The sequence below is a fragment of the Pleurodeles waltl genome, chromosome 9 (genome assembly GCF_031143425.1).
Source record: "Pleurodeles waltl isolate 20211129_DDA chromosome 9, aPleWal1.hap1.20221129, whole genome shotgun sequence".
In the NCBI taxonomy this organism is placed as follows: Eukaryota; Metazoa; Chordata; class Amphibia; order Caudata; family Salamandridae; genus Pleurodeles; species Pleurodeles waltl.
Window position 1 is genome coordinate 243,566,146 of NC_090448.1, and position 144,179 is coordinate 243,710,324.

A 144,179-nucleotide genomic window follows, 5' to 3' on the forward strand; every position below is an offset into this window, starting at 1 on the left:
TATATCTGTGGTTGTGACGAGTTTGCATATAATAATGAGCCAATGAAGGGAAAGGCACAGCTCTGATTGGCTGCCAACACTTCAAACCAGGAAGTGTTGGCAGCCATCTTTGGACTAGGCTTCAGCCAAGTCCCTAAAAAATTTAAAAAAGAAGACGATGGGCCAGGGTAGAGTCAACCTGACCCCTCAGTTCTGGTGTTGAGGCCCCAGGGGTACCCCATCAGAGCTCAAAAACACTTTAAAAAAAAAAAACTCAAGTGAATTTGCGGCAACAACGCAAGTTTAGGATTTTCTTTTCTTTAAAGAAGTGTGAGTTATAGTTACCTTAGGGCACGAGTTACAGTTACTTGAGATAACTCTAACTATAACTGGTAAATTTCTATGGTTTTGTACCAGTAGCCTTAGTCTTTTTAAGTGACTAATATATATATATATATATATATATATATATATATATATATATATATATATATATATGTCACAACAAACTTCCTACGTTTGATAGGAGCCCCAGTCCCTGCAGGGTGGCTTCAGCACATGGGAATGGAGCATCCTAGTAAATTAAACTTCACAGAAACGCTGACGTACAATTTCAGAAACACCATGCTGTTTAGTCAGCATACACAATTTTAGTCCGTACTTCAATGAGGCATTTCGACTCACATAGCCTTATTCACAATGAGAAGTCTCTCTGATACTGGGTGACCATGTGTTTTTAAAGTCTATTGTGTCGTTTTGTAGCCTAGAGATCATCCATCTTCCAGAGTGCCAAACCAAAGTTTCCTTATGGACTGAAGTATGCCAGCTTCAGTCCTTTGTTTCCAGATACTGCAGTCACCAATTATAATTGCTTTGCCTCCACTGCCCATTGCCCACAATACTGCCCACGTTCATTAATGTCTAATGCGCAGATTTCTAAAATTCACAAGGAGAAAAATACCTCTCTCATGTCCTTTGCTCACCTTAACTTGAGTTGAAGGGTCTGGGGCTCATAGCAAGTGGAGGACGTTTGTGAGGCATAATGTTTGGAAGCATAAACCACACACCTCCAGGAGGAAGTCAAGGATTGATCCAATATAATTTTTAGTTGTTGTCCTTCCATGATAGGCATTAGCATAGTATTTGGTATTTCCAATTCACATTTTGCCTTGCTGTATGTATAGTCCACGTGAGATAACAATTGTTTTACTTTCTGGGAGGTGATGTATGTGGCTCTTTCTGCCATTTTATCTGGAAATGTTAGAGGTATACATTTTATATATATGTGATGCATTTTTTGTTTTGCATACTTACATATTTTCTGTTCTTTTTAGCATGTTTTTCTTCTCCAGGATTTCTGTTTAATTCAGTTGAAATGTGGGCCAAGTTGGGTATCTTTCCCTGTTAAACAGAAAATGTTTGATTACTTTTTTGCTTAACGTATACTCTAGTTTATTTTGGGGAAATATTTTGGATTAATTTTAAGTTGTAAGGACTTGTGTTTGGCGTATGTTTTATTCATTTTACTTAGTCTTAACGTTTGATTGTTGAGGTTCACGGTCATGATGTTGGTGTTGTTGGTCAGCCGATGTTGCTTTTCTTTAACATCTTGTAGTGTAAGGTAAAGTTTGGAGTCATAAATTAAACTATGGGTATTAGTTATGCATTTTAAGTTAAATGGAATCAACTGATTTTGGTATATTGACGTTTGTTAGTTTCTGTTACCCACTAGTAAAGGTTTGTAGTTAGTGTTCTGAAATCTTGTTTCTGGGTTTTTCTTTTGGAAATCTGGTAGAGTATTTTTTTCTTGTAGTTGTAGAACTTTTGCTGTAAAATGTAACTGGTTTTAAAAACCTCAACGTGTTCCTCAGAGTTATGAGGTCCACCAGATAGGTGAGATCACTCTTCCACTCAACTTCATAGAGCCCAGACCAGCAGTCTTGGAGGGTATGGGGCTCCACAGGCTCCATGATCCACATGTTTTGGCCAGGCTGAAACTCCACCAAAATGGCACTCTTTCGTAACTGCAGTTCATGTACTCCTGGCTGGCTCCTAAGTTCTCTTGGGTGAACTTCCCGAAATGTTGCTGGTTGCAGAGTGACAGCATGTAGCTGACCACATCCTAGTGGACCTTCCTGGGAGCTTGATTCCAGCCCTCCTTCAACAGAATGAGGGGCACTCTCACAGAGTGCCAATACAGAAGTTCAAAGGGGTTGTAGCCAACCCCCTTCTTCGGTAACTCCCTGTAGGTGAACAGCAGGCATGGCATGAGGACGTTCCACATATGCCTCATGGGTCCCAGTAGACCCATAATCATGCCTTTTAGGGTTCAGTTGAACCTCTCAACCAACCCATTGGTTAGGGGGTGGTAAGGAGTGGTGAACTTGTAAGTCACCCCACACTCCTTCAACATGGCCTTCAGGCCTTCATGTAATGGGACATGAAACTGGTACCTCTGTCAGATACTACCTCCTTTGGGAAACCCACAGAGGTAAATATCCCCATTAACGCCCTGGCCACCACAGGTGGAGTCACTGTCCTTAGAGAGATAGCCTCAAGGTACCGGGAGGCATGGTCTACCAAGACCAGCACAAATCTGTTGCCTATGTCTTGGGATCCAGAGGCACCCCAATGTCAATGGCAACCAACTCAAAGGGGTGCCAATGACAGGTAGAGATCAGGTAACCCCATCATCTCCATGTGTGACCTGAGTTTCACCTCTTTCCAGATGATGTGCTCCAGATCATTGCCCAGCAGACAATCAACAAGCATGGCCTGACTCACAGCTACCCACAAGGAACCTTAGACCCCCCACACACTCAAAGGGAACCTGAGCCACTCGGTTGTCAGCAGCAACAACTTGGTGGAACGTGTTAGGGACTACCTGCTCTGAGGACACCAGATGACACCGGTGGTCATGCAGAATATTGTGTCTCTCAGAGCCTTCACCCTCTACCCATTGATGGTCACCCACTAATTGTACTTTTTAGTATTGTCAGACATCTGGTTTCTCTGGACCACCACTCCATCACCCAGGAACACTAGGGTTAACTGCACTTCCCCCCCAACAATATCTAGGGACATCTCCTCCCTAAGCGCTACATTAGCCAACCCCAACCACTGCACACTGGTAGGGCGCTTTGCCACCTTGGGACATTTAGCATCTCCTTTGTAGTGCCCTTTCTGATTACATTCAAAGCACTTCATGGATAACATTCAAAGCACTTCACTGGAACCTTCCCTGCAGACCTGTTGTCAGTGAACCACTTTATCTTTTTCTCAGAAGGGGAAGAGGAACCCTGTGCCACAGAACTAGTCTGGGGTCTTTTTGAGAACACCTTATTCTTTTTGTCCCCCCTTCTTCTAGTGAGGACCCTGCCCACCCTTGCTGTGTTCCCCCCAGGTACCTTCCTGGGGACCCAGGTGCTAACCCAGCAGTTCGATTCCATGGCAAACTCTCTGTGGTCAGTGAGCTTGCTGTCAACAAAGTGCTGGTGTAGATCTGCAAAGCAAAGACTGAACAGGTGTGCCTGATACTATTTTACCTCTCTGCCCCTCACCCACCATCCAGTGCCTTGAAAAAAAATCCACACAATCCACTCAGGTCTGATTGGAAAGCTTTAGAATATCCATAAATTTCTGCCTTTATTTTTCTCAGTCAAACAGTGCCTCCTTCATGGAGAGATATCTCATCTTCTCACTCCCTGGCAGGGCCAAGAGAGCATTCCTCCCTTCACTAGGGATATGTTCCCACAAACGAACCCCCCAATCTGCTTCAGGGACCTTGTGCATTTGTTGGGCAATCACATAGGTCTTGAACCATCTCTTTATGTCATCCTTTACCACAAACTCAGACACCAGAATCTTAGGTATGTGGACCTTAGACTACACAGTAGAATTGCTGCCACCATCCTTGCTGAACTCCACCTGTCTGGCTTTAATGTCCAGCAGTTTCAGGCTTAACTCCTGAGACAACATCAACTTTTTATCGTCAATAGTCAATCGCTTTTGGTTCTCCTCTTTCTCTCTGACAAGCCCTTTCTCCTCTAAGGCCTGTTGCCTTTGTTTACCTCCAATTTGAGCATTTCCAACTTGTTGTACCTGGCTTTTTGACAGGGTCATCCCCAAACTTTTTGCCTCCTTCCTCCTATTTTTTCTGACCTGTTGTTTTTGGCTTTTGACCTCTGGGCACTTTACCACTGCTAACCAGTTCAATGTTCAAATGTGTGTTCAGATAAATGTCATGTGTAGTAATAGCCCTCAACCAACAGCCAGTGTAAATTACAGTAGAAGGAGGCATCCTCTGCAGGGGGTCCTAGTACATCAAAGATGTCACAATAGTCAGTTGAATGAGAGACAGTAGTCTAACCACACATCAGAGTAGACAAATCTGAAAAAAGCACAACACAGGGACGCAGCATGGATTGGCAAGGCAACAGGGCACAACTGATTACACTTCTACATCAACAAACACAATGAGTACATGACTAAATAGATGTAGCTGACAGCTGTAATGGCTTCAACTCATCAACTTCAACTGTTAGCAAAGGCAACTTGACATGAATGGCTCAGGCAACTGCTAGGAGAGGAAAGGATACACTGTACACAATCCGTAGCTGGATCCACATCTGGACATGAGATGACAGGACACAGTACACTACAGGACTGTCCTCAGAAGATGTTTACATAACATCCTACATAGGGGACATGTGGCAGAGTTGAGACCAATTACACTGCTCCTGACATACAATCAGTCGTCTATCACCATCCACACTTAGGAATGGGTAAATGATACAGCTGCACTGATGTAAATGGCCAGGAGGGGCATTGTTATTAATCCAAGAGCAAGTATATCACCTGCTATAACACACACAACATACCTGTATATCACTGGAAGTTCTGATTGATCAGCTCCATCCCAGAGTGTACTACACCATCCTCATCTGCCTGCTCATCACTTTCCATGTCACCATAACCACCCACTGGTCCAGCGGCCACTTCCTCATCTGCCAGTAATGGAAAGTGACGTCGTAGGGCCAGACTGTGGAGCATGCAGGAAGCAACTATGATCTGGCACACCTCTTGGGGACTGTAAAGGAGGGCACCTCCAGAGATGTGGAGACACCGTAATTGTGCCTTAAGTAGGACAAAGGTCCTTTCAATCACACGCCTCGTCCTGCCGTGGGCTTCATTGTAATGTGTCTCTCCATCCATTGCAGCGAACCTTACTGGTGTCAGCAGCCGGGACAGGTTAGGATAGCCTTAGTCACCTTTACGAATAAAGGTAGAACATGTTACAAACCAGGGACAGCCACAGAAAAGAAAGTGTTGACGTGTTACAACAGAGACCCACATCCATATTGATACCTACAAATGAGCCAAGCCCTCTATCGCTGTATATGTGCCATCATTTGTGGGACATTGCTGTTCCTCATTATGTAAATGTCATGCGCAGATCCCAGAAACTTGGCAGTCACTTGGTAACTGTACTGGTCCGCCAAACACACCACCTACATGTAAATAGAGTGAAAGTTTTTCCGGTTCCTATATACTTGTTTGTTTACAGTGGGAGGAACCAAAGCAATATGGGTGCCATCAATTGCTCCTATGACATGAGGAATGTGTCCAAGGTCATAGGAGTCTGCCCTTACAGTAGCCAAATCTGCAGTTTGGGGGAACCTGAAGTAGCTGTCCATGTGTTTTAGGAAAGCAGACAGTACATCCTTCAAAACTTAACTGAACATGGGCTGTGATGTCCCTGCAGCCAAGCCCACTGTGACCTAAAGTATCCTGTGGCAAGGAAGTGTAGTACTGTCAAGACCTGTACTCTGTGAGGGATGGCATAGGGATTGTGGATGCCAGGCAGTAGATCTGCCTCCAACTGAGTACAGAGCTCCATGATGGTAACACAATTCAGACGGTAAGGTCTGGATGATGTGTCTTTCATCCAAGGTAGCGAGGTCGAATAGCATATGGTACGCCAGTGCATTTCTCATTATCCTCAATACAAAGTATCTAGGATGGAGAGGAGATAATGTAGAATGTGATCAGCACTCCACACATGTTAGCTGTACAAAATGTTGTGCCACATAACACATGTGTGAATCCCCATTTTGTGTGCACATATGGGTCCTGCATGGGCCATGTATGTAGATGTTACAGTAATCTAGGGTGCAACACAACCTACGAGGCAGCTAGTAGGTGAACATGCAGTTCATGTGACCTCCGTCCCACTTACAGCACTGTGCGTTGAATGTGACATGTTTGTGCTAATGCATGATGGTACAACATGGGCCTGCACAGCATTCTGGACATATAAGTACCATGACCCCTTATTTTTTAACAATAAGCCATTTACGGTCCAAAAAATGGCCAAGCCTGTCCTACAGCACAGGACAGATGGAAGTGATGCAAGTCCACCAGCGTATGCCGTCATAGCGGTAGGCGGTCAAACCACCGTGCAACTTCTCATTGGTTAAAATTGCTGCCTACGGGGAACTGGAGCCAATGATGATCACTGCCAGCAGTGATGGCCATATACACAGTGGCCGTGACTGCCATTTCCTAAGCGTTACTCCTGACAGTCCTGCAAGCAACACCTCCACTACCTCAACTTCTGTGTACTGTCTCTAGGAGCCATCATGCCATGTCCTGCAAGTAATAGGGCCCCGGCCTTCAACCAAGAAGAACGAGAGAAGCTGGTTGATGGGGTCCTACCCCTGTATGGACTGCTGTACGGGGTCCCAGTGGAACAGGTGAGCCCCATGCCATTGTCCTGTGTGGTGGGGTCTGTGTCGTTGTGAATGGTGTAGGCATTCCGGATATGGAGTGCATGCATGCTGGGGGCATGGATATTAGGAGTGTGACCTGTTACGATGGATGTGAATGCCGAGTCTGATGTATCATTGCTGTCTACTTTGTGCCAGTTCTAATCACTTTCTCTTCCTGTCTGTGTCATCCATCCAGGTCAGCGCCCATCAGAAGAAAGGGATTTGGCGTGCCATCACCCAGCAAGTGCAGACCCGCCAGTGGAGCACCCATTGTTGGAAGCGGTGGGAGGACCTGAGACGCTGGGTCTGGAATGCCGTGGAGGACCAGCTGGGGATGTCGGACCCTGGCCCACATTTTGACGGTGGCCCACCCTGAGGTAGATGGGTGCTTGAGGCCAGCACAGCAGCCACAAAGGGGTGAGTACTGACTGTTACTTTGTCCTTGTCAGGCCTTGAGTGGGATTGGGTGGGCAACTACTGGAATACTGTGATTGTGGACTATGGTAGACGCACAACGACAATGGGTATGAGTGACACAGCCAGGGTATATATGATTTATGTGTGACAAGACAATACTTTCACTGGATTAAAATGTCACATTTCCCATGGTTGTGCCAGTTTTGTCAACCTAAGCATTGTGTCTGACCAGCTCCAACCATCAGCATCAGTGTATCAAAGGTGTAAGTGCAATCCCATTTTGTTAGTCTCCTACATGAACTGAGAAAGTCTTTGTATTGTTCAGTTACTGCAATGGACTGATTGTGGGTCTGGCATCACAGTTCCACCACAAGAAGGGCCTCAATGGGACAGGAGTATTGCCCTGATAGGTGACTATGCAAACATATGCCACCTTCAGAGTGCAGGGATGTGCAGGGAAACAACAATGGGATACTGCTAAATGGGATTACAAGAGGGCAGATTGTACAGCAATTGCTGCTATTGTAGATATCATTGTGTGGACTTGACCATACAACTATGGGATGGTACTTGATGTGGTGAGTGCCGTGGGAAGTCTGTGAAGTACCAACATTGTGTATTCATGTCATTTTTTAGATGTCACTGCCAATTCCTCTGCTGCAATGGTGAGTCACTGCCTTCTTCATGTCCATATCTGTACTTGTGAGGACATCTGATGTTAACTGTCCATTACAGCTTTCCACAGGCAATAGGCATTATCAGCCTTGGAGTGCAATTGCAATGGCATGCGCAGCCATGAGATGTTATATGAGTTATGTACATTTTCATTTGTGTATATGGAAGTTAGGTGTTGACCCTTTTCCACCCTATCTTCAATCTCTCCCTCCCTCTCTTTCTCTCACTTTGTGTGCATCAGCATCACCTGGCGAAGGAGAAGGGGCACAGCGGAGTGGGGAAGTGGCATCCCACTGGACACAGGAGGCTGATTCCAGTGAGGCAGAGGGACCCAGTGGGACAGAGGGCAAAGGAGTGCCATGGGGAGACCGGATCGTCTACATCATCCTCGGAATACTCCTCCAGTGGACATTCCCTGGCGGTGGCGGACCCGTCTAGGACCACCCCAGCACCATCATTGTCCGCCACACCCCCTTACTAGCACTGCCCTCCCTCTAGCTCCCCACCCAGTTGCCTGCACGCCTAAATGCCCACACTCACCCACACAACAGACACAAGCATTCCACTCACGTACCTGCACCCATGACACACACAGACAAATCTGACAACCACTCCCACTCCCTCCACTCCAAACACTTTTCCCATGACCGCCCTTGTGTCCCTAAGAAATGTTTCCCTAATGTGTTTACCCACCTCCCTGACCATCTCCCACCCCGTCAGTCCCTGAAGTGCTCTGTGTCCATACCCATGTCCAGCCCTTCAACCTCCACCTCCTCCCATGCCCCCCTTGTATAGGAGGCTGGCCTGGTTTGTAGTGGGTACCAAAGGTACTTACACCTTATACCAGGTCCAGTTATCCCTTATTAGTGAAATGTAGTCAGTGTCTAGAAACCAAGCTGTCTAGGGGTAGCTGTAGCTGAGCAGCCAAGGCTTATCTAGGAGACATGCAAAGCTCTTGCTTGTAGTTACACAAAGCATTCCCTTTATGGTCCCTCCACTAGGTGTTTCCTCAGATTCGGATTGCAAGACTCCAGCAGGAATCTTCTGCATCCTTTACTTCACCTTCTACTGATGAAACTGCATCCAGACCCACCAGGAACTCTACAAACTGCAACAAAGAAGCAAAGATGACTTCTGCAACATTGTATCTTCAGCTCCTGCCAGCAACTGCAACTGCAACTGTGTCCAAGTCGTGCATCCTCTGAGGACAGCCTGTCTTCAGCCTGCACCAGAAGAACGAAAGAATCTCCCTTGAAGTGAAGGAGTACTTTCCCTGCTTCAGCAGGCACCCCTCTGTGGCGACGACCAGTGACGTGGGTCTCCTCTCATGACAAAGTGGAACAAGCAACATGGGTGGTAGACTGAAGTTGTCCCAACGGTCCTAAGGTCCAGCTATCCAACTTTGTAAGAGCTTGCCTCCCCAAGCAAGATAGTACCCCCATGCACCATGTGATTTACAGTTGCCAAGGCTTTTGTGCGACCTTCCATGAAGTTCACAGCTTCCTGAGCCATTCTTCGGCGTCGTGGGATTCCTTTGTGTTGTGCTGCATTGGTATCCATTTGCACCTTCTTTGTCCCCCATGCTGTGGGACTCCTTTGTGTGCTGCCTAGTCTTCTGAGTGCTCTCTGAGCTGCTGAGAACCTCCTCTGTTTCCCCCTTCTGGGTAGAGGCCACCAGGTCCCTCCTGGTCCCGGGCAGCACCATTTTCTGCTAACCGCGAGCTTTGCATGCACCAAGGCTTGTTGGCAGATTCCAGAGATGCAAACCAGACTGCAATCTTCCATTTGGCATGGGACATCATCTGCACCAACAAGGAACCCGCATCCATCTTCTTGGGTGCAGTACTGACTGTTCTTCTTCACCATGGTTCTACTTTTGAACCCTCACTGTTCTGTTGGATAGAGAAATCCGCCATCATCAGGTTCTGTGGCGGTCTTCTCTTGTTTGTAATATGGAGATCTAAACTGCCATGCTGGTGGTGGTAATTTCCGCCGGCGGCGGCATGGCAGTCCAGACCGCCATTTTCATAATGAGGCTCCTAATTTGGTATGGTTTGGGGTTGAGTACTCAAAACCAAAAAGGCCTTTGATGTGGGGGAGACTTCAAAGAAGGCCTTTGAAGATCACAAGGTCCCTGCCCTTTCCTTACCTGGATCTAGACACGCTACGGGGGTTGTGCAGCCCTTTGTGTGGGGAGAGGCACAGCCTTATTATGGAGTAGGTGTCAGCTCCTCCTACCTATCCAGCCCAGGCAGACCCATCAGCCTGGTGTTGAGCCACCAGGATGCAAATGTCATATCCAAGCTACCTTTGTGTGTGACTGTCTAGAGGGAATGCACAAAGCCCAGCTGTCAACATCCCCAGATGTGTTTTCAGAGACAGGCATAGGCTCAGAATAGTTAAAGTAAGAAAATGCCCACTTTCCAAAATAGCATTTTCAGACTTGCAATTTAAGATCTGACTTCATCATATATTGTGATTTTAAATTGTGAGTCCAGGGACATCAAACTCCACATGTCTGTCTTTTCTCGATTGGTAATTACACTTAAAAGATGTTTTAATGTAATCCCAAGCCTATCCTATGGGAGGATAGTTCTTGCAATAGTGGAAAACAAATCTAATAGTTTTTCACTATCTGGACATGTTACACTTAAAAGTACATGTCTAACTTTTTTAATACATTGCACACTGCCCTTGGGGCTGACTACAGCCTCCCTTTGGAATCACATACATGTAATAAAAAGGAGAATTTGGGCTGGCAAGTGGGTACCCTTGCCAGGTTGAAGTGGCAGTTTAAGACTGCACACACAGGTTGTGCATTGGCAGACCTGAGACTTGTTTGAAAGGCTACAGTAGTGGGTGGCACAATCAGTCTTACAGGCCCACTGGTAACATTTAATTTACAGGGCCTGGCACATATAGTGCACTTTACTAGGGACAAACAGGTAAATTAACTATGCCATTGAGGAGAAGCCTATGTTGCCATATTTTAGAGTTCAGAGCACCTGCACTTTAGCACTGGCTAGCAGTGGTAAAGTGCCCAAAATCCTACAAGTCAGCAAAAATTAAGCCAGGGGGCAAACAATTAGGGGAAACCACACCAAGGGTGCCAGGTCTAACAATTTATCTTAGAAATTATAAAAATGAGAAGGTTTTATTCCCATAGACATTATGGTTAGTGATCTAAAATAGCGACAAAGCACTTTTAAATTATTTGCTATCTTTATTGCTATTTTATATCCAGTTGATCACTTGATTACTTGTTACACTTAGGGGAGAGGATATGGCGGTATGGGCAGAGATGCAGGGTTTTTCAACTGGGAACCAGAATTGAGTTTCAGCATCAGATCGACATTCTATGATTCTCGGCAAATCACTTAATATCCCCATGCCTAAAACCAAAATTAATGTGTACTTGTGTAATGTAACTGATGCTCATGTAAACGACTCCAATGACTTTGGATCACGTCTGCGCTATATAAAACTGCATAAAAAAAAAAACTTGAGGGCCTTATTTCGATTTTAGCTTTGTTACCACCAATCCGCTGCAGTGGCAGACCTGAGGAGATCGTCAAGTAGATGGCGTTCCACCAGCCGTATTTAAATATTACAGTCCTGCAGGCGGTGTGCTGGTGGCAGTTCGCTGACAGAGGCAGGTAATCGTGGAACCCAGTACACAGCAGACAAGGCAGTGGCTACAGAATAGAGGTAAGTCACACACCCACACTGTACCTTTACCATATGTGTCCCCCTGCATCACACATGATACCACACACCACATACACCATTATACATGGCCATTCCTCCACAAACCATGTACGTACAGTGAACACACATTGCCATACATTCTTACTACAACATACACACACTAGTGATGCTTCAGCCACACATAACACAACCACAACAACCAACACAACTACACACTCATCTACACAAACACACTCACACATCACACCTACACACATCACAACAACAGTGGCCACACAACAACACTCACTTGTATTTTGCATGCAGCAACACAACACACTACACAACATACACAACAACAGCTGACACAGTGGCACACATGCTGACACAACAACATCACCATCTACACCTCCTTCCATCTCAACCATCCAATCGCATCACACACATACATGCATATACTGACACACACAGCTCAAAGCACAACATGAAAGGAACAGGTCCCCTTGCAATGTGCACACATAGACACAGTTGACAAGTGTATTAGTACCGTCATTGTGGTGCCAGCATTAATCTACCAATGAATACTGATGCCATAATGACAGTTGTGTATGTATGTAATATGTGTTGTTTACCAGTGTGCCTCCAACTGTGTCTGACCCACTCGTTTCCCCAGCATGTGCATGTCAGAGTAATCTTAAAAAATTATTGTGACATGAATATGTCTGCAGTGGTCCTGAGCTCATTTACAAAGACCTCCCAATGCACACAGCCAATGCAGGTTCCCTGTCTTTGTGTCCAGCAACGGGGAGAGTCCTGTTTTCTCAGTAGGCCAGTGGCAGCATCAATGGAGTGTGTTGTCCAGTCATGTCCAAATGGAAACTGAAGTCTAATCAGGGAAAAAAGTGAGTTTTCATCCCTTTCCCCCCCCCAATCCGCCAAGTCAGACTCGGAGGTCGGATTGTTACTTTTTGTTTGGCAGTAAGGCACATCCAAATCTGCACAGCGCTAAGTGTGGCTGGGTTCCAGCCACTCTTTTCTGTGGTGCCCTGACAGTGGATGGGAATCCTAGGCGGAGTTGGCGTGACTCGGGCAGGTTATCATGTATGGGACCACCAAAGTCTAAATCTGGCTGATGGATCCCCAAGGCGGTAATTGGGTTTTCAGTTGAAAAACCAACAGTGGGACAGCTACTGCCAACATCTAAATCAGGCCCTTACTGTAGTGTTTTGCATACTTCTGTCATTGGGCTATACTTTGGATTCATTTGGTGTGGGTGATGTTTGTGCTACATTTGGGGTCTTTTGTCTCCGTGGGCCACCTTGGAAGACTAATTTGTTATGAGGCTCCCTAATTCCCTCATTTACTCTAGTATTCTCAGTAGAAAATGCTTTCAGTTTTCTACTTTGATTCCATCAGAATGGTGTTCAAATGTGCCACACTTTCAGCATAAATTCAGAATTTTAGCACTCTAGTTGCTCATTAGAACACTGTAGTAAAGCTGCTAATCACAAGGGAGTTAACTCGCAGTCTGCTGCAGGTGTTGAAAGTGCATGTTTCATTTGCGTGTCAGAATGTTTTAATGAAATAGAAGACAAAAATATTTGAGAACTCACTTAAAACTTGCCCTAATATTTTTTTCTACAGCACTTACCATACTTTCTGTGACAAAATTAACCCCCTCATTTTTTTCCTTTCTAAATTAAATGTTTTAGGTTTTACCAGTTTGATTCCACCTATATGGCTTGAGATGTGCTATACATTTGTCAGACGTGTGACTGTCAGTGCTCTAGTTGTTCTTTAGAACACTCTGGAAGGCTGCAGTAGAAAACAAGGGAATCAACTGACAGGCTGTTCCCGTTGGGAGTACGTTTTACTGAGAATGTCAGACTTCATTCTCATATGGCTGAGAAAAATAGTGTGAATTTACAGGAAATATGCTCTCATTTTAGCTTCTGGAGCACCTTCTGTTGTATTGTAGTAATAGTTGATTGAAATGTATGGAGTATCTGGAGGTATTCTAGCAACTTAGCAGCGCGCACGTGTTGGGAGGTGAAGTTAGAACTAGAATGTGAAGCTGGGTTAAAGAATGCTCAGGTAGGTGCTGACTGAGATCTGCCAGGCTTGGTCACACATCTGTACTGGTCAATAAACAGGAAGAAATGTACAAATTGGTGCAGTGTTTCTTTTAAAGTGGCAAAGAAGATGGGATGCAGCTGTCCATGGACCAACCCTTATTAATTGCAGATGGGTGGATAACTTAAGGATAGATAATGTCAGCCAGCACTTTGAGAAAGTGTGTATGATAAAGGGTTGACACAGATGTTGTGGGGGACCTGGGCTTACACCTATTGGCAAGCATGGCAAGCGGTGCTATCATAATTATTCCTCTTAAAAGAAGTGTTACGAGATGAGGAGCTGGGGTGTTTGTCAAGCATTTGCAAACAGAAGGACACCGTGAGACTTGAAACCTGTGAAGTTGTAAACAAAGAAGGGAATAAGTCTGCTGAGATCAATGATGGAGCAAGGAGAGTGTGTTATAGGTGTGGTAGGGCCAAACATTTGACGTCATTAGGGAAATGCCCTGCAATGAAGGCCAAGTGTTTCAAATGTAATTGGACTGGGCATTTTTCAAGAGTACATAGTCAAAAGAAACAGACTTACGAGGGTAGCATGAATTTACTGCAAAATAACATTGACGGGGATGGAGAAAATTCATCAGAAGGTGACATCGAAGTGTTATTGTCATGTGACGTAGCAATACAACCACACAATGAGATAGTAGATGTTGAGGGATGTGAGAACAGTGTCAATAAGGTACAGCGTGACCAGTATAAACTCCCTAGATGTGTGTGTCGATCAATGGTATCTTGATACAACTGTGGACGGATTCATGTTTTCCATATACGTTGATTGACCAAGAAATGTGGCGAAGGTAGAAAAGAAGGAATTATCTCAACCAAGGTTTATTTCCTTGTGTATGGTGGTAGTAAATTACCAATTGCTGGGTGTTTCCCGACAACTGTAATTTTCAAACAAAAGGAAATCACATATTTGGTATATGTGGTAGAGAAGAAACTATGTTTATTAGTTTGAAAGGAACAAAGAGCATTGACATGATACGAAATCCAAATTCTGAAGAACAGGTGTTAACTGTGATGCACGAAGACAATGAGAAATGGAAAAATACATTTCCAAAATTATTTTAAAATAAGTTAGGTTGTTTGAAGGAGTTTGTACATACAATTGTATTGAAGGAAGGAGTGATTGCAAAGGCTCATTAAGTGAGAAATGTACCCGTAGTATTGAGGAAAGCATTAAAGACAGAGTTGACAAAACTACAGGAAATGGGTTTGATTGAACATATAGGGCCTCATTACAGGGTCGTGGTAGCAGTCTGACCACCACATTATGACCATGGTGGTTGGGCCACGGTCGGATCGCCAGCACTGCAGGTTTTCCTCCACAGGATGGCCGTTTGATGCTGGCGGTCTTAATCCGACAGGGCAGCGCTGCAAGCAGCACAGCCCTGCGGATTAAGACCCCACTGTGCACCCACTTTTACATGGTGGTAGCACCGCCATGTAAAGGCTGGCAGAGATGAGGGGGGGCCCTGCACTGCCCAGGTACTTGGCAAAGGCAGTGCAGGGTCCCCCATGGCCTGCCCTGTCGCACTGTTAACTGTTTCCTTTACAGATAGTGAACAGCGCAACTGTTGCTGGTGCACCCTATGCCCTGAAGCATTGCCTTCGGCTCAATTATGAGCCGTTGTCAATGTTGTGGGCTGTTTCCCGCTGACCCAGCAGGTGGAAACACTGTTTTTGCCGGCTGACCCAGCAGGAAACTCCTAATGGAGTTCCAGCCTGGAAGGCGGCCGCATTGGTGGCAACCTTACCGTGGGAGTGGCGAACAGCCTTTTCCGCCCGCCAAACTTATAATGACCACAATAGAATCATCGTAATGGTTAAATCCTGTAGTTATGGTCCGCAGCCCTAATGGTAAGATTAGGATATGTATAGATTTAAGAGCTCTTAACAAGATTAAATGAGTGGACATACATCCTATACCTAACTTAAATGAATTGTTGGCAGGTATCAAAGGGGGGAGAGTGTACAGAACACTTAACTTACATCAGATTTTGTTGCACCCTGACTTAAGACATCTAACCTCATTTATAACACCTGAAGGGGCATTTAGGTTTGTATGCATGTCCTTTTATCTCATGTCTGCTTCAGTAGTGTTCTAAAGAGTTATGTAAAATCTGCTTGGAGAGGTGAAGAATGTTTCTTCCAAGATGACATCTTGGTGTGGGTAGAAAACATTGCATTGAATGATGAATTGTTTGAAAGGTGTGTGGAATATTGGAAAAGGAGGGGCTCACTGTTGAAATCAACAAATGTAAATTTGTGCAAAAAGTGTTGTATTTGGGTCACACAATATCAAACGAAGGAATAAAGCCCACAATGAAACTAATGGTTGCCATTGAGAAAGCTCCATGTCCTGTCAATAAGGATCAATTAAGGTATTTTCTAGTACAGGTGGAATATGCAAAACTCTAAAAATAAAGCACAACTTTTATGAGTATTGATGAAGAAGAGGCAAAAATATGAATGGACGAGTAAATGCCAGCAAGCATTTGAAGAGCTTAAGAAAAGTATTATAAATGCTGTGGAATTAACATAGTTTGATATTCATGACTATACCATAGTTTACACAGATGCCACCATGCTTGACCTGGGGGCAGTACTGATGCAAGTGAGTGATGGGAAAGAAAGAGTGGTGGCATCTGCCTAAAAGGACATTAAAAGGAACAGAAATAAGTTATTCTATGGTGGAAAAGGAGGTTCTTGCTGGTGAGTAGTCCAACATTTCAGAAATTACGTGTGAGGGAGGAAGTTTGAATTGCAAACTGATCATGATAGTTGGTTGATGTATTCACAATGAAGGGTGCTGGTCGGGCATCTCTGATAATTGCTGTAGGAAAGTACCATCTTACCTGGCATGTTACCCCCATTTTTACTTGTGTGTCAGTTTGTTGTTGCCTGTGTCACTGGGATCCTGCTAGCCAGGACCCCAGTGCTCATAGTTTGTGGCCTATATGTGTTCCCTGTGTGGTGCCTAACTGTATCACTGAGGCTCTTCTAACCAGAACCTCAGCGTTTATGTTCTCTCTGTTTTTAAAATTGTCACTGCAGGCTAGTGACCATTTTCACCAATTCTGATTGGCACACTGGAACACCCTTATAATTCCCTAGCATATGGTACCTAGGTACCCAGGGTATTGGGGTTCCAGGAGATCCCTATGGGCTGCAGCATTTCTTTTGCCACCCATAGGGAGCTCAGACAATTCTTACATAGGACTGTCACTGCAGCCTGAGTGAAATAACGTCCACGTTATTTCACAGCCATTTTACACTGCACTTAAGCAACGTATAAGTCACCTATATGTCTAATCCTCACCTAGTGAAGGTTAGGTGCAAAGTTACTAAGTGCCAAGGCTGAACTAGGAGACATGCAAAGCTCTTGCAAAACCACTGTAGTCACACAGTACTTACACACACGAAAGACAATACTCAGTGTTAACAAAAATAAAGGTACTTTATTTTAGTGACACAACACCAAAAATATCTTAGAGGCTATACTCCCTTTGGAAGTAAGTATTATAGACAATATATACACTAGTAACCAAAATCAGGTAAGTAAACAGTCATAAAATAGTGCAAACAGTGAAAAACAGAATAGATTGCAATAGGCCTAGGGGCAACATATACCATATACTAAAATAGTGGTATGTGAATGTCGGTTTTCCCCCTACACAAGTGTAGTGTGAGGAGGGGTGCTGGGAGTGTACAAAACCACCAAAGGTAACTAAAATACCCCACCCCAGAGCCCAGGAAAACAGCAGTAAAGTATATCAAGTTTCCTCAGGACACACTAGAAGTTGTGGTAAAGGATTATGCAAAAACCAAGCAAAACTGCAAGATGCCAACAATGGATTCCTGGACCTGAAGATCTGTGGAGATAGGAGACCAAGTCCAGAAGTCGATGAAGAGTCCAGGAAGAACAGGAGCCTCTGCTAACCTGGATGAAGGTGCAAAGGTGGATTCTCCGGTTGGAAGAAAAAGTCAGAAATGCACCAAAGAAGACAGCTGCAGGTTTCTGCTTGGTGCAAAAGGTGTCCCACCTCGAGTCATTGGATGCAGGCTGGTTTTCGTCATTGGATTCGACCAACAAGCCTTGGCTCATGCAAATGTCGCAGTTGGTGGGAAAACGCGCTATCTGGGCCCTGGGGGTCTTAACTCAGACTGAGGAGACAGAGGGGGCTTTCAGCACTTTAGAGAGCCCTCAGAAGACCAGGCAGCATCCGCAGGAGTCCCGGAACATGGGGAGAAAGGAGTTGCAAATGGCGTCATTGAAGCACTACACAAAGGGATCCCATGCCGCTGTAGAACAACTCAGGAAGCTGAGCGTCACAGGATAGAGTGCTGGGGAAGTGGGCTACACTGTGCATGGAGCATTCTTGGAGGAATTGCACAGAAGTTTCAAAAGACACGGTGCACAGGGGTGCTGTCTGGCATGGGGAGGCAATGTCTTACCTCCACCAAATTTGGACAGCTAGACCTTTGAGCAGCCAAGGTCACTTCGGTCCACCACCTCTGTTCCAGGGATCAGGCTCGTCGAGATGAGAGGGGACCCAGAGTGCCGGTTGTTGTTGCAGAAGGGTGCCTGCTGAAGCAGGGAGGTGACTCCGTCACTCCATGGGTGATTCCATTGGTTCTGGAGACAGACAGTCCTCAGAGAGTGCACAACCTGGAAACTGTTGCAATTGCTGGCAGGAGCTGAAGTTACAGAGTTGCAATAGCCTTCTTGGATACTTTGTTGCAGTTACAGTGTTCCTGGAGCAGTCCACGGTTGATCCAACAGTCAGAAGCTGAAGCAAAGGATGCAGAGGAGTCCTGGTGGAGTCTTGCAAACTAAATTTGAGGAAACACCCAGAGGAGAGACCCTAAATAGCCCCAAGAGGGGGATTGGCTTCCTAACCAGGTATGGACCTACCAGGAGGGGTCTCTGATGTCACCTGCTGGCACTGGCCACACGGATGCTCTTAGAGGGAGCCCACACCTTGGAATCTAAGACAGCTAATGCCAGGGACACTCTGGAGGAGCTCTGGGCACCACCCTTGGGGTGGTGATGGACAGGGGAGTGGTCAACCCCTTTTCCTTTGTCCAGTGTCACACCAGAGCAGGGACTGGGGTCTCTGAACCAGTGTAGACTTGTTTATGCCAGGAGGGCCACCGTTTGTGCCCTTCAAAGCATTTCCAGAGGCTCTGGGAGGATACCCCTCCCATGCCACTAACTCCTATTTCCAAAGGGAGACGGTATAACACCCCTCTCCTAAAGGAAATGCATTGTTATGCCTTACTGGGATTGAGCTGCTCAATCCCCAGGAGGGCAGAAACCTATCTGTGAGGTGGCAGCAGCTGGGACTGCAGTGGAAACCTCAGTGATCTGGTTTGGCAGTACTGGGGGTCCATGGTGGAGCTCCCAGGGTGCATGGAATTGGCACCCTAATACCAGAATCGGATTGAGGGTACAATTTCTCAATCTTAGACGCCTCACATGTCCATATTCCGAATTACCATTGTGAAGCTACATATATGTATTGACCTATAAGTAGTGCACACTTATAATGGCGTCCCCATACTCACGAAGTCTGGGAAATTGGTCCTGGACAACATGGGGACACCTCTGCTTGTGCAGGGGTGCCCTCATACACAGGTACTATGCACCTAGCCTTCAGGGTCTGAAGGTTAGATATATAGGTGACATATAAGTGACCTGGTGCAGTGAAAATGGCTGTGAAATAGTGCTTACACTATTTCACTCAGTCTGCAGTGGCAGTCCTGAAGAAGTGTTTGTATGAACTCCTTATGGATGGCAAAAGAAATACTGCAGCCCATAAAGATCTCGTGGAAACCCAATGCCCTGGTTAACTAGGTAACCAGATACTAGGGACGTATAAGGGGGATCCAGTATGCCAATTTGGAGTGGAATACTTGGTTACCAGTATGTAAGTACAAATTTGGAATCAGAGAGAGCATAAGCACTGGAGTCCTGGTTGTAGGACTCCAGTGGCACAGTCAAGCATACTGACAAAACAGTATAACATACAACAACCATGCAAGGGCACACAACACCACCATTACACATCTCTACACAAACAATACACAATTTTGCTACATCCATGCATGTAACAAACACAAACATACACAGTAATGAAGGCGGGACAAATGGCATGACCACACCCACACATGCAACCCAGGAACAACAGATGGCACAAGCACTACTCACACACACATGTCACACACGCACAAACGAAAGCCCACAAACACCAAACTGCCATGTTAAAAGAAAGGCAGGACAAGTATGTCAACATCAAATCCAACAACATGTTGGGCCAGATGTACTAATAAATAAGAACAATAAATAATAATAAACATATATACAAATCAAAGGCCAATGGCAGTCCAAAGTGCCAAAGGCACAAATGGCACCTTAGAGTGCCCCAACTAGACTTCTGACTGCAAATTGACCTCCACATGGTAGGGGCATCAAGGGGGCAGGCAGGGACCTTGGGGATTTGGGAAGTGATGGAGAGGGCATCTGTGCTTGGGTTTGGGAGAGGGGTATTTGGGCTTGGGCTTGGGAGGGGGGTCCTTGGGCTCTGGTTTGGGAGGTGGGTCCTTGGGCCTGGGCTTGAGAGGGGTAGACTTCTTGGCAGGGGGAGGGGCATGGGCACTAGCGGGGGCAGGGAAGAACTTGGAGGTAGAAGGGCTGGACTTTGGGAGGGAGGAAGAATGCTTGGGGGTATCACAGGGTGGGAGAGAAGTAGGGAACAAGTAAAGCTCTGAGAGGAAATACTTCTTAGACACATGTGGGCTGTCATGGCAAAAGGGTTTGGGAGTAGAGGGAGAGGGAGTGGTTGTAAGATGTGTTGGTGTGGATGTTTTGGGTGCAAGTGTGTGCGTGGAATGCTTGTGGGTGCTGGGTGCCTGTTGAGTGGGTGACTGCGAACGTTTAGATGTCTTGGGAGTAGGGGGGGATAAGAGGGGAGGAGGTGCAGGGAGATGCCATGCTGGATGGGTGATTGTCTGGTGGGGTGGTGTCTGCAGGTATCATAGATGTGCTGCATGTGCGGGTGTCAGTGGTTCTGGTGGGTCCAGATGTGGTGACTGGGATGGATATTTGCAGGTCTGATATTGTGGTGACTGTGGGTAAGACTGGGATGGATGTTTGCAGGTCTGATATTGTGGTGAATGATGGTGTGGTGGCTGTAGGTGTGTCAGGTGTAGTGTCTGTGGAGGAGGGGGAGTCTTTATAGGTAGTGGATGTTGGTGTGTCTACAGGTTGGTGTTCTCTGTGTGCATGCCGGTGGTGGGTCTTGTGGTGCTTGTGCTAGTAAGTGGTAACTTTGTCTGGTGACATGGATGCATGCCTGTGTGTATGTGTGCTTTGGTTGGGTTTGGGATTGGGAAGAGGTAGGTGGAGGGGGGCCAGAAGACAAATGGAGACTGTCTGCCGTCAGTGAGAACCCCAGAGCCTGAAAGGATCTCTGGAGTCCCGCAAGGGCACCGTGAATGCCTTCCAGGAATGCATTGCTCTGTTGGACTTGAGCTGCCAGTCAATGGACTAACCCACAGAGATGGACCTCAGGAGGTCAATAGCCTCCTCACCTAGGGCAGGAGGGCTGACTGAGGCAGAGGCAGGGGTGCCTGTGGCGAAGGAGATGCCCACCCTTGTGTGATTGGGCACGGCAACTGGGTAGGGAGCTACAGGGAGGGTGGTGCTAGTAACGGGGGTGGCAGACAAAGATAGTGCTGGGGTGATCCCAGATGTGTCTGCCACTGCCAGGGAGTGTCCACTGAAGGAGGATTCCGATGAGGAGGTGTTCGATTTTGTCTCCCCCGTGGCACTCCTCTCGCCCTCCATCCCACTGGGTCCCTCGCTCTCCTTGGTGCCAGCTTCCTGGGTCCAGTTTGCTGCTGCTTCCCCATTCGTATGTGCCCCTTCTCCTTTACCTGACGATGCTGATGCGCACAAATACAGAGAGAGGGAGAGAGAGAGAGAGAGAGAGAGAGAGAGAAGTAGTGCAAAAATGGGGTAACACATAGCTCTCATACACCCTGGTGAACAAGCACATCTGTGACAATGCTTATCCTGGCTAGGCCTTTGCATTTGCCAATGTACATTACCTACATCATGTCATAACTTTCACTACTACCCACACCTGTATTGCAACCCTCACACCTACATAAATATCTAATTAGGACAGCACAACTGTAGTAATCCACATGGTGACTACCAAACCCATTTCTGCTGGCACTGCATGGCCTGGATGCAGTATCAATCGTATGCCTGAATACACATCTTACCTCTCCATGCCCCTATCACCCATTGGATGTCCAGCTGACTGAACACAACACTTCTGGCCACTACAGTTACAACACATGGTCAGACCATGTCCTCCGTAAAACATCCATTACATTGAAGATAACCCCACTCACAGACCAGACAGCGCCTGCCTGTCACATTGCATTGCCAGACCAAACACTGTGTACAGTGATGCCAATATGGAAATCAACACTGAGTTGGCAATTACAAGTGAGACACCCAAACAGTTGACATCTGATGTGCAAAATAAGAGTCAATGGTATAGCCATTTGAATTGTCTGACCCAATCATAGGGCCAGATCAGCAGACACCAAACACATATATATCACAACTGATCATACTGTCAAGTGTATCTACAAAGGCCCATAGATCACATGTGACACATCCATACTCAATCACTGAGTGAGGTGTCACAACAGATGTACTTCAGGAACACACATATTACATTGTGGTCCATTTACAATGCCACAACACAATCAGTCACACCTGTCAGACTGTGCAACATGACAACTCCACCCTCACACACCATTCCAAAAATGACAATACCTGTCACAGAGGCCAGACAACACACCTCTCAGACGGTAAATGTCATGATGCATTAGGCACACATGGACCAACACCACTGCACGTACACCACTTACACATCCCACCACTAAATGGGCCAGCCAGGGGAGGCTAAATGCAACATTAGATTCACATCTACATGCCATATTACATGCAATAGGCCAACCTCTCCTAATCTACCACTTCAGCTTGGCCAAGGCAACCTGAAAAGTCTCAGACCATCAGATGTACCCTCGACTTACCATTAGGACATGATATAGGCAGTAACTCTGCAACGTAGCATATCAATTGCTAGGCCACTGTCATATATCCCATATCCATACCATGGTGACATATACAAAACCTGTCAAGGCACTTACCACCTCTAGTACCATCCCATTGGTTTAACTGTAACATCCCCACAAGTGTATCACCTAGGACTGCATGATGTCAGCAACCAGACATCATCAATTGTACATGTATCAGTATCCCTGTTTGCCAAACATCACATACCCTACAATCAGCAGATCACCTATATATATGGCAATACAGCTATCAAATCATTAATCCAGTCCCATGAAGGCCATATCTGTTGTGGAACTGTAATGGCAGGCCCACATTCAGTCAATGCCATTACCAGTTCATGATGTAATTAGTCCCTGTGATGAAACTAGAGTCACACAGTAGTATATACAGGTATTCTACACAGATGGGAGTGTACTGACACCTCAGAGCCACAAATGCAGATAGATGGAACTGGCCATACTCAAAGCTTAGGGTGATACCAATACTCACATGCATTGCATAGGCAGGATGGTTTCACACATGTGGCTGTGTTATTTGACCATCTCCACATTCCAGACACGGAGAGGTCTAGAAATGGAAGATGTACATCCACTGACAGTAAAGCAGTAAAGCATGTCAACACATCTACTGTGTATGTAATATGATCCATTTTTTTCCAAGACATCTCTTATATTAGTTGTTTAGTTAGCAAATAAATATCTATTAAGACGCCGTTTTTTGGCATCTTAATGGAAATGGCGCGCTCACACAGTTCAAGTACAAATTTGCGGAGTATGAAGTTACTAGAGATTACCTACATGCTGTTTGAAATATGAATTGGCCACAGCATATACATAAATTTGGAGTTGGAATGATGGTCTTGGATGAATTTTACTGGGGAATTAAAATGTATTCGCTAACTAAACAACTAATATAAGTGATGTCTTGGAAGAAAATGGATCATATTACATGTAAAGAGCCTTGAAATAGTCCTATAACAGGACGAAACACGTGTCGGCTGAATGCTGCCAACTTCAACGATTGGCTGAATCCTGTCAACATCTGTAAGACTGCTTATGGTTGGACCTATTATGAACTGGTTAAAATTTGGCTGAATATTTGAATCCGGCCAATATTTATGAAACTGTCAACAGTTGGACTCTTTTTTGTGTGTTTTAGAATCAGGCCGCCCCCCCACAGAAACACCCACACACCCCCCCTACACGCATGCTCACACCACTCATACACATACACACACACATACACTCACACATACATGCACACATGCACACAGAGATATATGTCACATTTCCCATACACATAATACACCCCCGCATGCATACCCGCACTCACACAACCCCTCTACACACTCACACCCCCATGCACGCACACAACACACAACACCCCCACCCCCCTCCCATAACGGACGATCACCTTACCTGGTCCGGTTATCCTCTGGGAGGGAACGGGATCCATGGAGGCTGCTCCGCCGCCTGCACCCCATCACCAGAACACCTCCACGCCGAATACTAGGATGTAATTCAGTGGGCGGTGTTCTGATGACGTGGCAGTGCAGGTGGAGTAGCCTCCACTTCACCGCCGACGGCCAGTATGGCTGATGGCGGCTCTCCATCCGAAATATGGCGGAGGGCTGCCAGCAGTCATGATACAGTTGGCAGAATACCGCCACCACTGGCGATCTTTGGCCCGGAGTAACCTCGGCAGTCTTGGCAAAAGACCACTGAGGTTGAAATGAGGGCCTATGTCTGTATTGATATACAATTATTATTGAATTTGTTATTTTGGCTTAGTTTAGGAATTTCCATATATGTGTGCTCCGCTAACTGTCTTTTGGTCTATGAGTAACTGGTTTAGATTCACTCTATCCCAGTATACGTACTTTGGCAGCAGGTACGTGTTTAGTGTTTGAGCACAATCTGAACAAACATTGGAATTGATAGGAATGTGCAGCTAAAAAACAGTCATTGCTGCCATAAATTTTAGTCCTTTCAGGATACAGTAGGCTTGACAGCAGGGATTTCACAGCCCATGTTCAGTCTTGTGTTGAAGGATGTACTGTCTGCTTCATTGAAACACCTGGACAGCTGCATCAGGTTCCCCCAATGTGGAGATTTGGCCTATGTGAAAAGAGACGTCTATGATATGCGGCACAACCCTCATGTGATAGGGGCCATAGATAGCAGCCATATAGCCTTGGTCCCTCCAAGTGCCAATGAACAGGTGTATAGAAACAGGAAAAACTACCACTCGATCAATGTTCAGGTAGTGTGTCTGGCAGACCAGTACATCGCACAGGTGTCCAGGATCTGTGCATGACTCCTACATTCTGAGGGACAGCAATGTCCCACACATGATGGCATGACTACACACAAAGAGGGTTAGGCTCATTGATATGTATTCATTTGGATGTGTGTCTCTGTTGTGGCACCTGTCATCGCATTCTTCCCTGTGGCTGTACCTGTATTGTAACAGGTTTTACTTTTATGCACACCGGTGACTCTGGCTATCCTAACTTTCCCTGGCTGTTGACACCAGTGAGGTACCCTGCCACGGAAGGGGAACTCCATTTCAGTGAGGCCCACAGCAGGATGAGGCGTGTAATCGAAAGGACATTTGGGTTTCTGAAAGCCAGGTTCAGGTGCCTGGACGTCTCTGGAGGTGCCCACCTCTACACTACCCAAAAGGAGTGCCAGATCATAGTTGCCTGCGGCATGCTCCACAATCTTGCCCTGAGACATCAGATGCCATTGCTAGCTGATGATGACGAGGCAACTGAACCAGTGGCTGGTGATGCAGACATGGAGAGTGATGAGGAAGTAGATGAGGATGGTGCAGCTGATTCTAGGACTGAGCTCATCAATCAGTACTTCGACTGACATACAGGTATGCTGACTGTGTATTTGCAAGTGATGTGTGTCCGCATTGATTGGTAACAATGGTCCTCCTGATTGGAATCATTAGTGGTGTTGTAATGTGCTTCTTTTCCCATGTGCCTCTGCTGGGGAGGTGAGTGCTTGAATGTAAGGTGCGGAGTTTACATGTATCTTATCTTAAATGTGTACCCACTGCAGGTTGCTAGATTCACATCTCCTATGGACAGACCTGTGTTGAGCTGTGTCCTGCATTCTCATGTTCCCATGTTATTCCACCCACTGACTGTGTTATGTCAATCAATGCCTCTGCTACCTCTGGCTTGAGGCATTCATGCTCATTAGCCTTTGGTAACTGTTTTCCGATTAGAGTTTTGCACATGACAGATGGCAGCTACAGTAAAGTGTCATGTATTTCCTGTGACTAGGGATGTAGAAATGTCATCAGTTTTACCCTGCTTCAGTGGCAATCTACACTGGGCTAGACAACTACGTAGTGCATATGTGCTTTGTTTGGCACCATGCCTTTTAGCCTAATGCAACTGTGTCATGGTCTCTTTTGCAGGTTGGATGAGGGAATTTACTGTGGTGTGTGCCTGGAATAGTGACTATCATACATCTGCCCTGGGACATATCTGATGTACTGTGTCTCCTGCAGAGGATGCCTCCCTCTGCTGTCCATTACACTGCCTGTTGGTTTAGAGGGGCATACCCTCATAACATTTAGCAGAAAAAATATTTGTACATGTTCAAATAAAGACACATATGTTGTGATCAATAGCGTTTAATGGGCATACATGAAAAATATGAACAATCAATCTATGGTGCATACTCTGACAAACAGGTGATGAGTGGGTCATGGTAGCTGTAATCATCAGAGTATGTGGCACAGCTGAAGGTAGCTTCAGTTCAGTGTCCAAGGGCCATGGGAAAATGGAACAGTCAACAGGGTATCTCAGTGGCACACAAGGGAGAGAAATCAGGAGAGTTTTAGTTCCTGGCTGTGGGTTTGGTCTTGGCATCTGCTCCAGCCGGATGTCTGAATGGATGTCCACGTTTGTGGGGGGGTTCATCAGCTACAGAGGGAGGGGAGCCAGAGGCCGGTGGTTCCCCTGGCAGGGCCCCCATTCCACCAGCTGTGGCGGATATGGATGGCTCAGTGGAAGGGGCCTGCTGGTGGGTGGTAGAAGCACAAAGGATGGTGTTGAGGTCCCTGAGCACCCCTGCAATGGAGGCCATGGTGCCATTTTGGGCCTGCCACTGCTGCATGACCTCCTGGTGGTATTCCCCCTGTAACCTTTGGTTTTCTCTCAACATGGTATTGATCTGGTACATCCTGTCCTGGGATTGTTGTTATGCTCCCAGGACTTGGGAGATGGGTTGCTGATAAGTTGACTCCCTTTTGTGGCCCACAGTTTCCCTCCCATGCCCCCATGTTCCTGTACCCCTGACCTGGTGTGCCCAATCCTAGTGACGCCAGGACCTTCATTGTCTTGAGTGTGAGGGATCGACTCAGGTCCCTGTACTGTGGGCCACCTATGATTGAACTGTCTTTGGGACACAGGTTTTGGGATGAAGGGTTGCCTGTGCTGTTGATGCCACAGGGTGGGGGGTGATTTGATGTGGGCAGGGTGAGGCAGATAGTGATGGACTGACCAGGTGTCCCAGATGGGCCAGTTAAGGAGTCAATGTCCAGACATCCAGAGGCGTTGTCCTCACTGGGGCCTTCATCCTGAGGAGAGCTGGCTGTCTTTGGTATCCTCTCAATGGTGGCAGTGGCAGGGTTACCTGAGGATGGAGTGAGAGAGAGTTAAATGCTGGACGTGTGATTGGCTATCTTTTTGTCTGATGCATACAGTGGCTTGACATGATTCCCAGCAATAGCAATGACAGATGCAGCCCTGCACACATTGTTTGTAGATAGTGGATTGTGACGTGTACCATGCTCAATTGAGGATTGGTGTCAATCAGGCTTGGTAACTTTTGGTTGGTTCAGATCCTGTGTGATGGTTCACATGATAGGTGTGCCCTGTTTGCTCGTGGCAAATCTGGCTTGCTCGATGTGAGTGGGGATGGCTGTACGTTGCAGCATGTTGTCTAATTGGGAGGAGGGTGTGTGTGTAAGTATGGTAACTTGTCCTGTCTGTGCGTTTGGTACATGGGGTTTACCTTCTTTCTAGCCCATGCTCAGTCCATTTCAGGATTGTTGATCTGGATAAGTGACCATTAGGTTTGGTGACAATGCTGTGGCTGTGTTTGGCCTTGTTTGGCATAGTGTAGTGCCATTGCATTGCTGTCATTGCCATGTAGAGGTCCTCAGTCAAAGCATTCAGTTGGTGTAGCTAGTGTAATAGTCATACATGCAAGAGATGTGCTGTGAAGTGGATTTTGCAGGTTTGGGTGTAAAAGGTAGGGCATCATGGGAGTCGTAGTGATTGTTATTGCCACTGCTAGCTGTGCACTTGCCAGGGACCGAGTAGTCATTGGGGCTGAGTGGTGGTGTGGTATGCAGGAGAGGGGCTTTAGGTGATTAGGTAAGAGGTTTAGTGGGAGAATGAGTGAATTGGGGAGTGTTTGGGTGGTGTTGAAGCATGCTTGACAGGACAAACGTGTGCTGAGGGAGTGGTAGTTACTTAGCAAAGTCCAGTCCTCCGGGTATTCCAGTCAGGCCCTCCTAATGCAGGATGTCCAAGACCTTTTCCTACCACGATGTGAACTATGGGGGAGGATGTGGGGGCCCACCGTCAGTCTTCTACATGGTAATCAGGTGGCGTGATGTCATGGAACGCACCTTCCCCCACAGGCCTTTCCACCTCTCCCCAATGTCCTCTCTTGAGCGTTGATGGTTGCCTAATGAGTTGACCCTATCGACGATTTTCTGCCATAACTCCATTTTCCTGGCAAGGGAGGTTTGCTGCACCTGTGCTCCAAACAGTTGTGGCTCCATCCTGACAATTTCATTGTCTATGACCTTCAACGCATTGTCTGTGAAAGGTGGCTGCTTTTGTTGGGAGATGATGGTGTTTGTGTTGTGGGTGGGGGTGAGTGGGTGTTGTGTGTGCAAGGGTGCAGTGTAAGGTGTTTGGTGGGGGGGATGTTAAGGTCTATGTGATGGTCTTTTGTGGTATTGTGTGTATTTGTTATGTGTGTATTGTGTTGTTCATGCAGTTGTATTGTAATTATAATTGTAATAGTATTTATATAGCGCTTACTACCCCTGATGAGGCGTCTAAGCACTTTTCGGGGAGTAGCACGCTGCTCCAGAACCAAAAAGGAATTTGTGGTGGATTAGTATAGGGAAATATGAGTGCAGTTTTAGTATTATTATGAGTTAATTTGAGCAGTGGATATGTGAGTTTGTTAGTTTGGTTGACTAGAGTAATGAAGGGATAAAAGAGAGAAGAATCCAGAAGTGTTAATTGGGAGTTTATAGAAATAGGATGAGGCTTGGGATGATTGAAGGAGAGATGGAGGAGGGAAATGTCTGTGGAAAGGGTTAGGGAGATCATAGTAGCAGGAGGGGTTTTGGATAAGTTAAAGGTTCGATAAATGAGGTAGAGTATAGTAGGGTTGTTTGGGAGATAATGGTAGTAAACTAAGGTTTGGGGTGAGCTAGATGTAGAAGAGGAGGGAAGAGCTTAAGTAGGGTTATTTTGGAGATGTAAGTAGTAGAATGGGTTTGGGATGAGTCAGAGTGGGGATGGAAGATAGATTCCTAGAGACATGGCATAGAGTGATGGGTAGACAAGGTAAAGCTTACAAGACAGTAAATGTATATTATTTTTATTTATTTATAATCATATTTATATAATATATATTTATTATATATATTGTATTTATATATATATATATATATATATATATATATATATATATATATATATATATATATATATATATATATATATATATATTTATGTATATTATATAGATATATATATACACACATTGTTTTCATCATTATTTTTGTTGTATGGTGTGTGCTGAGTGAGATGTGTCTTTGTGTTTAAAGTCTAAAGGTGGTGTCTGTCGATTTATGCCTGCTCTCAGTGTATGCAATTGTTGTTTGAGTTGCAAAGGATTGTGGGTGAGTGGGGGTGTTATATAGTGCAGTGTGTAGGTTTGTGTGCTGTGTGTATGTGTGTCAGGTGTGGAGTTTACGAACTGGCCTATGTGGTGTTGTATTCTCTCTGAAGTGAGTTTTTGTGCATGGCGGTTTGCACTACCAATGGTTTCCCCCATGTTAGAACTGCTGTTTGGTGGCCAGGAGTAGATTGCGATGTGGCGAGGTATGTGAAGGGTTGCGTGAGTTGTGCTTGTAGAGATAAAATACATGTTGCAAGAGAAATTCCAGTTGTTCCTGTGCCATTTTCATGTAAAACATGGCAGAAAGTGGCAATAGATTTATGTGAACCTTTTTAATTGGTAAGTAGTGGAAGAAAATATGCCACAGTGATAGCAGATTATTATTCCAAATGGCCCAAGGTCAGTCTGGTGGGTGATGTCAAAACGATTAGGGAGTTTTGTGAACAAGTGTGGAGAAGAGAAGGCTATTGCGAGGAAATGGTGATGGATATTGGTCCTCAGTTTACATTGGATAAGTTTGAGGGCTATTTGATACACTGTGGAGTTAAACATGTGAGAACAGAGGTAGGACATCCTCGTGAAAATTGTTTAGTGGAACAGTTTAATAGGGATCTTACTGAGAATATTCAATTGTCTCTGAAAAATGGATTGGATTGGAGAGAGGAAATAAGAAAGTTATTATGGAGTTATCGTACCACTCCACAATCTACAAATTTAGAAGCACCTTTTCTATTACTAAAATAATGTGTACGAAGGCTGCACCAGGTTGGCTGGGAAAAATGGGGTGGAAGAAAGTAAAGGAGAAAGGTTTTTTGAGTAGGGTACAGACAAAGTAATATGGATATAACGAGGAAGGGGAAAGTGAGACAAGAAGAAGTGAGTACAAGTGCGGGGATTTAAGGTCTGTTTACGAGTGTGACCCCCTTTTGAATACCACAGAGGCGCCAGCTCTGCCAGAATCTTGGATCCTGGTGGCCTGGCAGTGGCGGAGATCCTAATCTGTCAGGATTACCACCTCATTTTCTGTCTGTCTTTTCATGGCAGTAACACTGCCATGAAAAGGCCAGCAGAGAACAGGTGCAGGGCACCCCCTGCCCAACACCATGCTTTGTAGACAGTGAACATTGCAAGGTTGTTGGTGCAACCTGCTGGCTACTCAATTACGAGCTAGAGACAATGCTGTGTCCTGTTTCCTGCTAGGCCAGCGGGCGGAAACTTAGGTTTCTGCCTGCCGACCTAGCGGGAAACCCTTAATACCTCTGGCAGGGAGGTTGCCCGTAGGCGACGGCCACCCTGTCAGGAGTTTGGCAGACAGAGTTTTCCATCCACCAATCTCGAAATGACCCCTCAGTATGGGTCTGGTGTTGGGAGGTACAAGGAAGGGTCTGTCTAAATGGTTGTTACTGAACGGGGGAGGGGTGAAGGTGAATAAATATAGGGGGTTATTCTAACTTTGGAGGAGTGTTAATCCGTCCCAAAAGTGACGGTAAAGTGACGGATATACCACCAGCCGTATTACGAGTTCCATAGGATATAATGGACTCGTAATACGGCTGGTGGTAAATCCGTCACTTTTCCGTCACTTTTGGGACGGATTAACACCTCCTCCAAAGTTAGAATAACCCCCATAGTGTGGAACTGGATGATGGGTAGAGGTGAAACATGAGCAGTGTGGGCAAGTGTAATCAAACAGAGATTTGTAACTGAACAAGAAATGAGGATAAGTGTGAGGAGAGAAAAGCAAAGGAGAGAGAGATGTGACAATAACATGCTGGTAAAAGAGGATGAAAATGCCAAGGTGAGAAGAAGTTGAAGAAAGATTAAACTGCTGGGACATTTGAAGGAATATTAAGGCCCTCATTACAACCCTGGCGGTAAATGCCGCTTACCGCCGTGCTGACGGCCTCGAACATACTGTGTCCGGGTATTATGACCCACACATAGAAATTCGCCACTATACATGCACACACACAAGTCCGCCAGACCAAAGGTCAGTGATAAACTGGCAATAGCAAAACCCACACCGTTACGCCAACAGGAATACGCCCAAAGTATCACGACCCACGAAACAACGCGCACACTTACAAAACTACACCACATTGGACAATTCAAAATACACACACCTGACACATATACACACACCACACCCAATCCAATATAAAAAACACACCCACATTACCCACAACCCTTTATGAGAAAAAAAAGATTGTGAACAGAAAGAGACACAAGCCAGGAGCACCCACTCAATCGTAGCCACAGAACAGCATCACCCATACACCATCCACGCACCTCACGGCACACACCACAACACAGCACCCCACACCTCACCCCACACATCCTCACACATATCACTAACTACACATCCATGGCACCCCAAGGACACCCCAGGTTTTCAGAGGAGGAACTAAAGGTCATGGTGGAGGAAATCATCCGGGTAGAGCCACAGCTGTTCGGATCACAGGTACAGCAAACATCCATTGCAAGGAAGATGGAGCTATGGCGGAGAATCGTGGACAGGTTCAACGCCATGGGACGGCATCCAAGAGCAAGGGATGACATCAGGAAGAGGTGTAACGACCTACGGGGGAGGTGCGTTCTGTAGTTTCAAGACACCAGATTGCTGTACAGAGAACTGGCAGTGGACCCCCACCTCCTGCCCCACGACTAACAACATGGGAGGAGCAAGTCTTGGCGATCATGCATCCTGAGGGCCTCGCAGGAGTAGCAGGAGAACTGGACTCTGGTAAGTCAAAGCTTTACTACTATATCCCCCCCTACCTGCATGCCATCACAAACTCATACCCCCACCTCCATCACTCCATCAACTCACATATACCTCACTAACACAACCCACCCATCCCAATACCAAGCCCTGCATGCACCCCCAATGCATGGACACCCTTCACAGACCGGCATGGGCACCCATCACCCCAGCATGCCCAATAGAGAGACTCACCCAGCCCACAAAATCACCACTCACACAAGGCCAAGCCGACAGGGAAATCACATTCATAGAGGGAAACACAGCCATGCACAAGATGGCACACACAGAAATATTGACAATGCATTTTCCTCCCAACAGGACCGCTACCCAACGTCACCGGAGAGGAGGTGCCAGCCACATCCAGCCCCCCAGAAGAGGCCCACAGTGATGACAGCAGCTCTGCACGCCTGGATCACGATGACCAACCTGGCCCATCAGCGACCTTTGGACAGTCGGTTACCCTGCCACAGTCCCAATCCACCACTGAGCCTCCCACCTCAGGAAACACCAGCACAGCACCCACCCAGCGGGCCCATGCCACCGTACCCAGGACACGTCAATCAGCAGTGTGTCCACCACTACAGGAACCCCAGGCAACCCCACAAACACAGGACGATCATGGACCTGGGGTCAGTGGCAGTGGACACACGGTTCAGGGGACAGAGACACAGGACAACAGGGAAGCTGGGTGGATTGCTGTGCGACAGGGGGAGGATAGGCCCAGGGAACCGACCCTCCATGAGGCACTCTCAAACATCATGAGAGCGTACCACCATTCCCAGGAGACTATGGGCCAGGTACTGGCCAAGTTACAGGAGACCCAGGGGCTGCAGGAGGGACAGTACCTGGGGATCAGCGAGGACCTAACAAAAATCTACACCATCTTGGTCAACTTTGCAGGGGTGCTGGCTGACATGGGCAAGACCATGTGGGAGGCAGAGGCACAACAATGGGCGACTGACACTAGCCAAACCGAGGAACAGCCTTCCACCTCCGCCGGCGCAAGTGGACAGGAGGCCCCGCCACAGGACCAACAGGCCACCAGCACCCCACCCCCTGCAGAAGGAGAACCACCCTACATATGGTCCCTGCGATCCAGGAACAAGACAGAGAACATTGCCAAGACCCCCGCCAGGAAATACGACCCTCCTGATTGTTACCCTTCTGTCCCACAATGTCACCCTGTCCACCTTGAACTGCCATTGCTCTACTTCCTATGTCCCCTTGGACAATGCACCTGTGATACCACTAGACTAGGCTCTAACTGGACATTCCTCCACCATCACCCCAGCCCCTTGCACATACCCCCATACTTATTGGCACAAAAGTAAACACCCTTGAAATAAATACCATACTGGAGTCAGTGTCATGAATCGAAAAATGTATTAGTACAACATTATCAAAACATTGCCAGGATATTTGGCATTCACATGGGAGATGTACTGGTCCGCCAGACACACCATCTGCACATTCATCGAGTGATAGCTTTTCCTATTCCTGTAAACCTGTTCATTTCTCCGGAGGGGGAACAAATGCCACATGTGTACCATCAATGGCACCAATGATGTTGGAGATATGTCCCGGGCATGGAAGGCAGCTTTCACTGTGACCAAATCATCCCCCTGGGGGAACACGATGTAGCTGCGCATGTGTTTCAGCAGCGCAGACAACACTCTGGACAACACGTTGGAGAGCAGTGGCTGAGACATTCCTGATGCCATGGCCACTGTAGTTTGAAAGGAACCACTTGGCAGGAAGAGCAGCACTGATAGAACCTGCACCAGAGGGGGTATTCCTGTGGGCTGGCGGATAGCTGACATCAGTTCTGGCTCCAATTGGGCACATAGTTCTTGAATTGTGGCACGATCAAGTCTGTATGTGATGATAATGTGTCTGTCCTCCATTGTCGCTAGGTCCACCAGGGGACTGTACACCGGAGGATGCTGCCATCTCATCACCTGCCCCAGCTGACGTGCCCTATGGAGGAGCACGGTGAGCAGAGGGTCATACAACACATAGGTTTCACAAGGCTGTTTAGCACTAATGTTAACATTTCTCTATGTGCCTTTGTCTGTCCGTATACATGGCCTATATAGGTGTGACACAGTTATTTGGCCTGCCATGTGGCCCCCAAAATGGCAGCTGCCTGACCTGTAAGGTGGGACAAGGGGAAATGATGTAACTGCGCTGGTGTTGTACACCGTCGCAGTAGGCGGTAGAAGATCGCTGTGTAGCTTCGCATTGGTTATCATTGGGCCCTATGAGTTCCAGGAGCCAATGGCGATGTACACCTGCGGTGACGGTACGCACTGCCACGGATGTCACTGTTATTTTCTAACTATTCACTCACTTGCTACCTGACCGTCAACATGAGAGGACCTACACTGCAAGTGCTGCTGTGACCTGTGTCTGGAAGCAACAATGGCTACAGTGTCTGGGGAAAGGGCCCCTGCCTTCACTGCGGAGAAGTTGGAGAAACTGGTGGATGGGTTCCTCTCCCAGTACATGAAAACTATACGGTCCTCCAAAAAAACAGGTGAGTAAACTGTGTGCATGGTGGATGGCACGTGATTGTATGGAGTATTGTGGATGGAAGAGACGGGGGGACAGGCCAGCATGTGAGGATGTTGTTTGTATGTATGTCTGGGCCAGGATTGGAGGTTTGTGGGCAATGTGTTAGATGAACTGTACGGGAGAATAACATCCATTATAACTTCACTTTTCCTGCAGGTCAGCGCCCACCAGAAGAAGGGTATTTGGCGTGCCATCGCCAAGGAAGTGCGGACCCTGGGGGTCTACCATAGACGGAGCACCCACTGCCGGAAAAGATGGGAGGACCTGCGCCACTGGAGCAAGAAGATGGCGGAGGACCAACTGGGGATGGCCTCCCAACGTGGAAGGGGTGCCCATCGCACCATGTCCCCCCTGATGTACCGGATCCTGGTGGCGGCATATCCGGAGTTGGATGGGCACCTGAGAGCATCACAGCATCCACAAGGGGGTGAGTACACTCTCATTCAGCTGACACATTACGAGGTGTTTGGGTGGGGGAGGTGGGCTGTGAGTTCCCCTAGGCCAGGGCAGACGCACAAGGTAGATCCATTGATTTGCAGCCTCATTCCCTGTCCAACCCCAAAGGTGGGATTTGCCCTCTACACCTAGTCAGGCTCCTATGGCTCCAGCTGTGCATCATATGGGTCTAGACAGTCCCCCATGGGCATGTGCTTTTCCCCTGCCCTGTCAGTGCATGGCTTAGTGCATAGGGCTGCTCCCTGTGTGTTGTGCCTGCCAACGGTAGTGGTATTGCATGCATTGACCATGTGTCTCCTCTGTCTTTCCCCCCTTTTGTTTTGTCACCCTGTCCTTGCGTGCATTAGCATCATCTGGCGGAGGAGCAGTGGCACCGGAACAGGAGGGAGCTGCATCCACATGGCCCTGGAGGGGGTAGTAATGGAGTCAGAAGGCACCAGTGGGACGGAGGGCGAGGGGAGCTCCACGACAGGGATAGGAGCAGACACCAGCGACAGCGACTCCTCCTCTGATGGGCGCTCCGTGCGGTGGCGGGCACCTCTGTGACCACCGCATCAGCAGGTACAGCCGCCACCTCCCCTACCAGCACCGCCGTCCCAGCAGCCCCTCATCAAGTTTCCCATGCCCGCTCACCCAGGAGGGTGGGCATCTCCTTCACCCCATGGAACCTCAGGCCCTTCCCCAGTGAGCCCTGCTGCCCTCAGTGAGGATCCTATTGACCTACTGAGATCCCTCACTGTTGGGCAGTCATCCATTCTGAATGCCATCCAGGGTGTCGAGAGGCATTTGCAACAAACAAATGCATACCTGGAGGGCATTCATTCTGGCGTGGTGGCCCAACAGAGAGCATTTCAGGCTCAGAAACTGCAACAATTGAGAAATGAAAATGTGGCTTTACAACAAGCCTTGGCATCTCAAAGTACAGATGTTCCTACTGTCTCTACTACAACTCCTCGGTTTTCAGGAGACCCACATAAGCTACAAGAATTTCTGGATGCTCTCACCGTCTACTTTGCCTTTAGACTCACACAATTTTCACAAGATAAGACGAAGGAGTGTTATCTCATCAGTGCATTATCAGGCCCTGCTTCCAACGACCCGGTGTTGTCTGATTACTCGGCCTTTGTGAACAGATTCAAACAAACGTTTGAACGCCCAAGATTGGAAGCATCAACCAAAGAAGCACTTTGTGATATTCAACAAGGCACTCAAGATGTTCTCCAATACATCACATGCTTCAGACAATTGGCGGCAGACACAACATGGGTAGAGCGTACTCTGGTAACTCTGTTTCGCAGAGGGTTGCGAGAAGAAATCAAAGATGAATTAGTAAACTCTACCTGAGCAGAAGATCTTCGAGGTCTGGTGGATTTAGCTCTCTCTATAGAATATCGTCTCCAAGAACGTCGTTTAGAGAAACATAAGAATCGAGGACCTTCCCAGCCAAGCACCTCACTTGTTTTTGTACCTCGTTTTGAAGAACCTCAACCTATATCTAGAGAGCCTGAAGGAGAACCTATGCAGGTAGACACTGCTCGTAGTCCACTCTCAACTAGCGAACGTAAAGATAGATGGAGAAGAGGATTGTGCCTTTATTGTGGTGCCACTGGTCATCTGCTTCGTACTTGTCCCAATCGTCCTATAAAGTCTTCGGCTACTTCTCGTCCTCTGTGAGAAGGGAGGGGCCGGGATAATTTGAAATACCTTCCATCAGTTCTTCCAAGGAAAATGCCACTGTTTTATTTATGTTACCTGTTATCCTACAATTACCTTATGGTCGAGAAGAAAGAACCCTGGCATTATTAGATTGTGGAGCTAGTGGCTTTTATATGGATATGACCTGGGCTAAAACACTACAAACTCCAACATTGCCAAAAGAGGTTCTTGAACAAATGCACACTGTAGATGGATCCTTATTATCCTCCGGTCCTGTTTTGACTACCACCTCGAGTTTAGGTCTACAATTTGGGAAACATCAGGAACATGTCTCCTTTAATTTAATTTCCTCCCCCAATCATTCCATAATCTTGGGGATTCCATGGTTCATAAGACACAATCGGTATATTAACTGGGAAACCAGAACCATCTCTTTGTCTTCTCAGTCCTGCCACAATCATTGTTTTGCCTCAGACACCTATTGATCTCCTAAAAAGATAATAACCTCGGAACCAAATGTAGGGCTTTCTATAAACGCAGTCCAGGAGGTACCAAACCACTATTTGGAATTTCAAGATGTTTTTCAAAAACCATCTAAGCCCATATTACCTCCACACTATGATTGTGCCATTCCCCAGGACCCTGGAGCAATTGTTCCTTTTGGGAGAATGTATTCTCTTATTGAATCAGAAAGAAAGATTCTTAAGGATTATCTGCAAGAAAATCTACACAGTGGTCTTATTACACCATCTTCCTCTCCAGCGAGAGCTCCCCTCTTCTTCGTACCAAAAAAGACGAAAGATCTTCGCCCCGTATAGACTTCCATGTATTAAATAAAATCACCATAAAGGATCGTTATCCACTACCCTTAATCAAAGACATCCTGGAGGCGGTTAGAGGGGCACAAAAGTTTACAGGGTTAGATCTTCGCAGAGCATATCATCTCTTACGTATTAAAGAGGGAGATAAGTGGAAGACTGCCTTTCAGACTCCTTTTGGACATTATGAATATAAGGTAATGCCTTTTGGCTTAACAAACGCCCCCTCAGTATTTCAAAGATTTATGGATTCCATATTCTCCGATTTGTTAAACCATACTGTAGTGATCTATTTGAACGATTTCCTCATTTATTCCAGACGCCCTGAACTTCATTCTACACACGTTAAGCAAGTCTTAAATAGACTCAGCCAACATCAACTTTACTGTAAACCGGACAAATGCGAATTTGATAAAACAGAGGTAAAATATTTGGGTTACCATATCAGTCCAATTGGTATCTCTATGGATCCGGAAAAGGTACAAGCCATTCTAGAGTAGCCATCCCCTTCAGCGATCAAGGAAACTCAATGTTTCTTAGGGCTGGCCAACTTCTACTGTCAATTTATCTTGGACTTTGTTAAACAAACCAGTCAAATTACACAAACTCTCAAAAAAGAAAGTCTGCGAAACAGGTTCATCTGGACAGACACGGCTGAGGCGGCTTTTCAAAACCTAAAACTGGCCTTCACCCACGCACCCAAATTGAGACATCCAGACACCAATAAATGATTTATTGTTTTAATAGATGCTTTCCCGAAAGAGCCATTGGGGCAGTATTATTACAACAACAAGATGACAATAGTTTAGAACATCCAATCTTTTACCTATCCCATGTGCTCTCTGATTCCGAACAACATTATTCAGTGCTGGAAAGGGAACTGTTGGCTCTAAAGACTGCCTGCCAAGAGTGGAGACACTTTCTCATGGGTTCTAAGGAGCCTTTTGAAGTAGGACGGATCATCGAAATCTGCAATGCTTGCGCAATTTTCAATGCCGAAACAGTTGTCAGGCTTGTTGGGCCTTTTTCTTTAGTCAGTACGATTTCTATGTTTCCCATATTCCAGGATCTCAAAACACTCTGGCTGATGCCCTATCTCGCCGTTATCCCGATAGTGTTCATACCCATTCTCCATATCTACTTGAACCAGACAAGATCATTGGTGTAGTTCAGTCATTCTTAGATGAAGTACAATCGGAATACTCAACCCTTCCAGAACGAGAATTAAAGGATCTGCGTCCCAAAATACGTGAACATGAAGGATACTACTATCACAAGGACACCTTATTTCTCCCATCGAAGAAATTTCAAGAAAAGGCACTTCAGATGTGTCATGATTCCCCAGTAGCTGGCCATCGAGGTATTAAGGCCACACAGGATTTACTTTTTCGATCCTTCTGGTGGCCTACATTGAAACAAGACACCGAAAGCTACATGAAAGCTTGCCCTATTTGTGCTCAAACAAAGGTACCCCGTACCAGGCCTGCAGGATTACTTCAACAACTACCAGTCCCACCAGCTCCTTGGCACACAATATCAACTGACTTTATGTGTTCATTACCTCCCTCAGCTAGAAACCGGGTTATAATGGTAACAGTAGATTCCTTTACTAAGATGGCTCATTTTACCGCTTTGAAGAAATTACCCACCTCACAAGAATTAAGTCAGATCTTTATCTGAGTAACTGGAGCACTTGTCTTCCTATTGCAGAGTTTTCTTACAATAATATTGTTCATAGTGCCTCCAAGGTCACTCCTTTTTTCTGTTCATATGGATTCCATCCTACTTCTTTTCCTACTACTCCTAAGACTTCCTGTACTCTTGCTGCTATCACCTTTCTTTCCAAATGACTACACAAGATTCAAAGACTGATTCAATCCAAATTATTGGTCACTAAACGATACATGAAAAGACTGGCTGATAAGAAACGCAGTGAGGCTCCAGCGTATCACATCCAGGATAAAGTCTGGCCATCTTCAAAATGTTTGCCTCTACGTCTTTCCCAAAATAAGTTCAAACCTCAGTTCTACGGACCCTTTTGTATTCTACAGAAAATTAATCCTGTCACTTTCCGTCTCCGTTTACCTCGAACTTGGAAAATCCATCCAGTCTTTCATGTCTCTCAGTTGAAACCCTATATACCTGATCTTTTTTCTCAACATTACACTTGTCCTCCCCCTTTGTTGGTGGATGATGAATTTGAATATGAAGCACAGGAAATATGTGATTCTCGTGTCTTCCGAAACCGTCTTCAGTATCTGATTCATTGGAAAGGCTGTCCTCTTGGTGACTGTTCTTGGGAAGATGCTTTTTCTGTTCACGTCCCTCTTCTGATTTGTCAATTTTTCCAGCTGTCTCCGCACTAACCAGGGGCTCCGAGGGGGGACCTACTGTCGCGCAGTGTGCCGCGGCGCCAGGAGAATGTTCGGCTCGGGACGCGGCACGTGGAAGGAAGACACGCCGCACCCCAAGCCTTTCTTATATTTATCGAGGCCCCAAATTGGACATGGGGCCTCATTTTTGTAACTGCGCGGCGCGCACCCGGTAGTTTCCGCATCCCCCACTCACCTTCTCTTTTCTTTTTTCTTCTTTCTGTCATCCTTGCTTTTCTTCTCAACTTATACTTTCCCTTCCTACTCATATTTTCTTTCTCTTCCCAGCATGCCTTCCTTTTTTCCCTGCATGCACTGAGTCCCCATTTACTATGGTGCTTTTCCTATTGCATTCTACAACTTGATCCCAAGTCAATATGGCCACTTTTTACTTCCTGTCGGTCACTTCCTGCTCTTTGGGTATATACGTTTTTTAAATTCCTTTTCTCTTTGCACTGCGACACTTCCCTTTGGGTGGTGATCTTCGCTCCTGTTCTTCTGCGTCAGATATTGAATTTCTGATTTTGTTCCAGCTTTTCCTGGTCACTTAGCCTTTTTGTTCTGATTTTCTTTACTCTTGTTTCTGTTTCAGGAGTTCCTATTTTTTAGTTTTTTTTACCCTTTTGGGGCACAGACTGCCTTTGGCGTTCCCTCCATCAGAAGCACCATGGATACCAGAAAGGGTCGCCCCTATTTGGGCCAAGGCAGAACCTACAAGAACAAGAACCTCACCACACTTCCTGTGGGCCACAGATAACGACTACGAGTAGGTCGTGACACTGTGTCCCCCTCCTCCTCCTCGTCTACCCCCCTCCCGGTATAATCTCCACTCACACCTGCATGCACTACATCCTCATCCTCATCCTCCTACAACCACTCCCAATTCCTCCACTCGCAAACCCTCTCCATCTTCCTGTCCAGGTGAGGGACTGGTGCCCACCATCAATACTGACAGCCCAGCAACCTGTACCCTCATCCCCAGTGGTCAGCCGTCCGAGGCTGCAGGAGGTGTCTCCCTCCACTCCTACCAGCACCTCCACCACGGCCAGCACTGGCAGCATTTCCACCGCAGACACTGCTGCAAGCACCGACACCTGCACCGCCATCTGCACCGCCACATGCCAGTCGATGCCACTACATCTGTCATCAGACGCATCCCCAGTGGGCAGCCTTCCGGGGATGCAGGAGGTGACCCTCCACTTGAAGCACCAGCACCGGCACTACCAGCAGTTTGCAGCCTAAGTCGCAGCAGGATGGAGTCTGGCTCTGCCTCTATGGAGTATCATGCTACCTGTTCCCTGCACATCCCGTGCCTCAGACACCCAGGTGAGGGAATGGGAACTACCACACCCCAGGTGCAGCATCACTGGGCACAAGGTCCCCTCCAGAACCAGTGGAGATATGCATCCACTATCACTTTCCTTGGCAGGATGAAGCAGACTAGGCACAAGGCCCCCTCCAGAACCAGTGGAGATATGCATCCACTATCACTTTCCTTGGCAGGATTTCACAGACTGGGCACAAGGCCCCCTCCAGAACCAGTGGAGATATGCATCCACTATCACTTTCCTTGGCAGGATGAAGCACACTGGGCACAAGGCCCCATCCAGAACCAGTGGAGATATGCATCCACTATCACTTTCCTTGGCAGGATGAAGCACACTGGGCACTAAGCCCCATCCAGAACCAGTGGAACATGTCACCCACTTGAGAGACTGTGGCTTTGCACTCCCCAGGAGCAAGCAGTGGGCAAACCACCCACTTGAGAGACTTGAGAGACTGTGGCTTTGCACTCTCCAGGAGCAAGCAGTGGGCAAACCACCCACTTGAGAGTCTGCGGCTTTGTACTCCCCAGGACCAAGCAGTGGGCAAACCACCCACTTGAGAGACTTGAGAGACTGTGACTTTGCACTCCCCAGGACATCGCTGTGGGCATGTTGTCCCCTCCAGGAGCAGTGGCGTATTACCATCTTTTGGCTGAAGTGCCCCCCCTTCCCCCTGAGGTGCTTGTGTGTTTTCGACCTGATGCCCCTGCAGTGTTCGGAGTCAAGTGTGGGCTTCACCCATGTTTTTTTGCCCACTGGGCCACGGACATTTGCAAAGGACAGTGTACGGCCTTCTGTACACATTGTAAATAAATATCTGTATATACTGTTGTTTACAATCGTTAACTTTATCTGCATATTTCTAAATATCACTATTTGCACTCACTTCATTTTGTCCTTGCGTTCTTCCATGGGGTTACGGGGTGTAAATGTAATGCTGATGCATGTTTTTGTGTGTATGGTGTTGTGGGTGAGGTTGGGGTGTTGTGTGTTGCGTGTGTGTGTCACTCTCTTTTTCCTCCCCCTTCCTCTGTGTGCAAGGTTCAGTACTCACCGTGGTCGTCGCCGCCACCTTCTTTGATATTCCTGGTGTATTAGCAGATACACCAGCATCAGCAATACCTGTAGTTCGGGCTCCATGGCGTCCTGGTTCTTTGTTGAGTGTCAAAAGGTGAGTGGTTCCCCTTCTGTGTACTGTTTCTGTCATGCTTTTGATGGTGTTGGTACTGCCCCGGAAAAGCTGGCGGATTGGTGAGTCGTGATAGGGTGGGCGGTACATTGTCTTCTGCCTGTCTGTTGGCGGTTACCACCGTGGTGTTTGTTGCTACCGCCGTGGCGGTCGGAGTGTTAAAGTGGCTGTCTGTGTTGGCGGTTTCCGTGGTGGTCGTGATCCTATTTTTTTTACCACTGGTCTGTTGGCGGTATTACCGCCACTTTATCACCGACCACCAGGGTTGTAATGAGGGCCTAAATGTTTGTAAGTGGTGTTTAAAAATATTCTTAAAGAAATATGCATGTATGTAGTTACCTATTGGGTATAGTTACTTAGGCCCTCATTACAACCCTGGCGGTAAATCCCACTTTCCGCTGTGCTGAAGACCGCCAACATACCGTTACGGCGGTGGAATTCCGCTGCAGGTATTACGACCCACATCTCGGAATCCACCACAATACAGACACCCACACAAGTCCACCACACCAAAGGTCAGTGATAAACTGGCGATACCAAAACCTACACCGTCACGCCAACAAGAATGTGCCCACACTATCCCACGAATCGTGGCAGTCTCACAACTGCGGTAATCCATTGGCGGTACACACAGCCGCGCATAAAGTACACACACACTTACAAAACACAACTACATTGGACAATTAAAAATACACACACCTGATACACATACACACACCACACCCACAACACTATAAAACACACACCCACATTACCCACAAACCCTTACAACCATTTTTTGGGAAGAAGCAGAGAGAGAGAGATTAGCAAACACAACACCAGCATCCACAGACACACAACACCATCACCCACGCAACATCCACGCACGTCAAACAACACACACCAACACATACCCCCACACATCACAACAGACAGCACCTCACACATCACCCACACCATATCATGGCACCTCAAAGACACCCCAGGTTTTCAGAGAGGAGCTCAGGGTCACCGTGGAGGAAATCATCTGGGTAGAGCCACAGCTTTTCGGATCACAGGCGCAGCACACCTCCATTGCTAGGAAGATGGAGCTATGGCGGAGAATCGTTGACAGGGTCACCGCAGTGGGACAGCATCCAAGAACATGGGATGACATCAGGAAGAGGTGGAACGACCTACAGGGGAAGGTGCGTTCAGTGGTATCCAGGCACGAGATTGCTGTACAGAGGACTGGCGGTGGACCCCCACTTCCTCCCCCACAACTAACAACATGGGAGGAGCAAGTCTTGGCAATACTGCATCCTGAGGGCTTCGCAGGAGTAGCAAGAGGACTGGACTCTGGCAAGTCATATCTTTATTACCATTTCCCCTACACCCCACCTACATGCCATCACATACCCCCCACCCTTACCCTCACTCCCATCACTCCATCATCTCACATATGTCCCACTATGACAACCCATACATCTCAACACCAAGGCCCTGCATGCAACACCTATGCATGGGCCACCGTCACCAAAGCATGTCCAGTACAGATACCCACACAGACCCCAAACCAACTATCACAAAAGGGAAAACACAATTATGCAAACACAGGAGTAGAGAGTACCTCACCCAATGCACAAGATGGCACACACAGATACTAAAACTATGCATTTACACCCAAACAGGACCCATACCCAACGTCACTGGACAGGAGGTGCCAGACATATCCAGTCCCCCCACAGAAGAGGCCCACAGTGATGACAGCAGCTCTGCAAGCCTGGATCAAGATGACCAGCCCGGCCCATCAGGGACCTCTGGACAGTCAGTTCCCCTGCCACTGTCACAAGCCACCACAGACCCTCCCCCCTCAGGAAACACCAGCACAGCACCTACCCAGCGGGCCCATCCCTCTGTCCCCAGGACACGTCAATCAGCAGTGTGTCCACCACTACAGGGAACCCAGGCAAACCCACCAACCCAAGACAATTAGGGACCTGGGGTCAGTGGCAGTGGGCACACGGTTCAGGGGACAGAGGCACAGGATAACAGGGAAGCTGGGAGGACTGTTGTGCGACAGGGGGAGGAAAGGCTAAAGGAACCCACTCTCCACGAGGCACTCTCCAACATCGTGGAGCATACCACCATTCCCAGGAGACCATGGGCACGGTACTGGCCAAGTTTAAGGAGACCCAGCGGCTGCAGGAAGAACACAACCTGGGGATCAGGGAGGACTTGAAGTCCATTAACACCACCCTGGTCACCATTGCATGGGTGCTGGCAGACCTTGTCAACGCCATGAGGGACACAGTGGGACATAAACGTGCCCCTGACACTAGCCTGGATGATGAATAACCCTCCACCTCCGCCGGCGCTAGTGGACAAGAGGCACCACCACAGGACCAACAGGCCACCACCACCCCTCCCCCTGCGGAAGGAGAATCCCCGCAAACGGTCCCTGAGATCCAGTAAAAAGACAGAGAACATTGCCAAGACCCCGCCAGGAAATAAGACCCTCCTGAATGTCACCCTTCTGTTGCACTTTGTCACCCTGTCCACCTTAAACTGCCATTGCTCCCCTTCCTATGCCCCATTGAACAATGCACCTGTGAGACCAAGAGACTGGACTCTGCCATGGATATCCCTCCACCATCACCCCAGCCCATTTCACACCCCCCTCCACTTATTAGCACTGAAATAAACACCCTTGAATCACCAAACAATCTGGAGTCAGTCTGTGCTTTCACAAATGTGTAATTGCAACTTCTCTGAAATATAGTGATGTCAATGTACTTGTTCACATACCAATGTTACACAACTGTAGGCCAGGAGTAAACATAGCAGAGGGGCCCAGATCTGTGAAATGGAAAACCAAAGTGACAAGTCAGGGTCCATACACAGAGTGAAAAAGGCAGACTTATGCTAGGTCCTACAATCGTATGAGATGTGGGATGTAGTGTTCCATCCTCTTACCTGTGTCTCACTGGAAGTATTGCATGATGATGTTGTTTCGGTTGTCTGCATCTTCTTCCTCTGCCTCCTCTTCGTCACTGTCCCCAGGCTCCACAGCTGCCACAAGACCAGCATCAGGCCCATCCTCCTGCAGAAAAGGCACCTGCCGTTGCAAAGCCAGGTTGTGCAACATACAGCAGGCCTCGATGACCTGGCACACCTCCTTCGGTGAGTAGTATAGGGAGACACCTGTGTGATGGAGGCACCCGAATCTGGCCTTGCGGAGGCCAAAGGTGTGCTCTATTATCCTCCTAGTTCTCCCACGTGCCTCATTGTAGTGTTCCTCTGCCCTTGTCCTGGGATTCCTCACTGGGGTCAGTAGCCATGACAGGTTGGGGTAACCAGAATCACCTGCAAATATCGAGGGACAACAGTTAGACATCCTCCAAACATTAGGGAATCTCCCATACCCAGAGAGCAAATGAAACTGTGTGGGGACTTTAGGCTCACCTATTAGCCACACACGGTGCCTCTGGAGTTGCCCCATCACTTAAGGGATGCTGCTATTCCTCAAAATGTAAGCGTCATTCACTGAGCTAGGATACTTGGCATTCACATTGGAGATGTACTGGTCTGCCAAACACACCATCTGTACATTCATAGAATGGTAGCTTTTTGGGTTTCTGTACACCTGTTCATTCCTGCTGGGGGGGGCAAATGCCACATGTGTACCATCAATGGCACCAATGATGTTGGGGATATGTACCAGGGCATAGAATTCACCTTTCACTGTGGGCAAATCCTCCACCTGAGGGAAAACGATGTAGCTGCACATGTGTTTCAGCAGGGGCGATAACACTCCGGACAACACGTAGAGAACATTGGCTGGGACATCCCTGATGCCATGGCTAATGTTGTTTGAAAAGACCCACTGGCCAGGAAATGGAGTACTGACAAGACCTGCACCAGAGGGGGGATTCCCGTGGGATGGTGGATAGCTGACATCAGGTCAGGCTCCAACTGGGCACACAGTTCCTGGATTGTTGCACGATCAAGTCTGTAAGTGATAATTATGTGTCTGTCTTCCATTGTCGACAGGTCCACCAGGGGTCTGTACACCGGAGGATGCTGCCATCTCATCACCTGCCCCAGCGGACGTGCCCTGTGGAGGAGAACGGTGAGCAGAGGGTCATACAACACATAGGTTTCACAAGACTGTTTAGCACTAATGTTAAAATTTCTCTATGTGCCTTTGTCTGTCCATATACATGGCCTAAATAGGTTTGACACAGTTATTTGGCCTGCCATGTGGCCCCCAAAATGGCGGCTGCCTGACCTGTAAGGTGGGACAAGGGGAAATGATGTAACTGCGCTGGCGTTGTACACCGTCGCAGTAGGCAGTAGATGACCGCTGTGTAGCTTCGCATTGGTTATCATTGGGCCCTATGGGTTCCAGGAGCCAATAGCAATGTACACCAGCGGTGACGGTACGCACCGCCGCGGATGTCACTGTTATTTTCTAACTATTCACTCACTTGCTACCTGACCGTCAACATGAGAGGACTTACACTGCAAGTGCTGCTGTGACCTGTGTCTGGAAGCGACAATGGCTACAGTGTCTGGGGAAAGGGCCCCTGCCTTCACTGCGGAGAAGTTGGAGAAACTGATGGATGGGGTCCTCCCCCAGTACACGCAACTATACGGTCATCCAAAAAAACAGGTGAGTAAACTGTGTGCATGGTGGATGGCACATGATTGAGTGGAGTATTGTGGATGGAAGAGACGGGGGGGACAGGCCAGCATGTGAGGATGGTGTTTGTATGTATGTCTGGGCCAGGGTGGGAGGTTTGTGGGCAATGTGTGAGATGAGCTGTACGGGAGAGTAACATCCATTATAACTTCACTTTTCCTGTAGGTGAGCGCCCACCAGATGAAGGGTATTTGGCGTGCCATCGCCAAGGAAGTGCGGACCCTGGGGGTCTTTCCATAGACGGAGCACCCACTGCCGGAAAAGATGGGAGGACCTGCGCCACTGGAGCAAGAAGATGGCAGAGGACCAACTGGGGGTGGCCTGCCAACGTGGAAGGGGTGCCCATCGCACCATGACCCCCCTGATGTACCGGATCCTGGTGGTGGCATATCCGGAGTTGGATGGGCGCTTGAGAGCATCACAGCATCCACAAGGGGGTGAGTGCACTCTCATTCAGCTGACACATTACGAGGTGTTTGGGTGGGGGAGGTGGGCTGTGAGTTCCCCTAGGCCAGGGCAGACGCACAAGGTAGATCCATTGATTTGCAGCCTCATTCCCTGTCCAACCTCAAAGGTGGGATTTGCCCTTTACATCTAGTCAGGCTCCTATGGCTTCCAGCTGTGCATCAAATGGGTCTAGGCAGTCCCCCATGGGCATGTGCTTTTCCCTGTCAGTGCACGGCTTAGTGCATAGGGCTGCTCCCTGTGTGTTGTGTCCGCCAACTGTAGTGGTATTGCATGCATTGACCATGTGTCTCCTCTGTTTCCCCCCCTTTTGTTTTGTCACCCTGTCCTTGCGTGCATTAGCATCATCTGGCGGAGGAGCAGTGGCACCGGAGCAGGAGGGAGCTGCATCCACATGGCCCTGGAGGGGGCAGTAATGGAGTCAGAAGGCACCAGTGGGACGGAGGGCGAGGGGAGCTCCACGATGGGGACAGGAGCAGACACCAGCGACAGCGACTCCTCCTCTGATGGGCCGTCCCTTGCGGTGGCGGGCACCTCTGTGACCACTGCATCAACAGGTACAGCCGCCACCCCACCGACCAGCACCGCCATCCCAGCAGCCCCTCATCAAGTTTACCATGCCCCCTCACCCAGGAGGGTGGGCATCTCCTTCGCCCCAGGCACCTCAGCCCCTGCCCAGTCAGCCCTGCTGCCCTCAGTGAGGAGGCTATTGACTTCCTGAGATCCCTCCCTGTTTGGCAATCTACCATTTTGAATGCCATCCAGGATGTTGAGAGGCATCTGCAGCAAACAAATGCAAACCTGGAGGGCATTCATTCTGGCCAGGCGGCCCAACAGAGAGCATTTCAGACTCTGGCCTCAGCACTGATGGCAGCCATTGTCCCTGTTTCCAGCCTCCCCCCTGCAACTTCCTCCACCCAGACCCAATCCCCTGTACCTCAGCCTATCCCAAGCATACCATTTGACCAGTATGCACACTCATCAACACACAAGAGTGGCCATGGCAAACATAAGCACCACACATCCCACCGGCACTCACACAAGCACCATCCCCATGCAGACACACCAACATCCACTGCCTCCACTGTATCCCCCTCCTCCATGTCCTCCTCCCTCCCTGTCTCATCTCACTTACACCTGCATGCACTACATCTTCCTCCACAACCTCCATCACCAGCACGCCCATCAGCACACACCACTCACGTGCACTCACCACCCCCACTACTATTCACACATCCCCTGTGTCCTCTCCCAGTGTGTCTGTGAGCCCTCCTCCCAAACTACACAAACGCAGGCACACACCCACCCAACATCCATCCACCTCACAACAGCCTCTGGCCCATGCACCTTCACCCAAATTCAGCAAACGTACACCTCTTACAACCACTACCTCTTCCTCCACTCCCAAACCCCCTCCCTCCTCCCGTCTCAGTGTGTCTAAGAAACTTTCCTTGGCTAACATTGACCTCTTCCCTACACCTCGCCCTTCCCCTAGGGACAGGCTGTCCAGGTCCCAGTCCAGAACCTCAGCCACAAAATCCTCCAGCACAGTGGTCTCAGCCAGTCCGGTCACATCGCGGGCACCACCCATCAGGGCTGCCAGGGTGCCACCTAGCGAGGCCATTCTGCCACCTGCCAAGGTGAAGAAGGTGCCCCCATGCCAGATTGAGAAGCCGCACCTACCAGCAAGCAAGGGCTCCTCCAAGCCAAAAGGGGACAGTGGCAAGGCACGGCAGCAACATCAAAGGTGGGGAAGGGACACAAGCTGAAGAGCAGGTCAGGACAGGGCACGGAGGCTCCGGCTGAGGGACCAGAGTCACCCCTTCTGTTAACCAGAACAGCAACCTGTACGGTGGTGGACACCGCCACCTGTACCGCCACCAGCACCGACACCAGCACCACCACCTACATGTCTGCTACCTTACCAACAGTCCCCAGCATCATCCCCAGTGGGCAGCCGTCCGAGGCTGCAGGAGACTTCCTGCTGTAGCCCTTAACAGGTGCAGACACATGCACCACCACCAGCACCTCCGCCACAGACACCGCCGCAACCACCACCACCAGCCCCGCAACGTGCTCAGACAGTGCCACCACCGCTGACATGGCAATCATCCCCAGTGGGCAGCCATCCAAGGCTGCAGGAGATGTCTTTGACCCTGCCCAGCCTACATGAGGCATGACTCCCAGCACTGTTTGTACCAGCAGGTGCCAGGCGAAGTCGCAGCAGGGTGGAGTGTGTCTCTGCTTCCATGGAGTATCATGCTACCTGTTCCCAGGCAATCTCATGGCACATACACCCAGGTGAGGGAATGGGACCTGCCACACTGCATGTGAAGCACTCTGGGCACAAAGACCCCTCCAGAACCAGTGGAGAAAGGCATCCACTACCTCAGTCCTTGGCAGGATGAAGCACTCTGGGCACAAAACCCCCTCCAGAACCAGTGGAGATTCACATCCACTACCCCAGTCCTTGGCAGGAAGAAGCACTCTGGGCACAAAGCCCCCTCCAGAACCAGTGGAGATTCACATCCACTACCTCAGTCCTTGGCAGGATGAAGCACTCTGGGCACAAAGCCCCCTCCAGAACCAGTGGAGAAAGGCATCCACTACCTCAGTCCTTGGCAGGATGAAGCACTCTGGGCACATAGCCCCTTCCAGAACCTGTGGAGAAAGGCATCCACTACCTCAGTCCTTGGCAGGATGAAGCACTTTGGGCACAAAGCCCCCTCCAGAACCAGTGGAGATTCACATCCACTACCTCAGTCCTTGGCAGGATGAAGCACTCTGGGCACCAAGCCCCCTCCAGAACCAGTGGAGAAAGGCATCTACTACCTCAGTCCTTGGCAGGATGAAGCACTCTGGGCACAAAGTCCCCTCTAGAACCAGTGGAGAAAGGCATCCACTACCTCAGTACTTGGCAGGATGAAGCACTCTGGGCACAAAGGTTCACATCCACTACCTCAGTCCTTGGCAGGATGAAGCACTCTGGGTACAAAGCCCCCTCCAGAACCACTGGAGATTCACATCCACTACCCCAGTCCTTTGCAGGATGAAGCACTCTGGGCACAAAGCCCCCCCCAGAACCAGTGGAGATTCACATCCAATATCCCAGTCCTTGGCAGGATGAAGCACTCTGGGCACAAAGCCCCCTCCAGAACCAGTGGATATTCACATCCACTACCTCGGTCCTTGGCAGGATGAAGCACTCTGGGCACAAAGCCCCCTCCAGAACCAGTGGAGAAAGGTATCTACTTGAGAGACTGTGGCTTTGCACTCCCCAGGGTAAAGCAGTGGGCAAACCACCCACTGGAGAGACTTGAGAGACTGTGGCTTTGCACTCCCCAGGATATAGCAGTGGGCAAACCACCCACTTGAGAGACTTGAGAGACTGTGGCTTTGCACTCCCCAGGACCAATCAGTGGGCATGGAGCCCACTTGTGGAGCAGTGGCATTGTCCGTTCATCCGGCTGAGGTGCCCCCCTCCTACTCCCCCTGAGGTGCCTGTGTTTTTTCCATATGATGCCCCTTTAGTTTTCTCTGCCCGCTTCGAGTTCAGGTATCTTGTGTGGGCTTTGCCCATGCATTTTGGGACACTGATCCACGGACAATGATTTCATTAATATCCGGACTTGTGTAGTTGGTGTACATATTTGTATATACTGATTTTTGATTTTGGTCTATCTGATATTTAATTGATTACACTTGTTACAATCATTTCCTTTTGTCCTTGCGTTCTTCCTGCGGGGCGATGGGGTGTATATGTAATGTTGCTGCATGCATTTGTGTGTATGGGGTTGTGGGTGAGGGTGGGTGTGGGGATGTTGCTTGTTGCATGTGTGTCACTCTCTTTTTCCTCCCCCCCTCCCCTGTGTGCTAGGTGCAGTACTCACCGTGGTCGCCGCCGGTGTCTTTGCTGTTCCTGATACAAGAGGAGATAGACCAGCATGGGCAGGACCCGTAGTTCGAGCTCCATGGCGTCCTGGTTGTTCGTAAAGTGTCGAAAGGTGAGTGGTTTCTGTTCCAAGTCCTGTTTCCGCTGTGCTTTTGATGTCGTTGGTACCACCCCGGAAAAGGTGGTGCATAGGCATGTTGTAATACAGTGGGCGGAACCTTGTGTTCAGCCTGTCTGTTGGCGGTTACCACCGCGGTGTTTGTTTCAACCGCCGTGGCGGTCGGAGTGTTAAAGTGGCTGCCTATGTTGGCGGTTTCCGCCATGGTCGTGATTCCATTTTTTTCCGCCGGCCTGTTGGCGGTATTACCGCTGCTTTAACACTGACCGCCAGGGTTGTAATGAGGGCCTTAATGTCTATAGTATATCAGAAAACGTATGTTATAGAAATATATAAATTTGAAAATATTGTAAAGTAAATTTTAAGGAATTAAATTGTACTGTAGTAATAGTTGATTTAAATGTATGTAGAATCTGGAGGTATCCTAGCAACATGCACAGGTTGGGAGGTGAAGGTAGAACTAGAATGTGAAGCTGGGCCAAAGGATACTCTGGCGGTTGCTGGCTGAGATCTGCCAGGGTTGGTTGCACATCTGTATTGGTCAATAAACAAGAAGAAATTGGGGCAGTGTTTCTTTTGGAAAATCGTGGGAAATCAGTTTTCTCTCAAACATGATTTATGAAATCCCAGCAGAAGGCTTTTTCACAGGAAAAATCACCTTAGCACACACCAAAATTCCTAAAATTTGTGTGGTACCATCAACAAATGACTTATATTGTAACCAGAATCTGTTATCACCCTTCATACAGTCATCTTTTTGTGACCCTCAAAACCTGCTGTTCACTACACTGGGGTCCATTTCCCAGAGACCTGTAACAGCTTCCACAGAAACACCCCCGCCATGCAGGTTTTTCATCAAAACTTTTACTGCAAATATTACATTGATATTATAAGTGATGTTATTAAAGATGTCATGAATTCCGTAATTTGTGGAGTAATTAGCACTGCATGGCGATGGCTTCAGTTATAGTTAAATTAGGTCACGAATCATAGTTACTTGAGATAACTCTAACAGGTACATTTCTATGGTTTTGTGCGCTTAAAAAGTGACCCTACTTATAACGCCCCTGTAACCTTTGTTTTTTAAAGTGAATTTACATGTTTTAAAAAAAATTGTATTTCCTAATTATAAGTTCCCTGTATCCTTTTTTATTTTCAGTGAATTTCTATGGTTTTTCTAATGCAAAGTAATTTTCATTACTATATGTTGATCCTACCACCGCCATGCATGGCTGAAGGGTGTGTGCAGTAGCGGTTGGCTGCAGGTGTTAGCTGCAGCCAAACCATGCGGCCAACTCCCTAACCTCCCACCCCCAGGTTGCACACGGCCCTTTGGCCGGGTGCGGCAGGAGTTGGCCGCAGCCTGTCCCTTGTGGGGTGTCAGAATAGGTGTGAGAGGGTGTATCTGGGGGTGACAGTGGCTGTGAGAGCGTTGTCTGGGTGTGAGAGTGGGTGCATCAGTGTACTAGTGAGTGTGTCACTGTCTGTGTGGGTCTGTGAGGTTTTCAGTGGGTCTGCGATTGGGTGTGCACGAGTGTCAGTAGGTCTTTGAGTAGGTGTGTGAGTGTCTGGGTGTGAGAGTGGGTGCATCATTGTTTTAGTGGGTGCATGAGTGTCTGTGTGAGTCTGTGATTGGGTGCATGAGTGTCTGAGTTGGTCTGTGACTGGATGCATAGGGGTTTGATTGGTGTGTGAGTGGGAGAAAGAGATTGAAAAAGAGAAATTTAGCGAGAGAGAGAGAGGGAGTTTTTTAGGCTTTGATGAATTAGATATTTCTGGTAAAGAGTGAGATCATCTTTCAGTGTGAACCTTAAACTTTAAAAGTTTAAAATAGGGAAATCACCACAGACCCAGCTGGTCAAGAACCCTCAACTTTCAGTGTGAGGATCTGTGACCTTAACCATTATGTCATGGGTGACTTTTGTTATCGTCATTGCATGGAAAGAACATTGCAGTAACTCTCTCTTTCATCCCACTGGGATGAAAGAGAGAGAGAGATTGTGACAGGACCATGTGGGGAGCCTCAAGGCCCCCACGGTCCTAGCTGTGGTCCCCATCTCATGTGGGAGCCAGCAATGGCCCCACAAGGAGGGAGCTGCTTTTCATAGCACCTTCCTGCTTGTGGGAGCAATGTTTTCATCTGTCTTCCTTGCACGCATATTTGCGTTCAGGGAAGACAGAAGAAAACTCTGCTTTCTGCAAGGGAGAGCTGTTTGACAGCTCTCTATTGCAGAAACTGGACTTTGTTTGCTTTTGGTTGGTGGAAGCTGTCAGCTCCCCCTAAGCAAAAGCAGGGAGGTGGTGGTCCCCAGAGCAGTGTAGGGGGGGCTGCAGAGCCCCTTGTATCATATTACTTAAAAGCCATAGGGAGGTGGTGTTCCCTGTGGCTGCAGGGGGATAGGCAGAAGCAGAGGCCCAACATGGCTGCCAACACTTCCTTGTTGAAGTGTTAGCAGACAATTTCAGCACAAGTACGGGAGGGTTTGCGGAGCCTTCCTATCCCTATAGATACAAATTTGTATTTTCTTTAATTTCTCTGAAACTTCTAAACAGAATTACACATTGGTTTCTGCGTTATTACTGTTCAAAATCCCTATTAAAAAATGAATGGGGAAAAAATCCTTTTGGGACCCCCTTTTTCTCGGCCCCTGCTTGATAGAGCTGAAAAATTGTGTGAAGATTCATCAAATAGTGCCAAAGTTATTAGCAAAGTACAAAAAATGCCTTTTCTATAGAAACTAGGCCCTAACTATACCTACCTAATGTACATTCCTTAAAGTGCATTTTTTCCCTCCATTTAAGCTTTAGTTCTCATTTTCAGCTCCGTAGATCATTTAGAAGGTGTTACCATGTATATTGGGCCCAAGATGGCTGCTAGCACTTCCCGGTTGAAGTGCTGCAGCCAATCATATCTCACCATGAGATTTGCGCTTGGGCTCTGCCCAGATATCTATATTTTTTTCCTTTATTATATCACAAATTACTGACATATTTACACCAAATCACAAAAAAAGCATGCTTCTGTATTAAAAGCTACCTTTCTGCCAAGTTTGGTGTAATTCCATCCAGTGGTTCCGATTGTAGTCATGTCTAAAACTCCCTATGGAAAATGCTTGGGAAAATAAATTCCCCCCCCCCCCCCCCCTTTCTCGGCCCCCAGTTGACAAACTACCCCAGAACTTTCATGGCAGTTGAACTGACTGTCAGACTAGTTTTGAAAATTTTGTGAAGATTCGTCAAACGGCACCAAAGTTATTAGCAAAACAAAAAATGCTTTTCCTATGCAAACAAGATCCGAACAATAACTACCTACTGGTGACCGCCAGTAGGTACTTAATATATCTCTCCCTGTACATATATAAATATATATATATATATATATACACACACACATATATGTATCCATATATACGTATATATATATATATGTTATATATATATATATATATACGTATATATATATATATACACACACACACATATATATATATATATATATATATATATATATATATATATACTCTCACTGGAAAAAAGTAAAGGTTTTTTGGGGAAAATTTTGTGAAGGTTCGTCAGACTCTGCCAAAGATATAGGCAAGTAAGCTTTTTCTATTGAAACGTGGTCCTAACTATGACTACCTAGTGGTGATAGTCACTTGCTAATATATATACACATATGTATTTATAAATTCAAACTAATTGTTTTTTTAACATCAATTCCAACGGGCTAGTATTTGAAATATTCCTTGCTATTATTTTCTATGGGATAGTGTTGCAGTACCAGTGGTTTGCCGTGATGGTCCTGCATTTACTGCAGGTCTGAACTGGAGTAGACGTTCTACTGTTTTGAATCCTTTTTGACTGTATTAACTCTAGAAGCGTAATTTGTGCATAGGGTCAGGCTTACTCTTTTGGGGGTGGGTTCATGTCCCTCCCTAAACCTTTCCTTATCCCACCTTAAACCCCATCTTAAACCTTCCTAAACTCATCCTATTTTGTGGTAAGTCTTACCAATTTTCAAGCCACTCCTCCTGTCCCTTCCACATGTACTAATAAAACATATATGAATGTGTACAGAGATTTCCGAACATAAAAGACAGGTGGTGTAATTTACTAAACTAATTTAGGCATTAAACTGGGAATTATAGTCCCTCCATTTTTCCTATCCACAAATAACAAGCAGTGCTTAATTTTAGCTGGTCTTTGCCGGTGGCGCACACCGGCACTCATCTTTGCTAATCAGCACTTATTTTTCCTCAACAGACATTGACTGAAAGCAAGAGAGAGAAAAGCAAACACAGGAAAGAAGGAGTAAGAGAAAGGCGGGGAGCTGTCACAAGGGAAGAGAGCAGGAACTTGCAAGAGAGATAAAGTGCAGGGTGTAGTGTATCAAAAAGGCATGGGGTGCATAGAGATTTATTAGCACTGACTGAAAGCTTCTGAGCAGAGCTTTTGGTACCGGATGATGGATATCCTTCCGTCAAATTACAAGTTCCATAAGATATAGGCCCTTATTACGACCCTGACGGTCGGTGATAAAGTGGCAGTAATACCGCCAACAGGCTGGCGGTAAGTACCGCCAAATTATGACCATGTCGGTGATATCGCCGAAAGACAGCCAATGTACCACACTGACCGCCAGGGAGGAAACAACAGCCACCATGGTGGTAGCCGCCTAAAGCCAGGCGGAAGACAAAGTACCGCCCACCATATTATGACATGCCAATCCGCCACCTTTTCCAGGGCGGTACCAACGCCATCAAAAGGCTGGTGGAAACAGAGAACAGAAATGAAAGGACTTACCATTGGAGACACAGGGAGGAACCACGCCACCATGGAACTAGAACTGCAAGTCTTCCCGATGATCTTCTATGTTATGCTCCACCACGAACACCAACACCGGCGAAGACGTTGACAATGTGTACAGCCGCCTAGCACACAAGGGAGGGGGGGAGGAAAATTAGAGTGACACACACACACACGCACAATACACACCCCATACACAAACACCATACACACAACCAGATGCACTACAAAAACAATTTATCCCTGTAAATTGCCTGAATAATGCAAGGACAACAGGAATTGACTAAAGTGATTGTAATAAAATCAACATCAAAAGCAAAAATTTGAATTGGCAATGCAACAGATATGTACAAATGTACAAAAAAGGGACACTGTCCAGTCCTCAGTTCACAGGGGCCACATGGCCACAAGTGAAAGTCCAAGGCCCCAATCGTTCCCTGCACTAATACGGAGATAACACTGCAGGGGCATCAGTTGGCCCTCAGGGGGAGGGGGGCACCTCAGTCGGATGCGGAAACAAGACCACTGGTTCTGGAGGGCCAACATGCCATTGTTCTTTGTCCTGGGGAGTGCAAGGCCACAGTCTCTCACGTGGGTGACTTGCCCACTGGTTCTGGAGGAGGCAACATGCCCTGTGCTTGGTCCTGGGGAGTGCAAGGCCACAGTCTCTCTGGTGGGTGACTTGCCCACTGGTTCTGGAGGGGGCAACATGCCCATTGCTCTTTGTCCTGGGTAGTGCAAGGCCACAGTCTCTCAAGTGGGTGACTTGCCCACTGGTTCTGGAGGGGGCAACATGCCCTGTGCTTGGTACTGGGGAGTGCAAGGCCACAGTATCTCAGGTGGGTGAATACCCCACTGGTTCTGGAGGGGGCAGACTGCCCAGCAGCCCATGGAGGCTGGATCATATGGCGTCAGCCAGCGGTGACGGCTGCACTGTGGTGGTGGTGGTAGTGGGAGGCTCCTGCTCAGCCCCTGCACCCTCCGATGGCTGCACTGTGGTGGGGGTGGTAGTGGGATGCTCCTACTCAGCCCCTGCACCCTCCGATGGCTGCACTGTGGTGGTGGTGGTAGTGGGAGGTTCCTGCTCAGCCCTGGCACCCTCCAATGGCTGCACTGTCATGGTGGTGGTAATGGGAGGCTCCTGCTCAGCCCCTGCACCCTCTGATGGCTGTACTGTCATGGTGGTGGTAATGGGAGGCTCCTGCTCAGCCCCTGCACCCTCCGATGTCTGCACTGTGGTGGTGGTGGTGGTAGTGGGAGGCTCCTGCTCAGCCCCTGTACTCACTTATGGCTGCACAACCACGGCTGGTGGTGGGGGATCTGTGACAGCTGCTGGTGCAGGCTTCTTCCCCTTTTTCCTGGCTGGGGCAGGCTTCTTCCCCTTTCTGCTGGCTGGTGCAGGCTCCTTCCCCCTTCTGCTGGCTGGTGCAGGCTCCTTCCCCTTTTTGATGGCTGGTGCAGGCTCCTTCCCCTTTCTGCTGGCTGGTGCAGGCTCTTTACCCTTTTTGATGGCTGGTGCAGGCTCCTTCCCCTTTCTGGTGGGTGGTGCAGGCTCCTTCCCCTTCAGTGTTTGTGCCCTGGAATCCTTTCCACCACGAGTAGGTGCTGATGGAACTGGGCCCGTGGACTGTTTGGCTGAGGTGCTTGCCTAAGTTCTTGGTACCCTGGCCATACGTGCAGGATGTGTCGGGAGGGGTAGGGAAGAGGTCAATGGTAGAAAGGAAAAGCTTTTTAGGGACATTAGGGTGGGAAGAGGGAGAAGAAATGGGAGTGGAGGATGAGGGAGTGGTTGTTGGAGGTGTTTGCCTGCTGGAATTGGGTACAGGTGCATGGGTTGTATGCTGTTGTGAGGTGGATGGCTGTTGTGTGTCTGAGTGCTTGCGTTTGTGTACCTTAGGAGGGGGACAGACACGGTGGGAGAGGAAACAGGGGACGTGTGCATGGATGTTGTGGAGGTGTCTGCCAGTGAGGTGTGTGTTCTGCTTGGTGTGGTGATGATGCAGGTAGTGGATAATGAGGCAGTGCATGCAGGTGTGAGTGTGGACATAACTGGGTGGGAGGTGGAAGAGGAGGAGGGGGAGACAGTGGAAAGAGTCAATGTTGTTGTGTCTGCAACTGAATGGTGTTTGTGTGAATGCCTGTGGGATGAAGTGTGGTGCTTGTGTTTGCCTGTGACACTCTTGGGTGTTGTCTTGTGTGCATGCTCGTCTGGCTGTGTGCTTGAGATGGGTTGGGGTTGAGGAGAATGGGACTGGAAAGTGGAAGTTCGAGGGGGGGACGGTTGAAACAGGAACAATGGCTGCCATCAGAGAGGAGGCCAGAGCTTGGATTAATCTCTGTTGGGCCACCAATCCAGTGTGAATGCCCTCCAGGAATGCATAAGATCAATCAATCAATCAAGGATTTATAGAGCGCACTAATCACCCGTTAGGTTCTCAAGGCGCTGGGGGGGGGAGCTACTGGTCGTAGAGCCATGTCTTGAGGCGTTTCCTGAATGTCAAGAGGTCTTGGGTCTGGCGAAGGTGGAGCGGTAGGGAGTTCCAGGGCTTGGAGGCCAGAATCTTGCATCTGGCTGCCAGCCCCTGGATGGCATTCACAATGGTTGATTGCCCTACAGAGATGGATCTCAAGAGGTCAATAGCCTCCTCACTCAGGGCAGCAGGGCTCACTGGGGCAGAGCCTGAGGTGCCTGGGGTGAAGGAGATGCCCACCCTCCTGGGTGAGTGGGCACAGGAAACTCGCTGAGGGGCTGCTGGGAGGGTTGTGCTGGTACAGGGGTGGTGGCTGTACCTGAAGCTGGGGTGGTCACAGAGGTGTCTGCCACCACTAGGGAGCTTTCATCAGAGGAGGTATCAGAGTCTGTATTGTCTCCTCCAGTCTCTGCCGTGGTGCTCCCCTCGCCCTCCGTCCCACTCCTGCCCTCAGCATCGGTGGACTCTGCCTCCTGGGTCCTGTGGGATGCAGCTCCCTCCATCGTCAGTGTCTCTGCTCCTCCGCCGCATGATGCTAATGCACATAAGGACAGGATGACAAAACAAAAAAGTGGGGGAGAGAGACAAAGGATTCACTGGGTCAATGACTGCACCAACACCACAGTTGGCGCACACAGCACCCTCACACACAGGGGACAGGCCTACGCACTATGCATTGCACTACTAGTGAAATTGCTAGCCACTAAGGCATGAGGAGGAGCACACACCGCCAACTGCAGCACACCTGGGACCCACACAGCCCTGACCAGTAGTGGATGCTAACTAGCTAGGTAGGCAGTATTTCCCCTTCAGACCCTTAGCCACCAGAGGACTTATGCTGCTATGTCTGGCCTGGCCTAGGGGCACCCACTGACACACAACCACCACCCAGATACCATGCCTCCAGCCATGAGCTTCAATGATGGCCACTGTACTCACCCCCTTGTGGCTGCTGTGATGCCCTCAAGTGCCCATTCAGTTCTGGATAGGCCACTGCCAGTATGCGGGCCATCAGGGGGTCAGGGTTCGACATGCACCCCTTTCTCGTTGGGAGGCCATCCCCAGCTGGGCCTCCGCAGTTTTCTGTGCCCAGCATCTCAGGTCCTCCCACCGTTTCCGACAATGGGTGCTCCGCCTGGCATAGACCCCCAGGGTCCGCACCTCCTTGGAGATGGCACTCCATAAACCCTTCTTTCGATGGGTGCTGACCTGCAGAGGCAATTCAGACAGGAGAACACCATTAGACAAACAGTCCAGCCAGTAACACAAATGTCCCACCATACCTGTTTCGAGCACTATTAGCACACACATGGCCCAGCACTCAACGTGTACCCAGCCAAGAGGACATCCCTCCCCCATTACACGATACCTTCACAAACACCTCCATACATTCATGCCACATGTATCGTGCCCACAGTGTACTCACCTGTTGGTCTCGAAGCCCAGACAGCAGTCCGTACTGGGGTAGGACCCCATCCACCAGTCTCTCCAACTCCTCTGAAGTGAAGGCTGGGGCCCTTTCCCCTGTCACGTGGGCCATGATAGGTTCCAGACACAGGTCACAGCAGGACATGCAGTGTATGTCCTCTCCTATGGAAGGTCAGGAAACAAGTGAGGAATCAGATAGAAAATGGCAGACACGTCCGCGGCGGTGCATACCATCACCGCCGGCATAGATCACCATTGGCCACTGTACCCCATAGGGTCCAATTTTAACCAATGATGAATTGCAAGGTGGTTCCCGACCTCCTCCTGCCACGGCGCACAACATCAGCGGCATTACTTCACTTCCGCCTTTCCCTCCACACATGACAGGTGGATGCCATTTCGGGGGAGGGCAGGCCTATGGAATAATACTGCGTCACAGGAGAAATAGGCACATACTGGACAAATCACACTGACCCATTACATGTTTACAGATTGCAGACTACTGTTGTGGCTCCATTGTTCAGTTTGTGACAGCCTCCTCACTCTTTTGTCCCTTAGATTCCTACCACTGCGATTGAATAGGAGATGGAGACATACCCCGTGTACAGACCCCTGGTGGACTTGGCTACAAGGGAGAACAGGCACATAATACTCACCTATAGACTGGACAGGGCCACAATCACAGAGCTGTGTACCCAATTGGAGCCTGACCTGATATTTGCTATCCGTCACCCCACTGGGATCCCCCCTCTTGTGCAAGTGCTATCAGTTCTCCTTTTCATGGCAACAAGTTCTTACCAAGTGACAGTGGGCTTGGCAGTAAGAATGTCACAGCCAATGTTCACAATAGTGCTGACAAGAGTGTTGTCTGCCCTGCTAAAACACATGTGCAGCTACATTGCATTCCCCCAGGTTGAGGATTTGGCCACTGTGAAGGCAGAGGGACATATCCCCAATATAATTGGTGCGACTGACAGAACACGTATTGCATTCGTCCCCCCCGCCAGAATGAACAGGTATTCAGGAATCATAAGAGTTTCCACTATATGAATGTGCAGATAGTGTGCTTGGCAGCCAGTATATCTCCCATGTCAATGCTAAGTATCCTGGGTCGGTGCATGATGCCTAGGAATAGCAGCATCCCAAATGTGATATTTGCAGGTGACTTTGGCTGCCCAAACCTATCATGGCTGCTGACTCCTGTGAGGAATGCCAGGACAAGGGTAAAAGAACGTTATAATGAGGCACATGGGCGAACCAGAGGGATAATTGAGAGAACCTTTGCCCTCCCGAAGGCAAGATTACAGTGCCTCCATCGAACAGGTGGATCCCTATGCTACTCACCCAAGAAGGTCTGCCAGATAGTAGTGGCATGCTGCATGTTGCACAACCTGGCCCTCAGACGACATGCGCCTTTTCTGCAGGAGGAGGCGACTGGAGTTGCCCCTGTGGCAGCAGTGGACCCTGTGGACAGTGAGGATGAGGAGGCAGAGGATGAGGATGAGGACAACAGAACATCTGTAATCCGTCTTCCAATGACACACAGGTGAGACAGTGTATCTTTACATTTCAATGACTGATTGTATTCTGTGTGGCATTGGCATGCTGGTATTTCCCACTTCTATGCCCACTTACAGGTTCCCTTTGGCTATTCATTTTGCAGATGTTGGTGATTTGACAAATACTCCTGGTGTTATCACAACAGCCAGCTACAGGTCATTAATTCTATGCTCATTCAATGTACAGTTTATTTGCAATGTTTGTACCTGTTTCAATCAGTACATATTTGAAAAACATGACATACTCAAAATCGATTTTTATCAAAGGGTGTTTATTGAAGTGCTAATATATAGAGGGGGAAGTGAAAAACCTGGAACTCCCTCCCCACCAACCTATGCAAGACCCAGGACCTCCTGACCTTCAGGAAGCGCCTCAAGACCTGGCTCTTCGAGCAGTAGCACCTGCCACCCCAGCGCCTTGAGACCCTTCCGGGTGAGTACTGCGCTCAACAAATTAACTGATTGATTGATTGATTGATTGCAATGGGATGGGGTGATGATGGAGGAAAGTCCAGGGTATTGTTTCAGTCTGTTTGTAGCACAGGTGCATTGTTTAAGGGGACATAGGAAGGGGAGCAATGGCAGTTCAAGGTGGACAGGGTGACTGAGTGGGACACAAGGGGAACAATCAGGAGGGTCCCATTTCCTGGTGGGGGTCTTGGCAAGTGTCTCTGGCTTCTGTCTGGATCGCAGGGAAAGTTTGTGGGGTGGTTCACCTTCTGCAGGTGGAGGGGTACTGGTGGCCTGTGAATCCTGTGGTGGGGCCTCCTGGCCACTAGCAGCAGTGGAAGTGGAAGGCTGTTCAGATGACTGGCCAGTCACAGGGGCCCGCTGGTGTGAGACTGCCTCCCTCATAATGTTGGCCATGTCTGCCAGGACCCCTGCTATGGAGATCAGGGTGTTGTTGATGGCCTGCAAGTCCTCCCTGATCCCCTGGTACTGTCCCTCCAGCAGCCGCCTGTTCTCCTGCACGTTGTCTAGGATCTGGCCCATCGTGTCCTGGGAATGTTGATAGGCTCGCAGGATCTCAGAGAGTGCCTCCTGAAGAGTCGGTTCCCTGGCCCTGTCCTCCCCCTGGCACACAGCAGTCCTCCCAGTGTCCCTGTTGGCCTGTGCCTCTGCACCCTGAACCGTGTGCCCACTGCCACTGACCCCAGGTCCCTGGTGCGAGGTGTAGCCTGGGGTCCCTGTACAGGTTGGCACACTGCTGATTGACGTGTCCTGGGAACGGAGGTTTGGGTATGCTGGGTGGGTGCTGTGGTGTTGTTTCCTGATGGGGGAGGCTCTGTGGTGGTCTGTGACTGGGCTTGGGTAACCAGCTGTCCAGTGGTCCCTGATGGGCCAGGTAGATCATCCAGATCCTGAAGTCCAGAGTTACTGTCATCACTGTGGGCCTCTTCTGTTGAGGGACTGGATAGTGCAGGCTCCTCCTCTCCGGTGACATTTGCTGGGGTAGCTGTGGGGATGTAAATGATGTGTTATGATTAATGTGTATGACATAATGTACATCCCTTTCTTCCCCTCCATGGTTTTTGTTGCCCTGACAACCTTTACTTATGTATGTTGGTGTACGGTGGGATTGTTAGTTCTCTATGCTGTGCATGCTTTAGTGATGAGTGTCCATGCAGGGCTGTGAGGGGTGTCCATGCATTGGTACAGCATGCAGGGCTTGGCATTGGCATTAGAGAGATGTGATAGTGGAGTGTGTGGGATGTAGTGGACTGATGGCAGTGAGGGTGAGAGTATATGATGGCATGCAGGTAGAGGGGTGATAATAGTAGAGAGTTCACTTACCAGAGTCCAGTCCTCCTCCGACTCCGGCCAGGCCTTAAGGATGCAGTATTGCCAAGACTTGCTCCTCCCATACTGTGAGTTGTGGGGGAGGAGGTGGGGATCCACCGCCAGTCCTCTGGATGGCGAACTGGTGTCTCGCTGCTATGGAACGTACCTTCCCCCCAGGTCGTTCCACCTCTTCCTGATGTCGTCCCTTGTTATGGGGTGCTGTCCCACGGTATTGACCCTGTCCACGTTTCTCCGCCATAGCTCCATCTTCCTTGCTATTGATATCTGCTGCACCTGTGCTCCAAACAGCTGTGGCTCTACACTGATGATGTCCTCCACCATGACCCTTAACTTTTCCTCAGTGAAACGGGGTGCCTTTGTGGTGCCATGGGTGTTATGTGAAGTGGGGTGCGTGAGGGATGTATGGGAATATGTTGTGTGTGTATGTAGTTGTGTCAGTGGTCTTGGTGTCAGTCTTGAGGCAATGAATTGTATTTGTAAAGGGTAATGTGGGTGGGTGTTTTATAGTGGTGTGGGTGTGATGTGTGTATGGGTGTCAGGTGTGTGTTGTTTGAATTGTCCAATGTGGTGTTGTTTGGTCTGTGGGTGTCCATTGGGAGCGTGGCGGTATGTACCGCCAATGGTTTACCGCCGTTGAATGTCCACCATGGTGATTCGTGTGTCATTATGTGGAGGCCATTGTTCTGTTGGTGTAACGGTGTGGGTTTTGATACTGCCACTTTATCACTGATCTTTGGTCTGGCGGATTTGTGTCTGTGGCTGAATTCTGTCGTATTGGTGTGTGTCATAATATGGTGAACGGATATCCGCCGCCACAGCGGTAAGTTGCGGCTGTCAGCGTGGCAGTAAGCAGGATTTACCATCAGGGTCATAATGAGGGCCATAATGCCCTTGTAATAAGGCTAACAGGATATCGATCATGTTTGTGATGGATTAACTTGTCCGACAAACACTAAAGGAGGACATAGGTATTGTACTAATATCATACCATCTTCCCTTGATACGGTTAGCTTCCCATATACCATACCTTGTACATATATTTTTTCATTTTATTAAGAAGAGGAAATAACGGGTTAGAAAAAGTAGAGAATAGAGGTTCCGGTTGCCTTGAGATTAATGAAACGGAAATATAAATCTATGTCTTTAGCACAATGACTTTTAATTTCTGTAAACAGTACACTGACTCACACTATAAATTTGCATTCAAAATCTCTGATAACTGCTCATCGCATCGCCTCTTATTATAATAGTGAATAATTGTTTCATGTATATTGCATGCTGTTTTTGTAGGGCATCTTCAATAACTGCTGTAGACTTTCAGTAGAACAGTCTCTTCATTGTGAAAAGATTACCTTGCTGTGGAATAGCACTAAAAAAAACAATTACCATAAGATGAAATCATTCTGATATTGAGAAATCGGATATCAGGGAATGGGGCTGTGATATCTTACTGTGGGAAGGAAAGTTTTGTGAATTTGATGGATTACTGTCAAAATAAGAGATGACTTCTAGCTCACTGGCAATCTCTGTACATTGGAAGGAGCCACCATCATGGTATTTCATTCCATTGTACAAAACATTTCATGGACAGATACTGTTAGAAATGGGGTCTTTGGTTGGCAGTCAGGTTACCCCCTGTCCAAGCAATGACCCTCACTCTAGTCAGGGTAAAAGAGAATCACCCTCAGCTAACCCCCGCTCACCCCTTGGTAGCTTGGCGTGAGCAGTAGGCTTAACTTCAGAGTGCTAGGTGTAAAGTATTTGTACCAACACACACAGTAACTTAATGAAAACACTACAAAATGACACAACAGAGGTTTAAAAAATAGAGAATATTTATCTAAATAAAACAAGACCAAAATGACAAAAATCCACAATACACAAGGCAAGTTATCAATGAACAACCAAAAAGAGTCTTCATGTAGTTTTAAACATAACGCTAACGCTGTTAGCGTGGAAATGTACCTGGGAGCGTCAAAATTAACCCCACACGGGTGAGTGTGCCTCAAAAGGGGCTTGCGATGCATCAATATAATTCATGAGCGAGACCGTGCGTCGTTTCTCCTACTGTCGGACTGGCGTGTGTTGTTTCTTCTCTCCGCAGGAGAGCGATGCGTTGATCCGAACAGCACTCTCTCAAGTCTGGGCAGGCCTTGCATAATTTTTACATGCCCAGCGATGTTTGCGTCAGAATTCCTGCTGCACGATGATTCTAAATCCACACAGCAACGGTTACAATCTCACCAGCATCTGTCAGCGATGCTGCGTGTCGTTTCTCCAGCCGTGAGCGTTGATTTTTCAGCCGCTTCTTGGAGTTGCGTCGATCTTTTCCTCGCACAACGTTCTGTGTGTGGATTTCTTACTCTTGTTCTGCCAGCTTCTCCTTTGAGGGTCCCAGTAACTGGATGGGTACCACTTGGCAGGGTAGGAGTCTCAGCAGAAGCTCCAGGTGCTGGCAGAGAGAAGTCTTTCCTGTCCCTGCGACTTGATCAACAGGAGACAAGCTCTATTTCAAGCCCTTGGAGAATTCTTCACAAAAAGGAAGGCACACAAAGTCCAGTCTTTGTCCTCTGGCACAGGCAGAAGCAGCAACTGCAGGATAGCTCCACAAAGCACAGGCAGGGCAGCTCTTCTTCCTCAGAGAATCTGCTCTTCTCCGGGCAGAAGTTCCTCTTGGTTTCCAGAAGTGATCTAAAGTCTGTGGTTTTGGGTGCCCTTCTTATACCCATTTTGCCCTTTGAAGTAGGCTTACTTCAAAGACAAGTCTCTCTTGTTTGTGAAATCCTGCCTTGCCCAGGCCAGGCCCCAGACACACACCAGGGGGTTAGAGACTGCTTTGTGTGAGGGCAGGCACAGCCTTTTCAGGTGTGAGTGACCACTACTCCCGTCCCTCCTAGCACAGATGGCTCATGGGGATATGCAGGCTACAACCCAGCTCCCTTTGTGTCACTGTCTAGTGAGATCTGCAACCAGCCCAACTGTCAAACTGACCCAGACAGGGAATCCACAGGCAGACAGAGTCACAGAAATGGTTTAAGCAAGAAAATGCTCACTTTCCAAAAGTGGCATTTTCAAACACACAATCTTAAAATCAACTTTACTACAAGTTGTATTTTTGAATCGTAAGCTCAGAGACCCCAAACTCCACATGCCGATTCGCTCCCAAAGGGAATCTACACTTTAATCATTTTAAAAGGTAGTCCCCATGTTAACCTATGAGAGGGATGGGCCTTGCAACAATGAAACCCGAATTTAGCAGTATTTCACTGTTAGGACATTTAAAACACATTAGTATATGTCCTGCCTTAAACATACACTGCACCCTGCCCATGGGGCTACCTAGGGCCTACCTGAAGGGGTGCCTTACATGTAAGAAAAGAGAAGGTTTAGGCCTGGCAAATAGGTACACTTGCCAAGTCGAATTTGAAGTTTAAAACTACACACACAGACACTGCAGTGGCAGGTCTGAGCCATGTTTACAGAGCTACTATTGTGGGTGGCGCAACCAGTGCTGCAGGCCCACTAGTAGTATTTGATTTACAGGCCCTGGGCACCTCTTGTGCACTGTACTAGGGACTTACCCCAGTAAATCAAATATGCCAATCATGAATGAACCAATTACATACACATTTTGTATAGGAGCACTTGCACTTTAGCACTGGTTAGCAGTGGAAAAGTGACCAGAGTAACAAAAACAGCAAAAACAGAGTCCAGCACACATCAACAACCTGGGAAACAGAGGCAAAAAGTTAAGGGAGACCAGGCCAATGATGAAAAGTCCAACAGATACCATCAGATTTGAAGGCCATCCACCAAACTTTAACGTTTTGTTTTTCGTAAACTGACTTGCGATACAAGAGCATGGGTGGGCTCAGCTTGGAGCACAGAGTTCAGGCAATGCCAGAGTTTTTTCTCACAAGAGTGAGCTAGAATTGTGTCTCCTAGTAATATTTTTGGGAGGTATTTGGGTGGTAGAACACCTCCGGATGACATTTCTCAACACAGGCAGTCATGGCAGGTCGTGACCGTTTGCACTGAGAAAGTATACACGAGTGGCAGAAAGAAGCAGTGCCCTCTGGCACACCGCACGGTGCTGTTCGTTCTGGTTTTACAGCGCAGAACAAGTCCTCAGCGCTGAAAATCTGCATGAGCAGCACAACTTGCCTGAATTCCACCTGCTCAGGGAACTCTGTGGAATCTTGTGGAGTTTTTATGTAACTGCACGGAATTCCCAGGTCAATGAAAGAGTTGGTTTCTGTAAAACAAACAACAAATTATGTAGAGGTTGTTTTTTCCCTTTCCTAGCAGTGATGGACAGGGAAAAAAAAAACATTACACCAGCCACCATAAATAGGGGAGGCATTGTAATGTCCTTCCTCTACCCTCTGCATCGTTTGGACACTGAAGGAAGTATTCCATCAAAGAAGCCAAACGATTCCCCATTGATGGTATACTTAAAGTCTGCCTATCACTAAATTAGGTGGCCAGACAAAGGGTCTCATTACAAGCTGTTGCAGCGGTCCACATTAAAACCCTGGCAGTCAGACCACCAGAGAACCACCAGCACCACCAGGATCCATGATCCTGGTGTCCTGGTGGTGGCGGAGATTGTAATCCGCCAGGGCAGCGCTGCTGCAACGCTGCCCTGCGGATTAGGACCTTGTTCTTTGCCAGCCTTTTCATGGTAATAACACCGCCATGAAAAGGCTGGCAGAGAACAGGTGCAGGGGGCCCCCCTGCCCAGCACCCTCGCAATGTTCACTTTAGTGAACATTGCACGGGTGCTGGTGTACCATGTGGACTAGAGTATTGCCGCTGGTTCGATTACGAGCCGGAGACAATACTATAGCCTGTTTCCTGCTAGGCCTGCAGGTGGAAACTGAGGTTTCTGTCGGCCAACCTAGCAGGAAACTCTTAATAACTCTGGCGAAGTGGTCGCCACTTTCCGTCTGCCAAACCTGAAATGAGGCCCAAAGTGTTCAGGGTGAATTTTAAATTGGGCCCCAAATGCTTTTGTTGAATATAACATAATGAGAATATCTTGAATAGATACAAAGTGCAGAGGCACTGATGAGTCAGGTTGGACATGCAAATAGAGGTTTTTTTTAAATACCCTGCATATCTATAGGAATGCTTCTGTCCCACTACTCATTTGAAGCTTTTTTAGCCGTGAATCATGCACACTCTTCACTTCCACCACCCATCTTTCTTAGGCAAAGCTATGACAACTGCACTAGAAAACCCAGTATGGAAAGTATGTTTCAGAAATACCATTGTAAAGAATGGTTATCTGTTATGCATTATCCCAGAAGGCATTCTACATTCTTAATATTTTATCGCAAATATACTGGTTAATTGCATCAATTCACCGCAGTTTTATTTAACTTGTTTACTTTCTGTCAGATTCAGCGAGTTTTAAAATTGTAGATTGAGATATGTCACCATTTTACCCATTTCCGGGTAATTCTCTGTCAATATTAATAACGTAAAATTGCAGGCCAATCAATGTGAGTCGTGGAGCTCTGTAGTAGTCGACTATCATTTTCTTCACTTTATCTGTTACAGCCTACTATTACTATCTCTTCTGTGTTGCACGATATAGTTGCTAAATATTGCAGATTCACACAGAGCTTAGTGCTTTGGGAAAGTGCACTGGTTTGTGTTCAACTTAGGTGAAAAGCAATGCAAATAGTATAATTGGAGAACTATCAAGATATAAAGTAATTGTCTTCCCTCTTGTCTCACCCCCAACAAGGATTGTTTGCAAACCCCACTAGGGAAATATATCCAAAGCCAAATGCAGCCTCATTTATGTTATTTAAAGCTGCATTTTCTGAAGATGACTTGGCAGGCCTGTCCGTACAAATCTGGCAGGATACAGCCAGTTCACATTTAGCACTAACAAACCAAGGATATGCTGACACAACAGAACACTTTAATCATCATTGCAACAAGCCGGATAAAATACAGTACCGCACTGCCAACTCTTCCCACTGTGAGAACCAATGGTGCAGCTCTTTCCTCCTTCCCTCCCCTCCCCCTGGAGAGTACAGCTTTTCTCTTGTTGTTTCCACTTAAGAGAAAACTAAGTTGGGCAACAATGTGTTCAGTTTCATGAGCTACAGACATTCCTTCGGGCTAAGAAAATATTAGTATTTCATTTTCCAACACAGTAAGGGTTTGTAACAAATTGCACATAAATGATAAATGTACGCCTATAGTTGTGAGTTCATCTGAAATAAAAAATGCCCTGACGCATCTCAACAATGAATGATTTTTAAATATTTTTGTCCATTTCAATAAAAACTGGTAAATTAATATATATCTAAAGCAAAATTCAGTTAGTGTCGGCATGCTCCAAATTTTGCAGTTGCACACTGATAGCCCATATTTTCACACACTCTCAGACAACAGTACACATTTTACACTCCTTAGCCCTCATTACGTCTTCAGGTTCATAGGTGTAAGTAATCCAGGCTTGGTAAATGTCGGAGCAAAATTCGTATCCATAACAGACGGTTATATTGTTTTTTTAACGAATTAGCAACAGTTTGAGAGAAAGAAAATACTTAGGGCCTGATTTAGAGTTTGGCAGGTGGGGTTACTCCATCACACATGTGACAGATATCCCATCCGCCTTAATACGATCCCATCATATCCTACGGGAATCGTAATGCGGTAGATGCAGTAGCGGCTTGCGGTGTTAAAAGGGGTAGGGCGGCGCGCACAGGGGAGGCAGGAGGGGATTGGGGAGAAAATATTAATAAAAAGAGAAAAGAAAAAAAAAAAACTTACCTGAAAACCGTGCGCACCCCACGGCGTCCTGCTCATTTGCTGGCTGCTGGCAGGCACAGGCTTCCAGCCTGCCCTGTGGCCAATCCTGAGGCTGCTCAGAGCAGCCTCAGGATTGGCTGGGAGCGCCCAGCCCGGGCACTCCCAGGCAGACTGGGAGCCTGTGCAGTCTCTCTCTATCCCAACAACTGTGTTGCTGGGCTGGAGAGCCCTCTGCACATGTGTGTTTAGCCGGCACGAGACGGCTGGCCAAACACACATGTGCTCTGAGGGGGAGTGCTCAGCACTCCTCCTCACACTCGTCACCGCCGTAGCCCGCCAGTTTACAAGGAAACGATAATAAACACAGTTTATTATCGTTCCTTTACAAAGGTTTGCAGCTGTCGCTGCTGGCGGGGGCGCAACGCTCCTCTGCCCTCATGGAGAAGCCACCCCTGAGCAGATAGGGAATCTGTCACGTTTGTAATGGAGTAATCAGGTGGCAAACTCTAAATCAGGCCCTTAGGTCATATGCCACATAGCACATCTTTTTTCGTGTAAGAATACTGCTGAAATGGACAAGAACCACGAGTTGTCTGGCATTATTACCTTAGTAATCATATGATCCCTATCAGCTAGTGCATTGTACACTGACTGACTGCAGAGCAGGCCTTTTTTTCTACCAGGCATTTCGCCGGTGGGCTGTAGCCCTTGGACGCTGCCTTTTGTGCCTCTGTCACTTTTTCCAACTCCTCTAGGTTAAAAGAAACCAGCACGGGAGACTTTAACTGAGGGAGAGGTGATGGGTAGAAAGCTATCAGAGAGGGAGAAGAGACAGAAGGAGAGAGAGAGAATAAATTGAAGGATGGAAGGAAGAACCATAAGGAGAAAAAGAGATCAGGGCTGGTTTGAACATTTTTTCCAAGGCTGCTTTTGGTTCCCCAATCTGGCTCTGTGAGTAATGCCATTATTGGGGTGCAAGGCCAGCCTTCGTGGAGGTGCAACCCCTCTGGGCGCTGACCTGTAGTGGGGGACTACTACCCTCAATGGGGATGCTTTGTTCACAATAAGGTACAGTTTAAATACACCTGCTGCAGAGTTCCTTGTGCCTCCAGCTTTCAGGCAGCAATAAAAATTGCATCATAACTCTTGTAATTAGTGTTCCTTCTAGAGAGAGGGAGAAATTGGAGTTTCGTCTAGTTTCAGTTTTGAGTAGCCATAAAGTAGCACAGAGGGTTAATATACTAGCTGAGGGGATTAGCAAAGCCAGCATTTACAAGCACTTTAAAACAAATGAAATATTTTGATAGAGAGCCTAAGAAGAGATGAAGTCACTTTTTCATGTTGTTAGTAAGAGAATCCAAGGAGATGGTCATATGGGTGGGGGGGTGGCAAAAAAGATTGTTGCACCGAGCTCCACCACCTGCTCTGAGGGTGTGCAAAGATGCAACTTTCTTTCATGTGAAGGTCCCTTAATTTTTTGCGACTATTATGCTTACTACCTCGAAATTCCAAAAGTATTGGCAGGTTTTTATGTTAAAATAGGGAATTATGCACATACGTTTTCTTTTATCCAAGAGAAAGAAAGATTACTTGCTTCCATCCGGTTTCAAATGTGCATGGAAAATGATAAAGTTAACTCACAAGCAAGTGTCACTTCCACTTTCAACAAGCATTCATTGGGAAGTACAAGCATTCATGAGATATACTGCTAGTTTGCAGGGGTGACTATACAAGAGCTTAACCATAAGAAAATCAAACTACGGGTAAGTTAATATTGAAGTATGGAAGAGATTTGTCTTGCTTAATTAAACTTTGTGCACCTACATTGGGAGGGATAAGAGGGCCTCATTCAGGATAACTGACAAAAATACAGGCAGGCCCTTGTGTTCCGTGTTCTACTCATTTTGTATTTACAAAGCAGGAAACCTGAGAGAATCTTGGGGTGGGGCAAGGGTGAGCTGAAGAGGAGATTTATAAGTGTATGTGGGACTGCTCTAAGTGTTTTGCCTGGTGTTGGGTGCATCGTGGCAGGGAGTGTTGGGGGCAACCATAGCCATGCAAATATTGCTGTCAGTTCTTTTTCATACTTTAGACACTGGCTCAGCATGGGGCCTCGAGGTGGAAGTAAAGGACTGTGTGAATGTAAGGGTAACTGTGGATTTTACTCTAGGATAGTGTATGCACACAATTGAATACCACCAGCTCCTCTCCTCCTAAATTGGACAGACAATTAATAACATCATTATTATATGCAGATGACATAGTTCTATTGAATCTTTCAGCCACTGGCCTCCAAAAGGTACTAAATACTTTTCATCAATATTGTAAGACAACTGAGCTGTCTATGAATCTGGAGAAAACCAAGGTAGTCATCTTTGTCAAGCGTGTAAAACCATGCCTCTGTGGGGATCAGCCAGTGGGCAGAAGCTATAAATATCTCAGCATTTGGCTGCAGGAGTGCTGGTCTCACCCCCTGCACCTAAACACTCTGAAAGCCAGGATGGTGCCTCAACTCACATCCATGCAAGCCCTATCTACGAAATTGCAAAGTCCAACCTGGAGTCTACTCCTTACAGTGATCAAGGCGAAGTTTCAGCCTACTCAGGCATATGGTCTAGAAACTTCCCCTGGCAAGTTGGACAAATGCATGAATACCGTCAGAGCAAAGTTTTTCACCTCCTTTTTTCATTGCCAGGCAGCTCATCTCCAGCATAAATCATATTGGAATTTGGTCTCCAAGAGCAAGCTCTGGTACAAGATGGGGCACTCCTCAAGTATGCTTCTCTGCTAACATGGGCCAAGCCAAATTAATTAAAGGTGCTGATTTTGAAGGAAATCAGCTTCAATACAGCAGAGGGCTTAAATATATGGTCTGAGGGAATTACATTGGCAGTAAAGCATCTGCAGGCGGAAAATCTTTGGCAAAAAAACTTACCACATAAACTCTTCAAGCAATTACTGAATAAACAAATTAAGCAGCTTTCGTGGAGTAAGGATAAAGATAAGTTCAGCCTACGTTCTCATTCATAGATGACCATGAACACTTATAAGGCCCTGGCTGTGCAGCCATACATGGCTGCATTATTAAAAAAGTCCTTAAAAATAAAGGTGCGCCACGCCGGACTTGGCCTATTCTCTGCGGTGGATGCAGCTCCAAAATGGCTTCGACTCTTAAACAGTGAGAGATGTGGACTCTGTGCATACCCCGGGAGGACTTAGATATCCTCTGTGTATGCCCCACTCTGTTATCCTGGTGGAAAATATATCTCAGAAACATCTTTAACACCAACGCCACTAGATTGTGCTTTCACGCAATTCTGTTTTGTCTTAAAGGGTTTACCCTTCACAGATGGCATGCTTTTCTAAATTTATTTTAAAAGTTGAATGCCTCTTTAAGCATGCTACAATCAAGAAGGACGACCGAGCTCAGCACTCTAACTATGCTCATCTCGTGTTTAAATTTTACTGCTGCTCAAAGACCTCTTTGCGTGAGAAATCTGCACAGCACTTTATCGTGCAACTGACTTATTTTTGCCAGTTAGACTCCTGAGTAGGTATAATAAAAGAGCAAGCCCTTTGATGCAGGACCTCAGTTTCGGTAGGGAGCCGAGGAGGGCCACTTCCTATCTGCTCTCTGCCCCCGCGATGATGCACATTGCAGAACGTGCATTGATTTGCCATAGCGCCCTGCTGCTTTTTGCCTGTCCTTGGCTTTTAATATTTACTGTGGAATCTTGTCTTTTAGATGTTCAATGACGTGTTAGATTTGTTAATGCCCTTTTAACCTTCTTAGCTGATTGCAATGATTTTTATTAAATGTGCAATAAATAAATCAATACAGCTATAGTCTAGGATAGCTTAGGGGGCGGTACGAGATGGAGAAACATTGTACATATCTGAATTCTAAAGTGAAACAATGTAAATATTGCTTGGATGAACCATGTAAATTATTTTACATGAGGCATGAACGTTCCTCGAAAAGGCATGAAATGCCTCTTGAGATACGATTTTGACCGTCTGTAACCCATGAGCATGCCCCAAAGCCCCAAATAGCAGTAAAACTGAAGTTTTCAGCATGAATAGAGCTGATGTTAGCCATAAAACTGACCAAATGAGGCGTAATTGAGCCCGATAGTCATATAATTAACAAATGAGCCAAGTAATTACTCCCTAATATGCCCTTAATGTTTTGGTCTTTAGCAGCAGTTGGCGGTGCAGAGATTCCCAGAGTGTGATGGCCTCGTCTAGTGGTTTGGTGCACGCATTGTTTGGGAGATTAATGATGGAGGCAAAGAGCAAAGAAACAGAAGAAATGGTGCCAGACAAAATCGGATGCAAGATAAAAAATGATTTAAGCAAAAACCAAAGAGGGAGAGAGACATCATACTAAGTTATATTAAAAAGCAGTGGGATCTAGATTTGGGGCTGTTCCAGATGGTTATCAAATGTTAGTAGTTATTGATTACTCCAAATAACTGGAAGGGAGGACTGTAAACTCTATGTCAGCCGATGAACTGATCCCAAAGCTAGAGAAGGTGGTGGCTCGCACAGGGTGATCTTTGAGATGAGGACTGATAACTCCTTCTTTCTGGGTCAAGGCATTTCTGAGTACCTCACTTCACTAGGGATCAAGTATCTGAAAATCTCACCATGGTGGCCCCAAGCTAATGGGCTTTAAGTGGAGTATCTATGCTTTCCTCGAGAATACAATCACTCATTCACATGTGCCAAGGCTGGTTGATTAATGCCGTGCTCCCTCATCATCCTTCCTGACTCCTGAGCCACAGGATGATCCTCATAGGCAAAGGAGAAATGAAGAATATAGTAACAGACAAAGAGCTAAGAGACCTGTGATTAGCCTAGGTGACCTGGTAGTAGTCAAGAATCATCATCCAAGGAGCAGGTTTTTAGCTCCCTTTTGAGGTGGTCAATGTGAGAGGCACACAGGGAGGCACACAGGTATCTGCAAGAAGAGGGACTGAAACAGTCACCAGGTACTTCTTTTTTCAGTATGTGTAAAGGAACTGTGAGGGAATGTGACAGCAGTTCAGAAGTTAGTGACAGTCTGAACTGTGAAGGAGAACCTCACCAGTGAGTGACACTGTCTCCTAAGGTTTCCAATAACTTAATTTTGCCTGAAGATTGAACTAGACTGTCTGTAGGGCAAGAGCCTAGTTCTCCTCCTTATTCACAAGACTCTCGCTCTGATCATCTCAATAATGTCTAGGGGTCCATCTCCACCAACTCAGTGATACAGAAGCTATATTAGAACATTGGAATGCTGGGGGCTCCATTGAAAACAATGGAGTGCTGCGGGCTTTTACTGGCCGATAAAAGCCTGCAGCGCCAACATTCCAATGTTCGCTTTGTTCACAGCAGCAGCTGTGAACAAAGCCTCACGGAGCCCGAGGGGATTTTAATCCCCTCGGGCTCCGTGAACATTTTTTTTTTAATAGAACATTCTGCCCTGAGTGGCAGAATGTTCTAATAGCCTTAGAACCCGCCGTAGCGGGCTCTACCGGCTATTAAAGTCCCCCTCCCTTGTTAAATGCCCTCGCCTTCGGCTCGGGCATTTAACGCGGGGATCGGGCCTTTAATAGCCGGTAGAGCCCGCTACGGCGGGTTCTAAGGCTATATTCAGTACCCACTGATTGATTAAGCACATATGTTTCAATGTTTTGAATGTCTCGTTTTGTCCGGACTTTGGGGAGCAATGTAGTGTTGTGCACATGTGACGTGTTTGAGCTAAACCACATTAATAACCTCCCTTTACTATGGTGCAATTGTGTTTGCATTAAACACCTGTATAGTTAAATAAAGGCAATTTGCCCGTACTGTTCTCGCTGTTCTGTGCTACACGCTTAATGGGTGCGCTGTACTGCTTGTGTGTGCTTACCCGTGCCTCATAGCATACACCAGACCTGACACCAGTTATGAAAGGGATGAAGAAGGTACTGCACTCCCTGCCTAGATCATGTGCAAACCAGAGTGCAACAGGGCAACGATGGAGTCTGTGAATTGCAGTAAATTAACACTTCCGATATCCACATTAGAGTGACAATGGTTTTGTTTCCCTTGAAAGATCCTTTTCTCAGATTGTGTTTGCATTTTGGCTGGGTATCAAAGTTGTACTCTAACAGAAATTGATGCCCTTGACATTGGTACAGTAGCCTTCAACGAATACTGAGGATTGCCCATGTGTGCGCTAGTCAATTATGTTTGTGCATTCTTTGTCTCACCTTCTCCTGATCTTTTCCTTTGTTGTGATACTCTTCCGTCCATCATCTTCCACTGTGATGAACACCAGTAGAGCTGCAGCACGAATGGAAAGCCTAATTTCAAAGTATATGTGTGAGCATAGAAGGGTTAAAATGGTACTTGGCTGTAAATGATTGCTGACATTGATGCAAGAATCTTGCTTACAGCAAAACACAGTTCATGGCTTGATCAGTGTTCTTTGAACTTACTTTGAACTCCCTACATAAATTAATGCTCGTGGTTCCTAAGAAATAGATTGATTAGACTCACAGTCCATGAACGCTTGAATTTGTGCATTCATATTTCACTGGCTCTTGTACTGTCCCATGTCTGGAACTTCCTTCTGTTAAGATCCCCAAGAGGCGACCTTGAAGAGCCCCCCATTTATGTTCACACAATTACGGTTTACTAAACAGGATTATGACACCATACTGGTGAGTCCTACATATGTTTTGACTCGCGTTTGTGGTTTGCAAGCGGTGTTGTTTTGATTCAACATAAAAGACAGAGTAATGGTCGCTCCCATCTTTAACAATTAGATGGCACAACTTTCCAATCGAACAATATTCCTGTACGGTGGTTTCCCTCTGTTGTGTCTACTCGATGGCAGAGACAAATTCACGAGATCCTTAAGTTACTACGGTCAATAATAATGATGTTTCATGATTTAGAAGACAAATCACCATGCCACTGCTTACATAAAATTAATGAAAATTGTAATTGATATAGCTCACCATTTACTCAGGAGATAAGCGGGTCTTTGATCAAGCCGGGTATTTTTCCTTTAAATTCACAAGTGCAAAGCAAGGCAGTTTTGAGCTTGTAAAGACAAGCTGTGTAGGTGTTTGCAGGTAACGGAGACTGCATGCATTTGTGCTGGCTGCAGGTATCAATGATCTGTCAGTCCAGCCCTTCTGGTACTCCCAGATTGCACACACAACTATCCGACCTTGGTAGAAGATCTCAAAAATGTAAATTTTATGTGTCTCAGGTAGTTCAGGCACAAAAAGCATTGTCGAGCGTGGTATCAGTTGAATAAGGAATATACTTCATGGTCTATTGAGACTTACACGACCAAAGGGATTAGCTCATCACTCCATCTTGGCAAGACAAAAAATTTGGAGCTCAAGCTTTCCTTTTTCATTATCATCGGATGCAGTGATCTGATCTAAGGAAATACCTTTCTAAAAGTGTTTCTCGACGTCAAATAACTGACCTGCTGATCAACTGCTGACTCCAGTTCCTGTAAACACCTGCAGCACAAATATATTTAACGAAAAATAAAAGTGAAATCAGTGCTGTTCAAATGTCAACGAGTTGGTCGCCTATGTGATAATTCATTAAAAAGTGACAATGTTTGTAAAATATAGATGCTCTTGGCCAAACAGAGCAAAGACATAATTGCATCAAAATGTGACTATGGAGCTGCAGGTTAGGACATGGATTAGAACATATGTGAAATCACCAAAGGGAGTCGAACTTCCCATTTAGCGGACGTGGGAGAATGTAGTGAAATACTTAACAACAGCCTGTGAAGCTCATGTTGCAACTGCCAACACAATCGCTTCAACGCATCCACTCTTCAAGGTGCTCACTGTATTTGAGCAAAGAAGGAAAAGTCATTTCTTCCCCTAATGTCTGAATCACATTACCACAGAGGCCGATTCATTCTCAGAACGTAAATGGTGCTAAATACACACTTACCAGATGCACTACTTCAAAAACAAACCGCCCCCATACAAAACAATTGAGAAGGAAAAAGACAAATCAGCACTGACACCTCTGCAAATTAAAGTGTTATTCATAACGTTGGAAGTATCAATTCGGAAGAACCACTTCTGGAAACAAGTTACAGGCCATGGACTGACAAGAACAAAGCAGCAACATGTGCACACCTGTGATATACAATCAGGTCACATTCACACACAGTTCTTTAAGGCCCTGGACAGCTACAGCTATAAATGTCACATGGAAGTCACAGACCAGCTGTACCAACCTAAACACATGGAGGAGCCCACCTTTGACTATGGCAATGCAGAAAACCCTTTGTCTACATGCCAGCAGAGCCGAACTTTATAGCTATTGAAGTCCACCTGGCACACATCGCGAAGGGAAACTTCAGGAAGAGGAAGAGAGTAGACTTTGCTGTGTTGTGATGCCAATCGGTTTGTAACTTCACCTATTTGAAAAACTTTGCAGATTTTGTAAAGTGCAAAACTGGTGACCTGTTTTTAAGAGGAGAAACGAAGTGGCCTTGCGTATTAGCAGGGCTGATCCTGCTGCAGTGGAGGCCCATAAGCAGCTAGCCCCCTCTTCCAGAGTCGAGTATGTTCAACTCCTATTGCTTGACACTAAAAAACTTAGGGGCATATTTAAGAGCCTCTAGTGCCTCATTGTGCCACATTATCGGAATGTTTCTTTTTTTTACGCTAATGTGGCCGAAAGAGGCCAAAATCGCCACGCCATATTTACAAAGTGTCTCAATGCATGCATTGCGCCACTTTGGAACCCTTTGCGCTACAATATGCCTGCGCCATGCACAAAGAATGCAAAAGGGGCATTCACCCATAAGGGGGGCTGAAAAAATGGTGCAAAGAAATCTAAGAGACTTCTTTTGTCATTTTTTTGGGCACTCTTAATGCCTTCTCAGAGCAGGTGTTAAAAGGAGGCACACCATAGATTACAATGGGCCCCAACGGGCTTTGCAGGATTAGCGTCAACATTTTAGACGCTAATCCTGCAAAGCTCTGGACTAGCGTCAAAGATTCTGATGCTAGTCCCCTAACTACTGCCATGGTGTGGTGTATTTTAAATATGGCGCACACTTGGTGGCATTAGGGGGGTTCGCTAAGGGGTGCAAGAAAAGTGGCACTGCACTGTGTGCAGCACTACATTTCTTAAATATGCCCCTTAATTTCCAAAAGCGGCAAAAAGTAAGGCACAGTTGCCCAGCAAAGATGGTCACAGCTGTGACCTTTGCCTGTCCTTGTGAAATCCTAAGTTGTGCAAAGCTTCAAATTCACCAATCCCTGTAAGAGCATCCACAAGACAGTTTACATAGACAACAGAAACGTACCTGTATGTCTGCATAGGAAATGTTGTATGCTGTGGGTTCCCTCAAAAGTCAATAAAGGCTTACTCAGTAAGCCTCACACCCATTGATGTGCAACTCTGTGTAACAGGTCACAAAAGTACTTACAGTACATAATGCAACCTATGCCACCTAGACCACATGAGATCACAGAAGCCTAGAAAAATGCCTATGACATAAATTACTTGCTTCTAGCTTTAGAATCCATTGCACAAAACTCAACATCTGGAAGCATCAAAGATGCCACTTTACATACAACAACCACAAGGGATATACCAGCCTCAGCATCCACACAGTATGTAAGGCACACTTACTTTTTAGAAAATAGAACATTCTAGGTCATTCTCTAGGTCATCCCAAAGCCCTGCCATACTGGACATCATTGAAGTCTGAGCATTGTAAATTATGGATACTTCAAGTTACATCAGGCATAACACATAAGCAACTACTCATAACTCCATACGTCATCTCAAGAGATGACAGAATTGTTCAATAAAAACATGGACCTGAAATGGTTATAAACAGAGTACTTCCACTCCTGGATAAACTTGGGCAACCAGTTTTATGCCCTAGGGTTTCACAAATATTCTGGACAGAGGAGGTGCAGTAACTGACACAAACCTGATGTCCTGAATGTGCTTGCAACTGGAGGCACAACTGGAATTCTAAATAAGGTGTGTGGCAGACACAGACAGAGCGATGATACATTTACAATTGTTTTGATGGGTGAAGGAGTAGGTGGACTGCTCAGAAGTATCCTGGTCACTGCCTCCAGTTGTGATTCCCACCAGCCATTTTTCAACGTTGTTATTGGATTGAGCAACAGGATAGCACCCTTTTATCTCGAGCTATAGCCAAATCCTGAGAGGTTTAATTAAAAAATGTACCAGACCCTGGTCAAAGTAAGAGAGAATAGAGAGATTTCGGGCCCTAGTCGAAGGCTGGCGCTTGTTAGAAGTGGGATTGAAACCCTCACCAGCCCTTCATCAAGGTTAAGTATGCCTCTCGTAACCCTTGGGTAAGGAATAAAGAGAGTAGTCATATCTTGCCTGGACTTTTGCAAATGTGGTGGTGGGGTATACTACCTTAATTGATTCTGGTTAGGTTGAGACCAAGTATTTTTACCTCCCAAACAAGCCATAGAAACCATTTAAGACCAAGATTCTGTGGCAAAAGTGAATGGGCCACCTCGCTACCCATTTTTCTTTTAATGTATATTTTAAGCTACCCTCCTCTTGTTTTTTTGTTCTTCGCAATCCGGGGGGTTTTTTGTTATAAATTTTACTCTCCAAAAAAGAATACATGCAACACGTTTATGTTTTTAAAGGGAATAGTTTATTTTTCAGTTGGAAAAACGTCAGTTGACTGACAGAATATCATGGACAAACATATTGAGAAACTTAAATATTGTGTCAACAATCTAATTTAATATTATATTTCTATACTTTTAATGGGAACAACCAAAATATTGCTGAACAGAATATCAACCAGAAAAAGGTAAGAATTCATTTTTAAAACTACATATTGACTTTAAAGTAATTTATTGAAAATAGGCAATTATTTACACAACATATACTGGTAAATAAATAATTGTATTCATTTAATTAATATATATATTTAGTAAAAAAATATATATACATATACAATGAAAAGCAAAGGTTAAACCTTTGTTATAGTAAGGGAAACATTATTGATTCTTTATACACAAACCAAACAAAACTACTCAAATATCACAAATTGTAGACTCACAGTTATACCTTTATGATTTATGTACCATCTGTACCTTACTGTAACTTTATCTACAAACTAAGCTTAAATTACACAAGCTTTTATAATTCTAACCTTATGCTAATACTTTTCATATATAATTAATGCAATACTGTTAGAATTGGGGTCTTTAGATGGCAGTGGTTTGCACCCTGTCCGAGTAGGGACCTCACTCTAGTCAGGGTAAAAGAGTAACACAGCTAAAATAATCCCTGCTCACCCCTTGGTAGCTTGCTATAATCAGTTAGGCTTATCTTGGAGGCAATGTGTAAAATATTTGTACACGCATACAGTAACACAGTGAAACCACCACAAACGTACTCCACATCAGTTTAGAAAAATAACTAATAGTTATCTGAGTAAACCAAGATCGAAACAACACAAATCCAGCATACACAAGTAAAGATGTGAACTTTTAAAGATTAAATACTAGTATAGAGCTTAGAAACACAACAGCTCTGACTGGGGCTTTCACTGCATCCTGATGGAGTTGCTTTCAACAGTCTGATACCACTTGCGAAGGAGTGAAGGCCAGTCACAGAGTCGCACAGACCCCAGGTACAGTACCTTAGAAAATGAGGAAACAAAGATGTTGCACAGAGTGAGGGAGGTTAGGCATAGTTCCTTACTGTTAGGCAGGGGGAGGTGAGGCGTCTGTTCCTTATGGTTGCAGGGGAGGTAATGAAGCATTGATGGTGAGGTGTTGGTTCCTTAGCACAGGACGGGGTCGATTAATCCAGCAGGTCACAATCCAAGGCGTCCACTTTGCGGTGTTGTGATCATACCACGGGGCTACAGGTGCAGTGGTGGAGTCAGAATTGGGTGTCCTGGATGTCAGTAACAAGGCACTCAATTCTCACGCTGTGGCAGGACTTTGGAAGTACTGCAGCATCATTGTGTCTGTGTTGCTGGTCCCGGTCGTTGCACACAGTGGGGACCATGGTTCCGGTGCAGATGGTGGCATGGAGTTGGAGTCCGGTGCCAGTTCCGAAGTCGCACTGGAGTCAATGTGCTTAGTTTCTTCTTGGTTGCATGAGAGCTCACTTCCAAGGGCCCAGGAACTGGATTTGGCACCACTTGGCAAGTCAGGACTGTCAGCAAGAGAGCCCAGGTGCTGGTAAGTGAAGTCTTTGATGGCCCTGAGGCTCCTTAACAGGAGGCAAGCTCAGTTCAAACCCTTGCAGAACTGTGGAAAGCAGGACGTAGAAAGCAAAGTCCAGTCCTTTCACTCCCAAGACAGATGCAGCAAGCAGCAGGCCAGCACAGCAAAGCAACAGGCAGAGTGGCAATCCCTCCTACAGCATCCAGCTCTTCTTCCTGGCAGAATGTCCTCAGTCCAGAAGTGTTCTAACCTTTTAACTACTCTGTACCCCACCCATGGGGCTGCCTTGGGCCTACTGTAAGGGTGACTTACATATAGTAAAAGGGAAAGTTTGGGCCTGGAAAGTGGGTGACCTTGCTAGGATGAAATAGCAGTTTAAAGCTGGACACACACACACACACACACCCCTCAATGGCAGGCCTGAGACATGTTTACAAGTCTACTCATGTGGGTGGCACAAATAGCCTTTGATTTTCAGGTCCTGGTCACATTTGGTGCACTTGACTAGGGACTTACTAGTAAATCAAAATATGCCAACCATGGATAAACCAATTACCAATACAATTTAGACAGAGAGCACTTGCACTTTAGGACTGGTCAGCAGTGGTAAAGTGCCCAGAGTCCTAAAGCCAACAAAAACAGGTCAGAAAAATTAAGAGGAAGAAGGCAAAAGGTTTGGGGGATGCAACTGCAAAAAGGGCCAGGTCCAACAAATACCTTCAAATTGTTATAACTCGCTGTAAGACCTGTCAGCCTTAGGGTGATCTTTCCCCATACTTTCTGTCTTAATCCCTCATATTGTTGGTGATCTAATTTTTGGTGGCCATTTTTGCCTTGCGTGCACTTTACCAATGCACCCGTGCTAAAGTGCAAATTCTCGCTCCTTCAAACATGATAACATTGGTTTATCCCCAATCATCATATTTAATTTACTTTATAAGTCTCTTGTTAAGTGGTGCCACCTGTACAAAAGGTTGTATGATGGAAGCACACATGTCATTACCAGGCACACCCTAACAATGTGCATAACCTTTAACACGAACTGCCTTTACCAGTCATGGCCTTTACAATGAATTGTCACTGTAAAAGCATAAATGGTAAAGGCATATGCACGGTAAAAATATTTTACATGTAAGTATTAATCCCATGTGTATGGTGTGTGTGCTTGTGTGCATATATATATATATATATATATATATATATATATATATATATATATATATCTGTGTTAATACATTTATATACATACATCTATACATATATATATATATATATATATATATATATATATATATATATATATATACATATATTTTTAAAATAGACACACACATATGTATAGATCAATATCTATCTGTCTATCTATCTATCCATCTATCTCTCTCTCTCTCTCTCTATATATATATATATATATATATTTTAGCTTATTGACCCACAACCCAAACACCCATACCCACTCTAAACCCTAAAAATACTCTTACCACCATAAACGCCATACCCACCCTAAACCCTTAAAATACCCTCACAACCCTAAAACCCACACCCACCCTAAACACTTCAATACCAAAGATTCATAAAAATGCCGAACAGCCACCAGGGAGGCCAATTACTTCAGCTATCAATGGCCTATTCGAGAACACATCTAAATATGTGGATTTTGTCCTCCAAGAACATGTTCTCAATTTGCCCTCATATGTAAAGGACACAGGAGTTTTCCTTAAGAGAATGTACGATATCCCATGGAGCTGTGAATACATTCTGATGATGTAGGATGTTACCTTGTTATATACCAGTATAAAACATCAAGAGGGTCTGAGAACAGTAGAACACTTCCTTAGAGGCCGGCCTCTAACATTGTTTAAACATACAATGATGCTACTTGTAATGATAAAATGGTGCCTCAATATCAACTTTTTCCTGTTTTCTAGAAAGGTATATAGGCAGGTGCATTGGACGGCAATGGGCACCTGCATCGCCGCCAGCTATGCTTGTTTGCATATGGGCTGGTGGGAGGAGCAGGTGCTCGACAGTGACCACAGCACGCTGTTAAGAGAAAGTGTTGTGTGTTGGTCAAGATTCATAGATGGTATATTTGTGGTATGGAGTGGCACAGTACAGTAAGCCAACACTTTTATTCATGGCATAAATGAGAATGATATGAATCTGCAATTTAAAGAACACATCGGCATAGAACAGGTTGAATTTTTGGATTTGCAGGTTTTTGGTAAACAATGGAAAACTGGAGAGCAGATTATTTAGGAAGGCAACAACTGGAAATGCTACTTTATATGCATCTAGTTTCCAGCCTCAGCATACCTTACATAACATTCCTTATGGGGAATTGCTGAGAGTTAAAAGGTATAGCAGTTTGAAAGAGGATTGGGAGAGTAGCAAGCAGGAGACAGTAACACACTTTCTACAGAGCGGATACCCTAGAAACATCATCAGTGAAGCGTTAACCAAAGTAGAAGCAGGGAATCCATCATGTTTGCAGACAGAAAACAGAAGGTAGAAAGCCCGCAGATAAGGATTATCACAATTTACAGCATGAAACGCAAAGAGTTAAGCTCACTATTGAGGAAACACTGGCATTTGATGAAAATGGATCAAGTAGTAGGTTAAATGTTGCATGAATCCCCGGGATTACATTAGGAAGGTTCATGCATTGAGAGACTCATTGATGTCAAGCAGCCTGGAGATTAGGAGTGAAACAACTTGGTTGCAAAAAGGAGGCTTCCACAGATGTCACTGACGCAAGGAATGTAAATATGGGCTGGATATGGAAATTACTGAGACACCCTTTTCAGAGACACCAATTTTCATTGAGGGACCTTTACTAGTAAAATAGAATTTGCAGTGTATATATATTGGTATGCTCATGTGGCCCATGTTGTGTAGGTAGTACAAAGCTACAGGTCCATAAAAGAGTGTAACAGCACTTGAGGGCCATAGTAAATAAGGACTGGTCATATCTGGTAGCCTGTCATTTGTCTGATAAACAGGGTAGCAGCAATGGTTATTTAAGGTATTTTGTCACAGATGCAGTACCAGTACACCCTAGGGGAGGTGGCAGGGAACACAGACTGAGACATAAGGAGAGTAGATACATCATTAAGTTAGACAGCAAAATATCAAATGGACTGAATATGGATGAGGAATTATACACTTTTTGTGAAGCTTGTACCAGGAGAGACCCAGTAACAGTATACTACAGGAGTGAGTACTGTATGTTATGAAATGAGTGAGGTGCTCTCAGTAGGCAGAGTGAATTGACTATAGAACCTTGGTGTAAGTACTTGTATGCCACCATGATGAGGGGAAAAAGTATAAAGATGATTACAGAATAATATGTTTGGGTAACTAATGATTGATGTCAGTACATAAGCGTCTTGTTTGGTTTTTAAAAAGATTCTTTGATTTTGGGGAAGTTGGAATGTAAGATTGATGAGAGGAAAGTATAGTTGTATGGAGAATACATAGCATAGATTGCTTTCTTGCACATTCTTGGAACATATGGGGAGTCTGGCTGGGTTTTAATACTGTATAAATCAGTTGAATTGTGAGGCTCCCAATATTATATATAAAATAATCAATTGTGCATGCCCACTTGGGCTTCATAGGTGGTAATCTAATAGAACAATATTTTTGAAATAATGTAAATTTCAATATTTAGTTAGCAATGCAACAGTGGGTGCGATGATAATAGTGTGGTTTTAAACAGCACACCAGCACAGCAAGCAAGCATGTGATTGAGGATGTTTACAACATTGAAGCAGAGAAGGCAATCAGAGATCAGGCTACATAAAGGGGCTTTATACTCAGTTTAAGTTGAAATATTGTGCAATTCTAAACATCAAGTTTCCCTGAATATGAATACAGTCCTTTCAACATGTATTGTGAATGTATACATTTTTTAAAATAAATTTAAGTGGCCAAATGTGAAGTAGTGAGCTGTAATACAGAATAGCATCGTATTTTATATTTAAGTATGTGGGTTAGAATTGATTAAGCCAATCCTCTTGTAAGTAATATGAACTTGGTAGCGAAGATGAGTGTCTGTTTTTAACTTCCATGATTGCACAATCATGCGGTGTATTAAAAGAAGGTGGGCACGTCGTGTCATGGGAGCAAGGACATTTGTTTTGCTGAAACATATAGGGGTAGATTGGCATGAATAAATAACTGTTGCGGAAATAGTCTGTGCATGGATCCTTGCAAAAGGGAAGGAATGAGAAGCATCCAAATCCAAAAACATATGCCCACCCTAAACCATAAAAATACTCTTGCCACCATAAAACCCATACCCATCTTAAACCCTAAAACTACCCTTGCCATCCTAAAACCTGTACCGTCCCTAACCCTAGAAATTCTCTTGCCACCCTAAAACACATACCCAACCTAAACCCTGAAAATATCCTTGCCACACAAAACCTTGCCTTCCCTAAACCCTAAAAATTCCTTTGCCATCCTAAAACCCGTACCCACTCTAAATTCTAATATACATATATATATATATATATATATATATATATATATTCACTGAAAAAGCAAAGGTTTGAAAAAACAAAGTATAAGAGTTATACTTCTGTTAAGAAATGATAACTTGTTGCCCGAAGTTACTTTCTGGCACCAGTTACAGTTTCTTCGGATAAGTATAACTGTAAGTACAACTATAACTGCTGAATTTCTGTGGGTTTGTATGGGTAAAACGTCTACTTCACTATAACGTCCCTGTAAACTTTGTTTTTTTCAGTGAACATCTCTATTTTTTTTAATGCACATGTTAATATTTCTGTCAGGTTGCGGCCATCCAATCAGGGCCTTGTTTTTCCCCAGGTTCCGAGGATGATCCACGGAGGATCCAAGAAGGATCCTTGAATCTGTAGATCAGATGAAAAAAATAGGTAATTTTTTGCCTAATGGACACCTCCATGTGTCCTATTTAATCAGGATACCTTATCCTGACCCCTTATGTGTTTTTACATTGTTTTCCACACACCCAACACAATGTGAGAAACAAAATGGTGGCCACAACTTTTCTGTCAGGTTGCAGCCAGCCAATCAGAGCCTTGCTTAACCTCTGAATATGCAGAGTATTTGAGGAGGATCTGTGTCCCTACATATACAAATTTGGTTTTCATTAATATCTAGAAAACTACTGAACAGATTTACACCAAATCACAAAAGGGCACTTTCTGGACCAAGAGCTACCGTTTTGCCAAATTTGGTGTAATTCTGTCCTGGTTCGGGTGCTATTGCTGTTCAAAATCCCTATGAGAAATGCATGGGGAAAAAAACGATTTGTGACTCCCCCTTTTTCTTGGCACCCACTTGACAGATGACCCCGAACTTTTCAGGCAGACGATAAAGCGTGCGTTGTATTTTCTTGAAAAATTTCATGAAGATTCATTAAACTACGCCAAAGTTATTAGCAAAACAAAAAACGCTTTATTCTATAGCAACAAGGTCTTAACTGTAACTACCTACTGCAGACCGCCAGAAAAGAATGCTGTTCGCACACTCAGGTCCAATGGAGTATAAACTTTTCTTTGACAATATATATTTAATATTTAATATTTATATATAAAGTGCCAGGATATGATAATTATAGTAGGTATAATATTATGGGTCAGATAAGCTATTATTTTTGAATATGTACTGTGGTGGGGAATTGTTTGTCTGCTATGGTGATTTTCTGTCTTATTTCTATGTCTATGAATTGATAGTATTTAGTAAATGTCTATTGGTGGTATACTTATCACGTGACCAAGGCTGCTGTGTCAGTCAAAACGCGTTGTGTTTGTGATTAAAAAAGTTTTGCTTGCCCTTGAGCCCTGAGTGTGCGAACAGCATTCTTTTCTTTGACTTATTGACTACCGGTTTGCTCGTGCCGGTTTCTCGCACCACCCCTCATGGGCCGATGGAGTTCAGTATCAAGCTTTTGGATTTGTTTGATATATATATGTATATATTTATTATTATATATATATATATATGTATATATATATATATATCTATATATATATTGTTTCTTTTACCTAGTGCAGTTGCCACTAGGAAATTATAGTTAGGTCCATGTTTCTATAGAAAAAGTGTTTTTTGACTTGCCTACATCTTTGGCGCTGTTTGACGAATCTTGACAAAACTTTCTAAAAAAGTGCTCCAGTGATTCTTGTTGTGCATGGTAAATTTCAGGTTAATCAGTCCGGTGGGAGTTGAGAAAAAGGGGGGGTCAAAAAAGCTGCGTTTCCCGTGTTAAATCCCATAGAACCTTTGAACAAGACTACAAGCCTGAACCACTGGACAGATTTACACCAAATGTGGCAGAAAGATAGCTTTTGGTACTCAGATTGTGCTTTCACTTATTTAGTGCAAATCCGTTCAGTAGTTTTGGGCAAACTAAAGGGAAAATAAATTTGTGTATTTCTGGTCTTGATGACTTCAGCAATAAAGATGAGCTTGGGCAGGTAAATGCACAGCTCTCTTTGGCTGCCAAAACTTCAACCATGAAGTGTCGGCAGCCATTCTGGGACTTGGCTTCAGCCAAGGCCCAACAAAAAAGCAAGGGTAGGGACACCCTGACTCCTTGCAAAGTCGTTTGAATTTATGGTATTTATAAAAATATTGCAGTCTGCCTCAGAGAGAGATTATCATTGCAGTGTTCTCTCCATAGAATGACTTCAAAAAGTAAGACTAGATATATGTTTGGTATAAATGTTATAGTTACATTTGGATGTAGAACGTAACAGAGCCACTTTTGGCCTAATGGTCACGGTTTTGTGCTGTCACTCAGGAGACTGAAGGTTCAAATCCCAGTATCGCTTGGCAGTGTGTTTGTTTATTTATGGGTGTTGTGACTGGCAAATCTTCCTAGTGTTAGAACATCCACCTTTCTTTCAAATATTGTGTGGGTTGACTGTCATAGGAATGTCTGGAAGCATCATAATAAGGAGTGCCATATGGCCTAAAGGTTACAGTCACAGACCCTTGCACTGAAAGTTGAGGGTTCTACTCCAGGTGTGCTAGTGGTTGTTTTCCTTCTTTAATTTATTTTAAACTGCAAAAGTTTAAGTTTCATACTGAAAGGTTATCTCACTCTTTGTAATTGTCAAATACATTTTTCTTTTTAATTTGTCCAGCAATATCTCATTCTAAGTATATCATCAATCAAAGCCCAAAAACTCTCTCTCTCTCACTCTCACCCTCTCACTCTCTTGCTCTCTCTCTCTTTCAACCTTTTCTTCCACTCACACACCCACTCAGACCATTAAGCACCAACTCACAGACCCGCTCAGACACTCACGCACCCACTCACAGAGCCACTCAGACCCTCATGCACCCACTCACAGCCGCACACAGACCCTCACGTACCCACTCACAGACCCACTCAGACACTCACACACCCACTTACAGACCCACTGAAACCCTCATGCACCCACTCAGACCCACACAGACACTGACACCCCCACTCATAGTCCCACTAAGACACTGGTGCACCCACTCACACCCAGACACTCTCACACCTAGATACACCCTGTTACACCTATTCTCACACCCAGAGAGACAGGCAGAGGCCAAAGGCTATGCGCAGCACGGGGTTGGGTGGTTACGGGGGTTTGCTGCAGTCTCTGCAACCAACATCCACTCATGACTTCTTTGATAACATCTTTGATAATCTCAATGTAGCATTTCCAGTAATTTTTTGGGCAGCAAAACTGTGCATGACAGAGGTGCAAGTTATAGTTACCTTAGGGCACGAGTTATAGTTACTTGAGATAACTCTAACTGGTGAATTTCTATGGTTTTGAACGTTCAAAATGTTAGCCTAACTATACTGCCCCTGTAACCTTTGTTTTTTTAAGTGACTATATATATATATATATATATATATATATATATATATATATATATACATATATATATATATATATTAAAAACACTTATTACTCACCTACAAAATACTTACATTCTACTGTAAGACTTTTACAATGAAATTCATTATAAAGGCATGCATGGTAAAGGCATAATCATCATAAAATCCTGCGTTATAATGGCATGGATGGTAACGGTCTGCGTGGTATTGACCGTTTTGTAATGGCTGTTTCCCATCTAAAGGACCTGTAAATTAAAGGCTACTAGTGGACCTGTAGCATTTATTGTGCCACCGATGTAATTCCAAATAATTTTCAGGTCTGTCATTGCAGCTTGTGTGTGCAGTTTTATACTGCCATTTCAACCTGGCAAAATTAACTTTTTGCCGGGTCCATACCTTCATTTATAATATGTATAAGTCACCCCTAGGGTAGGCCCTTGACAACCCAGAGGGCAGGATACAAGGTATTTAAACAGTTGGACATGTTATTTTCAGTTTTACATGTTCTGGCAGTGAAAAAATCTTAATACATTTTTCACTAGTGCAAGCCCTGCCTCTCGGATAGGATAACATTGGTGTTACCTTGCTACATCTAATAAGCTGTAAAGTCCAAATGGGAGCCCGTAAAACTTCAAGTTTGGTGCCTTTGGAATTGTAATGAAAAATCCTCTCTGATGTTAAAGTCACATTTTAAGTTACAATTTTGGCACTTTTAGAAAGTTGGCATTTTCCTGCTTTAGCCAATTAGTGGCTGTAGCTTGTCTCTGGGTCACATGACCGGGTGTAGGTGACAGATGGGCTTTGTGTATTCCTCCTAGACAGCTACACACAATAGAGATGTAGGAAAGTCCTCCTTTTAGCCCTGGTCACCCACAAATGTTTTGGACAGATACTGGTGGTTGCTGACTCTTGGCTGTCCCCTGGTTACTTCTAACAAGTCCCAGGGTCAGTGCTTTGTGTAAAGTGGATATGCAGATTAGGCTAATTATAATTATCAGTATCAACCTACCTATAAGTCCCTAGTATATGGTAGGGCATGTAGGTTTAGGAACTCCGGAGTTGGTAGTGCACCCATAGGTACACTGCTAAGTTGCCCAGTGTCATCTCAAAGGCAGGCCTGCCTTGCTGGATGCTTTTAAACTAAAGTTACATGCAAATTCGACATTGGAATTAAGAGAACTTCGAAAGTCTTAAACTACCTTTTTTTTAAATATATGTCACCCCTATGGTGCCCTAAATGCCCCTAGGGCTAGGTGCTGTGCAGCTATATGCAGGTACCTTATAAAAGGTGGTGTAAAACCCAAATAAGCTTGAAATATCAAGTTTGGTATCAAACTTACTGGTATAATAAACCCAACAACTTCCCATTGTTGAATTTAATATAACTAGTTCAGGGAAAGAGTTTTGGAACTCTACTCGAAAGTTGGCAACTTCAGCTCTGTAGTGCCCTTCTCTGGTTGGCCAGCCTGTGCCAGCCTCACCAGGCTACCTTGATAATGTGTGAAGTGGTCTGGCTGAAGACAAAGGTCGTGCCTGAGGTAGGAGATTTGCCCCAACAGATAGTGAAAACAAGTTGGGGGGAGAGCAGCCAAGCTAGCCTTCAAAGGAGGCAAGGACATTTGGAGCAGCTCAGGACCTCCACCATTTCCTGCAAATCCAGACAACCAGGTGCCCTCTTGATTAGATTATGAGAGAGCAGGAAAGGGGTGTGTTAAGGATTTTTAGCCACAACAGTGAATGGACTCAGCCAGTCCTAACCTCCAAAATGTAGTTTCTGCCATTTTGGATTTTTAAAGAATGCTGCTCCCTGGGATTGATTTTGCCACACTTCCCTGGAAGAGGTCATCCAAGAGGGTGTGGCCTGCCTGTGATTGGACAGTTGCCCCCCCCCCCACACTTTCCACCTCAGGAGCAAGGATAAATGTGGCAGAGCTGCACCTACACCTCAGATCCCTAACAGGAACAAGACAAGAAAAAGAAGAGCTGCCCTGCTGGACCCCGGACCTGCACCTGGACACTGCGCTCTGAAGGACTGCACCAGCTGCACAATTGGGCTCCACCATAAAAACGAGTTTGCCTGGCTACAACTGGTTCAAAAAGGGACTTCCTGCTTGCTACAGGTGATAAATACTTAATCAGAGTACTCTGCATGAAATCCTAAAGGAGCTGACCAGCTGACCACTGTTCATTTGGTCATTTTGGAGCCAGGTGCATTCTGGGAATTGGAGTCTTAACCCTCAAGGAGCAACTCAAAGCTTCTGGAACCTTGTGGTGAGTTGTGGACTCCTAAAATACCTTCAAAGACCTTCTGCAAGAAGATCCAGATGTTTGGAGAAGATTGGAGAACTTTTGGTAAAAAGCTCCATAAAGGGACCAACCTGCAGTGGTGAGTCAAGCCGACTTACCTCACTGCGACCTGGCCTGACTTGCAGGTTCATCCTTCTAAAACACTCCGGAGCCCCAGACTTTCAGGATTTCACCAGGGGCTCCTGGAAACGTAATCCGACAACCTTGCATCGAATGGGTTTGCTGTGGAGGGTCGTCCGAGGTCGGAGAGTAAAAGCTCTAAAAAGTGACAAAGTCCAAACACAAACAGTTGAATGGGACTTCCTGTGCAGCATATCTGAGGAGGGTTCCAGGGACATTGGATCCAGATTCAACTTCAGCCTGGACAAAGATTTCTGTCCTGAAAGATCGTCGAAGCCCGAATGTAGAATTCTTCACCGAGGTCTCCTGCGACACGTACCTGAAGAGGTCTCCAGGAAGGTAGGATTGGATTGGTGACTTTGTCCCCCTGGAGAAAATCTTCAAGAAAGAGACTAAAAGCCTGATTTATGAAAAGTTAGCGCTGCTTTTGTGTCATTTTTTGATACAATGGTGGTGCAAACATACAAAGGTCTGAAGGTAATCTTTTGACTGAGGCCTCCTGCTTGCTGTAGCCGAGCAGGGCTCCATCACGGTCAGCCTACAACTTTACCCTGGTTGAGGTGCAACCAAATATCCTGAGTGGCGCTTTTAGTTTCTATGTGCTAAAAAACATTAAGGCCCTCATTACAACATTGGCGGTAAATCCCGCTTACCGCCGTGCAGAAGACCGCCAACACGCTGCCGCGGCAGCGGAATTCCGCAACAGTCATTATGACCCACAGCTCGGAATCCGCCAAAATTTAGACACCCACACAAGTCCGCCACACCAAAGGTCAGTGATAAACTGTCGAGAACAAAACCTCCACCGTCACTCCAACAGAAATACGCCCACACTATCATGACCCACGAATCCACGCGGCGGTCTTTCAGCCACATTGGACAAATCGAAATACACACACCTGAACACATACACACACCACTCCCACACACTCAATACAATATAAAATATACACCCACATGACCCACAAACCTCTACGACCAAAATACCGAAAAGAAGGCCGGAGACAGACACTACAAACTACTACCAAGCATCCACAGGCACACAATACCATCACCCACATAACTTCCACGCACCTCACACAACACACCACTAAATCTCACCCCACTTATCACAACACACACCCCCACACACCACCCCATGGCACGGCAAAGACACCCCAGGTTCTCTGAGGAGGAGCTCAGGGTCATGGTGGAGGAAATCGTCCGGGTAGAGCCACAGCTATTCGGATCACAGGTGAAGCACACCTCCATAGCTAGGAAGATGGAGCTATGGCAAAGAATAGTGGACAGGGTCAACGCAGTGGGACAGCACCCATGAAATAGGGATGACATCAGGAAGAGCTGGAACGACCTACGAGGGAAGGTGCGTTCCGTGGTATCAAGAGACCACCTTGTGGTTCAGCGGACTGGTGGCGGACCTCTACCTCCTCCCCCACAACTAACAACATGGGAGGAGCAATTCTTGGCGATTCTGCATCCTAAGGGCCTCGCAGGAGTAGATGGAGGAATGGACTCTGGTAAGGCAATGCTTTACCACTATATCCCCCACCCTACCTGCATGCCATCACATACCCACACCTTCGACCCACCTCCATCACTCCAACTCCTCACAAATGTCCCAATATCACAAACCACACATCCCAACACCAAAGCATGGACACCCATCACCAAAGCATAGCCACTGCACATACCCATACACCCTGCTAAACCACCATCACACAAGTTCCCACACAGGAATGCAAGCACTGGGGTACACGGTCACCCACCCATTGCACACCATGGCACACACAGATGCAATAAACATCCTTTTACACCCCTGCAGGACCCCTACCCAACGTCACCGGACAGGATGGTCCACACATGTCCACACCACCAATAGAAGAGGCACACAGTGATGACAGCAGCTCTGTCCAGCTGGATCTAGATGACCAGCCAGGCCCATCTGGGACTTCGGGACAGTCGGTTCCCCTCACACTGGCACAGGCCACCACAGAGCTTGCCCCCTCTGGAAACACCAGCACAGCACCCACCCAGCGGGCCTATACCTCTGTCCCCAGGACACGTCAAGCAGCAGTGTGTCCACCACTACAGTGAACCCAGGTTAACCCACCACCCCAACAACAAAAGGGACCTGGGGGCAGTGGCAGTGAGCACACGGTCCAGGGGACAGAGGCCCAGCAACACAGGGGAACTGGGAGGGCTGCTGTGCGACAGGGGGAGGACAGGCCCAGGGAATCCACTCTCCATGAGGCCCTCTCCAAATCATGGGAGTATACCATCATTCCCAGGAGACGATGGCAACGGTGCTGGCTAAGTTTCAGGAGACCCAGCGGCTGCAGGAGGAACAGTATTTGGGCTTCAGGGAGGAATTCAGATCCATCAATTCCACCCTGGCCTCCATCGCATCGTAGGGGTGCTGAAGGAAGTCCTCAACACCAGGAGGGATACTGTGGCACAACAAGGGGCCCCTGACATTAGCCTGAACGATGAACTGCCCACCACCTCTGCCAGCGCTAGTGGACAGGAGGCACCGCCACAGGACCACCACACCAGCACCCCTGTAGAGGGAGAACCACCCCGCAAATTGTCCCTGAGATCCAGGACAAAGACAGAGAACGATGCCAAGACCCCGCCAAGAAATGAGACCGCCCTGAATGTCATCCTTTTGTCCCACCTTGTCACCCTGTCCATCCTCAACCTGCCCCTGCTCCACTTCCTATGCCGCTTTGGGCAATGCACCTGTGAGACTAATAGACTGGACTCTGCCATGGACATTCCTCCACCATCACCCCTCACCATTTTACAGCACCCTCCAATATTGAGCACTTAAATAAACACCCTTAAAGCACAAAACAATCTGGAGTCTGTCTGTGATTTCGAATTAGTGTATTAGCAATTACAGTGACAAAATGCTCATTCAATTGTAATGTCAACATACCTATGTCACACAGCTCTAGTCCATGAGGAAACAAAGCAGATGTCACACAGTGGGACCCACATCTGTGAAATCGTAACGGAAAGTGACAACTCAGTGACCAGACATCGTAACGGAAAGTGACAACTCAGTGACCAGACACTGGGTGAAAACGACAGACAGTAGAGAGGTAGTAGTGTTAAAGTACATGTAGTAGGCAGGTTTGTATTCTTACCTGTGTGTCACTGGAAGTATTGCAGGATCACTGAGTTCCTGTTGTCGATGTCCTCTTCTTCTGCTTCCTCGTCTTCACTGTCCACAGGCTCCACAGCTGCCACAACACCTCCATCTGGACCATCCTCCTGCAGAAAAGGCACCTGTCGCGCAAAGCTAAGTTGTGAAGCATACAGCAGGCTACGATGATCTGGCACACCTTCTTTGGTGAGTAGAATAGGGAACCACCTGTCATATGGAGGCACCGAAACCTGGCCTTCAGGAGGCCGAAGGTCCACTCTATAATCCTCCTAGTTCGCCCATGGGCCTCATTGTAGCATTCCTCTGCCCTTGTCCTGGGATTCCTCACTGGGGTCAGTAGCCATGACAGGTTGGGGTAACCAGAGTCACCTGCAAATGGCGAGTAACAACTGTTAGACACACACTAACCTGTAGGGATATCCCCAGACCCAGACCACCATTCCCACTGACTTGCTTCCAGGTGCTCACCTAATAGCCACACACGGTGCCTCTGGAGTTGGCCCATCACATAAGGTATACTGCTATTCCGCAGAATGTAAGCGTCATGCACTGAGCCAGGGAATTTAGCATTCACATGGGATATGTACTGGTCTGCCAAACACACCATCTGCACATTCATCGAATGATAACTCTTCCGGTTTCTGTACACCTGTTCACTCCTGCGGGGGGGGGGTACCAAAGCCACATGTGTCCCATCAATGGCACCTATGATGTTGGCCATATGTCCCAGGGCATAAACGTCACCTTTCACTGTATTCAATGTAGCTTCGCATGTGTTTCAGAAGGGCAGACAGCACTCTGGACAACACATTGGAAAACATAGGCTGGGACATCCCTGATGCTATGGCCACTGTTGTTTGAAATTACCCACTTGCAAGGAAATGGAATACTGACAGCACCTGCACTAGAGGGGGGATTCCTGTGGGATGGCGGGTAGCTGACATCAGGTCTGGCTCCAACTGGGCACACAGTTCCAGGATTGTGGTACGATCAAGCCTGTAGGTGATGATCACATGTCTTTCCTCCATTGTCGACAGGTCCACCAACGTTCTGTACACCGGAGGATGCCGCCATCTCCTCACATGTCCCAGCGGACGGTGCCTATGAAGGACAACCACGAGCACAGAGTCAACCAACTTAGAGGTACGTACACACAGCTTACACAGAACACGAATCATAATCCGAAATTTGCATGTATGAGTGTTTAGGCAAGGCCTAGGTATGTGTGACGCAGTTAAAATGTAAGCCATGTGGGCCCCTGAAATGGCGGCTGCCTGACCTGTAAAGTGGGACAATGGGATGTGAGGTAACTGCGTTGGCGTTGTACACCTTTGCGGTAAGCGCAATTCTGCATTGGTTAACATTGGACCCTATGGGTCCCAGGAGCCTATGACGATGTACGCCGGCGGTGACGGTACGCACCGCCGCAGAAGTGACCGCCATTTTCTATCTGTTCAATCACTCGATACCTGATCTTCAACAGGAGAAGACCTACACTGCAAGTGCTGCTGTGACCTCAGTCTGAAAGAGACAATGACTCGTGCGTCTGGGGAAAGGGCCCCTGCCTTCACATCGGAGGAGTTGGAGAAACTCGTGGATGGGATCCTCCCCCAGTACACGCTACTCTACGGTCCTCCAAACAGGTAAGTACACTGTGAGCATGCTGTATGGGCTATGCCTGAGTGGGGTGGATGAAAGATGGGGGGGGGAGAATGAGGCGTGCATGAAACAACGGTGAGTGCACGTGCCACATGGCAAGGGTAGGGATGGGGGCCAATGACTGTGATGGTGCAGTTGGTAATAACTTATCTTTTTCCCCTGTACAATTCATGTAGGTCAGCGCCCACCAGAAGAAGGACATTTGGCGTGCCATCGCCAAGGATGTCCAGACCCTGGGAGTCTATCACAGACGGAGCACCCACTGCCGTAAGAGATGGGAGGACATTCGCCGCTGGAACAAGAAGATGGCGGAGGCCCAACTGGGGATGGCCTCCCAACGTGGGAGGGGTGCCCGTCGCACCATGACCCCCCTGATATTCAGGATCCTGGCAGTGGCGTACCCGGAGTTGGATGGGCGCTTGAGGGCATCACAGCAGTCACAAGGGGGTGAGTACACTCTCATTCAGCTGATTCAGCGCGCAGTGGAGGTGTCTGGGTGGGGGAGGTGGGCTGTGGGTTCCCTAGGCCAGGGCGAGTGTGCTAGTTAGGTCCCCTTCTTCTGGCAGACCCTGTGGCACCCCACCTGTGTACAGTGCCAACTACACCTAGTCAGGCTCCTGTGACATCCATGTGTGCAGATGTCGGCCATAACATTGTAGGCCATGTCCCAGGGATTGAAGAGTGGACCCCAAATGTGCGGCGTAGTGCAGGGGGCGCCTGTCGTGTCCGCCAACGGTAGCGGTAATGCATGCACTCAACATGTATTTTTTCTGTCGTCCCCCCTTTTTGTGGTCTCCCTGTTCTTGTGTGCATTGGCATCATCAGGTGGAGGAGCAGTGGCACCGGAGCAGGAGGGAGCTGCATCCCACATGGCCCTGGAGGGCGACACTACGGAGTCTGAATTCACTAGTGGGACGGAGGGCGAGGGGAGCTCCACGGCGGGGACAGGAGCTGACACCAGTGATACGGACTCGTCCTCTGATGGGAGCTCCCTGGTGGTGGCGGCCACATCTGTGCCCCCGCATCTACAGGTACAGCCGCCACCCCCCCTACCAGCACCGCCCTCTCAGCAGCCCCTCAGCCTTTGCCCCGTGCCAACTCACCCAGGAGGGTGGGCATCACCTTCGCCCCAGGCACCTCAGACCCTGCCCCAGTCACCCCTGCTGCCCTCCTCAGGTCCCTCACTGTAGGGCAGTCTACCATTTTGAATGCCATCCAGGGTGTAGAGAGGCAGTTGCAACAAACCAATGCATTCCTGGAGGGCATTCATTCTGGTCAGGCAGCCCTTCAGCGAGCATTTCAGACTCTGGCCTCAGCACTGATGGCAGCCATTGTCCCTGTCTCTAGCCTCCCCCCTCCAACTTCCTCCATTGATACTGTTTGTACACTGAGGTGGTGGTTCCATTGTTCAACTTGTGACAGCCAACTCACTCTACTGTCCCTTAGATACCTACCGCTGAAGATGAATAGGAGGAGGAGACAACCCCCCATATACAGACCCCTTGTGAACTTGGCTACACTGGAGAACAGGCACATTATAGTCACCTATAGACTGGACATGGCCACAATCACAGAGCTGTGTGTCCAATTGGAGCCTGACCTGATATCAGCTATCCGTCATTCCACTGGGATCCTCCCTCTTGTGCAAGTGCCATAAGTGCTGGCAACTGGTCCTTTCCAAGTGACAGTGAGCTTGGCAGCAGGAATGTCACAGCCAATGTTCTCAATCGTGCTGGTATGGGTATTGTCTGCCTTGGTAAAACACATGTACAGCTTCATTGCTTTCCCTCAGGTGAAAGATTTGGCCACAGTGAAGGCAAGATTCTATGCAATGGGGCATATCCCCAATATTATTAGGGCGATTGACTGTACACATATTGCGTTTGTCCCCCGCCAGAATGAACAGGTGTTCAGGAATCGGAAGAGTTTCCACTCAATAAATGTGCAAATGGCATGCCTGGCAGACCAGTACATCTCCCACGTCACTGCCAAGTATCCTGGGTCGGTGCATGATGCCTTTGTCCTGAGGAATAGCAGCATCTGAAATGTGATGGCCCGAGTTCAGCGGCACAGGGTGTGGCTAATAGGTGAGCCAGAACCCCCACCCACTGTATGTCAGTGTATGCCTTCAGGTGTTATCCCTATAGCATTGGCTAATGTTTGTCCCTCAATACTTGCAGGTGACTCTGGCTACCCAAACCTATCATGGCTCCTGACCCCTGTGAGGAATGCCAGGACAGGGGCTGAGAACCATTATAATGAGGCACATGGGTGAACCAGAAGAATAATCGAAAGGACCTTCAGCCTCCAGAAGGCCAGGTTTAGGTGCCTCCATCTGACAGGTGGATCCCTGTGCTACTCAACCGGGAAGGCCTGCCTTATAGTAGTGGCATGCTGCATGTCGCTCAACCTGGCCCTCAGACGACATGTGCCTTTTCTGCAGGAGGAGGAGACTGAAGATGCCCCTGCGGCAGCAGTGGACCCTGAGGACAATGAGGATGAGGAGGCAGATGGTGAGGTTGTGGACAACAGGACATCAGTTATACGTCAATATTTCCAATGACACACAGGTGAGACAGTGGAACTGATCATTGCTCTGACTATTGATTTCATCTGTGTGAGTGTAGCATGATGGCATTCACTTCCTTTGCATCTCAACTTACTGTCACCTATGGCTTGTCATTTTACAGATATTGGTGAAATGACAACAGTGTCCTGATGTGATTACTACAGACAGTTACAGGTCATTAATTGTATGCTATCATAGTGTTCAGATCATTTGCACTAGATGTGACTGTTCCCCTAAATGCACATTCTCAACACATAAAATACTATCAGTCAAGTTGTGTTCAAGGGTGTTTATTGTAGTGCTTTAAAATTGAGCGAATAGTGCAATGGAATGGGATGATGTTAGGCGAATGTCCAGGGTATTGTTCCAGTCTGTTTGTAACACAGGTCCAGTGTCCAAGGGGCCATAAGAAGCAGAGCAAAGGCAGTTCAAATTGGACAAGGTGACAGGGTGGGACACAAGGGGGACAATCAGGAGAGTCTCATTTCCTGGTGTTGGTCTTGGCAAGTGTCTCTGGCTTCTGTCAGGGGTTGCAGGGATCGTTTACGGGGTGGTTCACCTTCTGCAGGGGGAGTGTGCTTGTGGCCTGTGGGTCCTGTGGCGGGGCCTCCTGTCCACTAGCTGCAGCAGAAGTGGAGGGCTGGTCAATGGACTGGCTAGTGGTAGGGGCCCGCTGCTGTGCTGTTGATTCCCTCATGATTTTGGCATTTTCTGCCAGCACCCCTGTTACGGAGATCATGGTGGTGTTGAGGGCCTGCAAGTCCTCCCTGATCTCCTGATGGTGTTCCTCCTGCAGTCGCTTGTTCTCTTGCATGTTGTCAAGGATCTGGCCCATCGTGTCCTGGGATTGTTGGTAGGCCCCCAGGATCTTGGTGAGTGCCTCCTGGAGAGTCCGTTCCCTGGGCCTGTCCTCCCCTGGTGCACAGTGGTCCTCCCAGTGTCCGTGTTCTCCTGTGCCCCTGTTCCCTGAAGGGTGTGCCCACTGCCACTGACCCCAGGTCCCTGAATGTCTTGGGGGTGAGGTGTGGACTGGGGTCCCTGTACAGGTGGGCACACTGCTAATTGACGTGTCCTAGGGACAGAGGTGTGGGATGTTGGGTGGGTGCTGTGGTGTTGGATACTGATGGGGGGGCCCTGTGGTGGACTGGGAGTGGGCTGGGGTGACCGACTGTCCAATGGTCTCTGATGGGCCAGGTTGTTGATCCATCCTGAAGTCCAGAGTTACTGTCATCACTGGGGGCATCTTCTGTTGGGGGACTGAATAGTCGTGGCACCTCCTCTCTGCTGATATTGACTGGGGCACCTGCGGGGATATAAGTGATGTATTATGCTTCATGTCTGTGACATATTGTATATCTCTAGCTTCCCCTCTATTGTTGCTGTTGCCCTGCCACCTTAGATTGTGTATGGTGATGTATTGCAGGATTATTAGTTCCCCTATGCTGTGCATGCTTTGGTGATGAGTGTCATGCAGGGCTGGGAGGGCTGTCCATGCATTGGTATAGCATGCAGGGCTTGGCATTGGGGTTAGTCATATGTGTAGGTGTGTGGGATGGAGTGGAACAATGGGATTGAGGGTGAGGGTGTGAGATGGCATAAAGGTATGGGGGTTAATAAGTAGTACATATTGACTCACCAGTGACCAGTCCTCCGGCAACTCCAGTGAGTACCTCAGGATGCAGTAATGCCAATAATTGCTCCTCCCATGCTGTGAGCTGTGGGGGAGGAGGTGGGGGTCCACTGCCAGTCCTCTGGATGGCGAGCTGGTGCATTGCTGCCACGGAACATACCTTCCCCCGTTGGTCGTTCTACCTCTTCCTGATGTCATCCCTTGTTCTTGGATGCTGTCTCACGGTGTTCACCCTGTCCACGATTCTCCGCCATAGCTCCATCTTCCTGGCAATGGATATTTGCTGTACCTGTGCTTCAAACAGCTGTGACTCTACCCTAACTATGACCCGCAACTCCTCATCTGTAAAATGGGGATGCCTTTGTGGGGATATGGGTGTTGTGCAGTGTGCTTAAGTGTGTGGGTGTTGAGTACTGTGGTTGGGTGTGCGTAGTGGGGTACATGAGGGATGTATGGGTGTGTCTGTCTAGTTGTCGCAGTGGTCTGGATGTAAGTCTTGTGGCAATAATTTGTATTCGTAAACATCTGTGGGTGTGTGTTTTATAGTGCTGTGGGTGGGTGTGTGTGGTGTGTGTATAAGTGTCAGGTGTGTGCATTTGGTATTGGCCAATGTTGTGTAGTTTAGTATTTGGGTGGCCATTCTGAGCATGTTGGTTTGTGCTGCCCATGGTTTACCGCCAATGAATGTCCACCGTGGTGATTCGTGGGTCATGATGTAGTGGGCGTTGCTTTGTTGGCGTAACGGTATGGGTGTTGGTACCAACAGCTTAACACTGATCTTTGGGCTAGCGGATTTGTGTATGTGGCAGTATTCTGTCGGATTGGTGTGTGTCATAATACGACGAACGGATATTCGCCACTGCGGCGGTATGTTGGCAGCCATCACCGTGGCGGTAAGTGGGATTTACTGCCAATGTCATGATGAAGGCCTTTTTCTCCTAAGTTTAGTCTTGTTGCTTGTTGCCAAGCTACCAAGGGTTGAGCTCGGGCTAATTTAATAAGACCAAACAGGACCTAGTGGGGGTTCGTGGTCTATTGCTATTTGTAGGTACTTACCTGCCCTTACAAATAATCCACTTTCCAGCAGGAGAGCTTACGTGTTCCTGGATGTGCCATCGCTGGCAGGATGGGAGGATAGATCTTTGCCCAGCCATCCTCACACTTGAATAGACTATGTCCTGCCTCCACACAAAGGCCTGCTTAACCCCTGTAGTTAGTCTGGAACCAGGGTAGGGAAAGCCAGAAACCAGCAGTCTTCAAGGGGAAATCTCTGGAAGCTTATCCCACTTCAAAGGACAGGCCAGGTATAAAGTTTGGATTTCAGAAACCACCCCTTCAGTACACTTCTGGTCCTTTGGATACTCTGCCATGAAGAAGGATTACAGTGCTGCTGAAATGACTGATACTCTGCTGGATTGCTGCTCTGAAGTGCTGCTGACCTGCTCTGCTGACCTGCTGCCTACTGCCATCTTGGCTGGGTGGGAAGGACTGGATCTGCATCTGTTGAACACAGGACCCAGAGTGACTACCAAGGCCTCCTGACTAGAGCCTCAGGGACAGCAAGCTCTGACAATCTTGAACCCAGCACCTGGGCCCTCATTACAAGTTTGGCAGTCTGTTGCCAAGACCGTCATGCTGTCAGCCGCCAAAAGACCACTGGTGATGGTGGTACAGTGAATGCCATATTACGAGTCACAAACTGAAGACAGCTCAAATGCAGCCACAAATCTCAAACCACGAGACCGACCGAGGGTGGGAGAGAGACGGTCCCACCACTAGCATTGCCACATCAACAACACCCCGCCCTCCATATTACAACCCACAAATCAGCATGGCGGTCATTGCATGGTGGAAAACCATTGGTGGTGTGACTTCACCACAGTCAAAAAATCACCTCCACCAGAATCTGACACCACATTGGATAGCCTGAATACCCCACACCTGATACACACCACACACACTTGCTAACTGCACTAAATAACATACCCTCACACCACCCCACAATCCTTTGCAACCCCAACTACCAACAGAGAGACTGAGGAGCACACCAACAGAGGACACCTGATGTTGATACCATAGGCACCAATATACTTCTCATCCATCACACACCACACAACTGCACCACCAATACAATACACACATCACCACTGCACAAATCCACTAAATACCACCAGCACACAAAACCAAGCACTCCCACCCCACATACCACCCTACACTGCACCATACACACACAACACCCCATCCACCCATAACACCACCATGCCCCATCAGAAACACCCATATTTCACTGATGATGAGTTGAGGGTCATGGTAGATGAAATCATCAGGGTAGAGCCACAACTGTTTGGGGCTCAGATCCAGCAAACCTCGATAGCCAGGAAAATTGAGTTATGGTAGAGGATCTTTGACGGGGTCAACTCAGTGGGCACCCATCCACGCACAAAAGAGGAAGAGGTGGAATGACCTATGGGCGAAGGTGCCGTCCATGGCATCCAGGCACCAGATTGCCATCAACAAGACTGGCGGTGGGGCCTCACCTCCTCCCCCTGAGTTCACATTGTGGGAGGATAAGGTCTTGGACATCATGCATCATGAGGGCCTGACTGGAATCATCAGAGGTCTTGACTCTGGTAAGTCAATAACACTCACCAGGCACCAACCACTCCTGGCCAGCATGTGTACCCACCACCCATCACTCCCCAATCCACCCCATCTCACACTTCTGCCCCTCTATCACTCCATACCCCTCTCCTACATGCCACACCACCTCACTGCCACTATCCCCTCAAAGTCCCTCCCTAATACACATATCTCAATCACAATGCCAAGCACCACAGCTCCCACAATGCATCACTCCCTACACATCAGGAATTCACAGTCCCACTTCACAGTGGATCACCTGCACAGAAAACCATAACACAGGCCACACCAACTGGATGCTTCAACTGCATTCCAACACATGGCAATGACAGCAATGCTATCCACAATCCCAAACCCTCGATGCAAAATGGAAACAGTGCCACAATGTCACACAATGCCACAATGTCACAAGCAAGCAATGTCTGCAGTGCTGCAGCTGTCACTGCTATCACTAGGAAGCAAGTCAAGCTACTCCATGCATCAGACAATGATACGAACAAGTAACACCCTCCCTTTCCATCCACAGGTCCCGCTGCCACCTGGCAGCCGATGCCAGAGACAAAGAGCTCTCCTCAAGATGAAGGCCCCAGTGGATGTCTGGATATTGACAACTTGCTTGGCCCCTCTGGGACAACTGGCCAGTCCAACACTACCAGCACCACCCTAGACACATCGGAGTCCCCCACCCATGTGGCTACCACAGCATAGCCAACCCTTACTCCCCAAACCTGTGTCTCAAGGACAGGTCAATCAGCAGTGTGCCCCACAGTACAGGGACCAAGGCCACACACCCAAGACGATGAAGGTCCTGGTGCAACTGGGTTTGGGCACACTGTGCCAGGGGCACAGGCACAGGGGTCCAGGGGCAGTGGGAGGGCACCTGTGGGCTAAGGGATGGGGCACCCACAACAAACGCCTGGCCAGGAGGCCATCTCCCAAGTCCTGGGAGCATACCACCAGTCCCAGGACACTATGGGCAAGATCCTCACAACCGTCCAAGAGAACCAGAAGCTGCAGAGGGAATAACACCAGGAGGCCATGCAGCAGTGGCAGACACTCAATGCCACCATGGCCTCCATCTCAGGGGTGCTGAAGGAACTGACCACCATCCTGCGTGAGTCCTCCACCGACCAGCAGGCCCCTTCCACTAGCTACATTCCAACACAACCTTCCACTTCTGCGGCAGCTAGTGGAATGGAGGCACTGCCAGAGGACCCGCAGACCCCCAGCACCCCTCCCCCTGTAGCTGAGGAACCCACATGCAAGTGAGGACATCCATCCAGATATCCTGCAGGACCTGATACCAAGACCAAGACCACTGCCAGGAAGTGACCCTCTCCTGAACATTCTCCCTAGCCTGCACTGACACACCCCGTTGACTGTCTACTGTCATGTCTTCTTTTTCCCATGGCCCCTTGGATACTAGACCTGGACTACCTATAGCTGGGACAACTAATCTAATGATTACACCCACCATAACTCCACTCATCACCCATTGCACTTGTGAATAACAGTAAACACCTTTGAGCAAAGCCACTGCCTATGTGTCAATATTGTAACGAGTAAGGATTTCATTTGAATAACGTCATTACAGTCAAACCATTGACTCACAGACATTGCAAATGTCTGTGAGATAGACAGAAAGGGGAGCAATTTGCAGCAAGGTTGATGGAAGAGCAGACATATTCTGGATACATGTATCAAGAGAGCCACCAGGCAAGGCAGGGAGCAGAGTAGCACCACATGCATGCCCTACAAATACACCAAGACAGGGACAACTATAACAATAGGAGTCTGTGTAGGCCACTCAACACACATGTTGTACAATGTCTCAATCTCTAGTGTGGATTGGTAGTTGGAATAAAAAACCATATGCCCATGTCTGATCTACATTTCCAAGACATCCATACCCAATTTTACTTCCCTCACAGATGACAAATCTCAACTAAAGGCATGTTCCACAGTCAGTAACAGTTGGGTTGCACATTCTCCCTTTGTTGACTGTGAGGATGAATAGCAATACTCATGACACCACTACCTTTGGCACTACAATTGAAGTTGGCAAAGCAGTACAGGGAACATAGCACATGGACAATAAATTACATAAGTAATGCTAGACAACGCAGAGTGAAAATAGCACACACATTTGAACTGTAACACCTCCTCTAATGGGCAAAATGTCCCCCCAAACTCACCCAGAGGGTGAGGTGCACTCAACACCTCCACTGATGACAGACACCCGGAAGAGCTATGTCACAAGGCAGACAGAAGTAGAGGTAACATACATAACACATGACACATACCTGTTTCTCATGGGAAGTATTGTTGAATTAACTCTGCTCTGGAGTAGACTGCATCCTCATCATCTTCCTCCTCATCACTGACTATATCCTCTTCATCATCCTTTGATCTAGCTGCCATCTTCTCTACATTTGGCAATGGCATTTGATGCACCAGGGCCAGATTGTGCAGCATTCAGCAGGCAACAATGATCTGGCAGACTTTAAGTGGTTTATAGAATAGGGCACCTCCGGAGACATGTAGGCAGTGGAATCTGGCCTTCCGTAGGCCAAAAGTCCTCTCAGTGACATGCCTTGTCCTGCATTGGGCCTCATTGAAATGTTTTTCACCATTTGTTGTCCTATATCTCACGGGTGTCATCAGCCAGGGAAGGTTAGGGTACCCAGAGTCACCTGTGTGCACAAAGATAAGACACAGCTCAATACCGATGTGGACACAGGGCAGATTGTGAAAAGAGATGAGATTACAGGGGCACACATCCTATTGGATACATACACATGAGCCAGGCACAGTCCCTCTGTAGTTGTGCCATCATGTGTGGGATGTTGCTGTTCTGCAGAAAATAAGAGTCATGTACAGAACTAAGGAACTTGGCTGTAACCTGCGAGATATATTGGTCAGCGAGACCCAGCACCTGTATATTCATGGAATAAAAGTTTTTCCGGTTCCTGTACACTTGTTCATTTATCCTGGGTAGAACCAAGGCAATGTGGGTGCCATGAGGGACATGTGCCAACTCATAAAAGGTAGCCTTAACAGTGTTCAAATCTGCACGTTGAGGGAACATGATGTAGCAGGGCAGATGTTTGAGCAAATCACACAGTACATCCTTCAACACATTGCTGAACAGTGGCTGTGACATCCTTGCTGCTAGGCCCCCTGTCGACTGAAACGACCCTGAGGCAAGGAAGTGGAGCACTGACAACTTCTGTACTAAGGGAAGGATGGCATAGAGATGACGAATGGAAGGCAACAGATCAGGCTCCAACTGGCTACACAGCTACATGATGGTCTGACGGTTCAGATGATACGTCTGGATGATGTGCCTCTCTTCAAGGGTCGCCGTGGAGGACAGAAAGGAGGGATTGGGGCTGAACACAGACACGAGAGGGCAGGGGAAGAGGCTTCACAACAGGCCAGGTAGGACAGGCAGAAGGGGAAGTTGCAGCACAACAGAGCATGGTGGGCAGGAGGGAGTAGTAAAATGGACCATGGAGGATAGGGGGGGGGTCGAGCATTGAAGTCAGACAGGTAGGGTAGAGGTGCCAAGGACAGGTGGCAGTCATCTGGAAGTCATGTGACCATGCTAGGCAGTTGGGAGGTATCTATAAGAGGTTCAGTGGCAGGTCCATGGAACATGATGAGCAAAAAGGAGGGAGCAGAGGCATGCACACAGACACAGAGGGTTTGGTGGGAAGGAAGGTAGGGGCAGCAAGCTAAACACAGAGGCTAAGCAGAAGAGCAATAATGGGTCATAGAATTGGGCAATGGAGGGCAGGAGGAGAGGGAGGGGATTTCCAGCTAAATGAAGGGCAGTGGTAGCCCGTCAGACCATGCAGAAAAACAAAGGTTACATGGACATTATAGTTAGGAACTAGAATTTAAAAATGCTTAGAAATTCAGTACAATTCTGTAAAAAAAAACTAAGGTTACAGGTGATAGTTGGGTTCAGGTTTTACACACACAGAACCATAGAAAGTCAGCTGTTATAGTTAAATCAATCAATCAATCAGAGATTTTTAAAGCGCAGCTAATCACCCATATGATCTCAAGGCACTGTTAGTGTTATTTCAAGTAACTACAACTTGTGCCCTAAGTTAGCCATAACTTCCGCCCTCACAATGCACTGCTAATTAACCCAGATATTACATTACCCATGACACCTTCTATGATGCCATTGATTATATATCTGTAATATTTGCAGAAAAACTATTGATCAGAAAACTGTACACAAGTTATAGTTACTTGAAATAACTCTATCTATAACAGCTGAATTTCTATGGTTTTGTGCCTGTACAATCTGAAGCTAACTATAATGTCCCTGTTACCTTTGTTATATATATATATATATATATATATATTTATATATATATATATATATATTATTCTGTCCTTTTGGGCATAATATAAATAATTGATTGCAGTATTTATCATTTAGGATTATCTATGATGAAAGGTTTATGCTAATGGTCTGACATTTTGTAGATACTACAGGCACTGTACCCCCTAAAGAAGATATCATTTTAATGTAGGCTGGTTCTGAAGAAAGTAACAAGAAAGAAACAGAGGCCTCTGAAACGTAAGCCAACTGCTTGTGTTGTGTAGCTCACCAGCCAAGACCTTCCTGTGTGGGATATTTCTATAGCACAACCTTTCTCATTGGGTTGTGAAGGGGATCCAGGAACTGCTCACTTTTTAAGAAATTTTCTAGGGTAAGAATGATTGTATGAATGACGTGAGAGAACAGAGCAAAATGCAATGAATTTGAAAATTGATTGGTTCGTAAAATAATAGTTAAAAAAATATATATATGTTATATTATGAATAAATATCAAGTATCTCTAATATGTTATGTAAATGAACGATTAAGATAATTTTTATATGAAAATAACATTGTTTTTCATGTTAAGATTTGACTTATATCATAGATCATTTCAGATGGTTTGCTGTTTAGAGGGTGTATAAAATGAGTGAGAGGTATTCTTTGCTCATTGATTAGTGATACTTTCCATGTCCTGAACAGAAACTCATTAAACTGGTAAGGCACCATGTGGAGCCAACCAGTGCAAACTTGTCAAATGTGGTGCACTTCCAGTAAGCCAGTCATTCTATTATTGTGGAGAAAGATATCTGCAGAGATTTTTATGGGAAATTGTACTTTCAGGAAGAATCTACCGAGTCATCAAAATGTATTTCACAATGTGACCATTCAACCCCAAATTTGGCAACATCCATTTGAAAATACTGGATTCAATTTTGAAATCTTAGGTAAAGACTGGTAAATGGAGACTGAAGTTTTTGTTTCTGGTGGTATCATTAGTGGACATTTTACACATCGTGCCCGTAATGTATTTTTTCTATTACATGGTTTATTTTGGGGCAGTTTGCTTGGGCACTGATCATAGCTAGAATATTTAGGTTTTGTTCATCTTTCTTAAATAAACTGCTGATAAAACAATAGGTAATTGTGAGGGTAAGCGGCTTTAGATGATTCTGTGACATCATGGGCAGATGGTGGTTTGGACCACCGAAAATGTGGCGGTCTAACCACCACATTACAACCCTGGCGGTCGGGCCAAAGATCCCGGTGGTCTGGATGTGGCGGTGCTCCTAATCCCACAGGGCATCGCTGCACGCAGCGCTAGGGTTGCAATATAAATATCACAGTTCCCTTAGCATAAGTGTAACCAATCCTCTTATCCTGTGTAGCTTCACATTGATAGTACAGCAGACAGAAAGTCCTAATTCGATTGGTAAGTATTAACTTCTGATCATGTACCTACTATGAATTCTAAGGTGGGCATTCTGTGCTGGAATACTGGAGGGATTGGCCGTAAACTAGATAATCCTGCCTATGAGAATTTATTGATCAGCACCAAATATGCATGAATCAGGAAACTTGGGTGCTGGACCCTATTTATAGAAATGGATATAAGAGTTACTCGATTCCGGCATGTAGGTTGCCCATTGGTTGACCTTTGGGAGGTTTACTTATATGAATAAGTGTGACCCTGATTTGCATTTTAGTGGAACTATGTTTAAAATCTAATCATATTCAAGGACTGGTACTTTCCCTGGGTATGGGGCTTCCATACTGTGAATACATTTATATAACAGAAGTGTAGGGAAAAACAATGAATCAGCTACATGGCATATATCAGCAGATCTACTTACTGGCCTTAATGGGTTGCATCAATCGATATTTATGTATATATCTACATTTGAGCCCAACCTGATTGCCCATAATATAACCCTGTAGGAAGATTTTATTTGGGGTATTTCGGAGATTAAATTGTCCCATAAGAGATTTTTAACAAGAGGCGCACTACAGGCATTAGATATTACATTGGCACATGGTCTTCATGCTGTTAATGGTCATTCACCCTCTGATAGCCATCGTGCCTCTATATTTAGGTGCGGACAATACAGTGGTCAAATTGATTATGTCTTGCTTGACATCAGACTTTGGGAATATATGACTGACATGGAGGTGGTGCATCATGCTGAAAGCGATCATGACTGCTTAGTTTAATTTATTAGCAAATAGTTTTCACCAGCACCCGCAGCCAATACACGCGGTATATGCGCAGTAACTCAAAATGAGCAGTAATGGTAGGAACGTGAAATGGGAGGCAGTCAATCAATCATCGGAGACAGTAGCCTCTTTATGTGAGTCGTTGACTGTTCATATGGAGGCTATGCTGAAGCATTGGGATGACAGTGGAAATGTAATAAAGGAACACTTGGATATGTTCAATACTTTGAGGGAGCATTTTATGCATGGACCTTCTAGATTGAGTAACCAGCCTTGCAAAAACAAGTAGTTTAATCAAAGTCGCAGGAAGGCTAAGCAAATGTTATTAGCGGCAATCAAGTCTGGGGACATCAGGGAGATTAGAGCTGCTAGATCTCATTGCAGGCATGAGTTAAATCAGGCAAGGAGAGAACAGGAAGATAATCTATGGTCTGACCTTCATCAAGCTGCCAGAAATCATGACCAAATAACTTTTTGGTGGCTTGTTAGTAGGGATAGTGGCAAGCCCCAGTCACCAGATGGGTCCTCCATACCTCCAAGTGAATGGGTAGCCCACTTCAGCAAGCAAGCTCTAGTTCTCCAGATTCAGAATCTAACTTGGGGTCCTCTAAAACTATTAATGGTCAAATTTATGTTGAAAGAAACTGAAGTAGCAGTTAATGTCCTAAAGCAAGGGAAGGCCTCTGGCTTGGATAAAATCCCTGGAGACCTTTACAAATCCAACATTAGTATATAGGTGCCATGTATTAACACGATCACTAATGCAATTGTTGTTTGTGCACCAGTTCCTCAAACATGAAAGAGGGCTGGAATTGTCTCTATATTTAAAAAGGGAAGCCCTATGGATCCAGCTGTTTTTTGTCCAGAAAGCCTTCTGGATAATCTCCAGAAGGTTGTTTGTAAAAGACTTTTGGATAATTTGGTAGGCTGGATAGACAACAATGTAATCTCAAACCTACAAGCAGGATTTAGACCCGCTATTAGTTGCACTGATCGAATTTTTAGACTCATGCTAATTAAATGGAAGACCATGGATCTTGGTAGAAGAGACAGGTATGTGGTGTTCCTTGACCTCCGCGCGACATTCAACCTAGAGGGAAGTTGTGGGCTACCATTCTGGGGATGGGAGTTCCGAAAGATTTACAAAATTGTATCATCCACCTCCATGAAGAGAGCTACGCAAGAATTTGGTATGGCAATTAAGGTGAGCTAACGGATCTGGTCGCTGTCAGTTAGGGACTTTGGCAGAGTTGTGTCCTGGCGCCCACCTTAGTTTTGCTTTATATCAATAATTGTATAGACTACTTCTAGCAGCCTGGTCAATCAGACAAAAATAATTATTACAATTCTAGTGTCCTTAGCCTTGGGACTCAAGAGTTATTTTAACAAGTTAATATTGCAGGATTTTAGTGTCATTTAAATGTGAAATGTTTTTAATTTGACAGATTTGTTTTGTATGTTGCTTTTTTAGACCTTGAAAATGTATTATTTTTAATGTTGTTTTTATCTTAAATTGTGTGTATTATGATGGAATTACATTCCAATCGGTCAATAAACGAACTTACAAAAAACACCTGGCTAAACAAAAAGCAAGCATACTGATACATAGAAATCTGTGTGAAGAATGGATGGATAGCATTTGCCCCATTAAATTGTATGGAGCTTTGATTTCCACACTTTGTAAGATATCTCAGCACTTGTGTTTGTTCAATTACACCTGTGCTGACTTTATTTCCCCTGTAATTTGTTGGTATGCAAAATCTCTCATCTTAATTTAAAATTGCTGCAAAAGGAGAATCCGTTGTTTTTTCAACTACCGTTCATTTTCTGGGCCAAACATCCCTCCAGTATGCGCGGCTAGCAGTACTATACACTTTTGGTATTCTACACTGCCAATCCGACCAGATTTTGCTGTATTCCTATTTCAAATTCCGCAATATATGCCAAGCGTGAAATTTGATTTCTGATAAGTGCTGTCAAATAAACATTATATAAAAGTGGCGCTGCATCCAGTGCAGCGCCACTTTCCTTGGGCCCCTCTCCCGCCACCATGTGTGCGCCTTATAAAATAAGGCGCACCATGGCGCAGGGTAGGGGGAAATTACGTCAGAGTTTTTGACGCTATTGATGTTTCTCTTAAATCTGCCCGAGTGCCATGTGTTCGTCCGTACTGTCAAACGAGATTTTGCATTACACACACACTCCTACGAAAGCAGGCACACACCCTTTCCAGACTATGCCTGAGTAATGAAAGACAAAACAACACCTAAACATCAGTCTTAGCACAGTCTTTAACTGGAACACAAAGGTCACCTTTAGAATACTGCGCGTGACATGTAATGGCGTACTTGTCAGGAGGCCCACACCTGACTTGATTAAATAAATGAATTCACTACTCTTGACAAACTCGCAAATGAAGATCTTCAGCTGACAGCAGACAACCATTACTGCACGAGGAAGTGGTCCCCTGGGACCTTGGTGTAAATTGACCCCCTAGGCGGAAACAGCAAAAATTGCAGATTCCAAAAGTAGCTGAAAACCACATTCTCACGCTGAAACTTCGTGGTTTAAACCAGACTGAAAAAACAACGTAAAGAGCTGTTGTCTTTGCACTGATGTTATGTCCCCCTTCTGAATCCTAAAAATGTATAATGCTTCTAGATGCCACACAGTTGAAATACATGCTTCTGTGGTCCATTAGCATGGGCCATAATCTGCCGATGCCTTCACAAACGGTTCTTGCCAGTTCTTAGCTCTTGCTATGGTCCCTTGGTAGTGGACCAGAATACTTTGTGCAAGGCCACAGAGCTCATTTTGCTCGCCACTAATTTTGAAGTGGACATTGTCGCCATATATGGGTTTAAGAGGCATACGCTTGATAGATATATGTAAGCAAATGGTATGTGATGTACTAAATAAAAAAACAAAAAAACAGAAGGAACAGATGATCACTGAAAAATTAAAGTTGCAATTGGCTGAAAAACAGCCAGTGGTAGAAGTGGAAGACAAATAAGGGCTAACGGTAACAAGCATTGGCAAAGTTAAAATGTCTCGCCCTTGGGACCTATTGGTTTTGTAGTGGTCCTTAGCCATGCTGTACGTAGTGTTCTGCGTCCCCTTTAGCCGCGCCGTGCACCATAATTAACTACTCGGACACGGTGTGCGCTCACACTGGAGCCGCGGATAAAAACTAAAAACTCACGCGCTCCGCTTTATTTAAATATCTTCGCGCTTCCCCCGGAACCTCTCCCGTACATCCGGGTTAGTGTTCTGTGATCGGTCTTCCAACAACTAGACCATCACAGAACACTACATCCCTCCCCAACTGGTTCAATGAGTTATCATGCACACAAAGGTGGTCATTCCAACCCTGGCGGTCCATGACCGCGGGAGCACCGCCGACAGGCCGGCGGTGCTCCAATGGGCATTCCGACCGCGGCGGTAAAGCCGCGGTCGGACCGGCAACACTGGCGGTCACCCGCCAGTGTACCGCCGCCCATTGGAATCCTCCGAGGGGATTCCGACCCCCCCTACCGCCATCCAGTTCCCGGCGGTCCGCCCGCCGGGAACCGGATGGCGGTAGGGGGGGTCGCGGGGCCCCTGGGGGCCCCTGCAGTGCCCATGCCACTGGCATGGGCACTGCAGGGGCCCCCGTAAGAGGGCCCCTAAATGTATTTCACTGTCTGCTGCGCAGACAGTGAAATACGCGACGGGTGCAACTGCACCCGTCGCACAGCTTTCACTCCGCCGGCTCGATTCCGAGCCGGCTTCATCGTGGAAGCCTCTTTCCCGCTGGGCTGGCGGGCGGCCTGAAGGCGGCCGCCCGCCAGCCCAGCGGGAATGTCAGAATTACCGCCGCGGTCTTTCGACCGCGGAACGGTAACCTGACGGCGGGACTTTGGCGGGCGGCCTCCGCCGCCCGCCAAGGTCAGAATGAGGGCCAAAGTCTTTTAGTTTTTGGCTGGTGGCGGATTGGGTCTCAGATTGTATCTCCCCATCTGAGACCTGGACTCCCTGCACTGAGTCGCTGGAGTGGTACTCGCCGGTTGTCTCAAACAGCCTGGGCCAGCCACCAATGGTGGTTCACCCTCACGCTCTTGTTCAGGTTCTTCGGTGGTCGGCCAACCAAAGGATTGATCCTCTGCTTCCTGATTTCCTGAATGCTCCGCAAATGTTGCTTTTTTGAACCATGAAACGTTTCGTGTCACCTGCTCACTGCCTTTCTCGGCGGTCACCATGGTCCCCGATACCCCAGTCACTGTCCACACTCCGGGTTCATAGGGTGTTCGGAATTTCCATCCAGGTTTCCGATCCTTGACAATCACCTGGTCACCGATGCAAATGTCTCCTATCTTGGCCCGCCTCATCCTGCTCGCCTTATCGTTGACTTCTCTTTTCTTATTTTGTGTCTGTTTTGGGCGATAGGGGGTGGGTTCCCACCCGTGGGTTCCCACCCAGGGGGCAGTGGGGATGGTGTCTCGTCTCGTTCCAGCAAGCATTAGCGACCACAGAGTCTGGCCAGTTGTGCAGTGTGGGGTTCCTTGGTATTCTCGTAAGAACCGGTGAAGGCTGAGTTCCGGATCTGTGGTTTCTAATACAGCAATTCTAAGAGTCATGTTAAGTGTGCACATAAAACTCTCCACCTCTCTGTTGGCTTGGGGCCATAGCGGCGTGATCCTCTTATGTCTGATGCCCAAATGCCCCATCATGTCCTGAAACTCATTGCCTTGAAAAGGCGGTCCATTGTCCGTTTTGATTTCCTCCCGGAGACCAAACATTGCAAAGATCCTTTCCAGAGCTGGGCCAACCTGCGTGAAAGCAGTGGACGCGATGACCTCGACGATAGGATATTTGGAGTATCCATCTATGAGCGCCAGGGTGCTCCAGCTGCCCGGAAAACTCCCAAAATCCAGGCTGACTTGCGCCCAGGGCTTCGTGCTTGCTTCATCTGTCAGGATTGGAGCTGGCGCTTCCAGGCTAGCTGTTAACTGACACGATGGGCATTGCCGCATGCACTGGTCCACTCCCCCTTCAAGTCCAGGGAACCACACCTTTGCTCTCATGCGCACTTTCATTTTTGTCACTCCTTGATGTCCTCCGTGTGCCAGCAGCATCACACGATCTTGTAGCTGCTGTGGTATTATTAGCCTCTGTCCTCTGAGAAGAAGACCATCTGCCATAGAGCTTAGCTCATTCCAGACTCTCCATAGTTTCTTCAAATGCCCCCATTCCTCTGTGGTCCAGTTGCTCGTATTCCACAGGAAATGGTGCCATGACCCACCTTCAAGCGCTGACTTCACCCGCAGCAGCACCACGTCTTCAAGGATTGCTTTGGAGATCTCTTTTGTGTCGATTGTTTTGGGACAGCTCTCTTGGGCGAGCGCGCGCACATGCGCCTCAGTTTCGGCCTAATCTTGACTGGGAACTTGGGTCTGGTCGGGAAGGTGTCGAGATAGGAAGTCTGCTGGGTTCTTGGCCCCTGGTTGGTACACTACCTCCATGCCATAGTGTTGCAGCTGAATTGTCCATCTTTCGATCCGGGAAGGCGGATGTGGTGCGCTCCCCTTGAACAATGGAACAAGTGGTTGATGGTCTGTAACCACCCTGAAGGGTCTCCCTTGGAGATACAGGTGGAAATGCCTGCACGCCCACTTGATCGCCAGGGCCTCCCTCTCGGTCTGGGGGTAGCATTGCTCAGTTGGTGTTAAGGCTTTACTAGCATATGCTAACGGAGCCCAACGACCTGGCTCACTTTCTTGCGCCAACACTGTGCTTAGGCCTACCGGGCTTGCGTCAACGGTCAGTTCAGTCTTTCTCATCAGGTCGAAGTATGCCATCGTAGTGTCACACAGGAGAGCTTTCTTGAGTTCTTGGAATGCTTCTTCTTCTCGGCTCCCCCATTCCCATGGGGCACCCGCTTTCGTGAGGGCTCGGAGCGGCTCGGACAGCATGGCTAGTCTTGGGATGAATCTGCCACCATAGGTTGTCATCCCCAAGAAACTCCTCACTTCAGTCACCGTTTTTGGAGCAGGGGCTTTTCTGATAGCACTCGACTTTCGGTGATCTACTTGGATGCCTTCCTGTTGAATACATATCCGAAGAATTCGATTTCTGTCTGAAAGAAGACACACTTGTTTCAGTGGAGGGTGAGGCCATGTTCCGACAACCTTTTGAGGGTGTCTCTCACTTGCCTATGATGATCATCGGCCTTCGCGGAGTAGATTAATATGTCATCACTGACGTTCATCACACCTTGTAGGCCTGACTGTGTCTGTTGACTGTCGTCCTGGAATACCTCCGCCGCCGATGACACGCCAAAACTCAGGCACTTGTATCTTCTTAGGCCAAGATGTGTCGGTAAGGTGGTGATATACCTGCTTTCCTCCGCTAGTCTAAGTTGGTGGTACCCCGCATTTAAGTCTAATTTGGAAAACCACTTGGATCCATTTAGGTCGGCTATGATGTCGTCTATGGTTGGTGTGATGTGCCTTTCTCGCTTTATGGGCTGGTTGGGCGACCTCATGTAAATGCAGAGTCGAATTTTTCCTGGTTGCTTCGGCTTCTCCGCGATGACCATGGGCGATACCCAGGGATTGGGGCCAGAGACTCTCTCAATAACTCCCTTCTCTTCAAGGCTGGCTAGTTCCTGCTCTACTAGAGGCCTTAGGTGAAACGGTATTCGCCGGTGTCGTAAGGCGACCGGCTTCACAGTCTTGTCGATGTGTAGCTTGATCGGGGGAGTTTTTAGGCAGCCAAGGCCTGTGAACAGTTCCGGGAATCCTCCTAGCAGCTCATCGATTTGACAAGATCTTACACTTCTTGCAAACATCACCAGTCCTAGCTCCTCAGCCGCTTGACTGCCAAGTAGTGTGTCTGCCTCCCTGTCGACCACATGGAACATGGTGTTTATCATTTTCCCCTTCACCTGCACTGTCACTGCCATGCGTCCCTTTAGCGGTTAGGGCGTGCAACTTCCGTAGGTGAATATTTTGGTGTTTGAAAGGGTCAACGTTGGACGAGGCTGGAGGCGGTGATATTGTTGTACTCCCATCACATTTACTGAGGCTCCAGTGTCTATGAGGGCCTTGACAGGTGACCCTGCTATTTCAATCATGCAGGTGGGCTGAGGCCGCCGGTGTCTCTTTAGGTCATTGATGAACAATATCAAGAACACTTCTTCCTCTTCGTCTTCTCCTGGGGAGGAGTCCTCTATGGTGTGACGCGACGATGCGTCAATTGCCCCCGTGTCACATGGTCATCTAGGGATAGTTGCTTTACCGCTCTGGTGGGTGGGTGCCTCCCTCTTGCTCCTCTTCGTCTCACTCCTCCTTTACATACGGCTGCGAAGTGGTTCAGTTTTCCGCTGTTGGAACATGTCCTCCCTTGTGCCGGACAGTCTCTTGGGCTGTATTTGTCTCTCCCACAGTATTCACACTTCCCCCCTGGTTTGGCGGGGGAATACGATCTAGGTTTCCTCTTCGTTTGTGACAATTGGATCGCATCGACATGTTCTACTTTGACCACTGGGGTCTTCTCTGGCATGTGAGACATCGCCATGTCCATTTCAGCTGCCCTAGCCGCCGATAGATCATGGGATCGCGCCATGATTAATATTTCGTCTAGAGTGATGTTTGGTTGTCTCAATATTAGTCCTCTTAGGGCCAGATGTAGGTATCTAAAAAATTGCGAGTCGGAAATTGCGAGTCGTTGCAACTCGCAATTTCCGACTCGCAAAATGGTATCCAACAAGAAAAAGCAACTTCATTTTGCGACTCGCAAATGAAGTAGCACCGCAGATTGCGAGTCCGCTGTTTGCGAGGTCGCTTTTTGCGACCTTGCTAAAAACGGACACGCAAATTGCGAGTGGGTGTTGCAAATTGCGACTGTGCAGCAAATTGCATGCAGGTGCAGCTGAACAGTTTGGAAAACACTTCCTGGCTCTTGCTGATGACATCACAGCCAGGAAGTTAACAAATACATCTGGGAGGAGGGAGGACCACACCCTTTTCTAACTGCTGAGCAGCCACCTGGAGGAACAGCAGCAAGAATGGAAGACTCTGGCAGGAAGAGAAAACTGACCAGCTATTCGGAAGGGCGGCCCTGAGTGTGCCAGAGACGGAAAAAAGGAGGATCTGGAATTACATCCAGGAGAGGGTCAAGGCCATAGGGGTGAGCCACAGGAGTGTAGAGGAGATAAAAAAGAGATGGTATGACTTGCGCTCCAGGACCAAGGAGAGGGTGGCAGAGCGCCTCCGGGAGATGAGGGGCACAGGAGGAGGCCCATCCACCGTCCCACCACCCACACCCATGGAGGAACTTGTGGAACAGACCCTTGAGCCTGAGGCAGTAGCTGGAATGGGAGTGCAGGACACGTCAGCGCCAGGGACATCAACGAGTGAGTACCATGAAACATGCATGTACACCCATATCTGCCATACCCCCACCCACCCAGTACACAGCAGCATGCACAACCAAACTAGCTCCATTCCAGACTTGCAACCACCAGAATGGTGCATTATGGGTAATGTAGTCCAGTAGTCAGCTGATAGGCAACAGTTTATTAGGAGGCATACAACAGATGTTAGATACTGACAGTGTGTTCCCTATGTCCCACAGGTCTCCCACAAGACACCCCCACCAGCCAGTCCGTCCAGGGTGCAGATAGCAGCCAACAGGCAGCACAGGAGTCTGAAGAAGCCACTAAAGGGCCCAGCACCACCCAACCACAGTCCCCTCCAGCTGCACCAATGGACATTGTGGAAATCGACACAGCACCTGGTCCCAGCCACAGTGTCATACAGCAGGACCCTGAAGCTCCACCGCGTCGCAGACGCAGAGTCCATGTCCCAGCAGTGTCCCAGGACGATGTAGGTGACTCATCTATGTCTGCCGCGGAGGCAGCCCTCATAACTGGTCAGCGCCTGCAAACAAGGCAGATGAGAGTAATATCAGGGGCAATGCAACAAATGGTGCATAATTTCACCACAGGGCTGGCACAGGTGAACACACAGTTCATACGTCTGAACGAGAATGTCGATGACCTTGCACTCTCCATCCGTCAACTCGTAACAGAACTAGTGTCAGAGAGAGAGAGTGCAAGGCGCCATGAGCAGCAACTCGTACACCGGTTGGACCGCATGGCTGCATCCATCGTCCGCCTGGCAGTCAACACCACAGGGCTGTCACGCCATACAGTTAGTTTGCAGGTGGACTGGGGCCACTTTGCAGAGGATGTGGCTCAGGGACTGGGTCGGATTAGCGACGCTGTGGACATGATGGAGGCTAGACAGGTGGCTAGGGGCACGGCAGAGACACCTCAGGATAGTGAGGAAGGGTCCACCTTCAGCAGCGCATCTGCCACAGACACACGAGTCTTGAGGAGTGGCAGTGTACGTCAGGGGTCTGCTGACACACCGAGCACTAGCCATGCTGGGCGTCCCAGGTGGAGCTGTTGAGCCTATGCACTGCAGGACACTTGAGGCACATGAGGTGAATGTGTCCTCATTGCAGGCGGACATTTACAGCCCCTTCACAAAAGTTCAGTTCATCATTACTTAGGTTCACTTAATAAAAGTTCTAGTTTGTTCCACTTCACAACTGGGCTCTTTGTGTGTGACATTAGTGTGTGTGGTGACAGTCAGCACGTACCTTCCAAAGTATTGGTTTGCAATGTGGTCCCGTCTCTGTCTGCCTTGATTTGCAATGCTTCTATCCCCAGGATGGCGATGTGGTCGCTCTTGCTCGTCATCCTCCGAATCTGGGTCTTCAGGGGTGAGATGTAGCCCACGTCTGGTGGCAATGTTGTGCAGTATAGCGCATGCACCAACTATCTTGAAAGCTGTTATTGGGGCATACAGGAGCACTCCTCCACTTCTGTGGAGGCATCAGAATCTTGCCTTTAACAGTCCAAAGGTCCTCTCTATGACATTTCGGGTCCTCCTATGTGCACTGTTATATCGCCTCTCATTCTCATTGCTGGGTGTTAGGTAGGGGGTAATTATCCATGGTTGTAGCGCATATGCACTGTCACTTGTTTGGCATAAATGGACAATGTTAGCAGGGCATGGATGGTTTCTACAGTGACCTGTATGTATGGCTTCAGGGTGTATTCAGCAATACCTAAGAGATATCCGTCTCCAAACTCCCCACGTTCTAGGCGTTGGTGTATCCCACTGTGCCTGAAAATGTAAGAGTCATGTGTACTCCCTGGAAATTTGGCTACCATGTCAGTGATAACATAATGGTTGTCACATACCACCTGGATGCTCTGTAAGTGGGTACACTTCCGGTTGCAGAACAGATATTCCAGATTTGCAGGAGGGCATATTTGTATATGTGTCCCGTCTACGCACCCTATTACATTAGGGAAGTTGGCAATCCTGTAGAATTCCAACTTGGTGCTGTTGATTTCTGCCTCATTCCTTGGTAGGTATATGTATCTGGACATGTGTGTGAGTATGGCATCTAGGAAACATCTGAAGAACCGTGAGAGTGCACTTTGGGATACCCCACCTGCCACAGCAATGACCCCCTGATAGCTACCCGAGGCCAAGAGGTGCATTGAGCATAGCACTTGCACATGTGTGGGGATGGCGCTGCCGCGCACAGTCTGGCGTTGCAGCTGCGGATTGAGTAGATCTATTAATTCTAATATTGCTGCACTGCTGAGTCTGTATTTATCATATATCTCCTCCTCTGTTTGTTGGAAAAGTGTCTGCCTGGTTCTGTTTATACTCTCCTGTCTCTGGCTCCTCCTCCTCCTCTGCTGTGCGGCGTGGACTCTCCTCCTCCTTGCTATCACATATATCTCCGCCATCTTGAGTAACCCAGATGCCTTCTGGGTCTCCTTTTATACTTTGGTTCTGGTTACCATCTGCTCTGAGTTAGTGGTAAATTGGGTGTGCTAAATGGGCTTTTTGCGACTAGTCCCAATTTGTGAGTGGCTTTTTCATATGGTTTGCGACTTCCTATTTGCGGGTCGCACAATGAGGTCGCAAATTTTGCGAGTCGGTAAAGGCTCGCGTCGCAATTTGCGATTCGGAAATGAGGTTTTTGCAACCCATTTCTGATTTTGCGGGGTCGCAAATTGCGATTCGGGCCATTTGCAACTCGCAAAATTTTGCTACATCTGGCCCTTAGTGTCTTATTTCTGCATCCCTGTATGATTTGTGCTCGTACCTCTTTCTGTTGGTCATCGTTGCGGCACGTAGTTGCCCGTTCCCAGAGATAGGCATAGAATTGATCAATGGACTCTCCTTGTCTCTGTCTTGCCTGTCGTAGTTTGAACCTTTCAAAATGCGGGTTCAGTTGCGGAACAAAGTGTGCATTCAAAGCTCTCACCACCACGTCATAGTCATCATGGGCACCTATGTTTGGTAGGTGTCTGAACAGTTTGTACATTCCATCACCCACAAAATGGAGGAGCAATGACCTCTTGACTTCCCCATCCTTTTCGCGGGTGGCCACAAAGTAGTTCTCCAGGCGCCCTACCCATATTTTCCATCTCAGTGACGCTGTGGCAGGATCTGCAAGCTCACTGAATGGTGGTAGCGCCCCTGTCATGGTGTGCTGTGGTAGTTGATGGATGGCTGGCACTGGTTCATCTGCCCTACTGATAGTATTGTTCGTGCCCGTTGGCTCTGGCTCACCTCTCCCAGTCTGTTGTGTCGCGGTGCACCCTGTTGCGCTCACGTTGTGGTTCGTCACGACCTATTTGCATGTCCTGCTGGTGCAATGTGACTTCTAGGCGTGCTGGAGTCCGAAGTTTGCTTTATCTCTCCCTTCTGGGTGTGGTGTTGTGGCGTCATGCTGTGGTGGAGCTCACCATGCTGTCTGCGCCTTCCTGGCCCTTCTGCTGGCACACAGTCACACCCTGGGGGGTCCCAAACACTGGTGTTGTTTTTGGCGTATGGTATAGAGACCACCCTCGTCGCCAGTGTAGTGTTCTGCGTCCCCTTTAGCCCTGCGCTGTGCGCCGTAATTAACTACTCGGACACAGTGTGCGCTCACACTGGAGCCGCGGGTAAAAACTAAAAACTCCTGCGCTTCGCTTTATTTAAATATCTTCGCGCTTCCCCCAGAACCTCTCCTGTACATCCGGGTTAGTGTTCTGTGATCGGTCTTCCAACAACTAGACCGTCACAGAACACTACACTGTACACAGCATCCTCGATGTTGTGCAGCATGGCTCGAAACCATACATAGTAGCTGCCTGCATGAGTGATACATTCCAACAAAATGACATGTTTTTTTTTAATCTTTTTATCTACTGATTCGAAGCAACACAGGGCCAGAAGCAACACAGAAGGTAAGGATGGGGAAAGCACTACAGATGGTTTGGGGGGTGGAGAAGGAAATCAAATAGTTGAGAAGGAAAGCAATCTGAGATACGGGAAGGGGATTGGGAGCCTGTGCTTTTATGCTCCAGCGACTGCTGGTAGGAGAGGAACACTGAGGCGGCTGGCATCGGGACCAGGAGCAGCAGGTACGTTTAAAACAAATATATATATTCCACCAACCCCCACCCCTGACACCCCTCTGCCCCACTACTTTTGATTGGCGGGAGGCGCAACTGAGTATGAACCAAAATCTAAAATGGGTTTGTAAGCCTTAAGAAAGAAATTTGCAAGCTCCCTTCATATTTGATTTTGTTGAAAAATGCTTAATTCCTTTAAAGATAGAATTGCAGAGAAAATGTAGATACTCTCTCTGTGCAATGAAGTTTTGGTTCCGTCATGTATGCACTTTTTTAGCACATCATTTACAGCCATCAGGAGAACATTTATAAACCCAGGATTGTTAATAATGGGGCACCGTAATTGCAGATCAACTTTTTGCACTTATTATTGATAATTTGTCCTTTAATAACTTTTGCAGTAACAGCGGCACTCAAGATTAGATTCACCTGGGACGATAGTGAATGAGCATGACTATTAACAGTAATAGTGTATGCAACTTTTTAGTCTTTTTCCTGTTTTACTCTACTACTGATAAAGTATTTTTCACTAAAAAAATATAATAGTACCAGAAGGTCCTCGTGTGTACTCCTGATGTCCCAATACCTGATCTACTAGTGGTCCTGACCAACTGACCCAAGTACTACCCCTTCAGAACTTGACTTTCAGTGGTAGAGCAGTCCAAGGCTCTTAGGGGTAAGTAGATGTAAGGTGAACACAGGTTCAAGACTCAAAATACACACAGGAACCACAATAATGGATTATCCTGGCCAATACTTTTGTGATAAAAGTAGTATTTATCATAAACACACAAAACAAAACATAAAATCAACATAATAAATAATACCCAGCATCTCCTATGGTTGTCATGCCAACATCATCATGGGAAGTATCCCCTCGTACTTCTTTCCCTTCTAGTGGTCCAGGTTATTTCCTATTCAAAAATAAATGCAACCTTCAGATATTTCACGTTGCAAAGTCTGAGCTGGATCTTAACAGTCAACTGGAGCTGCGCTACTCACTTATTCATGTAATTTGATGTGAGGTCTGGTAGACTACAACAGTCTTACTTATACCAATGGTAGTAGATGAGCGCAGAACTACCAGGATGCTTTTTCTGGGGCTTCAGCTCCTCAATGCTGCAGGACTATGACCTCTCATAGCCTTTTCCTGATCACTCACCAGAGCTCCCGCAGTCTCCAGACAGCCCGCATCAGTGTCAGGCATCTTCTCCACAGCTCCCTGGGTAGTAAGTGTTGCATGGCAGAGGTCTTCAAGGACAGGTCCCTTGGGGCTGATTTCCATGATGGAATCCAATGTACCAGGGCAATGGTCCTGACTTCGCCGTGTCCCCTGCCTGACACATGAGGGTCCACATCTTCACACAGCAAGGGCCATGCCCTAACTTCAAGGTGGTCCCCACCTGGCATAGGGGGTCGCTGAATTCCATAAGACAGGGCAGATGGCCTACACCCTTGCAATGGTCCTGACTAAACTGGACTCACATTTCATTTACCAGATTTCACTGGGACCTACTCTCACACCTTTATAATCCACAGCCAGATACAAATATGATGTAGTGTCTGGTCATTTGAAATTAATGTTGTGGGTGTTGACTCCTTTGAAGTGCCCTCTGTTCTGTCCTGCCCTCAGTGAATAAGATAGTCTGCCACAGCAAGAGTGGCTCCAGTTTGGATTGACCAACAATACTAGCCAAAGGAGTAACTGCGGATCACACCTGGCTGTCAGCCTTCATTGAAATATGCCTTATAAACGTTCAAAAGCCTAGACCATCCCTTCTATTATAATTCCCTGGTCCTGTAGTGCAAACCTTGCCAAAACCACCATCTCGCCTGACAATGAGCCCATGCCCCACTGACCAGTAACACTTCCTTGAATCTAAGAGAGCTTTGATGTGCACAGAGGAAGATCTGCTCTCTCCCCTCCATGGTATGTGTTCCCACCGTATTCCTCTGGAATGTTATCAGTCAACATCTCCTGTCTGGGGGTTGCAGTTCTAACCTCCAACGAGCCTTTCCAAGTCCTGGGAATCCAAAACAGAGCCCAAATGTCTTCATATCGTGTGTCATGCATAAGCACACAAACATCCCAGCACACACACTTGAGCATCATGCTCTGCACATCATACATGCCAAGAGTGAGGCACCGCTCCTGTGACACAGGTACCAAGGTATGTTCACACTACTGATTAGTATTAAGCACAAAACAGGTATGCTGCTACCACCATGCTCCTGTGATAAACTCCTTTCAAGGGCTATAGTCCTCTACCACTATTAGGGTATGCTTGGGACACTCCTTCCAGTCCAACAAGATTGCATTACCAAGAGCCAGGCCTAGATCTTGGTGCACACGCATGATCAGGTTTGTCCATGACCACAAATCAGCCCCCAGGGGTCCAGGTATTTATGCAGTTGGGACACTCAGGTCAGAGGTTGCATGTCCATCACCATAAATGGGACTTTTCCATACCAACATGCTCAAACAATTGCTTTACTAAAATATTGGTTGGGCAGCAGTATCTTATGGAATCAATAAGGAGGATACACAAAACTCAAAATTATTTATACACTCAGATAATATTGCAGTCTTTTCACAATTCTACATGAATGAAAATATCACATCTTCCTCTAGTATAAAGTATGTTGACAGACTGTGATGGTAGTATCTCCCTTTGTTCATTGTTTTATACAAATCATGACAAATCACATCACAACATGATGTTGAAATCCACTCACACCACAGAGTTGGGACCCAAGGGTGGCAGCAGGAGGAGAAACAATAACATGTTCCTTTTAGATAAATAAGTCCAAGGATAATTTGTGCTGTACATGTGCTGAATTTGTTTTTATATAACCTTCATGTTCTTTCTCTGATTTAACCGCTTCAGTGCCACTGGCCAACGCCTGCACTGCCTCCCTGGTGCGGGTCACGACCAGTGGCTGACACCAGGGAGGGGGTTAAAAAAACTTGGGAGACACAGAAGATCCCCCTAGCAGCCTCCCAGCAGCCCTTTTGTGACGTCAGCGCGCCGTGAGGTGCAATGATGTCAATGTTTATTTTCTCCACCGGAGCAGAAAGCGGTCGTGTGGCTGCTTCCTGCTCAATTGGAGAAAACAGGCCCAAACTGCCTCCCCGACATTCAGGAAGGCCTTGTTTGAAAGGCGAGATTCTCCCCTTTCAAACAAGGCCTTCCGGAACCAGTTTCCTGGCCCTCGATCGCAGCACAGCTGTGATCCTGGGCCAGGAAACCCCACTAGACACCAGGAATTTCACTTGGAGGGTCGGCTCCCTTGGAAAACAGGCCGCCCGCCCGGGGGCATATATATATTTTTTTATAGTTAGGTTTACACTTGGGGTGGCGCGATCACGCCCAATCGTGCCATCCAGGGGTTTAAATAGTTTAAAACATTAAAATAAAATAAAAAATTGATTGACAGGGGGTCGCCTGTGAGCAGGGCGACCCACTTTAGGGGCAATCCTTTTTTTAAATAGTTGGATGGTTTCCCTGGGGGCCACTATGGCCCCCAAGAAAACCATACAGCTATTAACAAAATATATCGATCTATATATATATATATATAGACATAGCTATGCCGATATATCTATCTCTATATAGATATCTATATACAGGGAGTGCAGAATTATTAGGCAAGTTGTATTTTTGAGGATTAATTTTATTATTGAACAACAACCATGTTCTCAATGAACCCAAAAAACTCATTAATATCAAAGCTGAATATTTTTGGAAGTAGTTTTTAGTTTGTTTTTAGTTTTAGCTATGTTAGGGGGATATCTGTGTGTGCAGGTGACTATTACTGTGAATAATTATTAGGCAATTTAACAAAAAAAAATATATACCCATTTCAATTATTTATTATTACCAGTGAAACCAATATAACATCTCAACATTCACAAATATACATTTCTGACATTCAAAAACAAAACAAAAACAAATCAGTGACCAATATAGCCACCTTTCTTTGCAAGGACACTCAAAAGCCTGCCATCCATGGATTCTGTCAGTGTTTTGATCTGTTCACCATCAACATTGCGTGCAGCAGCAACCACAGCCTCCCAGACACTGTTCAGAGAGGTGTACTGTTTTCCCTCCTTGTAAATCTCACATTTGATGATGGACCACAGGTTCTCAATGGGGTTCAGATCAGGTGAACAAGGAGGCCATGTCATTAGATTTCCTTCTTTTATACCCTTTCTTGCCAGCCACGCTGTGGAGTACTTGGACGCGTGTGATGGAGCATTGTCCTGCATGAAAATCATGTTTTTCTTGAAGGATGCAGACTTCTTCCTGTACCACTGCTTGAAGAAGGTGTCTTCCAGGAACTGGCAGTAGGACTGGGAGTTGAGCTGGACTCCATCCTCAACCCGAAAAGGCCCCACAAGCTCATCTTTGATGATACCAGCCCAAACCAGTACTCCACCTCCACCTTGCTGGCGTCTGAGTCGGACTGGAGCTCTCTGCCCTTTACCAATCCAGCCACGGGCCCATCCATCTGGCCCATCAAGACTCACTCTCATTTCATCAGTCCATAAAACCTTAGAAAAATCAGTCTTGAGATATTTCTTGGCCCAGTCTTGACGTTTCAGCTTGTGTGTCTTGTTCAGTGGTGGTCGTCTTTCAGCCTTTCTTACCTTGGCCATGTCTCTGAGTATTGCACACCTTGTGCTTTTGGGCACTCCAGTGATGTTGCAGCTCTGAAATATGGCCAAACTGGTGGCAAGTGGCATCGTGGCAGCTGCATGCTTGACTTTTCTCAGTTCATGGGCAGTTATTTTGCGCCTTGGTTTTTCCACACGCTTCTTGCGACCCTGTTGACTATTTTGAATGAAACGCTTGATTGTTCGATGATCACGCTTCAGAAGCTTTGCAATTTTAAGAGTGCTGCATCCCTCTGCAAGATATCTCACTATTTTTGACTTTTCTGAGCCTGTCAAGTCCTTCTTTTGACCCATTTTGCCAAAGGAAAGGAAGTTGCCTAATAATTATGCACACCTGATATAGGGTGTTGATGTCATTAGACCACACCCCTTCTCATTACAGAGATGCACATCACCTAATATGCTTAATTGGTAGTAGGCTTTCGAGCCTATACAGCTTGGAGTAAGACAACATGCATAAAGAGGATGATGTGGTCAAAATACTCATTTGCTTAATAATTCTGCACTCCGTATATCTATACTGTATATATCTATGATAATATATATATATATATATATGTGTAGATATCTATATATATATATATATATATATATATATATATATATATATATATATACATATATATATATGTACAGTATATATATATGTATATATAGCGATCACTTTTGTCAACGTGTGTATGTTTTCCCTCGGGGCTGCGATCAGCCCCCAGGAAAACCACATCCACATATAAAAGTGATCTATATATATATATATATATATATATATATATATATATATATATATATATAAATAAATATATATATTCGCATACTGAAACATACTTCAACTGACGCATTTCAGCTGTAGCTTTTAGGCAGCAATAAAAAAGTCAAGTAAGTCTTGTGATTGGGTTTCTGCTACAAAAGGATCTGACTTTTGTCTAGTGGCAGTTTTGATGCCATAAAGTAGTGCAGAAGGTTTATATGCCTACTGCAAAGATCATATCTGTACTTTATGTAAATAGCTGAGTAGATTAGTAAAATCAGCCATTACCTGCGCTATAATACAAATGAAATGTATGTGCGGTGGGCTACGGAGAGATGAAGGGCACTTTTGCTGGGTGGTAGTGAGGGAATCCAAGGAGGAGTTCACGGGAGTGGGAGCACCAATAATGATTGTTGGACCGGGCACTAGAGGCGCTAAAGACTGTGACGATTGGTATGTGACAAGGTGAAGTAATAGTGTGTCTTTTTTTGAGTGTCTTGAAAGAACGTTTCGGTTGAGGGAAGAAGCAAACGTAAGGTGACCTCTACTGTTGCACATATCACACACACACACACACACACACACACACACACCAGCAATTTTGTGACTGTCTATGTAGGCTGGTGTTTTAGAGCAACAGTTTGGCCAGTAGCAGAGATGGCATCTCATTGGATGACTGCTGCTCAAGCTCTCACTTGTGCAATAGAGGACAGCTCTGACGTAGGATCAGAGACTGAGACAGCAGATCCTGAGACAGCATCTGAGGGATAGGACAATGACGCAGACTCTGGGAGTGATTTTTCAGTTGGAGGAGTCCCATTCGATAACTCCACTTCCATTGATTAGGAGGGAGGTGATGAGGACAGTCATGCTGTCCCTTCACAAGCACAGTCTGTGCAGTGGGACAATAGCGGGTTAGCCCAACCCAGAGAGCAGGTGCATGCAGTGGCAAGCACAGAGAGAGAGAGTGCTCTCTTGGGAGCTCCCCAATTTAGTTCAGCCAAAATTCCACTGCCCAAATCGTATTGTGGAGACATCAAAATTATCTATCACAAAACAACCTGATTTTGTAAGTCAGCCACCTGAGTTTTGGGTCCTGGGCTCGGTGCCCAAATAGGGAAATCTACCAAACTCGGACATTTCTGGATACTAGACATCCAGAGGAGTCCACACAGGTGTGACTTGTGGGGATTCCCCAAAGGTTTCTTACCCAGAATACCCTGCAAAGGTGAAATTATGAATAAAAACTCAACTACAGGAATATGCTGGGATAAACAAAATTGCTACCACCCAGTGTTTCCTCACCTGTCCTGATAAAAACGCTACCCCACTTGCGTGCCTGTACCTACTGCCTGCGTCAGGAATGGATCACCCCAGGGTCAGCAGTTGCCCTCATTTAAGGACGAACATTGACCGTTGTGTGATCTATTCCTGTCGTAGGCACTAGGCCTACCCACACAAGTGAGGTACGATATTTAATGGGAGACTTTAGAGAATGCTGGGTGGAAGGAAGTTTGTGGCTCCTCTCAGATTCCAGAACTTTGCAGGATCGAAATCTAAGGAAAAAGTGTTGTTTTTTTGCCAAATGTTGAGGTTTGCAAAGGATTCTGGGTAACAGAACCTGGTGAGAGCCCCACAGGTCACCCCATTCTGAATTCCCCTAGGTGTCTAGTTTCCAAAAATATATAGGTTTGCTAGGTTTCCTTAGGTGCCGGCTGAGCTAGAGGCCAAAATCCACAGCTAGACACTTTGCAAAAAACACATCCGTTTTCATTGGAAAAATGTGATGTGTCCAAGTTGTGTTTTGGGGCATTTCCTGTTGTGGGCACTAAGCTTACCCACACAAGTGAGGTACCATTGTTATTGGGAGACTCGGGGGAATAATGGGTGGAAGGACGTTTGTAGCTCCTCCCAGATTCCAGAACTTTGCAGAACCGAAATCTGAGGGAAAAGTGTTTTTTTGTCTAATTTTGAGGTTTGCAAAGGATTCTGGGTAACAGAACCTGGTGAGAGCCCCAAAAGTCACTCCATCCTGGATTCCCTCAGGTGTCTAGTTTTAAACATGCACAGCTTTGGTAGGTTTCCCTAGGTGCTGGCAGAGCTAGAGGTACTTTCCAAAAAACACGTCGGTTTCAATGTAAAAATGTGATGTTACCATGTTGTGTTTCCTGTCGCGGACATTAGGCCTACCCACATAAATGAGGTACCATTTTGATTGTAAGACTTGGCGGAACACAGAATAGAAGAACAAGTGTTATTACCTCTTATCTTTCTCTACATTTTTTCCTTCCAAATGTAAGACAGTGTATAAAAAAGACATCTATTTAATAAATGCCCTGTAATTCACATGCTAGTATGGGCACCCCGGAATTCAGAGATGTGCAAATAACAACTGCTTCTCAGCACCTTATCTAGTTTCCATTTTGGAAATACAAAGTTATTGATGCCTATTTTTCACTCTTTATATTTCACCAAATGAATTGATGTACATCCAGTACACAAAGAAAACCCATTGCACGGTGCAGCTCCTTTATTGGCTCTGGGTAACGGGTTCTTGATGAACCTGCAAACCCTATATATCCCCGCAACCAGAAGAGTCCAGCAGACATAACTGTATATTACTTTTGAAAATATGACATCACAGGAAAATTTACAGAGTAAAACATGGAGAAAAATGGCTGCTTTTTTCACCTCAATTTCAATATTTTCTAATTTCAGCTGTTATTTTCTGTAGAAAAACCTTTTAGGATCTACACAAATTACCTCTTGCTGAATTCAGAATTTCGTCTACTTTACAGAAATGTTTATTTGTCTGGGATCCAGCATTGGTTTCACACCCATTTTTGTCACTAACTGGAAGGAGGCTAAAAGCACAAAATATAGTAAAAATGGGGTATGTCCCAGTAAAATGCCAAAAGCATGTTGACAAATGTGGTTTTCTGATTCAAATCTGCCTGTTCCTGAAAGCTGGGAAGATGATGATTTTAGCACCGCAAACCCTTTGTTGATGCACTTTTCAGGGAAAAAAACCTCATGATTTTTCTGCAGCCCTTTATTTTCATTTTTCTGAAAAAGACAACATTTTTGCTGTATTTTGTCTAATTTCTTGGTCTTATCCAGGGGAACCCACAAAGACTGGGTACCTTTAGAATCCCTAGGATGTTGGAAAAAAGGGACACAAATTAGGTGTGGATAGCTTATGTGGACAAAAAGTTATGAAACCCTAAGAGTGAACTATCCCAAATAGCCAGAAAAGAGCTCAGCAGTGTGTGTGGGGGGTGGGGGAATGGGGGAGGCCCAGTAGCTAAGGGGTTAATGTATCATTTCAATGAAGCTATATACTTGAAACCAAAGGTTAGACGCAAGCCCATATGCATAAGAAGTGTAAGCTATGTAAGTAAATATTGAACTGAAGTAAGGTTTTTAGATGATAGGCAGTAGGTATATGGCCCTCATTATGAGCATTATGAGCATGTTGTGAAACACCAGTATGTGCTGTTCCTCCTGGCATTGCACATATAGGAGTTCAAAGTTTTGAAGCATTGAAGCTTTTTTCCCTAGGTCCATTTCTTCAGGTCATACCTGCCAGAATGTACTGAGGAAAACAATATTTGGAAAATACCTGGGCATGCTTATTGTGTTGAGTAAGTTCTAAAACGTGCTTGTTAGACCCGGTTTTGTACCAGTGAACTCAGAATAGGCGACAAATTATCACAGCTGTTAAGCTCCATTTCCCGAGTGTTAGAAATGGGGTCTTTGGTTGGCATTCAGGTTACCCCTTGTCCAAGGAAGGACCCTCACTCTAGTCAGGGTAAGTGACACACCATCCAAATCATCCTGTGCCCACCCTCTGGTATCTTGGAACTGAGCAGTCAGGCTTAACTTAGAAAGCAATGTGTAAATTACTTGTGCAATAAATCATACAATAACACACTATAGCACCACAAAAATACATCACACGGTGTTTAGAAAAATATATTATTTATGTGGATAAATGCAGGTCAAAATGATTAAAGATGAAATAAGCTAATGTAGGGATATCACTGAAATTTGATGCAAAGTGTCTATATTGAAATATTACTGTAAAAGCAATAACAAGTGTCTTAAGTTCTCCTAGAAACAACAAATGTCTCTTGCGGGGCAAAGTACCTGGTTTGCATTGAAAAATCCTTGCAAGGGACTGCAGAGGAGGTGCGTGGAAAACGGTAGGTGTTCGTAGGTTTCGACCCTTCGCACACAGACTTGAGTCGTTATTTTCCATGAGGGGCTGACGCTGCGGTGATTTTCGGCATGCGTGCTTGGATTCTCTTCGGGTTGCAGGGTTTTCGGAAGCCCCTGGGACGATGCGTGGAATCCTGGGCTTGAGAGCGAGTTCACAGGTACTGCGGCGATTCCGGTGGGTGTTTTGTGGAATTTTCTCCTCTCAGGAAGTCAGGCTGCGTCGTTCTGAGTCGGCTTGCGTCGATCGAGTAGGGCCGGGCGTCGAAGTTCCAGTCGTGTCGCTGCGTTGTTCTTCTATCGCGAAGACAGGCTGCGTCATTCCGGTCTCGCTGTGTGATGAATTTTTTACCACAAGCAGGCTGTGCTTCGTTTTTTGCCGGTAGTGCGGCGAACTTTCGCCACACAGGGATTTCAACTGCAGGAGAGAAGTCTTTTTGGTCCTGAGACTTCAGAGAACAGGAGGCAAGCTCTATCCAAGGCCTTGGAGAGCACTTCTGCAGCACAGCAAGAGAGCAGCAAGACAGCAGGGCAACAGCAAGGCAGCACTCCTTCTCAGAAAGCAGTCGGGTGAGTCCTTTGGGCAGCCAGGTAGTTCTTCTTGGCAGGATGCAGGTTCTGGTTCAGGTTTCTTCTCGAGGAAGTGTCTGCGTTGGTAGGGCAGAGGCCCTGTTTTTATAACCAAATGTGGCTTTGAAGTGGGGGAGAATTCAAAGAGTGGCTTAGAAGTGTACCAGGTCCCCTTTCAGTTCAATCCTGTCTGCCAGGGTCCCAGTAGGGGGTGTGGCAGTCCTTTGTGTGAGAGCAGGCCCTCCCCCCTCCCAGCCAAGGAACACCCATTCAAAATGCAGATGTATGCAAGTGAAGCTGAGTATCCTGTGTTTGGGGTGTGTCTGAGTGAATGCACAAGGAGCTGTCAACTAAACCCAGCCAGACGTGGATTGTAAGGCACAGAAAGATTTAAGTGCAGAGAAACACTCACTTTCTAAAAGTGGCATTTCTAAAATAGTAATATTAAATACAACTTCACCAGTCAGCAGGATTTTGTATTACCATTCTGGCCATACCAAATATGACCTTCGTACTCCTTTCAGATCAGCAGCTACTACTCAAACAATGTATGAGGGCAGCCCCAATGTTAGCCTATGAAGGAGCAGGCAACACAGTAGTGTAAAAACGAATTTAGGAGTTTTACACTACCAGGACATGTAAACTACATAGGAACATGTCCTGCCTTTTACCTACACAGCACTCTGCCCTAGGGGTTACTTAGTGCACACCTTAGGGGTGACCTATATGTAGAAAAAGGGGAGTTTTAGGCTTGGCAAGTACTTTTAAATGCCAAGTCAAACTGGCAGTGAAACTGCACACACATGACTTGCAATGGCAGGCCTGAGACAAGGTTAAGGGTCTACTTAAGTGGGTGGCACAATCAGTGCTGCAGGCCCACTAGCAGCTTTTAATCTACAGGCCCTGGGCACATATAGTACACTCTACTAGGGACTTATAAGTAAATTAAATAGCCCAATTGGGTATGATCCAAGGTTATCATGTTTAAAGGGAGAAAGCATATGCACGTTAGCACTGGTTAGCAGTGGTAAAGTGCGCAGAGTTTAAAAAACAGTAAAAACAGTATCTCAAAAGTGGAGGGAGGCAGGCAAAAAGTTAGGGGTGACCACCCTAAGGCTGTCAGGAGTAACACTGAGGTATCGAACTTTAGCAGATATGACAATTATGGATCCGAGGTAAGGTCACTTGTAATGAGAGCCTTAGTGTTTTTCCTGCTCGATGGGTTGACAGCAGTTGCTGGTTAACTAAGCTGTTATAGGGCGACTATAGAGGGCCCCGTGTAGAGATGGACGCAGTCCAGTCTCTCCACAGGAAGCTTCGGGCAGGAAAGAGATGGCCTGAGGCAGGATAGGCTGGGGGGGAAGGGGAGGGAGTTAGTATAGGGTATAAAGGAAGGGGCGGGTCAGGGATCGGCCTCTCCGCAGCTTGTTGCACTACTGACAGGACTGGCCGCTTACCCACCCTACAGGAGGAAAGTGAGGGGTGAGTGCATGAGGATAAGGAGGAACTGGGGTTGGGGGAGGGGTAAGGTTTTGTTTTGTATGCCAGGGTTAGGGCAGCTTGCATCTGGCCACCCTTCCACCGGGGAAAAAGAAGCAGGTGAAGGATGACAGAGTGGTATGCTTGCTTTCAGGCAGGGGACAAATGCAAAGGGTGATGCGTGACAGATTGAAGGGGATGCTGGGTGAACAGAGAAGTGGGGAAGGAAGTGAGATTGGAAGACGGGGAGTTCAAAGGGAAAAGTTTGAAGTGTTCAAGCAAGTTACGGGTATGTTAATGTTTATGTTATGATAGCAAACCTGTCCTAATAAATGGCCTTTTACACAATGGAGAAGGGTGTCTAGTGTTTATTTCCCTATGTTGTTGATAACTTTATTAAGGGAGATGTTTTGAGATAGAGGCCTGATTCACCTAATTCAGAACTTGCATAGAGAAGACTTCTAAGAAAGCGAAATCCAGTTCATCAATATGCTCTATGTATAAGATTTGTTCATAGCTCATGTTTAGGCATGTTAAGTAATTTAATAAGATTTCAACTCGAAGTGTACCAATTGATGTACAAGAACTAAGTGGGAAGACTACTGGTTCAACTTGTTTTCTGGAAGTGTAAAGACAACTACATGTTCTTCCTGATGGCATGTCCACCATCAGGAGCAATATGTCCCTCCTAGTTATAACGGGGTAGGATACTGCATAGGTGAGAAGACTGGACCTCTGTAATTTTTTAATGAATTCCCATTACCGCCTACATCTATATCAAGTTTTATATAGAGACATCTCTCGTCAAATGCCTGTATTGCTGTTAAAGAAGTAAAATAATACATGCATAGAAACAAGCATCCTGATTATAAGTCACACGGTACTGGGACTACGTACAATCACGTGATTTTACAGCTTCTGCCAAGTCACCCCAATACCGTGCAATTACAAGTTGAACTCCATGGAATGGGGAATAGCTGTATGGGACTAATTTTTCAGTTGTAAAATCAAACTGAGTTATCCATTTTATGAGGTTTTACATATGAAGGATTGAAGGATCACTCACTTTGTATCGTGGATATGTATGAAATAAATATTTCAGTGGTATGTGTTTTTAAAACTTAATTTAAGGCAGGGAATTAAAAATGTTGGCTATTTTTTGCATTTCATTTTTTTGCTAAAAGTGTATATGTTGTATGGTAATATTTGGTGGCATAGGAGAATTTGTGTACTGCTGTTGTAAACTTTGTATTGCACAGATAATTTTTGTGTTTTGCATTGCTGAATTAATGTTAGTGTTTTCTTCAGTGTTACCACCATGCCTCCTTATGTGCAGTGTTTGTGTGCGTGTGTGTGTGTTTGTAATCATCGGGCATTTGTCTTGTTCTCCATGCTGTGTGGCCGGGGGCCTTTTTGTGTATGCTATGTCCATAGACTTGCATGTGCTCCTTGTTTTCCATGCCTCTTTGTTTGCAGTTGTTTTTTGACCATGTGGCAGGTGGCTATTTTCTACATCCAGCCAGTGTGTCGTTGCCAAAGGTTTGGGACTGGGACAGAGTTACTTAGAATCAGGAGAAGGAGGATGGAAGGACTCAGGACAGGACTACCTCAACAGCTAGAAGGAGAAAGTTATCAACATCAAAGAGAAACCATGATGCTGGCGAAGCCCTGAGGCTCAGTACTCACTCAGCTCCATGGACTGGAGAGAGGTGTGTTTATTTAGGAAATGCTGTTGAATATGTGTTTGCTGCATTGCTGGCTCAAACATCAAAATCCTCTGTAGTTCTTGCTCTGCCTCTGAGTCTTCTTGGTGCACTCCTGACTCCTCATGAAGCTTACCTTGCTTCCTTGTGTCCTTCTCTTTTACTCTGTAATACATTTTTTCAATATGTAAGCCTTCTCCTAGTTCTCTCCTGCAGGAACACAACTTGGTGAAAGCTCAAGACTCCAGCTTACCTATTGGACAGGTTAAGCCATGCACCCAATAATGATGGACATTCTAAGAAGAATAGAGATGCACTGCCCAATTTGGCAATACAGTATCACTTTCCTTTTAACAATCATAATTTAATTTTTAGAACTGGGTGGGTTAACTTCATTCCTCCACAATTTGTATTTTTCAAACTCAGAAGACATAAAATGTAGAGATATACTATCTTGAATCTCTCTGGAGGACTATTTGCAATGCATTTAACTGAACTGTCCCATACTTATCCCTTCATCATCATTTCCTTCCACAACTGATTGATGATGGTGTTCTGCTCAGCACCCCAATTAAGATTGTTTTGGTTTCTTTTGGGTAGTGTTTGTCTTTGTCACACCTTTCCCCAGATCCCCTTTCCTATCCATTCATCGAGCCTCTAGCCCTCTTACCCGGGCTGTGTGATTTAATTTTACACTATAAATAGATCACACACTTGCTGGGGTGGATGTGGTGAAAGTGACACCAAGTCACTGCATGACCTTCTATTACCTGTGCATTATTCCACACTGGCCCCATCAACATCATCATTCATGCCTTGTGTTGTGTGTTGCATAAAAGCTTAACCTTGTCCACCCACTCTTGACTCTGAGCCTACTTCTCCTGACTCCATGATTTCATTTCCTAAGTTTAGTTTTTAAATACTAGCTCCACACCATTGCTTAGAAGAAGTTGACATTGATAGTTTTCATTATAATATCAGGTCTTCTTTGTTGTGTCTCAAATACTCTAATTGCAATAGTCTGATTACAGTCTTGCTAAAGTTATGATATAATATGACCCACTAACTCTGTTCTCTTTCAATCTTGTTGACAGTGATGGGTAACTCCTTAATTAATCCTTCAGTTTGAGTTAACATAGGTGGAGTGGCACCTTCTGTCTTCCATGTTAGCATGCTAGCTTGCTACTACTACCTACCACCTCTTAAGATGCCACCTTGGGAAAAACCCTGCAATAAGAAGACTCTATTGCAAAATCTATTCAGGTAAGAGAAGAACTATGGATTGAGGTGAACTTGTTTAGTTGGTAATTAACTCCTACTGAAGAAGATGCTGTCTGTGTGTATATAGATTTTTGTAGGCAAAATAGGCAATGGCAATCATCCCTTATTGGTCAATATAATTGCAGAGGGCTATAGAGCAAGGGTATAAGTAAATGACATACACTTTTTTTAGCAGATTTAAAAAACAGGCTACAGTAAAAGACAGCGGTGCAAGCTAAAACACCAAAATAAACATTTGAGGCACAAATCAAGTAAAATACATTATCCACTTTTGATTTTTAACAAATACAAAAACCCACCCTTTCCAGCCACAACAGGCCCACCCCTCTCCCCAAACAAATAGCCCTGTCCCTAAAACATCAAACAAAAAGTCCAGTATGAAAACCCCATCCCAACTCCCTCCCCACACTCTCCACCCACAAAAGTACCATCCACCAAAACAAAAAATTAACAAAGGGCTCAGAAGAGGGCCCTGTCCACGTGGGTCCACATCTGGGCCAGGCTCTGCTCAATCCTGGGGAGCCAGCTCTCCATCTGGTCCATCCGCTGCAGGATATGGTGGAGCAATGCCCTGTCTGAGTGGGTGGGGGCAGCAGCAGGTGCAATCAGAGATTCTGCCAGCTAGTGGTCTCACCCGCGATGTTGTGGCTGCGAGGCTGGGGCTGGCATGCTGGTGAGCTGAATCCTGGGTAAGGCAGCAAGCTATTTCACCCTCTTCCTCCTCAAGGATAACCAGCCACCGGTATTCGGGCTGGATGTTCTCCAGCCTCTGCCACCACAGACGGGCCGCTATCTCTTTGCTGGTTTGTGGTCATATAGCTGGAGTAGCTATTTCGAGAGAAAAAAATAAAAATAAGACAAATTGTAGACAATGCTCTGAGCAAACACTTCTTCAAAAGTAGGTAGCAGGCAGCACAGTATCACTACTTTTCTGGTCCCTTAGGGACATTAGAATGTGGTGTGATTATGATTAGGAGAGTTACAGGGCCAGTTTTATTTGTTTATCCACACATGCCTCACATAAAAAGCACTGATTGTCTTGTAGAAAATAATGATGGCAGAATATCACCAGATTAAAAGAAACAGTGATTTCATTTTTTTTCTTTTAAAGTCTTTTCTATTAACTAAATAGACACTTTTCTTGGAAAAATAAAAATGAGTTACCTCTCATTTATGAGTAAGGCATTATGTACTATGGAGTACAAGTTATTGTGCCAAATTAATGGAGGCATACTTGCCAGCGCTTCAAGTACTTTGCTACTGCCAGCAGTTGAGGCAGCAGTAGTTGACAGTTATCTATCTTTCATTCCGATGGCCCAGCTCTTCCCCAAATGCCTTTCTCTTAGTTTCCACCCCGACTCCAAAAAGGCAGATGAATAAATAAGATAAGATATAAGAAATAAGATATGTCATACCATGTATAAATTTCAGATATATTTATCTTGTCCGCCATAAGTAGACAGTGGGGAACACAATGCATTGCACTACAGGGAAAGGAACGGGCTGTATAGGTTGTATTCAGCACATTTGTCGCAGAGTACTCCTTACGCCAAACTTGACATCAAGTCGGGCACTTACTAGTCCCACTCTACTCACTGGCTTCACCCACCACCACAAATTCTTTCCAACAAATTCATACCCTGGGCAGTAAGGGAAGGAAACTTGGCAGAGGTTTTGGGAGGGTAGGTAGAGCTTTTGCTGTAGAATAGAGGGGTGTCACTGATCATTAATTCATCATGTGCCTGAGCTTTGGCTTATTCAGTCACTGTATAGATGAAAGTCTAAAGGGAAAATTCTGAACAGAAGTAAAATAAATCTATTAGTGGGAACCATTAAATTTATTTTGGAAACACTTTACATAGCCATAAAAATGTGGCACATGTCAAGAATGGGTTTTTCAATTTGTTTTGTAGGCTGGGGCGGAAGAACTTAGGAAAGAATAAAGCAGTGAAGTACTAAAAGGTGAATGATTGAGAAAAGGGAAACAACACACCTTGTGTGTTCTGTTTGCAACACATTGAAAACGTTGTAAATGCTGCATTAAATGAAGCATACACACATATTTCACAACCAAAACTTCAGGCACGAATTGAACCGCAATGCAGTTCTTCGGGTCATGGGTGGTGAAATGACATGGTAGGGAGGAAGCAGGATTGATGAAAGATGATGATGGGTGGGATACATATCTGCCTCATTTAACAAATACAGTAAGTCAGGGGATTAGAACACAAATTAAAATACCCCCACATTAAACCATAGCCTTGATAACCATAAAACACCAAGTAAGTGTAGTAGGTGAGCAGCATGCCCCTCTACTGTAGAGCTCCCTTGTCCATTCTTTCAAGCAATTATTTAATCATCTTTTTATTCTTCCTACTATATTCACCCATAGCCACAATGATTTAAGCTTTACTTTCTCTCATCCAGTCTTTCACCAAAATTCATAATCCATTATTCATTCATTCAGTATTCAATATTCACCCTTTCTTTCAATTATCCTTTCACCCATCCATCTATTTACCCAATACTCACCCATGCATCCTCTCACCTACCCACGCATCCTTTTCTTTCATTCATTTCACCCATCCTTTCTTTTAACATTTCAATCAAGCAATCATTTTTAGCATACATTATGGGGGTCATTACGACCCTGGCGGCCGGCGGAACACTGGCGGTAACACCGCCAAGAGGCTGGTGGTGTTCCGCCAGTGTATTATGACCGTGGCTCATTAGCCACGGCCATGTCGCTGGCTCCTCCACTATACCGCCAGACTTCCTCCAGGAGGTCATAATCCCCAACCGCCAGCCAGTCCATGGCGGTAAACTCTGCCATGGAAAGGCTGGTGGTAAGGGGGAATCGGGGTGCCCCTGCACTGCCCATGCATGTGCATGGGCAGTACAGGGGCCCCCAGGCACAGCCCCATACCACATTTCAATGCCCGAATTTTGGGCAGTGAAATGCGCAACGGGTGCTGCTGCACCCGCTGCACATCAACATTGCCGCCAGCTCTATTATGAGCCGGCTTCAATGCTGATGTGACTTTTCCGCTGGGCTAGCGGATGGAAACACTGTTTCTGTCCGCTGGCCCAGTGGAAATGTCAAAATAGGGTGCCACCAATACCGCCAGCACGGGCGGTATTGTGGCGCCCACATCTTCGGCGGTCTTTTTTCAAGACCGCCCAAATCGTAATGAGAGCCTATGTGTGCTTTTGCTGAGATGCAGCTAGACTAGGCCATAAATAACCCAACAACCACTGTAGCTGTAAAACGGGGCATTTACAATCACAATAACACCCTTGTTGCCAGTGAGTAATAGTAATTGTCAAAAAGCAAGCAATGTGACTTGTCACTGCCCGTCCCTGCCACTTCTTCCTCTGCTCCATCTGCTCCTTCAGCGGAACTGGAGTCAGCTTCCCTGGTGGTCGGTGTGGCTAAAATAAAAAATTACATAGTTTTTTGATGCGAAGAACATCGCCCCTTAATTTTTTTAATAAAAAAATGCAACCACAATATATCATTACAGTTCGGTTAGCACTACAGTACCTTCTCTCAAAAATATCACTCTGGGCACTTTGGGCCTAATTATGACTTTTGACAGTCCAGTCTGACTGTCGTATTATGAGTTCCCTGCAGGACGTGCTGGTGGAAACAGTGCAGCAGCATTGGCTTTGGCTCTCACTGTCTGCACCAGCAGCACACTTAGAATGTGCACTCTCTGCAATGGCAGAGAGTGCACATTCCGAGCGTGCTGACAGGGGGGTCCCTGTGCTGCCCACGACATGGTCATGGGCAGTGAAGGGGTCCCCCTGTGGCCCTGTCACTGCCTTTCCACCAGCCTTTTCATGGCTGTGATCCCACCATGAAAAGGCTGGAGGAAAGTCAAGTCATGATCAGCATGGCGGTGCTGACATCAACTTGCCCGTGCTTGACCACGACTAGCACTGCCGCCAACCCATCAGGATCCATGATCCTGGAGGTGGCAGCGGTCTTCTGGTGGTCCAACCACCAGCATCATAATCTGGCAGTCGGACGGCCAAGATTGTGGCGATCGGACCACAACCGCAAGTATGGAGTTCTTAGGACTGCTGTACTCATAATGAGGCCCTTTGTTGGTTCACAATATTAGAAAAGCCAGGTAGTCAAGCCAACCAAAAGCTTTGCATCATGGAGAGGAAGAGCTATAGCCTGTGATGATGGTCACTCTGAATCATTGAAGCACAATGAAGGGGTGGAAAAAAGGGTCAATGAAAGAAGGAAAAAAAGATAATGTAGAGCTAACAGGAATTAAAAATTGGATAGGGGAGTTGGGAAAAAAGGAGACACTATAAAAAAGTAAACAAGGCAACATTAAAAGTAGTATAATAGTGGGCAGAGTAAAAGGGAAAAAATAATCATATTAAATAATAGGACTTACTGGGATGAGCAGAGCCCCCATGCATTGGTGCTGGTGCTTTGTATGCCCATCTTCTTGTAAGAAATAAAGAAGATAAAAAGTGGTACAGTTAATCTCCACAGAATTATATAACAGGAAAACGCAGTAACATCGTAGTTAAATCTGAGCGCCTATGGTACTAGTATGATCGACAATTGTTGAGTTGGCTATACTCCTAAAATCCCTATTACAAATGTCCTTAACATTTCCTTAACAAAAGCTACATTTGGAACTAATACATTGCAATGAATGATCTATGATGCTATTCTTATTTTCAACCCCCTTGAGGGACCAACCCAGTCTCCCTTTTTTGCAGTGCATAGATATATACTAGTACTACACATCACTGTGAAATTGCTTAGGACTGTACAAGCTACATAAAGGAAGTCACAGAGAATGCTAACTCACTGATATCACTAATTCACTATGATGTCAGAAGGACAGAGGAATCTGCATTTCAATGGTTTCTTAAATAATCAGCCATAGCGAGTGCCTAGGAGTAAGATGATGTAGCACTGAGCACCTCCCTAGCTCTAATTGGATCACATAATAAACAATATTTTTAGCGTCAACTAAACGTAACTTACCTCTGAGTGTGAGCAGCATGCTATTCAGAAACAAAGTTAGCATTGCAGAACATATAGTTAATGCTCATTGAGTCCCGGAATCTCCACTCCTGGCAGGTCATGCTGGTCCTGATTGCGGGCAATGATATCTGCCCAGCGGTGCTTCAGCTGCTGGATGGTGCGCTGGACCTGGGTGGTGCTCTGAACACACCTGCACACCGTAGTCTAACACAGTTGATGCTCGTGCAGGGGGTAACTGCTGCCAGGCCTGCCGTCTGCTACCAACATGAAGGGGGAGGTGGTGCTGCATGTAGAAAATCAGTGCCGCCACCTCCTCCACACAAAAGTTGGGCTGGTCTTCACCCTTTAGAG